This window comes from Pseudorasbora parva, chromosome 6 (genome assembly GCF_024679245.1).
Source record: "Pseudorasbora parva isolate DD20220531a chromosome 6, ASM2467924v1, whole genome shotgun sequence".
In the NCBI taxonomy this organism is placed as follows: domain Eukaryota; kingdom Metazoa; phylum Chordata; class Actinopteri; order Cypriniformes; family Gobionidae; genus Pseudorasbora; species Pseudorasbora parva.
In genome coordinates this window covers 33,836,306-33,971,423 of record NC_090177.1, presented here as the reverse complement: position 1 = coordinate 33,971,423, position 135,118 = coordinate 33,836,306, and the positions used below count along the sequence as shown (strand labels likewise).

Genomic DNA, 135,118 nt, shown 5'->3' with positions numbered 1-135,118 from the left:
TGAGAGTTTCAGAGCAGCACAGTAGTGTTTCGATCCTGAATGAAGAAGTGTTTTCATTTCTAACAAATCGAATGACTCCAAAACCCATAGAGACAGACACATGTAGCCATCTACTGGTGTATCAATGTAATTATGTAACATGCAGAAAGACACAATTCCCACCAATGAACAGACCGCTATTCTCTCTAGAACACGCAGACACAGAAACAGGAAAAGAAAAGTCCAAGAATGCCACTCAGCCAATACAATTTGAGGACAAGAACTAACTGTTGTATAATAACACTAAAACACTTGTAACAAAAAAAATCTATTTATATATAGCAAATAAAATCTAAACTATTTAGAACAAGGTTTATTAAGATTAACGATCCGACAAAGACTGAAAAAAACAAGGAGCTTATAAAGGGTAGAAATCAAGAGGGAACAGGTGTGAGAAATCAAACACTAATCAGATAACAAGGGGGAGGGATCAGACAATGGGTGCGTTTACACGCACACCAGTAAGCCGATAACTCCAAAAAATCAGCTTATTGAAATAACCAGTTTCCCCGTTTACATGCAAACCAGTAAACGGACAACGCAAGTAAACCGCGTTTACATGACTATTTATTTCCTTGTAGTGCCGTCAAAAATAATAATGTCCGTATATCTGACTGAGTTTTTCAAATGTTACGTCAGTTGTGATGTTAAATAAAGCGTGCGCCGTGTCAGTGGGAGATTTACAGCTCATATTATCCCTTATGAAGTTATGCAGCGTTTTGACTGAACCTCTTCTAGGCTACTTCTGCTGCATGAGAAAAGAGAACACCTCTTTACAATTTTCTGGGTCTTAAACGAGTCTGCATTTTTGATATTTGTCCTTATTTCATGCAAAACGCTAGCTCGCTCTGTCTGGATGCGTTTAAATCTGCTGTAAATTTGCGTTTTTGTCACCTATCACACATGCACACTTCAATAAGCCGACAGAAAGCAGGTTAATGCGTTTACATGCAGCGCGAAATCGAGGTAAGAGGCAAAAAAACTACCTGTTCCGACCGGTTTATTCTTACGCCGTTTATGACATTACTCCGATAAAAGAAAACGGGTTACCACGTTTACATGACCATGTTCATTGTCGGCTTATTGGGCATAATCGGCTTAAGAGCGTGCATGTAAACGCACCCAATGACAGGAGCACATGCTCAACATAAAACCCACATGTGCACACAAGACAGGACAGGCATGCGACAAATGTATGATTTTACAGCTATAGGTGATTGTAATATTATAATTTACAAAGAAATTACTGTATAAATATAAATGGGCTAAGCAGAGCTACAGTGGTGAAGACAGTGGGACTAAGGACCAAGGTGGAGTCGGAGGGAAGGCTGGCCAGATGGAGGCGAAGGCACAGCTGAAGGCCAAGAAGTCCGTGGCTCAGACTGAATGATGTCTGAGCAAGACAGAGCTGGATAGACGAGGAAGACCGATGGAGCTGTAAGGACTACAGCCCCAGATGAAGCCGAGGGAGGAAGGTGCCGAGGTTGAGCCGACTAGTTGACAAGCCGAGCCAGGGGATCCCCTTGCCAAGGCAGAGCTGGAGATCGTAAGACCTGAGGCAGATACACAAAGCCGAGTGACTGAGGAGAGTAAGTCGCAGGACTTACTGAAGACGCAGGAGAATTGGGACTGGGCAGGACCAGCAGGGTCTTTAAAATCCTCATCGCAGAGGCGAGCTGCAACTCACCCTCAGCAGCAGGAATGCGAGAGGGCTCCATTCCATACCTTCAAACGTCACTAGCCCACCCACTTACACGGACGATGTTGCCGGCTCTCACAGCTGGGCAGGCGCTCTCTAGAGCTGGTATTACGGCAGGCTCGGGCTTCATGTCTGCGGGCTCTAGCATAGGCTATGTGCAGGGTGTGGGAGGCGGCTGTGTGGGCTCTGTCTCCTCAGTTAGGCAGATGGTGAACAGAGATTTTTTTCAACAGCACCCACTCCACAAGCGAGACATAGTTTCATCAAGGACTGTTCAGGGGAAGGCGTGTCCTGAGGCTGGTGTAATGAAAAAATGCAAGGCGAGTGATCTGGGTAGTGGGTGAGGCATGCCGGATCTAAAAAAAACAAAAACAAACATGTGATGACATTATACTAAGACGACACAGAACAATGAGAAGAGGAAATGAAGGCCTTAATTACACAGGGAGCAATCCATGTAACAGTAAACAAAACACTGGCAAAACTGGAACAGGGAAACCGAAACCAAAACACAATGATACTAAACAAACTAAAGCATAATCCTGTCAATTGCACAATGAAGCACTGTGCTTTTCCTGGTTGTTGGAGAGGCTTTTGGACAGTTAGGTTCTGATTAATGGATGAGTAAACCCCCTAGGTCCCAGCCAGAGCACAAATAACAAGGAGACAGGTTATCATCTTAAACTATGTATTTGAGGCAGAGGGTTGGGCCACAGATGTATATTCCAAGATTTACATAGTCTGAAAAATAATAAGTACAATAAAGATAATGCATAAACTAAATATATAACAAATTTTTCTATACATTAGAATACAGATTAACATCACATAACTGGGAACCCATATCATAGATCTGCATCTTAATAAACAATTAATAATCACATGCTAAATAATACTAGGCCAACTAATTTAAACAATAGAACAATCACTACAGGCCATGTCTGGGCATGCGCATACGTACTGTATGTCACAGAGATTAAATACAGTTCGGAACACTGTAAACACAAATATAATGCACGTTGAGGTCAAGGACTAACTCCTTGATGTTACAGTCCCTCTTGAAATATCCTTTAATAAAGCTGCCCTCAAAGGATGCAGAGCATATTTGCTTACATGAAAGGCTTCACAACTAATCAATTTTGCATCACCAGGTCAGAATGGGTGCTGCCAAGGTCTCCAAGTCTTAACTCCAAGTCTTCCAGAGTCGCAGTCAAAGCTGATACGAAAGAACCCCGTTCGCCGGTTTCTGTGTTTACTAGAAGCACCCAAACGCAACTCGGCTGTCATAATTATGGCCCCGCCCACCTCTATACACGATGTGATTGGCCCGGCAAGAGTTTGGTGTTTACAGCTCAGAAGGGTATTGAGAGTTGCTAGACGACAATCGCGGGCAGATTAGATCTGCTGCCGCTAGGGTGCGTCTAGATTTCTAGGCTAAGAATACCAGACATCAAGAATGGAATGTAACAAGATCCATCGGCCTGTCGGGCTTTGCGAGTCCTGGCCCATACGAGTCCAGCGTGTGAAAGGTATGTTCTGTTAGACACATACACATAAACAAAACAATCTATAACAATGCAATACTATCACATATAAAAACACGTTTTACTCACATAAGTGTGCTGCACCATTACTGTCGGATCCAAATCCAGCATCAACCGGAGATTTGTTTACAGACGATCCCGCAGTGAACTGAAGTGAACATGTCTTCCCCATGTGAGCTGGAACTTCATTAAAAATAAAGTTCAACCACACATTGCTAATATTAGCTGTAGACGCTGTGTTTCGTGGTGCACTGACGTCAGTATAAAGCACAGGACCGTTTGCTGAGCCTGGTGTCTATAAAAGCTTTTCTGATTAACATGGAAGTTTTCAGCTTTGAAATGTACAGGATATTCTTATATTACTAGGAGTTTTTATATATCAAAAGCTCAAGGGAAAGTTGATTCCTCAATTCATCACCCCTTTAAAATGAGAGAAATCACTTATTCTGAGTTTTAAAGCTTAGGCTTAAGAAAGAGACATGAACACGTTATTTGATAAACATCTATGACCTTTGATACATGTCTAGTCTTCATGTTGTATTATTTATTATTATTGAATAGCCTAAGTATGGTTTTACTAATAATAAATGTACATTTGTACATTAAGTACATTTGTACATTTATGTAAAATGTAAAAACTTAAACATAACATAAGATATTCAACTGATTGAAATGTGTGATTAAATTGTGATTAATCCGGAGTTAACTCGTGACAATCATGCGATTAATCACAATTAAATATTTTAATCGACTGACAGCAGTTTTTTCATAATGCATTGTGTTAGTGTGCAGTGATGCAAAGAGTTTGATTGTGCTGGAAGCATTCTGTTATACCTGACCAATGTATGGTTTGTTTACTTGGGTCTTAAAAAACAAAAGCTAAGTTAAAGATATACGAAAAGTTGATGGAACTCTGTGTGTCGGTGTGATCTTTACAAAACATAACAATAGCTACAGGACATGTGTAGGCACGTATGTATGTCACAGAGATTAAGTTTTAAAGGTGCCCTAGAATGAAAAATTGAATTAACCTTGCCATGGTGAAATAATAAGAGTTCAGTACATGGACATCACATACTGTGAGTCTCAAACACCATTGCCTCCTACTTCTGATGTAAATCTTGTGAATCCATAACACAACGGAAAAAAGTGCTTCTCAACATAAACCCAACAGTGACGCAAGCATTGGGGATCATTTATATGGACGGCCCCAACATTTGCATCTGTCCAAACATGTTCATTGTCAGGCGGAAATGAGAGCGAATCATCAAATCAAGCTGCTCATGGACACATTTATGTTCCAGGCTGTTCAGGAGACCTGAGGACTTTACATATCCTTCCCACAGATAAAAAAATGTCAACAGTCATGGTCGATGTTTATAATCCGATACCACAACAATTTAATTCAAGATCGTTCGTTTGTTCGGCCCATTTCAAGCAAGCTTAGCGTCTTAAACTGAAGAAAGTGGCAACTATTTTCCTGCAAGCAGTAAGTAGGCCTAGCGATTTTATCCACTTATTGACTGTTTAAACAATTTCTGATTCAATTGAAAGTTTCTTAGAGTGACAGTATTGTCTAGATAACACAAGATGCTAGTACAGTAACAATAGGAAACAGCAGTACCATACTAAACTAAACATTGTGTCTAATGACAAAATACAACCGTAGATACTTTGCTTAGATCGTTCACTCGATCCTTCTAGCAAACGTGACCTTTTCCACCATATAAGTTAAAACGATAAAAGGCTGTTCGTTTGTAAAAGGCGAAGGCTATTCATTTTGTAAAAATATAAGTTATATATTTATATTTTTGAGAACTGAAGTATGGTGTTTCCTATTGTTTTTGCCAATTTGTATTTCAGATTAGGCTACATCACAGTCACTGTGTAACATTAGCTTACATTGTGACTAACGTTATAACAATGCAATAAAAATGTTTTCAGATGGTCCGTGCGCGAGAGAGAGCTTGTGTGCATATGGTTGCCAGATTGGACATGTTTAGATTAAAAACTGTTTGGGGGATTTAATTACGAAAATCTGGCACGAACGCGAGCTCTTTCTCGCGCGCAAATGATCTGAAAACACCAAATAAACAAGTAAGCTGCATTTTATCAATCTCCATTTGAGATGTTTTGCTTAGTGTCGTCATTTAGTCGGTCTTGTTCTGTCCGAGCGGTCAGGACTCACAAGCCTTTTCACTGAACTGCTATGAGCTCTAAGCTGCTGAAATAAGCCAATCAGAGCAGAGCTCAACATTAATATTCATGACTCTTTCAAATAAGGCAAAAACAGAGCATTACATCCTAGGGACAATTTATTGGGTTGTAAATGGACCTGTAAAACTGTATCTGGACATTTTTTCCCTTAAATAAACCACATACCCTCTATGCAGATAACAAAGAACAATTTAACATATTGTTTCAAATCATTCTAGGGCACCTTCAAAGAAATTAAAGCTTACTTTGAATTCGAAGACTAACACCTTTATGTTACATCTGCAGCAATCAACTAGAAACTAGAATATAATTTCAGCTGGCGGCTCGAACAGATCACAGAGCAGATAATGGCAGGTCAATTAACTACGCTAATTGCAATCCCTGAACATTATTGATCAAGCCTCTAATTTACATCTGGCCTGAGAATTTAATCTACATCACATAATATATTCTTATCATGCATTGTGGGGTGAAAAATGTTCTGAATGTACAGTAAAGCCATTGTTCTTCTGCCTCAACTCCATAGGCCTTTTCCATTGTGGTTGCTAGTATTGTTTAACAATAACATGCTATTCCATTGAAAACAAACATCCACCAGGGTGTTCTTGAACTTGAATTCTGAAAAATGTTTGGACGTTTACAGAACTTTCCACACTAAAGCTCTATTCTGACGGGATTAGATTAACATGGGGCGTGGGGGTAAAGTAATTTTACCTCAGGACGTCTGTAATATTAATGGCCAATTCGCACGGGATAAGACATCTCAGTAAAACTAGCAGAAGTGGGAGGAGTAACTCGCTTTACGCACCACAGTAACCTCTGTGTCGTCATGTGCGTATGACGTTGCCGTTATCACGTGAGCAAACACACAACAGGCTTGTTCGACTTCACCCAGTTTCTTCACTTCTCTTCCATTCTGCTGTCCCCTTCCTTCCCTTTCCCCATGTCTTACAATTTATTCTCTTGAGCTTTCCATTACATCAGTGGTTCTCAAACCTGACCTGGAGGATTACCAGCCCTGCACACATTTGTCTCCTTCATCTAACACACCTGATTCAACTGAGATCATTAGTAGAGACTGCAAGACCTGAAATGGGGGTTTCAAATATAGGGAGACATACAAAATGTGCAGGGCTGGTTATCCTCCAGGATGGGTTTGAAAACCACTGCACTACACTAATGCCTTCCACTTTACCCATCCTCTTCTCCTCCTTCTACCCTTCCTATATGCCCTCTTCTTTTCTTAAAGGTGTCATGGCTTTTTTTATATTTTTTTATACTGTTTTCTGAGGTCAACCTATGACATTCGTGTGGTTTTTACATTCAAAAACATCATAACTAATAAGTAATAGGCTATTTTATTTGAAAAACGTTGCCTCGCAACGAGGTGGAGAGGACGCTGGCGGTGTCTGTTCACCACTTCTCCATCCAAAATCAAGTTAACTGTATGTGGCAAGGGGGGCGTGGTTAAGCGAGGTCTGCAGCGGGAGAGAGAGCCTCGGGAAGAGCGGTAAAGCCTAGTTCAGACTGCACGATTTTCAAACTCGTCGGGTCACTGCTCTATTCACACCGCATGACTATCTGGGGTATCATTCAGTCACTGCTGTGTTCACTCTGCACGATGGTTTGACGACAGAGGAGTTCACACTGCATGACTGAACAAGAGGAAGAATCGCCGACAACTCTCTCGCTCTCCGGTGTGCAAACTACGTTTCCCAAACACACGTGCGATGTGACAAGTAAACAACGCGAGATCACACGTGCGTCAGACCGGAGTTCTCGCGCGAGACTTGGAATTGTTATTAAAAATGATAAACTGCACAAAGTTTGCTTCAAATTGTATGTGCGCGGATTTGTGGAGAAAAAGAAAAAAGATTATGGCGGAAGAAATTGTTGGAGAGACAGAGGGAGCCAGGATTTTGTTCTGCAAAGACAGTTTGAGGTAAATAAATAATTATTTAATGTGCTGCTGCTGTGGCTGGATGTGCAAATGTTTGGCCTTTGTTTCTGTTTGATAGAATTGTAAATATATCTATTAAAATACTGAAATTCTGCTTTATAACTCCTCCCTGAACCTCCTGCTGCCCTGTATCTCACTCTCTCATTGGCTGTCGGTGTAATTTTCAGTCAGAACGCTGTTCACACAGCAGGAGTTTGAATCATCGACAGGTCCAGATATTTAGCATGCCAAATATCTCACCGGCGTCGGCGACTCGTCGGCGATTCTCTCTGATCGCGTCTTTGATCATTCATACTGCGTGATTGTCACTCGCGTGCACGAGCACCGATTTGCCTGTGATCTCGGGCATTTGTCGGCGATTTCGCAAAACCTGTCGGCGACTCAAAATCGGGGCAAAAATCGGGCAGTGTGAATTAGGCTTAAGTGAGTGGGTTGGACGCAGATTGATAACACCTGTATCTTGTTTCAGTAATGGGCGTGGAGAGAGAGTAAAACGCCTGGAGAAACGGAAGCAGGGGAGAGAGAGAGGGACTGCTGACGCTCCACCCCTGAGACACTGAGATACCGGAAACCAGATGCTGAACCTGCGAACCTGGAAGTGAACTGAGCTAGAGACTGAGAAAGACACACGCTGAAGTGTGCACATTGTTTTGAGTTATTTACCTAATAAAAGCGTCAGCAGTCACGCAGACCCCCTTGTCCTCTTCCTTCCATCCACGAACTTGTTACACTGGTGCCGAAACCCGGGAGGAAGCAGGACAGCGCCGTCGCCATTCAAACATCGTCCTCCACCCCACTTGCGGACATCGTCTCATCCCTCGCAGTCCTTCACCGCGAACAACATCAGGCTCTGCTGGACCTTAGGACGGATCAGGAACGGCGCTTTCAGGCGATCGTCCAAGACCAGCAGGAGGACCGCGAGAGGTTCCGGAGCTGGCTCGACCGGGAGGCTCGCACCGAGGCCGCCAGGCAGACCAGAGCACCGGTCCACGTGCCGATGCACAAGATGGGGCCACAGGACGATCCCGAGGCCTTCCTCGAACTTTTCCAGAAGTCAACGGAGGCCTGCGGGTGGCGCGCCTGATACCACTACTGTCCGGAGAAGCCCTGGCGGCTGTCCAACAACTTCTGGTGGCGAACCTCCTGGTGTATGATGACCTCAAGAGGGCCATCATCCAGCGGGTCGGCCGGTCGCCAGAGCAGCACCGCCACCGCCACACGAAGCGACGTGGACCATGTTGTCGATCTCGTGGTATTGGAGCAATTCATCACTCGGCTTCCCAAGAAAACGGCCGAGTGGGTCCAGTGCCACCGGCCCACGTCGCTGGAGACGGCCATCAATCTGGCGGAGGACCACATGGTGGCGTGCCCAGGGGTCGGCGATCCCATACTAACCTCTTCCTCTCTCTCTCGCCCTGTACCTCTCCCTAGGTCCCGCCCTCCTCGCATTCCCCCCAGAGGCCGGGGAGGAATGGGTCCTGGGCAGTTCGGGAATTCGAGGGCCCCGCCCAGGGGGGCGGGGCTTATGGGGGCGGGAGGGGATAATGCTTCCGGGTCTCCTCTCTCTCCACGTCCATTCTCCAACCCACTCCCCGCGATTGGAGCGGCGGGTAGGCCTGGGCTGGCCTGTTGGCGTTGCGGGGACCCGGATCATTTTGTGGACCGGTGTCCGATGATGGATATCGGAACAATGATCCGGGTTCCGGACGTCCCGCAGGCCACCCCCGATCAAGCTGGAGAGTACCAAATTCCTGTGAGTATCAAGGGGGGTACATATCAGGCCTTGTTGGATTCAGGATGTAACCAAACCTCTATCCATCAAAGCCCGATGCAGCCGGGGGCATTGGATACAAGCCGCGTGGTTAAGGTGCGGTGTGTGCACGGGGATGTGGTGGAATACCCGGTTGTCCCAATCACGATTCAGTTCAGGGGAGAAAATCATAGTGTAGAGGTGGCGGTTAGTCCTCACCTCCGGCATCCGATAATCCTAGGGACGAATTGGCACGCATTTGCGGTTTTATTGGGGTTGTTATGTGCGGATGCCGCTTGGGGGAAAAAGGCTCGGGTAGGGACGGCGCAAGTGCAGCTTGGGGAGACTGAGACGGGACCACGGGAGACGGCTCCAGAGGAACCGAGCGCGATCGCGAGACTAATTCTCTCGGACGGCGATGACTTTCCTCTGGAGCAGTCCCAGGATGAAACACTAAAACATGCCTTCCAACAGGACCGCTCCATCAACGGCCAGTCTCTCCAACTCGCCTTGCCCGTCACCTATCCCTATTTTGCCATACTGAAAGACCGGGTGTATCGAGTGACCCAAGACTGTCACGGTTTATGAATGCATTGTTTCCTGCTTGTCTCATGTCTGTGTTATGTGTGTGTGAGTGGGCGTGGCTGATACTCATTGTTTGATCAGAGGCTCAGCTGATCGTTATTACAGCACCAGCTGCAGCTAATCACTCTCGCCTACATATACTCATCCGTTTCTCATCTCCATTGTCAGATCGTTGTTGATGTCTTCTGTGCTGTGTGTCTCCCGGTCCTGTTTGGCGTTCCAGTCTCGTGCTTCTTGTTCCTGCTCGGTGTTCCTGTGGACTATGCTCTTTCTGGATTCCAACTGCACCTGCACCTGCACCTGATCACAACGACTCACCATTCTCATCTGTTCTGTGTGTTGACCGTCTTAGTCCCTGCGCCACCCGACGTCATCTGTGTCTGTTTCTTCTTTTTACTGTTGACAATAAATGAGCTTACTTGCATTTGCTTCCTGTATTCAGTCATGACAGAACGATCTGACCCAGCTATGGAAGCAGCGAGTAATCCATCTACAGCGCTTGAGGACTTTGTTAACTGCAGTATTCGTCGTATGGATTCCCAGGAGAAGAATCTTAATGACACGGGTCGCGCAGTCCAGGCCCTGGTGGCGCAGGTGTCCGAGCTCACCCAGCAATTTCAACTTCTGCGAGCTCCCACTGCGCCGCCCACACCGGCCGTTCCCCCCACACCACCAGAGAGCCCTTCCCAGTCCGAGCCACGTCTACAAGTTCCTGAGGCATATTCAGGTGAACCCAGTTACTGCAGAGCATTTCTAACACGGTGTTCCATGCATTTTTCTCTTCAACCCAGGACCTTCAACAGTGAACGAGCCAAGGTGGCATTTGTCCTGATGCTGTTGACTGGGAGAGCGGCGTTATGGGGAACGGCGGTGTGGGAGAACCAAGATCCGTGCTGCGCCTCGTTCCAGACACTCTCCGCTGAGATGAAACGAGTATTTGATCGGGCTGTCGCCGGGAGAGAGGCGGCCAGAATACTTGTGGATCTTCGTCAGGGAGAGAGATCAGTTTCTGACTTTTCCATTGAGTTCAGAACATTAGCAGCAGAGTGTCAATGGAACGAGGAGGCGCAGTGGGACGTTTTCCTGCATGGGTTGGCTGACCGCGTCCAGAGGGAGATTTACGCCTTGGACCTTCTGACATCACTTAATGGACTTATCGAGCTGGCTCTAAGAGTGGATGCTCGACTGTCCAGAGCCGAGCGACGGACCCTGCCCAGCCGCTTCCCTGGAGGAGCTGAGGGTCCACGTTTCAGCGGCGGGGACGCGGTCAGTCCAGTCTACGATCACGAACCCATGCAGGTGGGGCGAGCTCGGCTTTCCCGGGAGGAGAGGGAGAGGCGGAGATCTCAAGGCCTTTGCCTCTACTGCGGGGGAGCGGGCCATTACGCTTACAACTGTCCGGTAAAAGGCCAAGCCCGATAGTAAGTATGAGGCTACTATCGGGTGGGATCTCCGCCGAGAAGACCTCATCCACATCTACACTCCTCCCGGTAAGACTGAGATGGTCAACCAACACCCACGACTGTCAGGCACTTCTGGACTCCGGGGCTGAAGGTAACTTCATGGATCACACATTTGCACAGAAGCTTCAGATTCCACTCAGACCCCTCACTAACAAGATCGCTGTACATGCCCTTAACGGTCAAGAACTTCCCACCATTTCGCTCACCACTGGAGAGATTACCCTCATCACGTCAGGCAACCACTCTGAGATTATCTCCTTTTATATTCTGGACTCTCCTCTCGCACCCATCGTTCTTGGTCACCCCTGGCTCATCCATCACAACCCTAGAGTGGACTGGCATCAGAAAGAGATCTTGGCGTGGAGCAATAAATGTCATGAGTCCTGTCTTGTGTCTGCATGTCCGTCTGTTTCTGTCTCTGTCTTTCAGGAGGAAGCAGTGGATTTGTCTAACGTGCCCGCAGAGTACCGCGACCTGAAGGAGGTGTTCAGTAAGTCTCGGGCTGCTTCTCTCCCTCCGCATCATCCCTATGACTGTGCCATAGATTTACTGCCAGGTAAATCTCCGCCTAAATGCAAGTTATATTCACTTTCTGCTCCAGAAAGGGAGGCTATGGAGAAATATATTTCTGATTCACTGGCAACAGGGTTCATCCGCCATTCCTCTTCTCCAGCGGGGGCGGGGTTCTTTTTTGTGGGGAAGAAGGACGGATCTCTGCGACCTTGTATTGATTACCGGGGGCTGAACAACATCACGGTAAAGAATACTTACCCTTTATCGTTGATGTCTTCAGCTTTCGAGAGGTTGCAGGGAGCGTCGATTTTCACAAAATTGGATTTACGAAACGCTTATCATTTGGTCCGCATTAGGGAGGGGGATGAATGGAAGACCGCTTTTAACACCCCCAGGGGGCACTTTGAATATTTGGTCATGCCTTTCGGCCTGTCCAACTCCCCAGCGGTCTTCCAGGCACTCGTCAATGACGTGCTGCGAGATATGGTCGATCAGTTCATATATGTCTACCTGGATGACATATTGATTTTTTCCTCTTCTCTCCAGGAACACGTGCAGCACGTTCGACGAGTGCTTCAGAGGTTGCTAGTGAATGGGCTTTTTGTCAAGGCGGAGAAATGCGCTTTTCATGCACAGTCTGTTCCTTTCCTGGGGTACATTGTTTCAACTGAGGGAATGCGTATGGATCCCGAAAAGGTTAAGGCTGTGGTAGATTGGCCAAGTCCAGATTCCCGTAAGGCCCTACAGAGGTTTCTGGGATTCGCCAATTTCTACCGGCGTTTTATTCGCAACTTCAGCCAACTAGCCGCACCTCTGATCGCCTTGACCTCCCCCAGAACTGCGTTCAGGTGGTCAAACACAGTCGAGGCTGTGTTTGTCAAACTGAAAGGTTGCTTTGTTTCAGCCCCCATTTTAATCGCCCCTGATCCATCACGTCAGTTTGTGGTGGAGGTCGATGCGTCAGAGGTGGGGGTAGGTGCGGTGTTGTCCCAACGTTCTCCCACAGACGACAAGATGCACCCTTGCGCGTTTTTTTCCCATCGTTTATCCTCTGCCGAACGGAATTATGACATTGGTAACAGAGAGTTGTTGGCAGTCAAGTTAGCATTGGAGGAATGGCGCCACTGGTTAGAAGGCTCGGGGGTGCCTTTTATCGTTTGGACTGATCACAAGAACTTGGAATACATTAGAACTGCTAAAAGATTGAACTCCAGGCAGGCTCGGTGGGCACTTTTTTTCGGTCGTTTTGATTTTACTCTCTCGTACCGCCCGGGTTCCAAGAACATCAAACCCGATTCTTTATCGCGCATTTTTGACCGTTCCGAACGCCCGTCTACTCCCGAGTGCATTTTACCTGAGACCCTACTTGTCTCCACACTCACATGGGAGGTCGAATCGAAGGTAAAGAAGGCCTTAGAAGGGGTAACGCCTCCGTCCGGTTGCCCACCGAATCGGTTATTTGTGCCGGAGGAATTGCGGTCCAACGTTATTCAGTGGGGGCATTGTTCTAATGTGGCTTGTCATCCAGGAGTCAGACGAACTCAATTTTTGGTCAAGCAACGATTCTGGTGGCCACTTATGGCTCGAGACGTTCACAGTTTTGTTTTGGCTTGTTCAGTTTGTGCCACTGGTAAGACTTCCAATCGACCCCCTGATGGGTTACTTCAACCGCTGTCTGTCCCTTCGAGACCCTGGTCCCATATAGCGCTAGATTTTATCACCGCCCTTCCGCTCTCTCAAGGTTACACGGTGGTTTTAACCGTGGTGGACAGGTTCTCGAAGGCGGCTCATTTCATTCCCTTGCCCAAATTACCTTCAGCCAAGGAGACAGCGTTGATAGTCATTAATCACGTCTTTCGCTTACATGGCCTCCCGACGGACGTGGTTTCCGACAGAGGACCCCAATTTGTGTCCAAATTTTGGCAAGAATTTTGTAGGTTACTGGGAGCGACTGTCAGTCTGTCCTCAGGGTTTCACCCCCAGAGCAATGGCCAAACTGAAAGAGCCAACCAAGATTTGGAGAGAGCGTTGCGATGTCTGGTCTCTAAGAATCCTTCCTCGTGGAGCCAGCAACTGTCTATGGTGGAGTACGCCCACAATACGTTACCAGTGTCATCCACGGGCCTATCTCCGTTTGAGTGTAGTGTAGGTTACCAGCCACCTATTTTTCCTAGTCTGGAACCCGAGGTCGCGGTCCCCTCTGCTCACGCCTTTATCCAGAGGTGTCACCGCACCTGGACTAGAGCCCGTGAGACTCTGCTCCAGGTGAGGGAGCGCACCAAGGCCAAGGCCGATCGCCACCGGTCAAGGCCTCCCGTATACGTCGTTGGTCAAAAGGTGTGGCTTTCTACCAAGAACATTCCTCTCCGCTCCGTTTCTAATAAGCTTGCTCCTAAATTTATTGGTCCGTTTACTGTCACCAAGATCATTAGTCCGGTGGCAGTCCGCCTCAAACTCCCTCCTGCGTACGGGAGGATTCATCCCGTCTTCCACGTATCCAAAGTAAAACCCGTGTTTCATTCTCATATTAATCCGCCAGTCCCGGTTCCTCCCCCGCCGCGACTCGTAGATGGGGAACCCACTTATTCGGTCAATCGCATTCTGGACTCTAGGCGGAGGGGACGCGGGTTCCAGTACTTGGTGGACTGGGAAGGTTACGGTCCAGAGGAGAGAAGTTGGGTACCTGCTAGAGACACTCTGGATCACTCCCTTATCGATGATTACAATCGACAGGTAAGGGAGTCTGGGAACGCCAGGAGGCGTTCCTAGGAGGAGGGGTACTGTCACGGTTTATGAATGCATTGTTTCCTGCTTGTCTCATGTCTGTGTTATGTGTGTGTGAGTGGGCGTGGCTGATACTCATTGTTTGATCAGAGGCTCAGCTGATCGTTATTACAGCACCAGCTGCAGCTAATCACTCTCGCCTACATATACTCATCCGTTTCTCATCTCCATTGTCAGATCATTGTTGATGTCTTCTGTGCTGTGTGTCTCCCGGTCCTGTTTGGCGTTCCAGTCTCGTGCTTCTTGTTCCTGCTCGGTGTTCCTGTGGACTATGCTCTTTCTGGATTCCAACTGCACCTGCACCTGCACCTGATCACAACGACTCACCATTCTCATCTGTTCTGTGTGTTGACCGTCTTAGTCCCTGCGCCACCCGACGTCATCTGTGTCTGTTTCTTCTTTTTACTGTTGACAATAAATGAGCTTACTTGCATTTGCTTCCTGTATTCAGTCATGACAAAGACACTCAGACAAAGGTAGATACAACCCAATTATTAGTTCCTAAGAGCCGCCGGGAAATGCTTTTCGGGGCGGCTCACTCCAATCCTATGGCGGGCCACTTGGGACAGGCGGCCACACTAAATCGCCTCATGACCCGATTCTTTTGGCCAGGCATTCATGACAACGTGCGCAGATGGTGCGCGTCTTGTCCGGAATGTCAGCTGGTAAACCCACTGGCCGCCCCAAAAGCGCATTTGCGCCCCCTTCCATTAATGCAGGTCCCCTTCGAAAGAATTGGGATGGACCTCATCGGGCCATTAGAGTGATCAGCACGTGGGCATCATTTTGCGTTAGTCATCGTGGACTACGCAACATGATACCCAGAAGCAGTGGCCCTCCGCAACACACTGTTTCGACTTATCTGGGAGTGGGGGTTCCGAAAGAAATCCTCACTGACCAAGGCACGGCTTTTAGGTCACGTACACTACGCGAACTGTACGGGTTACTGGGCATTAAATCGATTCGAACAAGCGTCTATCACCCACAAACGGATGGCTTGGTCGAACGGTTTAATCGCATGCTTAAAACCATGATCCGTAAGTTCGTACAGGAAGACGCCAAAAATTGGGCAAGTGGTTAGAACCCCTGTTATTCACCGTGCGGGAGGTCCCGCAAGCCTCCATGGGGTTTCCCCCCTTCAAGCTTCTCTACGGGCGCCAGCCTCGGGGAGTGCTGGATGCCCTGCGAGAAACTTGGGAGGAGGGACCATCTTTGGCGAAAAATGAAATTCAATATGTGCTGGACTTGCGAACAAAACTCCACACACTGGGGCGGCTATCCAGGGAGAATTTGTTGCAAGCCCAGGACCGCCAGAGCCGGTCGTATAACAGGGGAGCTAAACTACGCAAATTCACGCCGGGAGAAAAGGTACTTGTATTACTCCCCACGTCGAGCTCAAAATTGATGTCTAAGTGGCAGGGGCTGTTTGAGGTCGCACGACAAGTCGGGGATCTCGATTATGAAGTAATGCGGTCCGATAGGAGCGGGGCTCGTCAAATTTATCACCTCAATCTCCTTAAAAAATGGAATGAGGTCGAATCAGTGTTGTTGGCAACGGTGATCGGGGGGGAGGAGGATGATCTCGGGCCGGAGGCGAACATCAAGGCACAATCAGTCGCGCTGGCCCCTGGTGGAGATCACCTCTTGCTGTCCCAACTCACTGATTTGTCAAAATTACAGGCCGAGTTTGCCGACGTGTTCTCGCCCTTACCGGGTCGTACTAACTTGATTCAGCACCATATTGAGACCGAGCCGGGCGTGGTAGTTCGCAGCCAGCCGTATCGATTACCTGAACACAAGAAAAAGGTGGTTCAGGAGGAATTAGGTGCGATGCTCGACATGGGGGTAATAAAGGAGTCCAGCAGTGACTGGGCGAGCCCGATAGTTTTGGTTCCTAAAACCGATGGCTCGGTCCGATTCTGCGTGGACTATCGCAAGGTGAATGCTGTGTCGAAATTTGACGCGTATCCAATGCCGCAGGTTGACGAGTTGCTTGATCGGCTGGGCACGGCTCGCTTTTATTCGACATTGGACTTAACAAAGGGCTATTGGCAGATCCCCTTGTCTCCATTGTCCAAAGAAAAGACAGCTTTCACCACGCCGTTTGGATTGCACCAATTTGTCACACTTCCATTCGGTTTGTTCGGGGCTCCCGCTACCTTTCAGCGTCTCATGGACAGGATTCTACGTCCCCTGCGACATATGCCGCTGCCTACCTAGATGATATCATGATCTACAGTAACGATTGGCAGTGGCATATGCAGCATGTCAGGGCGGTCCTGAGATCGCTGAGGGGAGCGGGGCTCACGGCCAATCCGAAGAAGTGTGCAATTGGGCGGGTGGAAGTAAGGTATCTGGGCTTCCACTTGGGCCATGGGCAGGTGCGTCCCCAAATTGATAAGACTGCCGCGATTGCGACCTGTCCGCGACCCAAGACCAAAAAGGAGGTGAGGCAGTTCTTGGGGCTGGCGGGATATTATAGGCGGTTTATACCCAATTATTCGGACGTCACCCTCTGACTGACCTTACTAGAAAGGGGGTACCAGATACGGTCCAGTGGACAGAGCCGTGCCAGCAGGCCTTCACCCGAGTTAAGGCTGCTCTGTGTGGCGGGCCGCTATTACACTCCCCTGACTTTTCTCTCCCCTTTTTGTTGCAGACTGACGCGTCGGACAGAGGGTTGGGCGCAGTCCTGGCCCAGGAGGTGGAGGGGGGAGAGCGGCCGGTGCTGTACATTAGCCGTAAGCTCTCCAAGAAAGAGGCTAAGTACAGCACCATTGAAAAAGAATGCCTTGCCATCAGGTGGGCCGTTCTCACCCTCCGCTACTACCTCCTGGGGCGGGAGTTAACCCTCTGTTCGGACCACGCTCCGCTCCAATGGCTCCACCGCATGAAGGATACCGACGCACGTGGTTAAGCGAGGTCTGCAGCGGGAGAGAGAGCCTCGGGACGAGCGGTAAGTGAGTGGGTTGGACGCAGATTGATAACACCTGTATCTTGTTTCAGTAATGGGCGTGGAGAGAGAATAAAACGCCTGGAGAAACGGAAGCAGGGGGGAGAGAGAGAGAGAGGGACTGCTGACGCTCCACCCCTGAGACACTGAAATACCGGAAACCGGATGCTGAACCGCGAACCCGGAAGTGAACTGAGCTAGAGACTGAGAAAGACACACGCTGAAGTGTGCACATTGTTTTGAGTTATTTACCTAATAAAAGCGTCAGCAGTCACGCCGACCCCCTTGTCCTCCTCCTTCCATCCATGAACTTGTTACACTGTACTGTTAGATTTAGATTTTATTTTATTAGGACTGTGACTAGTCAAACAATCAGAGCTACAATTGGGACTGTTGCTGATTGCTGGCAGCCACTGAGAGGACGTTGTTCACCGTTAGCAGTTTTCCACTGCTTCTCGGCTGTTTTTGTTTGAATTGTTGTGGTTGCTTCTGGTTTGAAGGACTTTGATGCTGCTCGCTGCGGCTGCTCTCTCTTCTGTCGGCTGCTCGCTGGTGGTCTCCCTCGGGCTTGAACTGGTGGCTGAAGTTTGCACCGGGCTAGCGTCATCAGCGTCCGGCAGGATGTTGGGATGTTCCGCTTCTCGGCTGCTTAGTCTCGGCTGCTGGGTCTCGGCTGCTGAGTCTCGGCTGCTGAGTCTCGGCTGCTGAGTCTCGGCTGCTGAGTCTCGGCTGCGTCGCTGTTCCGTCTTGCATTGCGGCCGTGGAACTGATTGGACTTCTGTGCCGACCCCGGTGTGTCCACAGAAGTGCCCGGAGGGCTTTGTTTGCCTCCTGAATGGTGCTGCAACAATCCCCATCATCTGGTCTTCAGCTGCACCTGTCATGCCTCGGTGCCGTCATCAGGACACTGCCGAACTGGGAATATGTAGCTAGAGCTTCTAGCACTGGGAGAAATGTAAAACGTGCTGCGTCCCAATTCACCTACTTATAATACGTCCTAAAAGTATGTAACTCTTTTTGTGAAGAAAAAGTACATTCTTTTGAGTGTGTAGCAGAAGAGTATGAAAACTTCGGGACATACTACTTCGTCATCTTTAACAGACTCTGTCGCTTAATTACGAGCATCCCGTCACCGTTTAAACTGCTCTGTCAATCATCACACAGTTCAAATCCTCAACATTCAGTTTAATTTCCTATCATATCGAAGAGAAATGTAGCCGCACATTGATAATTTGTGGGTCTTTAATGCAGAGACTCTCCTTGTGTGTTTTCAGTTTAAATATAATGATGCATTTAAAAGTTAATGGCCAAACGTGTCATTACAAGAGTTCACAATGCTGCTGCAGGTGAAATATAATGTGGACAACACTGAATAAATATATTTTTTTCATGTTAAATATTGATAGTTTAACCTCAAACCGCAACACAGTTGCCGGGCGCCCGCACTTCCGCTTTTTCCGGTCAAGTAAAAACCATAGACAGTAAAAGAAATGGACAGAGCTATCCCATTGACTTCAACGGCCGAAAATGAGGCCAATCAGAGGCACTCACTTCCTGATGGCTGAGCGAACTGCGCAGGCTCAGACTGAGCTTGACGACGTAGATGTGACGTAAGCCTCCTGTCTGACAGCTGTAGGTCTTCTAGTAGTTGTGGAAAGTGAAATCTGAATCACGTTGTTTAAATATCTGAATCACTATGGGCTTCTTTATCAGACTTTATGTTTCCACGTCCCCCCGACTGCCTCATAGACAGTAAAAGTTTGCCTGCGAGCGTCTCCTCCTGTCTATATGGTAATTTCAACTGTGCAACAGAGTCGCGTTGGTTATGACGCAATTGTTAGCCTATTTTTACAAAAACAGCTTCTACAAGTGTAAGATACGAGGTAATGGAGCCTTTTATGCATTGTCGTGTTTCTTTAGAAATAAACAATGGACAAATGGAGTCTTTAAACGCCTCAGATGTAAAGCTATTCACTGTCAAAGTGACTCAAAAATGAATGGGGGTCAATGGGATGCTAACAGCAGGTAATGGCTTGGTTAGCAATGGCCGCCCCTATGGGTGGAACGTTTTCTGAGTGCTAGATTACCCCCTTGGTAAAAACAGCTATTTTTTATCATATCAGATACATTTAAGGGGCCAAGGGCTTCGGCCATCCGTACACTCTCTTGGGCTGTACTTTCCACATGATTGACATCAGGTTCAAGTACGCCAGGTTGGCTGGTGGTTATGTTGCCCACATACCGCCTCCCATGGCCGAGACTGGTATTACGACACCTGTCGGGCCGGGGCTAGTAATGCTACTGCTAATTAAGGTTGATATCTCTGCAGCACTATAACTTGAACTTTTTTTAATGACATCATCGCCCTTATTTCTTCTCTTTTTTTGATATTTCATTTTTGGGATATTTTTACCTCAATTTTTACACATGGCACCTTTAACCGTCGGACTCGCACAACCGCCATGTTTGTAGTTTTTAAGCGCTTTTTATCCGTGTTTGTAGTTCTAATCGAATCCTGGTCCAACTCGCAATGGGTTGTGGCCAATATCAGCCGTTAGAGTGCCCATCGATCCGCACTTTGAATTCTGACCATAAATAGTAAAACATCTTTGGAAAACTCTTTTCAACATACTATGATTTTGGACATACTAATTGTATTTTGGAATACTATTTAGTATGGATAGTATGTGAATTGGGAAGCAGGGATGGATTGGACCACAGTGTACTGTGGAGCATACAGAGACTTCACCATCAGCTCTGTTTTCTGTTCAGAAAAGCTTTTGTGTGCTGATTGTTTGTATTATGCTATATTTTTACTTTTTATAATTTTTTTGTTATTCTTCCCTTTTCCATTGTGGGCTGGACTGGGGCTAAAATTCGGCTCTGGCATACCCAGCACATCTGGCTCCCTGTGAATGTTTTTGCTGGGTTTGGGGCCTTAAATTGGCGTATATAAATAAAATAGGACAAGGACAAATAATAATAGATATTATCGAATTTTCTGCAAATGCAGATAAAATTAATATTGCTTTTTTGTCACACAGAAATGCCCTTGGCAGTAAAGCACTGATGATTTTGAGCTAGGATGCAGTGAAGTAAATTTACTTCTTTTAAATGCTGTCATCATTTACTCACTCTCGTGTCATTTCAAACCTTTATGACTTCTGTGAAACACAAAAAAGATGTTTTGAAAAATGTTGGCAACCAAGCCATTTTGGTTAGGCTACCATTTAAATATTGTATGAACAAAAAAACAGACTCATTATTTTATTTTATGCTACACAGAAATAAATTTATTTAGGTTTGGAATGACATTAGGGTGAGTAAATGATCACATTTTTGGGTTGAACAATCATATTTTTTTAAGAGTTAACTCATCATTTAAGTAAGACACTGATATCTATCTTTCATGAGGCTATTAAATGTAATTAAATCTATTTAAAAAAGTTAATACAACTTTTAAAGAGGAAAAAAAGCTTTGTCCTTAATCCATGGGATCCAGACTTTAAAACTGTTTTATAGACTGTAGTTTAACTGTAGGCCAGTTTCATTTAAATGTAAGATCATGTAGTCACAGGGTCAAACACAGACTGTAAAAACCTTGCTCCTCATTATAGGGATATATGGTTTCTAAAACTATATGAAACATATATAATAAACTATTATATTTGTAAGTAAAAAAAATGTAAACACCTGTAGAAAATACGAAAACAGCCTCTATAAAAGTGATTTATATTCTGCAATGTTAATTTAAGTAATAAAGCAACATTTTTAATACATGTTTCTTCCAAAACACCATATTTATTCGCTGTTAGCTGCAATGTAAATTGTGGTTCTGCTAAAGTGAAACGTTTGTGTGTATTGCCGTTTTCCACTTTACCTCGTCATGATGAATACATGCTCGCGGCTGTTTTCAGCTGAGTTAGGGTTAGAGACAGAACAGAAGCCTGACACGCCAGACCCACATCAAGATGTTTGGTCTGGAAACTCACCATTGACAGGGCTCAATCCGAGGGGCGGGATAAACGGTTGTCTTTCAAACTCCCACTGCACACGATAGGATAGCGCTACACCAACCAGAGCAACGAAGGTGAAGCAGAGCTTGTTGATAGATTAAACATTCACTGTATCCGGTCGGCTAAACTACGAACACATCTTCCCTTTTTAAGAATGACTTCAGTGCCGTTCTTCGTTCTTTTCTCAGAGAAAAGTTTAACTCCAAGTCTTCCAGAGTCGCGGTCAAAGCTGCATTGGAAAGACCGCCGCCGTTCGCCAGTTTCTGTGTTTACTAGAAGCACGCAAACGCAACTCGGCCGCCATTATGGCCCCGCCCACCGACTCTATGCACGATGTGATTGGCCTGGCAAGAGTTTGGCGTTTACAGCTCAGAAGGGTATTGAGAGTTGCTAGACGACACTCGCGGGCAGATTAAATTTGCTGCCGCTAGGGTGCGTCTAGATTTCTAGGCTAGACGGAAGGCTGAAACGGAGAGAAAAAGATGCGTTTTCAAATGGAAACGTAGGCTATGTGTGGACATGGCCTCTGTCATTCATTGTGAAGTCTTGTTAGTTGCATCACTGCATTTCTGAGCATTTTCCCTGGTGTCTTGTCTCTTGGTTTTGATTTCTTGCCCAGTCCGTGGATTACCTTTTTGCCTGTCTCTCCTGTCTTGTTTGCCAGTTTGGACTGCTTGTATGACCTTTTTCCTGTTTTTGACTACGGATTACCTTTCAATAAAGCTACGTTTGGATCCTCTACCTGTGTCTCTCAGATCAGAGCAGTACGTTACAGCAATTCAGAATATGAAAAATTACAGAGTTTTGTTTGTTTGTAATTCTTGTAAAATCAATAAAAATAGCTCCAAATGTGTTTTTTTTTTTCAAATGTGTTTGGCTTTGTGAACTGTTCTGAACACATTTAGTCCAGTTGGGTAGTACATAGTAGTATACAGAGGTGATAAAAGCACCAAATTTTACTTCTTTAGGACCTCCTGAATGATTTCAGCCTAGAGCCCAGCTGAAATATTGAAATTTAGTGTCAAATTACTTAAAAAACAATATTCATGAAAAACGTTTTTTAATTTTTTTAATTTTTTTTTCTATCAAATAAAACTTTCAGGGTAATGACCTTTTAAAACCACTAAATAAGATTACTTTTGTTAATTTGTGCTCAGACCAGTAGATTTTCAAAATTATAAGTGTAAAATAGAGAAAAAACACACAAAAAAAAACCTCAAAAAGCCCTGAATAACAGGCGGAATTATTTAAAAAGGCAGCAAAAAAGTTTAAAGCTGCCGTCCGTAACGTTTTGCGCTGTAGCGGTTATTAAACAGAACTGCGTCTTGCGGAAGAACATTGCAGCCGGATCTACTTCTCTCTGTTTATATCTATGGTGAGTCACGCAGGGACTGTGCTCCTCCGCAGTGGTTCAGACCAGTCTGAAATAGTCCCAATATAAACTTATTATAATTATAAACAATTAACAAAAGTGTACCATAATGATTCAGGGTAAGACAAAAACACGGTTTGGAAAATGGATTCATTATCATTATATATAAATCTTGAACACAAAAAAAAGTTACAGACAGCAGCTTCAGATGTCAAGAGATCTTGGTTTTCTCTTTTATTTTTCTATTCAACTAGGTAATTTATATAGCTTTGTACTTAGTTCATAGTTTGGTCATTCATTTGATGTTAGGCTCCATCAAATCACATTAAATCTTATTTGTGTGTGACAATGCATAACTAGATGTACTTTCAGTCATTTTGGTTTCCTATTTGTTGCAGGTCAGAATGTCTTGATTCATTCGTTCTTTTATGCTTTTATAACATTAGTTTCTGAAACTTCAACATGGAACTGAACTGGGCTCTATATATTATTTGCCAGAAAGACACATCTGAACCCCTGAGATGTCCCTCACAGACACATGGGGCAAGTGGTGATAAACCTATAGATCATTTCTTGCTTATGTTGAGCAACAGCCTGACAAGCCAGAAGTAGCACACGGATATACTCAGCCTCCGCAACTCTGCCATCATTATGTTAAGCCCACCGACTCTATTCACGATGTGATTGGCCTGACCAGAGTTTGGTTTCAGCTCAGAAGTGTATTGAGAGTTGCTAGACTACACTTGCTGCAAATTAGATTAAATTAGATATGCTGCCGCTATAGGGTGCGTCTACATTTTTAGGCTAGTGAAAAACTTCCAACTAAACTATATTTTCGGAATGATAAAACTGATAGCAAATTCTCTTGTCAAAAAATCTTAACAATTCAAAGCGTATGAAAGCGTCAAAGACGATCGTACAGAATGCTGTTGAATCTGGAGGGGGAAAGCCAATGGAACGCCAACGACTGGATGTTGGAAAGTGCTTCGTCTGTGAGGATGGCATCGATCAAGGTGCTCTCCACGGCCCTCGTTGCGAGTTTTGCGAGTGCGACATACTAATCAGTCTCTTCTATAGTTAACCTAAAAACTTTGCTGCAAATTAAATTGGGACTATAACTAATGCATGTATGCTTTTAATAAATACTGTAGTCTGTCAGAGACTTGACGTGTTAGTCTGTGAAAATACCGTGTCAAGACAGGCTCCACAAATATTGATCTTGAACTGTACAATTAATGCAATGCCTTGTTTTATGGGTTTGCTTACAAATCTCTTCATAAATTACAGTGCAAAATGCAGCTGCTCGAGTTATTACCATAGACTGTAAAAAAATACAAAACTTCTATTATATTAGGCTACTCCTGTTTTACAAAATTTGCATTGGCTGCTTCCAGTTAAATTTCACATAAATTTTAAAATTTTACTTTTAGTTCATAGTTTGGTCATTCATTTGATGTTAGGCTTCATCAAATCAAATCTTATTTGTGTGTGACAATGCATAACTAGATGTACTTTCAGTCATTTTGGTTTCCTATTTGTTGCAGGTCAGAATGTCTTGATTCGTTCGTTCTTTTATGCTTTTAAAGCACTTAAAATCCTTCATATCTTCTTGATTTTCTTCATTTATACACACTTTCCCGCACTCTAAGATCAGCTTCTGCACTTACATTTGTTCTTTCACACACTCAGACAACTTGTTTAGGCAGGCTTTTATATGATTTAAATGTTGTTGCCGTCTGTTGCTGTATGGTCTTTATTGCTTTTTGTGGATTTTGTAAGGTGTCATTGAGTGCCATGAAAGGCACCTATAAATGTATAATAATAATACTAATAATATTCTAAATCAAAATAGAATAGCTCTGTAACAGATTGCAAAGAGTGCGTAAAGAAGAAGACTAATATATTTCACTATAGACCATGTTAAAAGTTTTTGGCCAGCAATACCAACATATTCACTTTATCTGGTTTTAATAATCTGCGGTTTGGAGTAACTGCACTAACGCTGTGCTGAAGACCAGCTTTTACTTGTTTCCCATTACATGCATCCTATTGGAATGTGAGGATGAGTCTTTGGGTTAGTAAAATAAAATGATAGTTTTTAAGTAGAAAATAGTATTTAAGAGATATAGTCTTGACGATATTATCGTCCATCGCAATGTTTTACTGTAAACATCGTCAACTGCTAATTTAGGGGACATCACCCAACCCTATAGTTAAACCCTACATAAATAAACATCTAATTTTAACTTAATTTGACGTTTCATTTGATTCATTTTAACACTTTATCTTGTAGGAACTTGAAAATCACTGTTTTTTAAACCATATTTGGCTCCTAAGCCAAAGTTATACTATAGACCCTAAGGAAACACCATGTAAAATTTGGTGCTTTTATCCCCTTGGTAGCAGTATTTTCACTATGCGACTGGACTAATTTGAGAATTCTGTACACAATGTATTGAGAAAATTATATATAGCCTATGATTTGTGAATTGATAGGAAACTTATTTTGGAAAATAATTACAAAGTGTTCGGATAACTGTGTACGTTGTTTGGCTACGTATAACAGACCTATTACTGTATTAATAGTTTTAAGAGACGTGAACTGAGTTGGGATAAATGTGTCAAATCAACTGAGAAAAACGGTAACGATTACGATAAGGGGAAACCATTTTACACTTACCCTTATCTCAGTTATAAGGTATATTTGCTCCAAAGTGCCAGCAGATGGCATTGTAGTTTACTTCTTCACAGAGAACTGTTGTGTCAACTGCTGAAATGTTTCCCTCTTCTGCAGCGTTCAAATCCAGCCATGGCTGGTGGCAGGTGGCACAGTGCCCCACTAAAATATTCATCCAAACATAGACCTTTAATAATTATTAATAATAAATTGTTGAACTCAGAATTCTGCAACAAATATTTTTTGATAGAGTGTCTGAATCAGGCCAGTAACTAGTTGGTATGTCTGTTCTTCTTATGAGGAGTAGCAATTAATGAACGTATAAATCCTTTATCTAAATGTGCTCATGTGAATATCCTTTAGTTCTGTTGTGTTTGTTTTATGTTTGCACTGAGAACATACATGGCTTTGTTTTCTTCATAATTCCTACACAACTTGCAACATTCAGACTGGAGGTAATACATACAGAGGAACATTGTTGTATTATTTTATAATGTTTCCTGATTTTAAAATCAAAATGGTCATAATTTTGAATTTAGAAATAAAAGGCATTTTTCCTACACTGACTTCAGCCCTCTGATTTGAACCTAAACACTGTTGCGGAGCCAAAACCACCATAGAGCTCTACTGAACTGCAGCACAAGCCAGTCAAATTTCCATCTTAAAACAAAAATATGTGAACAAGATGCACATTTTGGGCACTTATGATCCATACAGCACCTGCTGCAGTATTTAAATCACTAAAAACAGCGGGACATTTTTTAAACCGTTAAAGTGAAAAACACTAGGGAAAGTAGAGTTGCACCAATAAGCAAGGTTCTAAAAATAGACTGTAAAAAAGTTTGAAATTGCGACTATTTTAGATGCATTTGCGCCAGAAATTCAATCTGTGCAACCTCAAAATATATTCGAGAGCAATTGAGTGCAAATAATTGTTAATTCTCTACAAAACATTCGCTAGTTACAACAGTGAGCCTGCTGTGAGCTGATACAGTGACTGATCCACTGTTCTATTAGCCTAGAAATCTAGACGCACCCTAGCAGCAGCAAATCTAATCTGTACCTGAGTGTCATCTAGCAACTCTCAATACCCTTCTGAGCTGTAAATGCCAAACTCTTGTCGGGGCCAATCACATTGTGTATAGAGTCGGTGGGCGGGGCTTAACATAATGATGACGGCCGAGTTGCATTTGCGTGCTTCTAGTAAACACAGAAACTGGCGAACAGCGGTCTTTCGAATCAGCTTTGACCGTGACTCTGGGAGACTTGGAGTTAAACTTTTCTCTGAGAAAAGAACAGAGAACGGCACTGAAGTCATTCTTAAAAAGGGAAGATGTGTTCAGAGTTTTGCCGACCGATACGTTGAATGTTTAATCTGTCAGCGAGCTCTGCTGCACCTTCGTTGCTCTGGTTGGTTGTAGCGCTATCCTATCGCGTGCAGAGGGAGTTTGAAAGACAACCGTGTATCCCGCCCCTCAGATTGAGCCCTGTCAATGGTGAGTTTCCAGACCAAACATCTTGATGTGGGTCTGGCTTGTCAGGCTACTGTTCTCACATAACCAGTTAAACTTAAAGCTACACAGTATACACTATGTAACTTTTCCATCTGGATATGGCAGATCCAGAGTGGCTGTGGGCAGATCCAAACTTCAACATAGTTTTCGCTTTCGCGGAAGTAAACGCTTGTCAATGGAGGGACCAGACTCTGTACAAATGAAATGTACGAAAGTCTGGTAAGACCAGGCTAGAACCACAGCGCGTCTCAATACTCTTCCATTAATGAATGATTCAGCGTTTTGAACGCATCAGTTGAGTCAAAGATTCAATGACCCATTAGTAAAGAACCACCTCATTCTTGAATGAATCAGTCCTTTGAACGAATCATTTGAATGAATGACTCAATGAAGATGGTAACTTTCCACCACCAGCTGGTGGTTTAGTTTCATGTTTAAAAGTATTATTCTTTCCAACCTGTTTCCAACATTTCTTATTTGAATATTCAAAGTATATTTTAAACAATTTCATTAAAATTATTCAATGATTATTCAATGTGATTTTAATCTTTCAGTGTAAATAATTTAATTTGATTGACAAAAGCCCAATAATATCTTATTTTCTAATTGAATTTATTGATCAAATGTAAGAATTTATAATGTTTTCTTATTATAAGATTAGGGGAAAATGCCCATTATAAAAGGTTAAATTTTTTCCGCAAATATGCTGATTTAAATATGCCATAGCTGATAGGACACTTATGAGAATATTATTTCAGAATCAATTATACTTACAACACAAAAATCCCCCAAAAATTTTCAGGCAAGCTATTTTTTTTTAAATTCTTACAATTGATTGACCGTTTACTTTCACATGACACACACACACACACACTCTTACTTAATCATCATATAATAATATATAAACATTTTAGTTGTGGTGATCCTACATTTTTACTGGTGCTCTTAACTTTTTGAAGTTGGGAGCACCAGTGCTACCAAGTTAAAAATGTAATTTCGAGCCCTGATTAGGGATAAATTAAGCAACGCTTATCTTGGATTTGATGATATGGGTTTTATTTTAAATCGAGTTGTTGCACCAATTAATTTTAAACACAGATTACGGAGTAAAACCGTTATAAACCAGGAAAGAAAATGCCTCTGCATTCAATTGAATAGACCTACAACCAATTAAAGCAACGGAGTAAGTAGCATAACGCATAGTTGTCGACAGAACTCAACTGCACACACGCTGGAAGAAGAAGAAGAGTAAGATGAGTGTTGTAGACGATCTTTGACGGTGTTGTAAAAATAATTTAAAGATACACAGAGTACTAACACAATCATTATTATTGAGAGAAATAGTAAAATTTTATTTGATGTGTAATTTTTTGTTTAGTTTAGTTTAGTTTGTCCCATTATATGGAGAGGTCAGGGTTTATGACCTATACTGCATCCATTGGCTGCTGTGAGACATAAAGGACCACTCCACCGTTTTTAGAAAAGGGCTTATTCAACTTCTTTCCTATAAATGCATTTTTGTCTCAGTACATGCATTGTTTTAGTTTGGCAGGGTCGCCGCTAGCTTAGCTTAGCATAATGAATGGAATCCTATGTTGCCAGCTAGCATGTCCCGAGAAAAAGTGTTCCAAAAGTATTTGGATCCATTTGCCCACATATCTAAATGTAGGAAAGTAGTTGAATAAGCCCCATTTCTAAAAACGGTGGAGTGTTCCTTTAAAGGTGCACTATGTAGTATTTTTGCAGTAAAATATCCAAAAACCACTAGGCCGGTGTTATATATTTTGTTCAGTTGAGTATCAATATCCCAGATGTTTCTAACTATTTGTAAATTGTGAGAAAATTGCTATTTTAACTAAGGACAGGGACGTTGCAGCATTGCGTTTGAGGGAGTCGCCTGTCAATTGCATCATATCTGCGTTCCCCTCAGTTCCGGCTTTTATTTGGCAGGAGTGCTTTACTCTTAGCAGTGTGAACAAGTGAACGCACAGAGTAACGTCATAACATCATTTTAAACACACTTAAATGTATCTAATATGATAAACAGAGCTGCATTACCTCAAAATCATAACCGGAAGAGCGGATCAGTGCAGGCGCCCGGCGACTGTGTCCCGTCCCGTCATAATAAAAGTCCCGGTATTCGCGAGGCAGGTATTTGTTTAACAATCGCTCCAGCAGCTGTCCACAACACTCGGTCCTGCTCTGCTTTACACTACAGTAACGTTAATAACCGCCTGCATGAACGTGATTTCTGCCCGAGTCCTATTTTCCACCGGCTGTGATGAGAAGACCACATCTCCCAAGATGCTGCGCTCACACTTTGCGTCATCAAACTACGCATTTGTTTTGAATAGGCGCCCTCCAGTGGACGGAAAGTTGCATAGTGCACCTTTAAGTGTAAACACCAACTTTAAGTAACTTCTGATGAAACGCGGAAGCGCAGAAGATCGAACTTGGTTCTCGCGAGAACTAGCATATTCTCAGCGGAGTATCCCACGTCATACAGTCTCTCATGAACGCGCATATGACAGTTAGTGGAAGTGTCTTATTAAAATCAATCAATAAATTAATCAACTTTATTTTGATTGTGTCAAAGCTGCTTCACAGTGTTAAACAAGACAATATTGCAACAAAATTGTATTTGGCTGTACAGTCGTTCTGGAGAAAACAGTGATGTTATCAGTTCATTTTAATTTATAATTAATCATAATCATTTTAATTTATAATTAATCATAAACCGTTTTTTTACGGGTTGGTTATTTTCTGTTATTTTACAGTTTTTTTCTGGCGCCCCAGCTGCCGGAATATTTCCGTTTTTTTACGTGTTGGTTATTTTCTGTTATTTTACAGTTTTTTTCTGGCGCCTCAGCTGCCGGAATATTTCCGTTTTTTTACGGGTATTTTTTTTACAGTGTAATTAATTAATTTTATTTGGATATTTAGTTAAATAATTTAGATCATAATTTTAGTGTCCCGACCCCAGCTGAGCAAGCCAAGCCAAAGGCGACAGTGGCAAGGAACCAAAACTCCACCAGAGCATGATGGAGAAAAATAAACCTTCGGAGAAACCAGACTCAGTCGGGGTGCCAGTTCAAATCTGGCCTATTAACACACAGAGTATGATTATTATTCTGACAACCTTACAGGTCAGAAATCATATTAGATCGGAATATTCAAAATTTCTGGGTATCACGCAAGAGAAGAGTTTATTTAGGATGGCGTGTCGTTTACACAAGAGTATGAATATTTGAAAAAACTTTACAGTTTGTAAAGTTTTACTTACACAAACGCTTCACTTCACTCCAGAAGGTCTTTATTAACCCTCTGATGCCGTGTGAAGCACTTTTATGATGCACTTTATGTGGACTTGAAAACAGAAATAGCCATTTGTCTGTAAGAAGAATGTCATATAGGCCTACAAGGATGACTTGAGGGTGAGAAAATCATGGGCTAATTTTCATTTTTAGTTGAACTATCCATTTACCATTTAAGGCAATTCGAATGCCCTAATTCTGTGTTTGTCTTGTGCAGCTATGCACTAAAGTCTGTCAGTCATCATTAGAGCGTTACCCTCAAGCTGAATCACCCTTTAGGGCATTAGAATTCTGCAAAAAGTGTCTGATGTGTTTAGCGATTCATTTATAAAGCTTACAAAATGTTTATCATAAACTAGCGCCATGAAACAGAATCTGCCCTACATAATTTACAAGAGCCGCTACTGTTCCAATATAATTCTCAATGCTGCAAGAGTTATTTAGACAAGAGGGCTCAGGGACTGATATGAGAGTTTATACGCAGCTGAGGTTTTTTTTTGTTTAACTTTTCAGTTATCAATCATTTAAAAATGATCACTAATCGAAATGGGTCTAAGTAAGATCCTATTAATTCACCCATGGTGTTTCAATTTCAAATTAATTACTTATTTATTTATAAAGATGCTATTTATATTACATTACATATATTATTTGTAGGGCTTCCCCTACCTCTACCATACGAATTTGCATTTCCCAATAATGATTGTTTGCTAACAGGTTTCCAAACTCCCTGGCATCCTGCAATCAGATGTATAGCCCCGCCCCATCACGCCATTGGCTGAGACTGACAGAGATCCGCCTAACGTTTTCTGATGGGTAAATCAGGGATTTAGGGATATAGGTCTCATTTATGCTGTAATTCGCTTTTAAATGCGTTCTTGCTATTTACAGGCATGTCAAAAAACAAGTATTTTAACGGGACTTTTCATCAGTGTTACTTTAAAACATCGCTCTGCAGCAGCTTTAAGTGACCTGACATCACTTGTTGTAATAAACCACTGCAGTGTATAGGCCTAATTATTTAAGAAACCTCATATATGCACAAAGTTCAGAATATATGAAACTGTATTCCTATGTGTATAGCCTACATTCTTTTTGTGTGGCTCTTTTATCTAAAGAGTTTTGGGTGGGAATTTTTTTATTGCTGGAAGCAATCTCCATAGCCTACTGTACAAGAGGCAAATATAGCATGCTCTGGGGAAAGAGTGGGAGAGGGAGGGAGAGAGAGAACGCAGCACACACACACACACACGGTAGAGCGAGACATCATTACAAAAGGCGCATGCACAAGAAACAGACACATTGCATTTTTTGTACACCTGTATTAGGCTACTTTCTTGGTTTGTGATATCCCGCGCGAGGGATTATATATCTGAGGGTCTGCGTATACCGCTCAAATAGAGGCGTTACTGTTCAATCGTGATGATCTCTTCTTCCTCGGCAGGCATGTGTATTTCGTATCGCCGTTTCTTCCAGTAAGCACCAATGCATGCATGCACCCACCTCCCTGCGCTCTCAAATAGATGGTGCAAGTAAAGATGTCCAAATCTTCCGCAGACCCTCTGTCTGGTGTAGAAAGCGCTTCTCAGTCGCACTATTTCCAGGTAAGACTTTTGGGGAGATTTGTATTTGTTCTCGTAAATGGTTAATTTTTGGCTACTTGTTGTTGAGCAGTCGTGCATTGAAGCGCTTCATAATCCGCAGAGCGCTACAGCTACACAATCTGCCCGTGTAATATAGTCTTTATCGCGCTTTTAATCAGACACGCGCAGTTGTTTTTAATGAGCGGAGGCGAGATGTTGATAAGATGTTTGATGCTCCTCCACCATCCGCGAAACTCCCAATTCCTGTTTTTCCTCCGCCCTGAGATTTCACACCGCAACCAAGGCCTCGTACTCCAGGCCAGGCATCTGTAGGCATAGTGTTCATTTAACAGTTCAAACTATTTTCTGTCAGTTTCTATTTATTAGAAGCCTGCAAGCCTCACTAGTTATGGGTCTCACCTGTAGCCAAGTCCCTTGGTCACCTGTCCTATCCCTATTTTAAATACCCCAGTAAGCTAGTAGCTGTGTTTTTGAACGTGATAGCTGGTTTCTAGGTGGTCAGAGTTGGTTATTAGTTAGTCAAAACGGTCATTAGCTGGTCCTAGCTGGTCTGGTAGACTATCTTGAACAAGAAACAATACCAGCTGGTCATTCCGGTGTCAAGGCTATTTTTGGGAAATGGTGTCTGTTCATTCAGCTACAAGCTTGTATCAATTAATGACCATCACCATGTTACCAAACACAATTACAATCTTAACTTGGTTTTCCCCAATACAATTTAATGGCAATTTTGCAACGTGTTCGTGTACTGGTGGCTAATTTGTCTGAATTTGTATAACCTCATTTGTAAATTTTTGTACAATCTGCTTACTCCCATAACAGTTATGTTAAGGGGTGGACCTTCATGCTTACTTGTTTCCTTAAAACAGTTTTCATACAATTCACAGTGTATGAATTCATATAAAGTCGCCATCCTCAGCTACGTTTCTTGTGAGATGGGGTTGGATTTTCCAACAGAAATGTTTTGTAATACCAAAAATAAAAGGATTTGCTTCTGAACAAGACAATGTAGAGTAGACTACAGGTAGAATAGTCCTGGGGGCTAAGGTCAGGGTTAGTTCAACCAAAAAGGATCCCATAATTTACTCACCTTCAAGCCATTCTAGCTGTATATGACTTTCTTCTTTCAGCCAAAAACAATTGGAGTTACATTAAAAATATCCTGGCTCACCAAGCTTTATAATGGGATTGAATAATATAATTTTTTTGAAGCTTAAAAAAGTGCATCCATCCATCCTAAAAGAAATCCATATGGCTCCATGGGGTTAATAAAGGCCTTATGATGCGAAGCAATGCATTTTTGTAGGAAAAATATCCATGTTTATAACATTAAGGCAAGAGACGTCTACTCTCACCAAGCTTATGCTACGCCTAGGTCATGCGTGAGGTCAGAGGTCACTCGTCCGTCGTAACAAGAACCATGTATGTCCGTTACCGGAAGCCAGTGATTATAGTTTCTTATACACTTATAAATATGGATATTTTTCTTACACAACACATCGCTTCACTTCAGAAGGCCTTTATTAACCAACTTGACTTGAAGAGTAAATTATGGGATGGTTTTCATTTTTGGGTGAACTATCCCTCTAAGGCAACAGCAGCTGTTTTGTGAAGTTCTACATCTTGTGTCTGATGTTACTGTAACTGAGTGACTGTTTGTTTCGATGTGCTCGTCTCCATATAGCTGCCACGAAAGTTGCCGAAGCGTAAGGGTCGTTTTAAACGCTCAGATGGCAGCACCTCGTCTGACACCACCTCCAGCTTCATCAAACGACAGGTAAGACTGCTCAATCAATCAGCACGTCCATGTTCACACAGATGCTGGCGTATGCTTTCTGTCATTATATACTCATGTGGTCACTGTACTATTACTGTTGTTTAGCTGCTTTAGTAGCTACTGAGGTTGTGTAGTGTGACCAGGGGAAGTGTCAGCAGCTGTCTTATTTTGTCTATTGGACTTCACTAATGTATTTTACATATAAACATATCACATTTAAATTACATCATATAACTTATAGCTTTTATAATAAAAGTACAAAAATCTATATAATTGAATACAAATTTAAATAAAAAATGTTATACAATCAATTATTGATATACTTTTAAATATATTAATATACATTTGTATTTACTTAATGTATTTTAACAAACACATAAATAATGTACTAGTTTCAAACTTTACACAATGTTTGTTTTTTTTGCCTTAAATACATTTAAAAACAAAATAAGAGCATGGAGATTACAATTATTTTGTTCAGATATTGACACATTGATGCATCAATACATTATTTCTACTCTTTACCTTGGAACAATGCAAAAATCAATTGGCATTTCACATAAAGTATGTTTTTGTGGTGTATTTCATCCTTAATAAAAGGTTACTCAGACAAAATATTACGAAACTATTGCTATTTGCTATTATTAGTTTCATTAGACATTTAGAAAAGAGTCTTTGCAAGAATCTCTGGTTACACTTTCTTTTAAATTGCACCTTGTTATTGTGCAATTATATGTTTGTGAGTAATAATAATTAACTACATGTGCCATATGGTTAAGAGGAGAATTATGGTTTGGTTTACGGTTTGTTGCATGTAATTATGCATTGTTTACTATCATTACTACATTTAGTACATGTTACGTGTAACAAGGACACTCGTATTTGAATGACTGTCTGTGTCCTTGAATTCGCTTTTGATTTATTCAGTTTTGACATGACTAAACGGCTTGTGTAATATCTGATTATAGCCATAGGGATATAGGTCTCATTTATGCTGTAATTCAAGACGTGGCCACTAGATGGAGGCAGTTCCACTACTCTGCTGCAGCGTCTTCCTGGATTATTTGAGAGAATCTTTTGAAAACACCAAAAGGAAAAAATAGGTTATGACAAGCGGACTGATTTTCTCCATGGCACACTTCAACATCTATGTCAGCCTCGTTACATCAATTAATTTCCTCTGTAATGAGTGACCCAAATTCTTGGGTTTGTTCTGCTCACACCATATAAGCTCATTTGTCTTTATATTCAGTCTATCAAGTGTGACACCCTTAGATACCTACTCCAAATTCTTCTTTTCGGAAGTTTACAGACTATGTTTAAATGGCAATAACGGGGACATTGACTAGTCAGGCAATCGTCATGGAGTTTTTAATGTGCTCACCTGCATGAAAAGAAACACAGAGTTTGTGTGTGTGTGTGTGTGTGTGTGTGTGTGTGTGTGTGTGTGTGTGTGTGTGTGTGTGTGTGTGTGTGTGTGTGTGTGTCTGTGGAAAGAAGATATGGCATATTGAGCGGGTTGTTAATTTTCATGACCAGGAGGTCGTGGCAGTTTCAATTTTCTCCCAAAATATCACAGATCCTAAAATATTAAAATATTAAAATATTAATGGAGCTCATTTGGAGTGGAGCCTGCTGGTGAATTTTAAATCCTCACGCTCTCTCTTTGTTCATAAAACTTGTGCCATGATGGTGTACCTGAAAAAAGCATCTGTGACGTACATCATGGAATCCTTACGTGCTGTGTTTGATAAATGGATGTTTTACTTGAGCAGTAAGGCAGAGGCTATGCTATTTTGTGAATATACTATTGTCACTGTGGGAAAAGGCATTATTAAGTATCAAACACAATGGATTATGGAAGTAAAATGGCTTGCAAATGGCAGTTACATTTACATTATTGTTGAAACGTTTGGGGTCAGTAGGATTTTTGAGTGTTTTTGAAAGGAGTCTTCTATGCTGCTCACCAAGGCTGTATTTATTTAATCGAAAATACAGTAAAACTTGTGAGTAGAAAGTAGAAAAACAGAAAATACAGTAGAAAAATTGTGAAATATTTTTACAATTTAAAATGGCTATTTTCTATTGTAATATTAATAACATAATGTATTCCTGAGATCAAAGCTAAATTTTCAGCATCATTACTCCAGTCTTCAGTGTCGCATGATCCCTCGGAAATCATTCTAATATGATATTTAATGCTCAAGAAACATTTCTTATTATCAATGTTGAAAACAGTTGTGCTGCTTCATATTTTGTGGAAAATGTGATACGTTTTTTCACAGGTTTTTTTTCAAGTAGAACTTTCAAAAGTACAGCATTTATTTGAAATAAATATATTTTGTATCAGTTTAGATATTTTTGATCAATTGAAAAGCATCCTTGCTGAATAATGTTTTTTTTTTTTTTTGTAAGTCGCTTTGGATAAAAGCGTCTGCTAAATGATTAAATGTAAATGTAAAAATAATGAGTATTAATTCACACAAAATCTGTAGCTTGTTAGCATTCCCATTTATTTAATCAGACCCCGCAATGGAGTTTTTTCCTCTGTACATTACATTTGAGCAAATTTCTCTGAGATCATATAAGCCACAGTTTATCGTCTGGATGTCCTGTAAAGAGGTTTCACCATGACAACTCCCTCTGCTTGGTCTTTAAATATGACTGACATTGATTAAATGACTAAATTCAGCCGTCATATTATAATATTTTGTAATGACTAATATTTTCATATTAGTCGTAAATGAACATCTCAAGGCAACTTTAGTGGGATTTCAAATCAGAATACGACTTTCTGTTATGAGACATATATCCGTTTCATACACCAGGGCTTACAGAATGCTTATCAGGCATTTTATGGAGACGTACCGGTATTGGGTAGGGAAGAAATTATCAATGTTTCTATGAAATATGAGATATTATGAAAATGTCGCCAAGTTATTAATCTCATTTTTAAAGCTACTTCTTTTTGATTTTATGTTGCCGAAAGAACACTTTATTATACAAATTAGTGCCAATGAATATAAAAAAATAAAAATTACAAAACATTTTTATATAGCACAGCAGTGCACAATTTTTGTTAATGGTCACTCAGTTCTTATATTATATCATAAAATACTCAAATTATATCATAGTAGATTTCAGTGTCCAACAGCAAAAAAAAAAAACACTCAGTTTCAGTCAATCTCATGTCAATCTTGAGTACCTATAGAGTAGTATTGCATCCTTCATATCTCCGGAAAGTCTTTAGTTTTATTATATTTATAAAAGAAATATGGGCTGTACAGAGAAAAACCGAGCGCCTGGAGGCGTATCGTGTGGGCGGAGCTAAAGAATGACGAGCACACACAAAGCGGTGACGTCCTCAAGCGTGGAGAAGAAAACGCTACCCAGATTCAACTAATACAGATATGATCCAGAATCAGATCAGGAGGATGAAATAAATTGAACAGGAGAAACAGCAACAGCAGGACGTCCGTCTCTGTGGTATGTACTGTATTTTGTGGCCTGTCAACATTTGTGTGTCTTTACTCGCAGTTTATGAGGACATGATTCACTCACTTTTATCGTCTCTAATTCAGCACATGTCTGCTTACCTTGACTACCCCTTAACCGAGAAACTTATTAAGAACTTATTAAACACATGTTAAACGCTTTATTTCCCCTTTTCTAATATTTGCTCTTTTTTTTATTGAAAATAAATACCTTTCTGATCTGATATGTGATGGGGAAAGGGAGTAGAGCGAGTGTGGCAAAAGGCGGATTCTAACATATGCTCGATTTGCGTCAAAACTTAATGCCATGCGTCTTACCCCTACTCTATACCCACGGTAAATAATTCAGTGATTTCTGTAATTGTGTCTGGCCCAATCAATCGTTTAGTAAACGGTACTTTTTACGTCTGGACACAGAGCATAAAAAACATGCAACTTATTCATTATCATTATCTGTGAAACTGCTGATTTCTATGGCAGTTAAATGAATATAGCCTTTTTATTAGACTAGTGGTATTGACTGGTTTGAGGTCTTTTTGAGGTTGGAAAGGGATATGGCCTCAAACACACCATAATTCAGGAAATCACATCTATGAAATCCTTTTTTTTCTGTGGGAGAACCCCCAGACCCCACGCAAAACAATTTCCCCGTCTATCATATTTTGCCTTAGCCGCTACTGACCCACCCACTTTTTATTTGCTTCCGACGCCTATGAACTGACACCTATATTGATCAGCTAAACAAAAGTATTTAAACACACACCATAGATCGCATGCTCCATTGATAAATTAACTAACGTTATACACGATCGTGTTGTTTACTGATGTTTACTTACGTGACGATAGCCAACAACATAAACATTTGAAGCAGTTTTACTCACCGCGCACGACCATGAACCTTAATCGCTGGGACTGCTCCGTCAAAAAACACACTTCTTTGGTAACTTTTGATTTGGTGAAGTCCTGTGACAGCAGTGACCGTGGAGATCCACTTTTGCCACACGACTGAAGCTTGATGTTATGAAGCTTCTCGTGATTTCTGCGTTCAAACCGGTTCAAATGCAGCGCTGCCTTCCGGGAATGCTGTGCTGAAGCGTTGAAGTCGCTTGATGTCACCCACAGGAATAAAGTGGATCGCAGCGTGACAGATGTGTTCACGGACGACTGGATCTGCAGCTGAGCGAGTGTTTATGGGCGTGCATTTCCTCTCTCGCTCTAGTCACGCGCGCGCACCCTTCTGGGAGAAGAGCCCGTACGGCCCATTCAAGGACCTTCCGCTCTGTTCACGTCAAGCCGACCCATACTCGAAAAAAACTCTCTGAAACTTGTGAGAAACCAGAAGGAGTATTTTTGACACAGAAATACTCCATCAAACGTCCAACATTAGTTTTTGAACCCCCCCCCCAACTTATTTTGATACGTGTTCATAAGTTGAACATAAATATTTTTTTTACAGTGCAGTCGTTTAAGGACCCTTAACTGAACTTCTATCCTTAGAACGTTTGAATATTTACATAGAAGCGTTATAAGAGTAAAATTAGTCTTTCCTTTTTGAACAAGCACTGTTTTAAGGACCTTAAAATGTAAGGCTTTTGTTCTCTCTCTCTCACACACTCTCTCTCTCACTCTCTCTCTCTCTCTCTCTCTCTCTCTCTCTCTCTCTCTCTCTCTCTCTCTCTCTCTCTCTCTCTCTCTCTCTCTCTCTCTCTCCCCCTCTCCCCCTCTCCCCCACCCTCTCTCTCTCTCTCTCTGTGTGTGGGTGGGTGTCTGCTAAAGCCTACTTTATACGGACAAAACAGTTTGTACAGTATAAAAATCATTGTCCCCATAAGTCCCCATAAACATGGAAACCCAACTTGTGTGTGTGTGGTTGTTTGTTTGGTTTTGTGACTGTTTGGCTCCCCTGTAGCTGTCGCTTTGTTTTGACTTACAGAAATCTTTCCTTTGACTCGGGTGGGGTTGTCTTGCTGGATTGTGACTCATCTCTGCAGGAGAAACAGTGGCATTTACCTGCTGCTGTTGAGAGGATCTATTTCAAGACTCAATTCGATCCCATCTGCTTTCTTATTGTGTGGAAATGCACCCCACATGAACCGTGTCTTACATATGGACTCGTGTTCATTTTTCCATGGAAATTAATATTGATTAAAAGGGTATATTGCCTTACATACCCGCAGTTCGGACTCTTACAATATAATACAGTCTCTCTCTCTCTCTGGTTTCCTTGAATTTGATCATTTCCGTGCATCGTATGTCGTTCTTGATGAAATCTAGAAATTCTTGATGCAGCAAACCAAAAGAGGAGGAATATTTAAAAGAGTCTAGCTACATATCACGTCCAGCATTATTTTTGGACAAATATAATATGAAATATGAGGGTGGTACAGTAATATGTACTGTAGTATACATCAAAGTACCTTAGTATGACCATCTGATACCCTTACTATACCATGGTACCACCATAGTAGCGACTTTTCTGTGAAGGAGGTCTCTTGATCTGAAGGCTTACATAACATGCACATCCATGCATCCTTCAGCCCCTCCCACTCCAGAGCACTTCAGGACGCTGGGAAGAGAAGGCATTGAGTGCGATTCTGTGTAGTGATTATCTTTCTGACACCTTGCTAAACAGACATTGCATAACAAACTCTCAACCACTCTCAGGTGCCCCAGTTTGGTTTTGTGGTGCAGTTAAATACAGATAATAGACACACATATTTCTGCTGTTCCGTTTTAATGTGTGAAGTCAAAATACGAACTAGATGTAAATCGTTATCTGATCGCTTCACAAATTGTAGTTCTCTTCATGTAGCACAAACAGTGCGGTTCAGTGCAAAGCTTCATAAAAATAATACTTATTATTATTAATAATTATTATTCATTATTATTATTAATGAACAATATAGTGATGACCACTCCTTATGAAAAAGAAGCACACTATAGCGTAGGTTTAAAAAAAGAGTAGCCTATGGAAATAATAAACTTTAAAATAATATACTTTGAATGTAGTTTTCAGACACTTAATTGCATGCAGTTAAATGAAACGGTATTATAGTTCAGATTTGCATGAAATACAATTTTAGTGTATTTTAGTACTTACGAACATCTATATATGTCATATATGTCATCACTAAAATATACTTGAATATTTCTATTGAAATTGGATGTCATGTATTTGTAATTACTAATTACACATTTGTAATCACTATATGCACTGGTCCTCCCTCACTGCTGCACTTTCTCACTCAAACTCAAACCTACAATTCCCAGCATTCTTCCTGCTCATCACCTGCACATACTCAGCCATCATATGCACCTGCACCTGATCAGTACACTCATCACCACAATATTTAAGCACACACACCTCAGTCTCAGTTATTGGTCTGCCCTGCGTCCCAATTCGCATACTATCCATCCTAAATAGTATTCGAAAATAGAATTAGTATGTCCCAAATCGTAGTATGTTGAAAAGAGTATTCCAAAGATTCCCGGATGGTTTACTATTTCCGGTCCGAATTCGTAGTATGGATCGATGGGCACTCTAGCGGCTGATATTGCCCACAACCCATTGCGAGTTGGGCGAGGATTCGATTAGAACTACAAACGCGGATAAAAAACGTTAAAAAATTACAAACATGACGGCTGTGCGAGTTCGACGGTTAAGTAGAGAAGTTAAGATAAAGGGGTTTGAGTGACCAACTATCAATATTTTACCCGTCAAAAATATATTTATTCAGTGTTGTCCACATTATATTTCACCTGCAGCATTGTGAACTTTTTTAATGACACGTTTGGCCATTAACTTTTAAATGCATCATTATATTTAAACTGCAAACACATGAGGAGAGTCTCTGACCCACAAAGACCCACACATGGAAGATCAACGAGCGGCTACATTTCTCTCTGATACGGTAGGAGATTCAACTGAATGTGGAGGATTTGAACTGTGACGAATCTGACGATGATTGACAGGGCAGATAAACGGTGACGGGATGCACGTAACTAAGCGACAGAGTCCGTTAAAGATGGCGAAGTAGTATGTCCCGAAGCTTGCATACTTTTCTGCTACACACTCAAAAGTATATACCTTTTCTTCACAAAAACAGTACATACTTTTAGGATGTAGTATAAGTAGGCGAATTGGGACGCAGCACTGGTCTATTTCTTGGACTACGGAGTTCTTACCTGTTTACTCACTGGTGATATTTGACTCCTGTGATTGCTCCAAGTTCCTGTATTCCTCGTTCCCTCGTATGTTCTCCTGCTCAAGTATATTAGCTGTATTCCTGTAAGACATTGTTTGTTGTGTGTGTGTGTGTGTGTGTGACCCCACTGAGTTTTTTTTGAAAAAGTAAAAATGCAGAATCTTTAAGGGGCAGGGGCAGTGTAGGGGGACAGAAACGTCTCTGTTACGTATGTAACCCTCGTTCCCTGAAGGAGGGAACGGAGACATATGTCGGACTTGGACCGATGAATTGGGATCACTTCTGGGAGCCCCTATCAGCTTCGAGATATAGAAAACAGCGGAAGCGATCGCCACGCACTGTTGTTTTTCACTGAGGAGACGAACCTGTGGCTCGAACTGCATTAATGGTACAGCAACTGTGGCGACGGGACATACGTCTCCGTTCTCTCCTTCAGGGGACGAGGGTTACATACGTAACCGAGACGTTCCCTTTCAGTCGATCACGTTCGATCTACGTCGGACTTAGACCAACGAATTGGGATCCCTATGGAAAACGCCACGTTACTACCACTTCCAGCTCCCTCGGACCCCGTCTCAGAGGGCGGGGAATTTCCTGCAGGGAGAGTCACACTGCCATCCCACAAGACCCAATCTGTGTACTATTGGATAACGCTGGGAAAGCGTGCCCCTAGAGGCCGCTGCGGAAGCCACAGTCCCCCGAAGGAGATGACGTGTCGAAATTACATGTATGGACTGGCCGTGGGCAGTACTACATACTGGAATCCCAGGGGTGTCCCCGGCCCTCTTGGGTGGGGGACAGTCACCACACTGCTCTGCCAAGGTAAAGGCACAGGCTCGCCACTGGGAGCCGTACCGTGGAGAATACACATATGGGACCGCCGTGGGGGTCACTACATATGGAACCCAGCCTAACACAAGTTCCACAATGCATACAAGTGTTAGACCTGGTGTCAGATGCTCCGCCACGTCTGACTGTTGCGGGTTGCGGAGGATTCGACAGAGTTCGGCATTCTGGGGAACTCGACTGGAGCATATAAGCGCACATATCCGTTCCAGAGGAAGGGAGTGGCGCAGCAAGCCGACACTAGAACGGGCACTTCGGTGCTACCAACTATGAGAAGTGAGTACACGGGAAGATACTGGTTCTACACGTAGGCTTTAAAATCTAATGAACATGTTGGGTGTCGTCCAGCCTGCAGCTCTACAAATATCTGTCAGCGAGGTGCCACGAGCCAGCGCCCAGAAAGAGGATACACCCCTGGTGGAGTGGGCTCTAATCCCGAGCGGGCAGGGCACGTCTTGGGACTCATACGCCAAGACAATGGCATCCACTATCCAGTGGGCCATCCTCTGCTTGGAGACAGCCTTTCCCTTCTGCTGGCCTCCGTATTAGACGAAGAGCTGCTCTGAGGTCCTAAAGCTTTGCGTTCTGTCCACATAAGTCCGAAGTGCTCGGACAGGACGGAGAAAAGCCAGGGCTGGGTCTGCCTCCTCCGAAGGCAGCGCTTGCAGGCTCACCACCTGGTCCCAGAAGGGAGTGGTGGGAACCTTGGGCACGTATCCAGGCCGGGGTCTCAGGATTACGTGAGGGTAATCCGGCCCGAATTCCAGGCATGATTAGTCGACCGAAAATACCTGCAGGTCCCCTACCCTCTTAATGGAGGCCAATGCCGTCAGGAGTACTGTCTTTAGAGACAGAATTTTTAATTCCACTGATTGCAAAGGCTCAAAGGGAGGTCTCTGAAGTGCACTGAGCACCAGAGACAGGTCCCAAGAAGATATAGGGGGGGGCGAGGTGAATTTAAACTCCTCGCGCCCCTCAGGAACCTGACGATCAGGTCGTGCTTCCCCAAAGACTTACCTTCTACTAGTTTGTGATGGCCAGCGTTAATGGCCACATACACCTTGAGGGTGGAGGGAGACAGCCGTCTCTCCAACCCGTCCTATAGAAAGGAAAGCATGGCCCCGACCAAACATCTTCGGGGCTCTTCTCGATGAGAAGAGCACCAGTCGACGAACAGAATCCACTTCAATGCATAGAGGTGTCTCGTAGAGGGAGCTCTAGCGGAAGTGATGGTGTCTACCACGGTCCGTGGCAGGCCACCTAGAACCTCCACGTCCCATCCAGGGACCAGACATAGGGTTTTCAGAGGTCTGGACGCGGGTGCCAGAGGGTGCCCCGTCTCTGAGTCAGGAGGACCTTCCTCAGAGGAATGGACCAAGGAGGTGCTGTCGCAAGGAGCACTAGTTCCAAGAACCATGTCCTGTTGGGCCAGTATGGCGCCACCAACAGGACCTGCTCCTCGTCGTCCCTGACCTTGCACAGTGTCTGTGCAAGAAGGCTCACTCGGGGAAATGCATATTTGCGTAGGCCCCGGGACCTCCACTCTCCTGGAAGCACTGGCTGCCGCGAGGGCTCGTCAGCCGCACGATTAACCCGGCCTGGAATGTGAGTGGCACGAAGTGACCTCAGAAACTTCTGACTCCATAACAGGAGGTGGCAGGCGAGTTGTGACATGCGACGGGAGCATAGACCACCCTGTTTGTTGATGTATGCTACAACCGCAGTGCTGTCCGTATGGACTGGAACGTGCTTGCCCTGGATCGGCATGCTGACGCGGCTCAGGGTAAGATGAACTGCTAACAACTCTAGGCAGTTGATGTGCCATTGCAGTTGAGGCACCGTCCACAGATCTGAAACTGCAAGCCCGTTGTACGTGGCACCCCAGCCGGTGGATGAGGCATCCGTGGAGACAATCGCAGAGTATTTTGATATCATACGCTACAGTTCATGAGCCCACTCCAGAGTCCACTACAGCCCATGATCCCTCTCCAGAGTCCGCTACAGCCCATTACCCCACTCCAGAGTCCGCTACAGTCCATGATCCCACTCCAGAGTCCGCTCTAGCTCATGACCTCGCTCCAGAGTCTGCTACAGTCCATGATCCTGCTCCAGAGTCCACTACAGCCATGATCCCACTCCAGAGCCCGCTACAACCCATGTTCCTGCTCCAGAGTCCACTACAGCCCATGATCCCACTCCAGTGTCTGCTACAGCCCATGATCCCACTCCAGAGTCCGCTACAGCCCATGTTCCTGCCCCAGAGTCCGCTACAGCCCATGCTCCCACTCCAGAGTCCGCTACAGCCCATGATCCCACTCCAGAGCCCGATACAGCCCATGATCCCACTCCAGAGTCCACTACAGCCCATGATCCCACTCCAGAGTCCACTACAGCCCATTATCCCACTCCAGAGCCCGCTACAGCCCATGTTCCTGCTCCAGAGTCCGCTACAGCCCATAACCCCACTCCAGAGTCCACTACAGCCCATTATTCCACTCCAGAGTCTGCTACAGCTCATGATCCCACTCCAGAGCCCGCTACAGCCCATGTTCCTGCTCCAGAGTCCACTACAGCCCATGACCCCACTCCAGAGTCCACTACAGCCCATTATTCCACTCCAGAGTCTGCTACAGCCCATGATCCCACTCCAGAGCCCGCTACAGCCCATGTTCCTTCTCCAGAGTCCACTACAGCCCATAATCCCACTCCAGAGCCCGCTACAGCGCATGTTCCGGCTCCAGAGCCCGCTACAGCCCATGACCCCACTCCAGAGTCCGCTCTAGCTCATGATCTTGCTCCAGAGTCCGCTACAGCCCATGAGCTTGCTCTTACATGTTATTTATCTTTTGAAGAAAAACTAATATTTGCATTATACGTTTTATTATTTCTAATTGATGCATGTCTTTGACTTGATTCAGAAAAGATGGATGAGTTTAGAAGACGCAGCACATACACAAACACACATGGAAAAAAGGTTGATGATGTGATGTCATTAGCATGAATGAGGGGGCGGGATCTCTGATGTGAGATGGCGATAAAGGTCAGAGAATCAGATTGTGAGTTAATATGTACAGTAGAACAGCCCATGTGTGTGAGTTGATGATGGAAAGATATGAATAGACAATACATCTAATATCTACCAGTCAAGGTACATTTTTATTTTAAAATTTGATTTATTATCTTGTTAAATCATCCAATCAGGTGATCTGCAATTTTGTGTTTAAAGAACCTGCTTATAAATTACTATAAATTACTGTCTGACTATTCACTGCTAACTTAAATGATAATGTGAAAGTGGACTTGTACTGGATAATACTGAGCAGTGTTCCCTTTAAGTTTGCTTGTTGTGATTTTAATTTCTGTGCTGATATGAAAGGAACATGCAATTTAGTTTCCATATTACAACCTCATGTTTTATATAGGAATAGGATGCTGTTTCCAGTTTGACTAGAACAAAGTATATTTTATTCATATTTTTTTAGGTTGAGTAAATTGTTCTCTTTTATGATCCTTTATCCAGGACATAAGAGGGTCTAAAAATAACTTTCTGCCATTGATGACTGAATTTCGATAATTCACTTTAATTTCCATAAATATTTCTTACCAGCCATGAAAGTGTATTTTGTATTTGTTTTTGTTTTTTGTTCATCTGACAGTTATATTATTTGATGGATAAAGTACACAAATCAAGTGCTTGAAAAAAGTACAGATACAGGTACTGTTACTGACATATAAAGCCCTAAATGGTTTAGTAGCTCCTGTGTATTTAACACATCTTCTGTCGTTCTACAATCCATCACACTCTTTATGGTCACAATACTTGGGATAATAATACTTATTCAGACATCTTTTTATTACCAAAACATGTCATACTAATATCTACCCTATAATTTGAAACAGTGACTGCTGCAAGTAAGATGCACAAGCATTCATTTGCATTTCAATTTTATGTTTAGTTTTTACTAAAACCTACCCCATTCAGATGGTAATAGATGTCACAAGTATGTCCACATTTAAGCATTTAATGCTAAACGGCTCACCCTTTTACAGCAGATTTAGTTCACAAACAACTGACAGTCACAACCTAAATATGAGTTACATTTACAATAAATCCTAAAATTCGGCATTGGTAACTCTGCGCCATCAGTCGTCCCGAGGATCTCCGGTTCTTGGCTCAGTTTGTGTCAGACTTGTGAATTCAGTGAATCGTTAACTGGAGACTCGCTCTGACAGATCATATGAATCAGTGAGTTGACTCAAGAACAGATGCAGTCGAATCGGTCCAATTTACGAATGAATCGCCCAATGAGATTTACGAATTGATTTAACAGGTTAACTGAAAAGCATCACCTCGTACTCAAATCAGACACTGCTATCGCATCTCTGAGTGGGTTCGAAATAACGAGGAACAATATTGTGCTTTGAAATAAATACTCTGATAAAGTACAGATACTTAAAATTTGTATTTAAATACAGTAACAAAGTAAAAAAATACTTTGTTTCTGTCCACCACTGTTTGTTTTTGTCTTCTCTTGATGAAACAACACCTGTCACGAAAAACTGACATAGTTTTATTTTTGTGCAGTGTGTCTTTACTTGTTTTTAAGTTACTGCAAGAGTATGACAATAATATATCATTTGAATATTGTTTGAATCATCTTCAAATGTTACCTGCTAACTAGCCATCAAGTTTTATTTTCTCTCCAAAACCAAAGCTTAGGTAGTGTAAAGTTTGGACTAAGCCTATATCTGTCCAGATGCATCTGAGTTCTGCTGACTAATAACCAGGTGGGAATAGGTTAAATTTAGACTGAAGAACCATCTTTATATCAGACAAACACAAAAACTAACAGCATCTCCTGAACACAAACACTCGCACAAATTCTGTTTGTCACTGCTCACTTTTGAGAGAAAATCCTGATGATGATGGCGGTTTTTGTTGTCCACATGGAATCATGCAATGTGAAGGAAAGCTCAGATATTACTGCAGGGTGTGTAGCAGTGGTGAAATCCATCGCATTAATAATGGATGGGAAATGGCCGCTCTGACAGTTCACAAACGGCCATAACATCATTAAGGATCACTTAGCAGGAGCACTTTTCCCGCTTGTGCCACGGACAGGCCATAAACACAGGGATGGTAATGTGTAGATATATGAGTGCTTCATTCCTGTGTCTGCCTGCTCCTCTCCTTAGTAAACCAAAAGTTTGTCCCATGCATTTTTCTATTGCCCTACATGTTTGCGGTTCACAGGAACTCAATAGCTCTTTGTTTTTGTTGCTGGCACATTCCATGAATATAGTACACTTTGGTGTGTTGTTACATCAGTTGCATGAAGGTCATTTTGTTTGTTGTTAGAAGAACTAAAGACAAACAATTATCCAACACACAAAGCCCCCCCCCCCCCCCATTTAAATGGGGATTTTTTACGGTATCCAAGAATTGGGAATCAAATGGATATTAATTGTAGCATATTTAATTCACAATTCAATTCACATGTCGCGCGTCTGGTCCAATGAAAATAGTTAGATTTACAAAATACCGTATATATTTACAGCATGTATCAAATGTAACATGAACAATACTGGAATAAACTACATTGAGATAATGAACTAAATAAAGACAGCTGTGCTCGTTAAATGAATCTCCATGACAACAGATAATGGAGGGGGAACTGTAGAGCTTTTCCCAATCCATATTGCTTCAAAGCAGCTTTACAGAAAATGTACAGTTCTAAAAAATACAAAGCATGCAATTAGCTAACATCATGCATTCATTTCGGCAGAAACAATCATCTCATTAAAGCAATTATTACAAGTTGTGATCATAATATACAATATATAGAACATTTGGCAGTGGTGAAAGTTGATTCAGAGTAAGTGTCATCTGAAGTCCTCGCAGGTGTTGATGTTATCTATATTCCAAGGTGTTGGGTCATCTAAAATCTTAATTTCTTAATTTCTTCTTAATTTTAATATTGCTATTACTATTGCTGTTGTCACCTTCTTCATACCCCATTTTATTTCCTTATTTATACACATATATTTTTTTGGTTATGTCTGTTGTACTTCCCTACATGATTCTTTATTCATACATTAACACTCCCACACCAGTTACATGCACAAACACACACACACACACACACACACACACACACACACACACACACACACACACATACACACGCACACATCGTACTGGCATGTTATGTTTTGTTGGCCCTTGTATTTGTATTTTGCATCTTACTTCTCTTTTGTAAATATTGTACTTGTCTGTTTGCATAATAAAAAAATAAAAAAAAAAAAAATAAAAAAAATCTTAATTTCTTTATCTGGCAAAAAACAAAACAGCTGAAAGTTCAAGAGTTTTGTGACCTCAAAGAGAATGATGGATTGTAGCACGATAAATACACAGGAGCTAAATTATGATGAGCAGTCTAAGAAATGAAGGCCATGAAAAATAATTCCCCCTAAAACATGTTTTAATAAATCCTGGCTTCTACAAAAAAAAAAAAAAAAAAAAAAAAAAAAAGCGAAACTATAGTCCAAATTTAGTCAAATGAAATATTTAGGCCTATAACTGAGGTCAACAGAACAGCTAAACTCAAATAACTGAATACATTTAAGAACCAACCTGAACTAACCCACAAATGAAACCTCAGGGACACATTTATACAAACGGACTAGTCCATATTAACACAAGGGGGAAGATAAAAATCACAAACCTTAAAAATACAATCAAAACCATAGGAAATACCAAACCCAAACATCCTATTCCCGCCACTCGAAATAAATATCTAAATGAGAAATGAGTCGTATTACCAAATAAATATGATATGAATACAGAAATCATGAAGTGGGAAAACCAAATTGTGTGTGTGTGTGTGTGTGTGTGTGCGCGTGTGTGCCCACACAACTTTACTTCTCAATGATGTGTGGGTGCATGGCCCACAGCTTTCACACACCTTTACAAATGTCACTGGCACAGCGGGAAATGTAGTCCTCTGTCAGATTCTCTTTGAATAATTTTTGAATAATTTTGGACGCCAATTTTTCAGTTTTCTCATTCGGCATGAATCCATAGCCTATGTTTTGGCTGCGATGTAACATCTGCGAATTTATTTCCCTTGTAAGTGCTTTACTCCTTTGGTAATAATCACGTAAAACAGCGTTCACATACAAAACACTGGGTCAATAACGAAATTATAGTTTAAAGTAAAAAAAAAAAATGTACATAGGCCTATTAAAAAAAAAAGTGCACAACTCCTCTGGAAGCAAGCTACTTTTTTCCCCCTCACGTGCAACCTAGCGTGGACGAGTCCTTATTTGGGTTAGTAAAATAACAACATTTTGTTTTTATGTGGAAAATAGTATTAATGTAAATAGATAGGCTTAAGTACAGATCCTCATAAGTGGAAGCAATTAATGGCGGTGACAATCTCAGACCCGCGGTAGGCGTCATGGGACTGCGGTATTGCAGTAAAATGGTAACTGTCCCAGCCCTATTGTGTCATCCTTTTTTGGAACAAGGACTACCGGATGGCACCATTCACTTCTGGAGGGCTGTATGACCTTCAGCTTCAGCATCAAATTAACCGTCCTTAGTGGTTCTTGAAGACGCTATGGCTTCAAACGGGCCTTGCCATTTGGCCAGCAGTTAACTTTCAATACTGGTTAGCATTATCAGTACCTTTTGACCGGGTTTAAAACTTTGCTCATGAGCACACTTATTATACCAGGTTTTCTGGCATGTTTGCACCTCAGCCAGATGAGATTGGGCCAATGCACTGATCTTCTCCATCTCCAAACGCTCTCGCATCTGCAGCACATAGGACATGACATTCATCGGCTCATCCCCTCTCTGGCCTCCCTCCCATATTTCTCGGAGAAGAGCAAGCGGACCTCTCACCTCATGTCCATATAGGAGTTCAAATGAGAAAAATCCAGTCGATGATTGGGGCACTTCTCTATAAGCAAACAGGAGATAGGGGAGCCATTGGTCACAGTCTTTACCAAAGTCACAAACAAACTTGCACCGCAGCTGTTTGAGGGTCTGGTTGAATCTTTCAGTGAGCCCATCTGTCTGGGAGTAGTAAGGTGTCATTCTCAGACTTTTGATGTCAAGCAGTGTGTACACCAGTTTCAGAAGGGTAGACATAAAATGAGTCCCTTGATCAGTCAAAATCTCACAAGGAAATCCAACTCTGGAGAACAATTTCACAAGACAGGTTGCCACATACTTTGCTTTGGACCTCGAGGGAAACACTTATGGAGACCTGGTAGCGTAGTCAGTTACAACAAGCGTAAATTGGTTACCTGAACCACTTTTCTCAACAGGCCCGATAACATCCATCCCCAGTCTTTAAAATAGTGCCTGTGATGGGAGGCGGTTGGAGAGGAACCCGACACGGGACTTGTGCAGAAACTTTTTGACACACACTGGGCAACTTCTACAATATTGGGTTACCTCTGCCTTCAAGCTAAAAGGCCAAATAAAAGTTTCTTCTAATCTTTGTGAGGGTTTTATATTTTCCCAGGTGGCCAGCCCAGGGAATCGAATTGCTCAGAATAAGGATAGTGTGGCAGACAACTTGTGGAACCACCAGCTGTGTCACTGAACCAAACCAACGGTAAAGGATTACTTGTTAAAGGAAGAATCTTTCTCTTGTGAAGTCAAAGTCAGTATCTTTCCTACATCCTCTTGCTTTGCCCTTTCCCAGAAAGGGGTGAGACTGGCATCCTCCTGTTGTAACTGAGCAATGTTAGTCAACAGCCTAGATTGTGAGGGACAATCAGAGCAGGAGTCAACTGCCATTTTAGAAGCCTTATATCATTTTTTCCAACCTTTTCTGTCGACAGGATTTCCTGGGCTTTGCAGAGTCAGCGGTTTCTACCACATTGCCAAAGAAGGGTAGGGCCCCAAGCCACTACTGCCCTTCTTCCCCTTGACTTGTTTTTTAATGTGTGACGACCATATTACATGAGGGTAATGGCTGTAACAAGTTCCAGAGCACTGGCAAGTCATGACCCAAAACCACCGGAAATGGTAAATGTCTGCCATTTCCACATCTAGGAGATAAGTTTGTTCTTTCACCTTGAGGTACACCTCACTTGGAGGAAGCAGCTTCTTATCACTGAGCACTTCCAGTGTCTACCAGAGCCTGCAATTCCCTTCCATTCACCTCAACCGTGGTCATCTGTGGCAACCACTCAGTATTTACATGTGGACTCGTATGACCCCATGGCACAGGTGAGTTGTCTTGGCAGTATTATTAGGGCACATTGGTTTTTTTGTGGCCTTCCTGACCGTTCGGATAACAGATCAGCACTTTCCTCTGGCTCTTAAAGGGAGTCGAAAATGCAGGTCCTCTAGGATGCTTACCGGCACTCTGAAAATGTATCTGTGTTTGCTGTGGGAGGTTTAGTCAGTAATCATCCCTGCTATGTGCGGCAGTCTTAGGATCATGTTCCTGAATCCATACCTGGGGCTCAGAAGACAGCATTCTTAGAAATTGTTCAAGAATTATGATTTCACCAACTTCCTCCACTTTAGGTTTTAGCCCTTGAATGGACCCACTTCTCATAGAGTACTTTTAACTGCACATATAGTTCTTTAGGACTCCCAAGGGGTTTAACCTCAAGAGAATGGAACTGTTGTCTGTATGTTTCTTATTTCATATTTTCTTAAGATGGTAGATTTCACTTCTTCATACCTGAGCCCATCATCACTATCCATATGAACGTACGTGACTCTGGCCTTCCCTGTCAAGAGTGGAATTTAAAGGAAGGCCCAATCTTTCGTTCACCACCAAACAGCTGCCATGCTCTGAAAAGTAATTAGAAAGTGTTCAATATCATCAGAATCAGACAATTTATCAAGTTGGGTCTCTTTAAACTGACATTGACCTCCATCACGGGTTTCTGAGAGATCTTTCCAACCAGTAGTGGACTGAGACAGTGGGCGGCCAGAGACTGCTTCCTCACCATCCGGATCTTCCAAAGGGGGCCCATCAGTCAGCAATGTATAAAAAGTTAGAGTTGTGTGAGCCTGCACCTCCAGTTGCAACAGATTGCAGGTGCTTTTCTTCCTCCTCGATTCATACCCGTTGTAAGGGACAGAGAAGTCAAGGAAATGAAGGCCATGAAAAAATCATTTCCCTCAAAAAATGGTGCATGTATGTTTCCCTCAATAGACAATAAACTTGGTGTTATATGATCATATTTTCTTGGCCTGACTAAGAACTTTAGCAGCTGTATTTTGGACTTACTCTAATTTCTTAGGATAGGACAGCTAGTAATGCATTACAGTAATCCAGTCTAGAGCTCGTGTATCAGAAACCGAAAGCAAGTTCTGGAGCTTAGCGATGTCTCTGAGGTGGAAGAAGGCTGTTTTGTAACACATGAAATATGATTTTCGCTGTCTTATATAACGCTCAGGTCTTTAACTGTAGAGGGTGAAGTAACAATACATCCTTCTAAATGCAAATTGTATTCAAAGAGATTCTGTGTACAGGTTTTTGGTTCAATAAGTAATACCTCAGTCTTATCCGAATTGAATAGAAGAAAATTACAGGTCATCCAATGTATTACATCTTTAACACACTCTGTCAAAATGAGATAATTTAGAGATTTCATCTGGTCATGAAGAAATATTTAACTGAGTATCATTTGAAAGTGGAAACTAATTCCATGTTTTCTAATAATATGACCAAGGGGCAGCATATATGTTGAAAATAGCTTTGGGCCTAAAACAGATCCTTGCGGCACTCCATAATTTACTGACATTTACTTGGACAATTTTCTGCTTAAATAAACAAAATGGTAACGTTCAGATAGTTATGATCTAAAGCACCTTAATGCCTGTCCCTGAAAACCAGTGTAGTTTTTTAGTTGATCTAAGAGTATGTTATGATCAACAGTGTTGAATGGAGCACTAAGATCAAGTAAAACTATAGTATTGAGTACTAGTAAATCACCCTATCCCTACTAGATAGAATTAATTGGATGTAGGTGTGGTTTCTTAATGAGTGGCCTAATAACTGGCAGCTTGAATGGTCTTAGGACATGTCCCAGAGATAAGTTAATATGATTGAGAAGAGGCTTTTCTGCTACAGGTAATAACTCTTAGTAATTTAGTGGGTATTGGATCTAATAAACATGTTGTTGGTTTAGATGCAATGATAATTTTATTTAGCTCTTCCTGTCCTATAGTTGTAAAGCACTGCAATTGTTTTTGAGGGGCAATAATTGAGGCTGTTTCATAAAACGCTGTCAAAGTTTGTACATTTACAGCTATATTCCTAATGCTTTTGATTTTCTTAGTGAATAAATAGTCATTATTATCACTAAACTGTGTTGGAATATTCAGTTCAGGTGACGTCTGATTATTTTATTAATCTAGCCACTGTACTAAATAAAAACCTTGCATTGTTTTGGTTATTTTCTATGAGTTTGCGGAGATGTTCCGCCCTGGTGGCTTTAAGAGCCTTTTTATAGTGGGACATATTGTTTTTCCACGCAATTCTAAATTAGTTTGTTTCCAGTTGCGCTCTAGGATACGAGTTTCTCTCTTGAGAGTGTGCGAGCTTGAGCATACTGTTGTACCACGGTGCAGTACTTCTGTCTAACCTTTTTTAATCTGATGGGTGCAACAGTTTCTAATCTACTAGAGAAGATAGTGCCCTAAACTGCTAGTCATTTCATCAAGTTCATTTGTGTGTTTGGGTACACAGCAGCTGAGACAAACCTGGCAGGTTATTTGTGAATCTTTAGTGGTCAAAAATGTGGAGCGACATGGCACAAGGTGATCAGTGACATCATCACTTTGCGGGAGAATCCACATGAGTACAATCAATATAAAAATATTTATTATTATTTTGATTTAGCAAAACCATAATATTGATCCTTGTCCCACGTCACATGTTACCCTGTTACTGCATAATTTTCCACCATTACAAAATTGGGTTACTTTTTTTAAGGTGACGTATTTACTCAAATGAGTGCTGAGTAATATTAATAAACTACATATACTTACTGTATGGTTTGTTTTATGGTTAGTTACTTGTTATTACTAATAGTAAGTACATGTAGTAACGTGGAACTTTGTCTCCTTTAAATGTAGTGTTAGCGATTAATTACCAGTAATAACATTCAAAATATTAAATCCAACAAAACTTTAATTTTAATTTTAACAGGGTCTTTAAAATTGTGACAATCAAGAAATTTAACATGATTAAATAATAATTTTCCTTTAACAAATATAATTAACTTTAAATTATAGTTTAATGCAGTGTTTTAACCATATTTATACAGTAAATACTAGGGGTGTCAACAATAATTGATTCGGCGATGCATCGCGATGCGGGGCATGAACGATTCAACATCGATGCGGCAAAGTGCCATAATCGATTATGTCACTGTTTATTTTCTGGCGGACGATAAAGTTGTGAAGTTTCAAATACTTCCGGTTCCGGGAGAATAACAACAACAACAAGGAAGATAGCTGAGGCGGAGGGAGATGACCGCGATAGACGGGTTATTAAAAACGCGCTAACGACCCGAGGTGTGTAGGATTGTACGTATATATTTTTTGCACAATAATAAATTAATCTATAATGTCTGATACCCAATGATGAAGTGACGTTTCACTCATAGTTAACGTTACCTCTGACAGAAAACGAAACAATAATTATAATCTGCAAAACTTGAAATGACTCAGTGATTTACTTCAGAGAGCAAGTACTAAACACAATCATATGTTAGTGTCACTGTCTCTTGATGATGGATGTGGTCAAGAAGCTGTCAGTGATCAAAATATCGATTTTGAAGACATTGAAAATGAGTTTGGAGAATATGCTGGAGATCGGGAATATGAGGCAGATGCTGAATATACTGGTAAACGAGCTCTGACGAGGTCATATGATGATGGTATTAAACATCTGCTCAAACTGAATCCTTCCAAGCTCCAAAAGGTAACGAAATCGGTTTTTATTTTATTCTTCTGTAGCTGCTACTCTAAAATCAGGAGTTTTATATATTATCACGACAGGTAGAGGTCTATCCATGTTAAATATAGATCTGGGTCGCTAACGATCTGAATATGTAAGAATATTTGGTGAAACAGTCATGCATTTAAGGGCTAATTGCATTTTATTTAATTTTATTTAATTACATTTTATTTTATTTAATAACTTTTATGTCAAAGATACAGGAGACACATAGCAGCCAATACAATCTGTTGTTTAATATCTGCTTGTATTGCCTCATGACTGATGAAAAATTTGCTTTGTGTGCAGTAGAATTTTGATGCATCGCAATGCATCGTAGAATCGAATTGAATCGAATCGTTACCTGGTAAATCGTAATCGAATCGAATCGTGAAGGCAGTGCCAATGCACACCCCTAGTAAATACCTGTAAATCAGGTTTTCAACAGACAACTAACCACATGTAGTGTCATATCCATAGCAGTGATGGATAAGTTAAAGTAAAAAAAATGGAAATGGAAATTATGATAATCTTTTCTTCCCTATTGTGATGTACATCTAAGTAAAACAGCTTCTTGAAAAAGAACAAATGTAGGGCAGGACTTGATTTTCTCTATTGGGAATTGATTGGATGGTTATGGTTTGCTATTGTTGGATCTAATTCGAGTGACATGTTACCCCGCCCTCACGCAGATAAACACTTCATCAGAAGATCTTTTGATTAGCACATTCATTTAAAAAAATATATTGATGTGTGTGGATAAATCATTTACAATAAGTACTGCAATACTCCATAAAAAAAAGAATAGTCAATAGGGCTGTGCGATATTGAAAAAAAATGCAATATGCAATATCTTGTTAAATAATTCGATATGCGATACAATATTGCTATTTGTGTGTAAAATCTATTTCAATTATATTAAAAAAAATATTTAAAAACTGAGAATGAAACCATTTATGGGTAAAGAAACAGTAAAGCAGTCTTTCTGGGTAAAGAAAGCATCTCTACAATTTCTGATAGTAACCAGCAGTGTTTTAGAAAAAATGTATGTCATAAATCTGGCAATATAATTTTAACATCAATGTAAACAAACAAAAAATGTAATCCCAACATTTAAATACCAAAAACTTTTTGCTTGACTTGATAATATATAGTTATATCAACCTAAAACTGAACATCCAGATAAACAAAGACACCTGATCTTGGGGTGGACGATTATTTTTGTTATTTAAATGTATCTTTGTTATTAAAAATAAGAACTAAAAACAGTAGTCTTCACATGAATTAAATATACACTTAATAAAGCCACAAATGTTGGTCAGTCAAGAGCACTGGGTGATTTTCTCTTTTTCTTGTTGTTTGACAGACAGCGGCAGCTTTACTGTATTATCAGCTTTACTGTATTAGCCGCCTGCCACTTTAAGAGCTAATGCTCGGATCCTATTGACAAGCATTCGGTTTCTTTCCCCAACTGATATCGGTCACTTAAAACATAACCGACTGAGTTTACATGAATACTCATCAAGACAGCCGTTTTGACGTAACTGTGTGTGTATATTCACAATGTTTAAGTAGCCTATGAAAATCATTCAGCTATGCCGTTGCAATATGCATATTGCGATAGGCACATTTGCGATATTTCGATAATTTCGATATATTGCACAGCCCTAATAGTAAATTTTGATTTCATGGTAACTTTAAGTCATAAAATATAATACTTAGGATTGGGGGTTTGTTATAACTAATATAGTATGTGATATTAAAAGTGATGCTGCAGTGAGCTGTGGTGAGGATTTCAAGATCATTCGCTCTTACTCTGCCTGTTATGTTACATCTCTATACTGCAGAGCTACCTACAGATGGTGTGTGTGTGTGTGTGTGTGTGTGTGTGTGTGTGTGTGTGTGTGTGTGTGTGTGTGTGTGTGTGTGTTTAGTCATAGTTTGGGGACATATTTGTTCCCAGAAGTGAGCTAAATAAAATAAAACATCTCTTTGGGGACATCCAGGGATATCCTCAATTGGAAAACACTGCAAAAATAATTTCCATAATCAGTATATTCGTCTTTTGTCTGGCCAAAAAATGATATATTCTCAAAACAAGATAAATTTCCTTGATTATATTATATTTTGAATAGTTAAGGGCAGTTTACACCATGAACAGTAACTTTAACTATAACTATAACATTTTAATAATCATTCTAATTCTATGAGAACAGGGAAGTCCACACCACAACTATGACAATAACCAATAACCATTAAAATGGGAGTCCAAAAAAAAAAAAAAGTAGAATTTGTGAAAAAATAAAATTTATTTTACATTAGGTAAGGCTACGGTTATTTATTTCTTTATATTCGGCTGCCATGAAACATCACACATTCAGTATGATTGTTTTTCTCTTCAAAATATAGTGTTTTTTGTACATAGCCGCTTTTATAACAAATAGTTATTGGGAGCAATTTCGCTGGGATGTGTAGGATTTATGACATTCTATTTAAATGTGTTTTTAAAGAGGACCCAAAGCTCCTTAGAGTTGATTCCCCGTCCTCCAGTTTTTATTGTGCGTTGATGTGGATGCTAATATCATTGTTCTTTGTGTGAACAGGCCTTTACAGTATATCTCGACTATACCTTGAATGTTTCTTGTTTTTACCCTTTTAGTTTTTAGTTTAGCATAAATCTAACACCATCCAGTGAAGTAAAATGTTTAAAACCATTTTAACATTAAATGTTTGAAACAATAGTAAGACATTTAGATGGAAAATATTACTCAGCTTAATTTGTATTTGAGATGCAGTTGTTGTTTGGGTTTTATGTGAGCATCTCAAGAGACATGTCCTTTTTTCATGGGACTTCTGGTCTCGTTGGTCTCTCTCTCTCTCTCTCTCTCTCTCTCTCTCTCGCTCTCTCTCTCTCTCTCTCTCTCTCTCTCTCTCTCCGTCTTCCTCTCCTCCCTCCCATGTGTACTGCTCGCTTTGTTTGAGGCTGTTATTTGGAGCTGACAGAATCAGGACTGAGTTTAAAATATAGGAGGAAGCTTTGCCATGGCCTCGCCAACCAGAAGAACATCTCCCACCAGCCCAGAACCTCCATTCATTTTCTCCTCCATTTTTTTTAACCACATTGATTCCAGCGGCACCCTTTATCATTCCACCCACGGCAATATGGTTTTACACACAGCAGGAAGCATTTTCTTATCTTTACAGTATCGTGTCTTATCTTGGTCTTATTATTCCCTTTTATTTTCGCCTGCATCACAACGAGGTGGTATTGTTTGATAACCCCGGGCGTATCTCTATGAATGTGTCCGATGGATAAATGATATCCATGATGCAGTGAATCTATGGAGATTACACACGGAGAGGTAGATGATCTATGTGCTGTAAGGGGAAAGGAGTAGCCGGAGGTGGGGGGTGGGGGGGATTGTGTGCTATATTTGGTGTTGCAGTGAAAGCAGGAGTGGGTGTGAACCAACTTCATCTGCCATTTCGCTAAGAAAGGGGGTGGGGGTAAACATCTGCACCCAGAGTTGGGTCTTTGGACACGGGAGGAAAAAGAGGGTGTGTTTGTGGGCTTTTGTTAGGAAGCAAATCAAGTTCAACGATGGTCGTCCAAAGTGATTAAGTCTTAATAGTGGCAGACGAGTACAATGATGATGTAATAAGGAGACGTTATAATATAGTGATTTAGAACAAACCACATTTCCTTTGTGCGGCGAATAATTATTTATCTCTATTATTTGAACAAACCCCAAGTCCATTTTTGCATGATAAAAGGCCAAAAAACACACTTAAACGGTTACTTACGAATTATCGTACTACCAGTTATTTTCTACTCTGGTTTTGAGGCTCTCTCCTGAACGCTGGGTTTTGATGGGCGTGACACACTGGAGACTTGGAAGTAAACGCCCACGGCTAGGATTGGATAAGATTTGCATATTTAATGAGCTTCAGCTCCCCTGTCAGTTCAGTGACATGAGAGAGGAGAGAGTGAGGGAGAAGCGACAACCGGATGATTTTCTCGATCACAGGGCTCGTAAACGTCATTATCAAACAATCACAATGATTTGTTTCTCATCGACCCGCGATTGATTGGACTATTATTTTTATATTACACATAGCCCGCAAGATTGGACGATATAAGCGTGAACCGTGTGCGCACACATACACGTGCGGGGTCGTGTGCGCGCCGCCCTTCAGATGTCAACTAGAGAGAGAGAGAGAATAGCAGAACAAGAACGGAATATAATGAGATTGATTGGCCTCCTGGCCTTTGTGAGTCCAGCGTGTGAAAGGTATGTTCTGTTAGACACGTACACATAAACAAAACGATCTATAACAATGCAATACTATCATATATAAAAACACGTTTTACTCACATAAGTGTGCTGCACCATTACTGTCGGATCCAAATCCAGCATCGACCGGAGATTTGTTAAACTGAAGTGAACATGTCTTCCCCCTGTAAGCTGGAACTTCATTAAAAATAAAGTTCAACCACTCATTCCTAATATTAGGATTCGAAGGAAGCTTATGCAGCGACTGTGTTCTTCCCCAACCGGGAATAGCGCAATATCTTAATCTTCCTCGGCATGTTGATTGTTGTTGACCAGCTAGCACGAGCCCTCCATGAGTCGGTGGGCGGGGCTACTGGATTAGACGCGCTGTAGAGGCGGTGTTTCGTCGCGCACTGACGTCAGTATAAAGCACAGGACCGTTTGCTGGGCCTGGTGTCTATAAAAGCTTTTCTTTGACTAACAAGGAAGTTTTCAGCTCTGAAACTTACAGGATATTCTTATATTATTTTTATATATCAAAAGCTCAAGGAAAAGTTGATTCCTCAATTCATCACCCCTTAAAAGTTAAGCTTCCTTAGGAATGATCTGAAAACGCGTCAGTCTGAACATACACTGTGAATGTATGCCACGGCCGCGATTACCTCAGCTCTGCTTAGCTCATTGTTCTCGTAATTAATGTAATCTGACTCCTGCTGCGTTTGTGCCGTGACTTTCGTTCGGCTCATTCACACTTTATTGAACAGACACAGCAGCTCATTTGCATTTAAAGGGACACAACAATGGCACGTGTTTGCTCACACCCAAATAGACAAGATATAATAAATTATCTGAGGGTATTTTGAGCTGAAACTTCACAGACACATTCTGTGGACACCAGAGATTTTTATTACATCTTGTGAAAAGGGGCATAATATTTTCCCTTTAAATAGACTTGAATAGACATACATTGTAGGTCATACATAGCAACCACCATAGCAACAACCTAAAACATCAACTGCATAACAACATGCTAGAAAACTCTTAACGTCCTAGCACTTAGCAATGTGTTAAAAACACTCAGAAACACCCCAGCAACCACATCGGTGTGCTGGCAACCACCCACAACAACCTTCATGCAAGAATGTGTAAAAATCTAGCTTAATTTTTGGACCAAAATACACGTCGCTGATTAAAATGTACCAATACAATACATCTTTTCTTTGTGTTGTTTTCTGTGAGCTAGCCAATATATCTCCATCTAATCAATATCCTTCGCCAAAAAGAGAACAGCACAGTAGAGCTCAATTATGTTTTGTTATGAGGAAGATTAATTACTAATGTTGGATGAATGCTACACCGAGACAGCGACGATGACACCCAGCTCACAATAAAATAGCTGAATCTGCAAAAACAAGCCTTCTGTTCAGAGCTGGAGAGAGTTAAATATGCTAATGTCTGCACTTTCTCGCCTTTTTTCTTCTTCTGCGTGCTGTCGTGAATTTAGTCGATAAGGGTGTGTGCGTATGCTTTACCTCATTCCTCGTCAATATGGCATTGTTAAAACAAAATGTTAGAACACTGGGTAGATGGCACTGATTTACACTGGGATGCTTTATGGAGTAGTACATTTTTGGAGATTTCCTCTCATACTGTGGATATGTGCCTGCCATTTGCGATATAAATGATTCATTTAGATATTTAATTATTTTGAGATTCTGTGCCAGATTGGCTGATTAACATAAGTGACTAATGGATAATGCACATTTTCCATTTTCAAATATCTTTAGTCAATTTTGAGTCAACAGTTATTTGTGTAACATTTAAAATAATTGAGTTAAATGTACACTGAAAACCCTAATAAGTTGATTCATCTCAGTTGATTTGAGTAAACTCGTTCCCTCAATTCAATTGAGTAATGGAGTCTCCCAAAACTTGTATATTTAAGTTCACTTAACTTGGTGCTCATGTTCACTGTACTTAAAGTTCACCAAACTGGATACACAGTTCAGTACACCATGCTGGGTACAACCAATCAAAACTTCCCCATGGGTCCCAACATGCATTGTGGCATGAATAAATTACGCGTCTGAATTGGGACACATTTTCTTTGATTCTTACTCTTTTCTTTTACTTTTGTTGTTTTCTTCTGATGTCTTTGTAGCTTGTTTTATGTTCAGAGTTGATCTGTTTATTGGAATATATATCTTTTTTTTTTTGATTGTCACCATTGTAGATTTATACGCAGATTCTTGATGTCTGTGTGTGTCTAACTAATGCCATAGATTATTTAAAAAAAGTTCAATTACCATAACAATGAAGGATCTCATGGTTATTATTATTAATTATTCAAAACTATTAATAACCACTTCGACAACCAGAGCATTAGACTCTGTTTGAGATCATGGATTCTGTCATCACATGATGATATTTTCTCTTGACTTTGTGTTCCACAACATATGTGTCTCACAAACATAAAGCAGCCGGAGAAACACTAATATCACACAGTCAAGGGTCAAGAGCCCAACTAAAGCAAACACTGATCTCCATCATGGTGACTTCAGACAAAACTATTATTTCATTAAAACAGAAATAAATAGAAATAAAGTCAATCTGGTTAGTTATAAGTTAGTTCACATATTATTTTTAGCTTTAGTAACTTACACATTTTAAGAATTTAAGATTGCACACAATGAAAAAGTCTCTATCTTAATTTGAATCAGCAACAGACGAGGCGAAAAGGACCACCTTTTGTAAATGTCCTCCAATCAGTGAATTAGTTCTTGTTGCCAGACAGAACTCCTGGCATGGCCAATCACATCAAAGCAAGACCAAAATGATCTATTTTAATTAGTTATGATTTTGAGTTCATTCAACTTGAAATCTTAAGTTTATGTATTTTGTAGGTTAATAAGTTATACTAACTTATATTTGTGAGTTTCTGGACTAAACTAGTAATATTTAGTCAAGATAACTTGATTTGTTTATGTAAAGACAACGTTAGGGTTTACAGTGTATATTCAATTAAATTAATTGAGTTAAATATGTATGCATGTATTCATTTCAGCAAGTTCATTTCAGTAATTTCTATCATATTTGCTATGCATTATGCACTACATTATGTGCTATGCATTATGGGGTTTAAAAGTCTGAAAGCATTAATGTACATGTTTATATTTTTTTGTAATGTACACATTACATTTTTCCTTTTTTAAATTATATATTATATACAGGTATTGTCATTTAATATAATGATCCAAAGAGCATCTTCAGTGTTTCATTGGAAGGAAGAACATCTGACCTTTTACACAAAGGATCCAATATTACAAATTGACATTTAATTAAGGATCTAGAAACATCACAGAATGTAATTATATATTTTTAATTATACAACCCCAATTCTAGAAAAGTTGAAATATTTTTTTAAACGCAATAAATTTAAGAATCTTTTTTTTTTTTTTTTTTACCTTTATTTAACTTACAAAAGTACAAAAAAGGATTTCCAGTTTTTCACTAACCAACTTAATAATAATTGTTGCAGTTATCCATGTGGAATTTCCCCAATCTTGCCTGGTTCAAGACAGCTGCTCAACAGTCTGTGTTCGTCGTTGTCTGATTCTCCTTTTCATGATGGGCCATACATTTTTCAATAAGAGATGGATCTGGACTGCAGCTCTACCTTCACACACTTCACACACAAGTTAGCCATAAAGTTTGCACTGATGCACTCTGGATTCCCTGAATCTTTTACAAAATACAAAACAAAATTCAAAATTTATTTGGCCAGTGAAAACATCTGAAATGTGTTCTTTGTACTTTCGTCAGTTAAATAAAGGTTAAAGAGAATTTTTACGAAAAATCACAATCTTATCAATGTCATTAAATTTTACTAAGTGAAATGAATAACACTGATTATCTCCTCATCTCGGCACCTGTTAGTGGATGGGATATATTAGGCAGCAAGTGAACATTTTGTGCTTAAAGTTGATGTTTTAAAAGCAGGAAAAATGTAGCCTAGAAATCTAGACGCACCCTAGCGGCAGCAAATCTAATCTGCCCAAGAGTGTCGTCTAGGAACTCTCAATACCCTTTTGAGCTGATTGAACCCTGTTAATGTTGAGTTTCAGACCAAAAATCTTGACGTGGGTCTGGCTTGTCAGGCTAGAAAAAATGGGCAAGCGGAAGGATTTGAGCGAGTTTGACAAGGGCCCAAATTGTGATGGCTAGACGACTGGGTCAGAGCATCTCTAAAACTGCAGCTCTTGTGGGGTGTTCCCGGTCTGCAGTGGTCAGTATCTATCAAAAGTGATCCAAGGAAGGAACAGTGGTGAACCGGTGACAGAGTCATGGGCGGCCAAGGCTCATTGATGCACGTGGGGAGCGAAGGCTGGTCTGTGTGGTCGCGATTAATCAATTTAAAAAAATAATTTTAATTTGACAGCACTAATATTATAAAACATATATGATTCTTATTGATTATTATTCAATAAGATTGACTCTTAATTTAGATTAAATTAGATTTTGAATGACAGATTAGTTTTCCAAACACTCCAAAACACTAAAATAAATGCAAAAAAATAAGATTTTGACAACATTGAAATCTCAAATATATATATTTTTTCAAATGATTATGGAATTGTGGACATAGTAAATGCTGATGCAAGTCTTCAGTAGCTGAAAAAGTTGTTGGTGGTGATGATGCTAATACACTGTTTAAGCGTTCAGTCATTTTCCCCCAAAGCATTCTGCTCACTGCAGCTCGGCTAGTCCTGAGGTGCTCATTTTCAACCCTCCCTCCATTTTTTTCTTCTTCTAACAGCTTGCACCGGCTGCTTGCATTTCATTTGTCTCCTGAGTTCCACACACACACACACACACACACACACACACACACACACACACACACACACACACTCTCTCTCTCTCTCTCTCTCTCTCTCTCTCTCTCTCTCTCTCTCTCTCTCTCTCTCTCTCTCCCCCTGTCTTCCGTCTTCCTCCATCCCTGCTGTGAGGTTTTGAGGGCAGTCATGCCTGCTCTGTTTTGGGTGCTGTATCTTGGTGTTGTTTTTGACTGGCGTTGATCGTTGCGAACCAGGAAGGGCCACCAGCCCCATGACTATGATTAGAGAGTCCTGGCGTCTCTCTTGAGCTCAGAGAGAATGAGATAGCATTGAAAACACACCTCAAAACACTGTCTTGAAGAAGGTAGGTGGAATTTACCTGGATTTTGCAAAGAGATGATGATTTTGAATGTCAGAGAGAGGTGATTTGTTAAGTTTTGTAAGATTATTGTTGGTCTGGACCCACACATTTTAGAACAGTCTTTCACCGTATTATTTTCATGGCTATGGTAGATGTTGGTATCGCTTTGAAGGAAAGGCAAATTCCACTGTTATTGGCATATTTGGGTTATTTAAAAAAAAAAAAAAAAATATATATATATATATATATAGTCAAATCATCATACTGACTGCCTCGGGCTCGCTGCTCTAGTGCTGTAGTAATCTGTCACCTTAGAGGCCGTAGAGATGAAATCGGAGAGGATCATTATGCCATAGATTACAGTATTTAATGCATTTAATGAATTATCAACATTTGTCAGGTACAGGATCCATTTTTCTTTTGGATATGTGTTTCTTTTGGTGGTTTAAAGCTGGCTGTGCCTAACAGGACTGTTCAGACCATTGGAGCAGCATTTGATGCCTCACTGACCATAATAAACATTTTAGCTCTGGTGTTGCTACAGTGGTTAATTGTACACTGTAAAAGATGACACTTGTTAAATTTACTTAATTAAAATGAGTTAAAGCAATACAATTGCTGAACATTTAGCTTCTACTTAATTTAAAGGATTAGTTCACTTTAAAATGAAAAGTTCCTTACACTGTAAAAAATGATTTAGAAAAAAAGTTACCTGGTTGCCTTAAAATTTTGAGTTCATTGAAATAAAATTTTTGAGTTGATACAATGACATTTTTTTTGAGATTCGACAACCTTTATTAAAATATTATTAAAAGATTTTGTAAGCATATCGGGTAATTGCGTGTGTTTTATTTCTGATGATGCAGTGAAACATGCCAAATAGCATGATTTATCAAATTTTTATGTGGTTCAGATGAGTTCAGATGACCCTGAATTTGTAATAACTCCATTTTTTAATTTCAATAAACTAAATTTTAAGGCAACCAGGTTACTTACTTTTTTAAGTTGAACCAACAAAAATCAACCTTTTTTACATTGTATAATTTACTCACCCCATCTCATCCAAGATGTTCATGCCTTTCTTTCATCTCTTTCAAATAAATAAAAGCTATTATTATTATTATTATTATTTCTTCATGATATTCATGTCTAAGTTTTTTGAGGAAAACATTCCAGGATTTTCTCCTGGGTCCAAATCAAAGCAGTTTCAGAGGGCTCTGCATGATCCCAGCTGAGGAAAAGGTTCTTATCTAGCTAAACTGTCATTTTCTAAAAAACAAAACAAAACAAACAAAACAAACATAAAATAAAAAAAAAACATTTATATACTTTTTAACTTCAAATGCTTGACTTCTGTGTTGTTGTTCTTCACAACCTATGACGTCATCACGTTGGAAAGTATCGACTAATTGTTAAAGCAAACCTGCAAAGACTTAATCAAACGGCCTTTACAAAAATAAAGGTTAAACAACAAAGTTATATTAATGTTAATCAAACTACACAAAGAAAATATTGCTCACTTGACTGAATAGCATCTTTTAACTTTAATAAGGATTAATCTATATTTTGTTTATATAATGAAGACCATGCAATGTCATTATACTTTTGATTGCTTTATTCAAATTCTGTACCTGTTTTTTTAGCTGTTTATTTCATGTGTCTTTGTTCTTTTGTATTTATTCGTGCTATAATTGTATCATTTGTTCTTATTTTATTACTGTTTACTTTAACTATATTTAAAATTATATGAGTGGTCTTTGGTTTCATAACCTTATTTATTAAACATATTTGTTTTTTATTAATTTCTTATTTATTTTGTTTTATTTTATTTAACTTTTGTGAGGCCAGTAGAAATATCTGTAGCATTGAGCCCTACTTATGAATTATTTTGTAGAATAAACTGAAACTGGGCAGAGGATTTTTAGTTCCCCAGCATGCTTTGTATAGGGGTGGATCAGAAATGACATTTCAAACATGTTGAAATTAATCGTTACTTTGTGTGTGTTTTTGAGTAAAGGGAAAAACCTGTTAAAGTCAGCATGAAAGAGATGTTCCAGTAGTCTGCTTCCCTACTATGACATGCATCCGAGTGAAATGTAGGGTGGGACTTGATTTTTGTCCATGGGGAATTGATTGGAAAGTTGGATAGTAGTGGTTTGCTATTGGCCGATCTCATGTGAGTGACTGGTTGCCCCGCCATGCTTTCATGGTGACTTCTACTCAACATCTACTTTAACCTCTCTAAATGTTATATTTTATGTTAACAATTAAAATTTTCCCAAATGCACACTGGCTATAGTATATAATGTTGTAAATCCCACTGCACGATATAGTATCTACTTTATACATTATAAAGGTATACTTTAAAGGACTTTTGTTATTGTGCACATATTATGTGTTCTCTACTGTTTATGTGGTTCTCTAGTACCACATAAATAAGAGCACTTTTTGACAAATATATGCTTCGCATATAAAACACATACTAACTTTGCATGTTATATACTGTTTACCTTTCAATATATATATATATATATATATATATATATATATATATATATATATATATATATATATATATATATATATATATATATATATATATATATATATATATATATATATATATATATATATATATATATATATATAATCCTATTGTTAATTGTTTAAAGACATTATATTGTAAAATCTACTTGCACGTTTCTTGTGTCACTTCTTCATCGTAAACTTCTGGCCATTTTCTAGATTCCACAAGAGTTTTGTCTTTATGGTTTACAGACATCGCTATATTACTATGTTTTGTGGGGATTGATGAGAGTTATGACTAGCTAAGCTATGTTTGCAAGTTATGGGCTATTTTCTGTACTTACGCCAAACATTCTTGGTTATCTCTATTCCCCGTTCTGCAGGGTTCAGCCGATTCGTACACGAGCAGACCTTCGGATTCCGACCTGTCAGCGGAGGAGGACCGCGAGGCGTATCGGCGTGAAGCCGAACGCCAGGCCCAGCTGCAGCTCGAGAGAGCCAAGGTTCTGGGCTTTTACTCTTTCTTTGCACAATGGGAAGCAAAAAAGTCTCCGTCTGTATGTAGCTTTAGAAATGATTTGGAACAGCCTCATCCATACAAATTGGTTCAAGTAACAACATATTCTTAACATTTAGATAAATATTGTAAACTCATTTCATTGTTTCTTGATATTGCTGCAAACAAATGTGTCTGCTGAATTAAAAAAGTCAATGACACTGGCATTAAACAATTAGCACAATGTGGTCTAATATAAGCCTGGTGCATTTAGTTCCTAGATTTTCAAGCAGGAATCTTCTGCATGGGGTTCCTTAAAAGTATATATAAATATGTTTCGGGACAAAATACACCACAAAATGTATTTTCTTACTTGATCACTCTTTATATTAGGGTGTTTTTAACTACTATGTACTTACATCACAAACAATAATTATTTATAATGTATACTTATTGTGTTGTATTGCACTTTTGCTGATATTGAGCTATATCAATTTCAATGTTTATTAGAGTTTAAAAAATAACTAATAACTAATTTAAATGAACTTAAAACAATCCTCACATAAACCCATTATAATAAATGTCATATTTACCTGTTAAACATGTTATACAGAAATTGAATAAAGTTATAAAACACTCTCTTAGGAGTCATAACTACATAAATTATAAATTAAATATAGAATAATAGTTATTAAATCTACAATTTTCTCTGTTACCTTTGTTCTTTGATTAACATTAAAGACAGACATCACAGCAACTGACTTATTAGGCAGGTGTCACTTTAAGATCTGCCAAACATGACGCAGATCTGACACGCTGTCACGCGCATCTAATTTTCTCACAACTCTTTAAGTTCATTTAAGACGTTATTTAACTCATTTAAGACTGCTCTTATGAGAATACTAAACAAAACGGGCATTTTGGCATAAATCTGTGTGTTATTGTTCGTTCAAGCGCGAAAGAGAGCTCGAAACTGGAGCTCGTCTTTCTTTGCATCGTGTTTGTGTGTGTCAGGACATTCACAGACTGCGCGTTCTCTTGCATGAATAAGAGAGTAATCATATAATGTAATGCTAGCAAAAGGATGACAGAAAAAGCAGATGCTGCGTTAATTGTTTTAAAAATGTTTAATGCGTTAAACTGAAAAAAATGAATTGCATGCTAATTTTGACAGCACTAGGTTCATAGTAGTTAAAGACACTTCATATAAATTGGGACCTTTTGCTTTTTCTTACAACATTTTGTCCCAAATTGAACATAAAATACTAACAATGGTTCACTTTCATGTAAAATGTATCTAAATACACACACACACACACACACACACACACACACACACACACACACACACACACACACACACACACACTAATGTTGGTCTATGTGGTTTACAGGGACTCTCCATAGGCGTAATGGTTTTTATACTGTACAAACCGTATTTTCTATCCCCTTACACTGCCCCTGCCCCTAAACCTACCCATCACAGGAAACATTCTGCATTTTTACTTTCTCAAAAAAACATCTTTTAGTATGTTTTTAAGGCCATTTGAATTATGAGGACATTTGATATGTCCTCATAAACCCTATTTATAGTGTAATACCAGTGTAATACCCATGTAGTTATACAAATTTGTGTCCTCATAAACCACATAAACAGGCTCACACACACACACACACACACACACACACACACACACACACACACACACACACACACACACACACACTCAGCTATGTGATTATTGACATTGCTTTCTCTGGCAGTCCAAACCTGTAGCGTTCGCAGTGAAGACGAATGTGAATTATTGCGGGGCTCTCGATGAGGACTGTCCTGTTCAGGGTGCTGCCATAAACTTTGAAGCCAAAGACTTTCTGCACATTAAAGAGGTGAGATGCACGTACAATAAATGCAGACGAACGTGTGGAAAGTTCTGCAGGTCAGTCCTATTGGCTAACAATATCCATAATACCACAACGGCTCCTCGTAATAGTGCTGAGTGTGTTTTTTCCTTGTGTTGCAGAAGTACAATAATGACTGGTGGATTGGAAGGCTGGTGAAAGAGGGGGCAGACATCAGCTTCATTCCCAGCCCCCTCCGACTGGAGGCCATGAGACTCAAACAGGAGCAAAAACAACAGAGGTCTCTCTTTCTCTTTCTGCCAAGATTGTGAACAAATGCGTTCTATACCTATTTCAGACATCACATCCATGAAAACGTTGGATTACATTTGGACGCATGGAAATACCAAAGTTAAAATGCACTTTATATGAATTTCTGGACACTTCACAATAACGTCCCATGAGTTAAAGGGTTAGTTCACCCAAAAATGAAAATGCTGTCTTTAATTACTTACCCTAATGACGTTCGACACCCTTAGACCTCCGTTCATCTTCAGAACACAAATGAAGATATTTTTGTTGAAATCTGATGGCTAAAAAAACTAAATAACGACTTGTATAGTGATGGGCCGATTTCAAAACAAAGTTTCGTAAGGTTATGAATCAGCGAATCGATTCATTAATCCTGAATCGATTCGCTGATTCATAACCGTTTGAATCTTTGTTTTGTAATCGGCCCATCACTATACAAGTCGTTATTTAGTTTTTTTGCGCACAAAAACTATTCTCGTCGCTTCATAAAATGGTTGTAGAGCCACTGTAGTGAGATGGGCTTTGTAACGACGTCTTTAGTGTCTTTATGGGTCTTGAGAGAGGAAATGACATTGGTGTCAATGAAGGCCTTTCTGAGCCATTGGATTTCAACACTAATATCTTCATTTATGTTCCGAAGATGAACGGAGGTCTTACGGGTGTCGAACGACATGAGGGTGAGGAATTAATAACAGATTTTTCATTTTCATTTTTGCATTTTTCAGTTAATGCATCATGCGCTCAGATCGTTAAAATAGGGCCCATAATGTGATTAATGATTTATATGAATTTTATGTAAGTAGCCTTAACACTGTTATAAAGGTCTCATTGGTTTATTTTACAAACTATCAGAATTTGAACCTTCATTTTTATCAAATAAATATCCGCATCTGCACCAAACTGCATATTTTTGCTCAGTTTTGGGCCTCTTTTTGAGAAAAAAAGATCCATATTCTCCTGTTAAATACTATAAATGAGCAATAAAAGGCAAATATTATACTCAACAAACTAAACTTACATTGTTAATCATTTGAAAAAGGTAATTTTCTGTTGTTGCACATGTACTATTGATATCGTTTAGATTTACTCACCTCCTTGTCCTAATGGAAAAGCTAAGTTTCCTTATTGCACAGTTCAGAATCTCAGCACATGCAGTAGGTCATGTATTGTTTCCCTACTGTATTGTTTCTGGGAATGCAGTTTGGCAAACTACATATGCCAAAAATTCTGCTGATGTCCAGATAGCTTACCAGTTCTGTGTGTGAAGAAGGCATGCGGTGTCATATGCTGCTGATGAAGTTTTTTTTTTTTTTCTCTGCAGGAAAAGTGGTAACTCCTCCTCAAGCCTGGGTGACATGGTATCAGGAGGTTGGAGATCCACGCCGCCATCTGCAGGTGAGAGTGAGTATGACAGGGCCTGGGTGCCATGCTGCTTTGCAGGGGATGTGTGTGGCTGCGAATGCTGCCTCAAATGAGCAAAATATCAGTAGGGCTGAAGATCAGTGAGTTTATTCTTCCCTTGCTTTTGCTCTTATTCTTTCCTCCTCTTCTTAATATAATGCATGACACATTCTGCCAGAGGTTAAGCTTCCACTGTCAAATACAGTAGGATTAAACTTGTAAAAGTTCAGAATACAATTAGAAATTATTAATTCTGAATGCTGATTCTGATGTGTTCTCTCATTTCCAAAAGCCAAACAGAAGCTAAAGCAGGTAGGTGTGTTGATATGGCTAAGTGTTAGATATCTTCTAGTACCTCTCTTTGCTATTGGTCAGACTCAGAAAGGTTGAAACATATTTGAGCAAATGATTTGATGGGATACTTATAGAAACCCCTCTTTTGGTATCGCTACTAAAGACACACAAAATGGCCAACAATACACTTACACTACTGTTCAAATGTTAGAGCTGGGAAGACTTTTTAATGCTCTGTTTTATGCTCATGCATTTATTTGATCCAATATACAGCAGTATTGTGAAATATTATTACAATTTTAAATAACTGTTTTCTATTGTAATATATTTTAAAATGTAATTTATTCCTGTGATCAAAGCTGAGTTTTCAGTATCATTACTCCAGTCTTCATTGTCACATGATCCTTCAGAAATCATTCTGATATGCTAAATCGCTTAAAGGACAACTTTGGTGAGAAATAACCCTATAGGGGTAATTAACAGATGGTTACCGAGTAGATCGTTCTCTGGGATGCGTTTTCATAAAAATTGAATGTAAAGAGTTTTATCTCTAAAAACAGATTAGCTTATAATGCTTGTCTATGGGGCAATGGGTAAGTAAAATTAAATCGCTAGTTAATACCACTAACAAGGCTCAAAATAGCCTCACACTAACACAGTAGCATAATGAGGGTCCCTACATGCAAACCAAAGCATTGGGAACTTTGTAAGTGTACAAACAGTTTGATAAGAAGATGCCTTATAAAGACAGTACATTACGCGTTTACGGACAGGCGCCATCTTGAAAAACAGTCTCGACTAGTCAAACCACAATCGCTGTGCTAAGTGATGAACTGTGACTTGGAATCTCATATAGGCTGTTGTTTCCGGAAGAAAACACTGATAGCAACAGGGAAAATAAATAAATACAAATAAAAATGTCCATGTAATTAGAGTTCACAAACTTAATTCCTATCAACCAGCTCACTTAGCACAGCGTTCGTCGCTCGACTAGTCGAGACTGTTTCACAAGATGGTGCCTGATCGTGAACGCGTAATGCGCTGTCTTTATAAAGTATCTTCTTATCAAACTGTTTGTACACTTACAAAGTTCTCAATGCTTTGGTTTGCATGTAGGGACCCTCATTATGCTACCGTGTTAGTAACGGTAGACAAGCGTTATAAGCTGATCTGTTTTTAGAGATAAAACTTTTTACATTAAATTTTTATGAAAACGCATCCCAGACAACGATCTACTCGGTAACCATCTGTTAATTACCCCTATAGGGTTATTTCTCACCGGAGTTGTCCTTTAAGAAACATTTCTGATTATCAATGTTGAAAAGTTATGGTGCTTCATTTTTTATTTTTTATTTAATCAATACAAATTTTCCTTGCTGAATAAAATGATTAATGTCTTTAAAAAATAATAATAATAATTTTACTGACACCCACATCTTGAATGGTACTGTCTGCCTATAACAGCACTATATAATGTAAACAGTAGGAAAGACAGAATCTGACAACGCCTTATGCATTTCAGAAGATATATATTCATGAGAATTGAATAATTAAAATGTTAGGTTTGTTTGGTTGTATTTGATGCTGTGGTTCGGTGTGACAGTGCGGTTCTTCTCATTCTCAATCAGACTGAACACATTCCTCCATATGATGTGGTGCCGTCCATGAGGCCTGTGGTTCTGGTTGGGCCGTCACTGAAGGGCTATGAGGTGAGCGCTAGATATCATACAACCCTCTGAATTTGTTTTTGAAATTGGTTGTCTCATGTGTCGTGTCTGTCGACAGGTGACAGATATGATGCAGAAAGCTCTGTTTGACTTTCTCAAACATCGCTTTGATGGACGGTGAGCTCTAAAAGACATCTTGGCACATTTCTCGATTTTATATGTATAAGAAATACTCCACCGGTAAAACCTTTGGAATAATTACGATTTTTTTTTTTTTATGTTAGTTTTTTATGTTTCTTTTAATGAAGTCTCTTCTGTTCATCAAGGCTGTATTTATTTGATCAAAAATACAGTTAAAACAAAAGCATTGTGAAATATTATTACAATTTAAAAGAATGTTTTTTTTTTTTACTTTAACATGTTTTAAAATGTAATTCATTGCTGTGATCAAAGTTGAATTTTCAGCATCATTACTCCAGTCTTCAGTATCACATGATCCTTCAGAAATCATTCTGATATGGTGATTTACTGCTCAATTCTTTATTATTATTGATACTCAATTAGTAATAATGGTTCTTATTATTATCAATGTGGGAAAACGTATTTATTTTAAATAGAAATGTTTCGTAACATTATAAATGTATTTTGATTTCAACGTTGATAGTAATAAGAAATGTTTCTTAAGGAATATTTAACAAAAATACTGTTTTTACTGTATTTTTGATAAAATAAATACAACCTTGGTGAGCATGAAAGTCTTTCAAAAACATTACAATACTTAATTCAGTGTATGTGTATGAATAATCGCCGTTTACTCACACTTTTGTACTTACAATGAAAATTAATGATGACAGCGTCTATCAAGCTCCACATAAAAGATTCATAAACGTAGTCCATACAACTCATGTGATTATATTTCATGACTTCTAAAGCCATACGCTTTGTACAAGGAACAGACCCAAATTTAAGTTATGTAAAATAGAAATGGCACATCATAATGGATTACTATGGTGGAGACAGGATTTTCAGTGACCTGCAATCTTTTGTTCACATCATTAAGTGAGTAATGGACTGTTATGCTGACAGGATTTCTATAACCCGGGTTACCGCTGACCTTTCTTTGGCCAAGAGATCGGTTCTCAACAAGAGACCTATCATGGAGCGGTCTAACACACGGACCAGTTTGGGTGAGAACATCAACTCACTAAAGACTTGCTATACTGTACAACCTTCAGAGCTAAACAATAAGATAACATCAATTGCCCATTTTTTGATCTCGCATACGTTAAAGGGTTAGTTCACCCAAAAATATAAATGATGTCATTAATGACTCACCCTAATGTTGTTCCTCACCCGTAAGACCTCCGTTCATCTTCAGACATAGTTTAAGATATTTTATATTTAGTCAGAGAGAGTATGAAAGTGTATGCACACTATACTGTCCATGTACAGAAAGGGAATAAAAACATCATCAAAGTCGTCCATATGTGACATCAGTTAGTTAGTTAGAATCTCTTGAAGCATCGGAAATACATTTTGGTCCAAAAATAACAAAAACTACCATTGTCTTCTCTTCCGCGTTTTTTTTAAATCCTCAAATAAAGATTCAAACGGTCATGAATCAGCGATTGATTCATGATTCAGATCGCCAATGTCACGTGATTTCAGCAGTTTGGCAGTTTGACACGCGGTCCGAATCATGAATCATTCGCTGATTCACAACCGTTTGGATCTTTATTTGAGGATTGAAAGCAAACGTGGAAGAGAAGACAATGTTTAATAAAGTCGTAGTTTTTGCTATTTTTGGACCAAAATGTATTTATGATGCTTCAAGAGATTCTAACTAACTAACTGATGCCGCATATGGACTACTTTGATGATGTTTTTATTCCCTTTCTGGACATGGACAGGATTAGGCTAGAAATCTAGACGCACCCTAGCGGCAGCAAATCTAATCTGCCACGAGTGTCGTCTAGCAACTCTCAATACCCTTCTGAGCTGTAAACGCCAAACTCTTGCTGGGCCAATCACATTGTGTATAGAGTCGGTGGGCGGGGCTTTACATAATGACGGCCGAGTTGCGTTTGCGTGCTTCTAGTAAACACAGAAACTGGCGAATGGCGGTCTTTGAATCAGCTCTGACCGCGACTCTGGAAGACTTTGAGTTAAGCTTTTCTCTGAGAAAAGAACAAAGAACGGCACTGAAGTCATTCTTAAGAAGGGAAGATGTATTTAGAGTTTTGCCGACCAGATACGGTAAAAGTTTAATCTGTCCACGAGCTCTGCTGCACCTTCGTTGCTCTGGTTGGTGGTAGCGCTATCCTATCGCGTGCAGAGGGAGTTTGAAAGACAACCGTTTATCCCGCCCCTCAGATTGAGCCCTGTCAATGGTGAGTTTCCAGACCAAACATCTTGATGTGGGTCTGGCTTGTCAGACTAGGACAGTATAGTTTGGATACACTCTCTAACTAAATATAAAATATCTTAAACTGTGTTCTGAAGATGAATGGAGGTCTTACGGGTGTGGAACGACATTAGGGTGAGTCATTAATGACATGAATTTAATTTTTGGGTGAACTTACCCTTTAACACCTTCTTTTATGTGATGCACTGAAATCTGTTGTTGCAAACGATAAATCAATAAAATGTAATATGTTACCAAGTTTACATTATCTAGCTGGTTAACAAAGTCAAAATTGAAAGAATAGGTATTTAAAAAATTCAACAATTAAAACCAGCTGACATAATCTATGTTGTTAAAAACTTTGTACATTAGAGCTTTTGAGCATTTTCTCCTTCTTTTTTCTCGGGCCTCATGTTTTGTGGGTGCTATTTGTCTGTTTGTGCACCCAGCGGAGGTACAGAGTGAGATCGAGAGAATATTTGAGTTGGCCAAAACCCTTCAACTGGTTATTCTGGATGCGGACACCATTAACCATCCAGCACAGCTAGCTAAAACCTCGCTAGCTCCCATTATAGTGTATGTCAAGGTCACCTCTCCAAAGGTGAGTCTCATTATCACGTGTGTGCACTATTTCAAGGAATAAATACGCACATATATATACTAGGGGTGAGCCCGAAAGATTCAAAGATTCAATGCATCGATATGCGGAGCCTGATTCGACCACCGATCTCACGGTCGAATCTTCGCGCGTTATGAAACGAGGATCATACCATTTTGGCAATATGGGGGAGCTCAATATTTTAAAGAAGTGTCGCGGCGCTGAGCTGAGCTGAGCATCGGTGTGCGACCCCTTTAAGGGTTTAAAATTAGAACATGTTCAATGAGTGTACACACACCGGCGGCAGCATTCAGCGCCTGTCCGCGACACTCAGGAAGTTGTGTAAAATCTTGCCGCACCACAGAGCGCTTTCGTGCAGCTCATCTGTCAGTCAATTCAAAGTTGAGCTCGCGTGTATATAATGTGCGCGTCAGGTGGCGGTGTGAGATCCTGAGGCACGGGGCTGAGCTTCGCGTCCTTCACTGAACGTGCATGTAAACGCACTCAAAGTGTTCTTTTCCTCTCTAGGCAGGTATTTTTTTAGGTTTATTTATCAAAATGTTCTTTTATATATTTGTGCGATGTTCTGTATTTCAATTGCGGCTTTAACATGTTATGAGAAAACGGTTTACGAATGTTTATCCACCACATTACCTTTTAGGCTATTTAAACCTAAATAAGAAAGGCAGTTTTGGTCGCTTTATTAAAAGTTGTTGCTGTGTGTAGTGTGTAAAGGAAAATAAAAATAGTTTTACCCTCCTGCTGACAAGTGTCGTGACCCTCCCAACCCATTCACACACACAGATGATTCGACTATCAGTCGACCATAGAGAGATTCGATAATTCTGATTCGAATGTCTAAATCCTTAGTCGAGGACAGCCCTAATATATACTGATATATATATATATATATATATATATATATATATATATATATATATATATATATATATATATATATATACAGTGCCTTGCGAAAGTATTCGGCCCCCTTGAACTTTGCAACCTCACTGAGCTCGAGCTGTTCTGCAAGGAGACATGGGCAAAAATGTCAGTCTCTCGATGTGCAAAACTGATAGAGACATACCCCAAGAGACTTACAGCTGTAATCGCAGCAAAAGGTGGCGCTACAAAGTATTAAAGGGGCTGAATAATTTTGCACGCCCAATTATTCAGTTTTTGACTTGTTAAAAAAGTTTGAAATATCCACTTGTTGTTGATTCTTCACAAAAATTACAGTTTCATATCATTATGTTTGAAGCCTGAAATGTGGCAAAAGGTCGCAAAGTTCAAGGGGGCCGAATACTTTCGCAAGGCACTGTATATATATATAATAAACATTTTAAAAGCTAACACAGTTTCACAGTTTGATTCTCATTCGTCCTTTCTTTCGGCAGGTCCTACAGAGGTTGATAAAGTCAAGGGGTAAATCACAGAGCAAACACCTCAATGTTCAGATGATGGCAGCAGATAAACTTGCTCAGTGTCCCCCTGTAAGTTCTTGAAGTTTAAACAAACACACACACACCTACAAACAATTACAGAGCTGCTTAAAATACTGTAGATAAAACATCAACATGGGCGTCGGAAACATAGTATGTTCCACCCACTTTTTTAAGACCACTGAGATTGGACCCACTCACTTTTACTGTCTCCAATTTAGCGCATGTCTGTTCACCCTCCCCTAACCTACAAACATTTATTATAAAACACACGTTAGATGCTTTATTTCCACTTTTTGATTATTTTCATAATTTTTATTGAAAATAAATGCCTTTCCGATATTATAAGTGATGGGAAAAGGGAGAAGAGTGAGTTCGGCAAAAGGCAGATTCGAACCTCGGGTTGATTTGGGTCAAAACATTTTGCTATGTGCCTTACCCCTACACTATTGGCACTGTAAATAATTCAGTGTCTTCTGTAATTTTGTCTGGCCCAACCAGATGTTTGATAAACAATGTGGACTTTTTGCACTTAATGTAAATGACATCTACTAAAAAATTTCAGAGGGAGGACCCACCCACAATTTTTTTTTTTTTTTGCTTCCGACGTCCATGAACGTTAGTGTTAGTAAATGTTGACAAGATCCACCTCACAAATATAATGTAATAGTTTTTTATTTTACTATATTTCCTTTATAAAAGGTACTTGAAAAGCTCTTAAAGATCTAGGTATATCATGTAAACTCATAAATGAGTAATGCATGTACAGCAGGAATCTCCAATCCTGCTCCTTGAGGGCCACTATCTGCTCCAGCTCTAATTAAACACACCTGAACCAGCTAATCAAGGTCTTCAGGGTCACTTGAAACTTCCTGGCTGGTTTGATGGAGCTAAACTCTGCATTAGCAGGATTGGACACCCCTGATGTAGAGCAATGCACTTGTCTAGAATATAAATCCAAAAAAGTATTGAAAAATTCCTTCATTTTGTTCCTAATACATATGACTTTCTTTCTTGTGTGGAACATAGAATATATTTTGAGCAACTGCACTGGTTGCTCCTTTACATGCAGTTGCACTGAAAAGGGACTGGAGATGTAAGAAAGACACTAAAGCCCCATAAAAGTATGATTCACAAATCTTATTCAGTGATCTTTGTCATGAATTGGTTTATCTGGTTCACAAAACCAAATCTGAACGATTTGTCTCATGAAATCTCACCAATGATAGTTAGGGCAGATGTCACAATTTTCATAGAATAACAACATTTGTTGTAGGTTTCTCACACATAGCTATTGTTTGGTTTCAGAAAACTTGAAGTATAGCATATGCAGGATTTGTATGGTGCTTTTGCTTCCTTTTTGAAGCTTGAAAGAACCAATTCATTGCAATTACATTGAAAATATAAACTAGTACTTTTTGGAAATAAACAAGAGTTAGTAAATGAGGACAGAACTATTTAAAAACTATGCCATAATTTAATTGTTTTCCTCTGTTTAAATACAGGTCCTTCTCAAAATATTTGCATATTATGATAAAGTTCATTATTTTCCATAATGTAATGATAAAAATTAAACTTTCATATATTTTAGATTCATTGCACACCAACTGAAATATTTCAGGTCTTTTATTGTTTTAATACTGATGATTTTGGCATACAGCTCATGAAAACGTCTCGGTTACGTATGTAACCCTCGTTCCCTGAAGGAGGGAACGGAGACGTACGTCAGAACTGAACCGACGAATGGGATCTTACTTTAGAGACCAATCCTACTTCGAGCATCTAACAACGAGCCAATGAAATTTGGCATGCGATCACGCATTCCACGCTCCGCCCCGCAGCGCGGGTATAAAACAGGAAGTGGAATGATAGATCAGCGCTTTTCCTGCTGAGGAGCCGAAAGGTGACCGGACTCCCAGCGGAAGCACAGCATCTGGCGACGGGACGTACGTCTCCGTTCCCTCCTTCAGGGAACGAGGGTTACATACGTAACCGAGACGTTCCCTTTCAGTCGGTCACGTTCGACGTACGTCAGAACTGAACCGACGAATGGGATCCCTATGGAAAACGCCAGGATGCTGGCCCTTCCAGCGTCCTGCTTGAGCGCACTGCACCGTCTAGTATGGTACGGAAGTCAGGGCTCCAAGCAGGGAGTACAGTCACTGCTGTTTCTGCAAGACCCACTCAGAATGACTATTGGCATAACGCTGGGAAAGCGTGCCTACCTCGTTCTTGAGAGAGAGGGCACGCTGCGGGGCCACGTCCTTCAGGGAAGGAGAGGTGGCAGAATACACATAAGGACTAACCTGGCAGGGTAGTGCAACATATGGCAGTCTCTGGGGTGGTTCCAGCCTGATTGAAGGGGGGAAAGAACACGCCCAGAGACGACAGAGCGGGCTCTGTCGAGGGAAAGACACGGGGCTAGCCCGAAGGGTAGCTGATACCGTGGAAGAATACACATATGGGGTTGCCGTGAGGGAACCGCTACATATGGAACCCAGCCTACAGCCACGTTTCACAAGCATGCGGGTGCAGGCCTGGCGTCAGACGGTCCGCAACGTCTGACACCGGAGGGGTGACGGAGGAGCTCGACAGGGTTAGCCGGTTTCCCGGGGAACACAACTGGAGACAAATAGACGCACGTATCCGGCCCAGAGGGCGGGAGTGGCGTTTCGCAAGCCGACACTTAGAACGGGCACTTAGCGCTCCTGGCCACTGGGGGCGAGGATGCGGGAAGATACCGGCTCTACACGTAAGCTATAGAATCTAGCAAACGTGTTAGGTGTCGCCCAGCCCGCAGTGGAGTGAGCTCTTACACCGAACGGGCAAGGCACGTCTTGGGACTGGTAGGCCAAGACTATAGCATCCACTATCCAGTGGGCTAACCTCTGCTTGGAGACAGCCTTTCCCTTCTGCTGGCCTCCGTAACAGACGAAGAGTTGCTCTGAGGTCCGAAGGCTTTGGGTCCGGTCAACGTAAGCGCGAAGAGCGCGGACCGGACACAGCAAAGCCAGGGCTGGGTCTGCCTCCTCCGAAGGCAGCGCTTGCAGGTTCACCACCTGATCCCGGAAGGGAGTGGTAGGAACCTTGGGCACATATCCAGGCCGGGGTCTCAGGACAACGTGAGAGTTACCTGGCCCGAACTCTAGGCACGATTCGTTGACCGAAAGTGCATGCAGGTCCCCTACCCTCTTGATCGAGGCCAATGCCGTCAGGAGCACTGTCTTCATTGACAAGATTTTCAGCTCACAAGACGCCAAAGGCTCGAAGGGAGGGCTCTGAAGTGCTCGGAGCACTAGAGCTAAGTCCCAAGAGGGTATCGAGGATGGACGAGGAGGATTTAGTCTCCCCGCACCTCTGAGGAACCTGACGATTAGGTCGTGCTTCCCCACGGACTTACCTTCTACTACATAATGGTACGCTGCTATTGCTGCAGCATATACCTTGAGGGTGGAGGGAGACAGCCTTCTCTCCAACCCATCTTGCAGGAAGGAAAGCACGACACTGATCGAACACCTTCGGGGGTCTTCCCGGCGGGAAGCGCACCACTCAACGAACAGGTTCCACTTCAGAGCATAGAGGCGCCTCGTAGAGGGGGCTCTAGCTGAAGCGATGGTGTCTACGACAGCTTGTGGTAGTCCATCTAGAACCTCCGCGTCCCGTCCAGGGACCAGACATGAAGATTCCAGAGGTCTGGACGCGGGTGCCATAGTGTGCCCCGTCCCTGAGAAAGAAGGTGCTTCCTCAGGGGAATCGGCCAAGGAGGGGCTGTCGCGAGGAGTGTGAGTTCTGGGAACCAGGTCCGGTTGGGCCAATACGGCGCAACTAACAAGACCTGCTCCTCGTCCTCCCTGACCTTGCACAGAGTCTGTGCAAGAAGGCTCACTGGGGGAAACGCATACTTGCGTAGGTCCCGGGGCCAGCTGTGCGCCAGTGCATCTGTGCCGAGGGTACCCCCGGTCAGGGAATAGTACCACTGGCAATGGGTCGAGTCCGGAGAGGCAAACAGGTCGACCTGTGCGGCTCCGAACTGGTCCCATATCAGCTGGACCGCCTGGGGGTGGAGTCGCCACTCTCCCGGAGGTGTCGGCTGACGAGAGAGCTCGTCGGCTGTCTGGTTCAGCACACCAGGGACATGAATGGCCCGAAGCGACCTCAGCTGCTTCTGACTCCACAGGAGGAGGTGGCGGGCGAGTTGGAGCAGACGATGGGAGCGTAGACCACCCTGACGGTTGATGTACGCAACGGCCGTGGTGCTGTCCGTACGGACCAGTACATGCTTGCCACGCAGCGGCCCCTTGAGGCGGCGGAGTGCCAGATGTACTGCCAGTAACTCGAGGCAATTGATATGCCAATGCAATTGCGGCCCCGTCCACAGACCAGCAACTGCATGCCCGTTGTACGTGGCCCCCCAGCCCGTGGTGGAGGCATCCGTGAATAGCACAGCATGCCTGGACACTTGTTCTAGGGGCACCCCGGCCCGGAGAAACGAAGTGCTGGTCCACGGGCTGAAGGTTTGGCGGCAGTAAGGAGTCACTGGGACCCGGTACTGACCGCTCTGCCACGCCCACCTCGGGACTCGGCCATTGAGCCAGCGTTGAAGCGGTCTCATATGAAGCAATTCGAGCGGCGTGACCGCGGCTGCAGATGCCATATGCCCCAGGAGCCTCTGAAAGAATTTCAGTGGGACCGCTGTCCTGCTCTTGAACATATTCAAGCAGTTCAACACCGACTGGACTCGCTCCTCGGTGAGGCGCGCCGTCCGGTTGACCGAGTCCAGCTCCATACCGAGATAAGAGATCCTCTGTGTAGGACAGAGTTTGCTCTTCTCTCGGTTGACCCGAAGGCCCAACTGGCTGAGGTGACTGAGCACCAGGTCCCTGTGTTCGCACAACTGGTCCTTCGACTGGGCTAGGATCAGCCAATCGTCGAGGTAGTTGAGAATCCGAACGCCGCGTTCTCTGAGCGGAACAATGGCTGCCTCCGCGACCTTCGTAAAGACGCGGGGCGACAGGGACAGCCCGAAGGGCAGGACCTTGTACTGATATGCTTTCCCCTCGAACGCAAAGCGTAGGAACGGTCTGTGTCGAGGGAGAATAGACACATGGAAGTACGCGTCCTTCAGGTCGATCGCTGCAAACCAAGCGATCGACCCGGAAGGCCCGTGGGCGGCCCGGAGTGTTGACTGAGTGCTCACGAGAGAGGCAGTGTGTGGGTGAGAAGGCCCGGGGGCGTCCTCGAGGCCCACACAGCTGCCCCCTGGCGACGGGAGGGTAGGAAAGGAGTGACAAGGCCCGTGGGCGTCGCACACTGCCAACCTGACCCTCTTGGGGCCCAGAGAGAGAGGAAATTGCTCTTTTGGTGAAAATGTGGGTACCGCTGGACTCCGGAGAGCCAGCGGCAGAGATGTAATGACCAGTGGTGCCCCCCCGGTCCTCCTCCGGGGGGGGGGGGGGGATGCGGACATCATCTCCCTCAGAGCAGCTCCTTTTCTCCCTGGGCTGCCCGTCTCAGGGCCGCTTCCCCTTGCGCTTGCCGGCAGGTTTCGCAGGCCCTTGGACGGGTTGGGCGGCCCCCTTGCGTCCGGCTCCCTGCTTCGCGGGTGGAGGCTGCTGCTTGGGCTTGGCAGGGGCGGAGGCGGACGCCGGGGGACGCCCTCGGCGACAAGCAGACTGGGGGGCTGCCCCGGGCGGCTGGGTGGAGGCAGCAGCGGGCCGCCGGGGCAGGATATTCTTGATGGCCTCCGTCTGCTTCTTGGCCACCGAGAACTGCTGGGCAAAGTCCTCGATGGCGTCGCCGAAGAGGCCGGCCTGACAGACAGGGGCGTTCAGAAACCGAACCTTGTCCGAGTCACGCATGTCTGTCAGGTTCAGCCACAGGTGGCGTTCCTGGACCACCAAAGTGGACATCGCCCGACCCAGGGAGCGTGCCGTGACTTTCGTCGCCCGGAGGGCGAGGTCCGTCGCGGCACGCAGTTCCTGCATAACTGCCTGGTCGGAACCACCCTCGTGCAGTTCCATGAGCGCTTTGGCCTGGTGGACCTGCAGGAGCGCCATGGCGTGCAAAGCTGATGCAGCTTCTCCGCAGGCTGAGTAAGCCTTGCCCGTCAAGCCGGACGAGAACTTACACGCCCGGGAGGGGAGACGCGGGGCGTGCCTCCAGTCCGCAGCGGTCTTAGGACACAGGTGCATCGCAACCGACCGCTCGACTGGAGGGATCCCCTCGTAGCCCTTAGCTGCACCACCATCGAGTGTGGTGAGGATGGAGGAGTCAGTCGATCGCTGGCGAGCGCTATACGGCGCCACCCACGACTTCGTGAGCTCCTGATCCACTTCCGGGAAGAATGGCACCGGGGCGGGACGCTGAGAACCAGCGCGACCCGTCCCGAGAAACCAATCATCCAGCCGCGAAGGTTCGGGACGTGGTGGAGGGTTCCACTCAAGCCCGACACTTGCGGCGGCCCGGGCAAGCATAGCTGTAAGTTCCGGGTCAGACTCGGGCAACGCTGTCACACCCGAAGGGGGCAACGCAGCCGAGTCTTCATCCTCGGAACCCATTAGCTCATCCCCCGATGCAGCAACCGACATCTGGTCCTCCGCCGGAGCCCCAAAAGAGACGACTGGCGCTCCACGTGGGAGGTCAGCGCGCCCTTCTGGAAGCTCCACCGGTACAGTGGAGGGGGGAGGGGCCCGAGGAGCCGTGAGACCCGTCGGGTTTACCCTGACCGACACCCTCAGGTCCCCACCAAGGTCATCAGCCAAAGTAGTAGCCCTCTGCTTTGCAGCTGGAGGACCACTAGATCGGGGGATGGACGATGGCGTTCCACCTCTTCTGAGGTACTGGAGACGGGACCGCAACACTGCAATGGACATATTCCCGCAATGGGAACATGTCTCATCCACGAACGCAGCCTCAGCGTGCTGTGCGCCCAGACATGAGAGACAACGAACGTGTCCGTCAAGCGGAGACAGAAATCGACCGCACCCAGAAACACACGGCTTGAATGACATCTTGAAAAAGACGCAGGGTCAAACCGTGTTGCTCTTTTGTGAAATGGAAGTCGCTCTTTTAGTGTGCTGAAGCACTCAGGGAGATGACTGCGGCTCCACACAGTTCGATCTGCAAGCCTGTGTGAGCTCTCAGTGATGTTTGTGTATGTAATGTAATTTATACGCCCAGCGAACCAACTCTTATCAGGAAACGCTCAGCGAACCAACAAGCTCTTATCACTGAAGGACGGTCTCTCGCTGACGCGCCGTATCACCCGCACTGGCAGACTCTCTTTCACAGGAAATGTTTTGACTCGTAGTCAGAAAGCTCTTTGTAGAAACAGCAATGAAACTGTTCGGCTCCGAAGTAGAAAGCGCTGATCTATCATTCCACTTCCTGTTTTATACCCGCGCTGCGAGGCGGAGCGTGGAATGCGTGATCGCATGCCAAATTTCATTGGCTCGTTGTTAGATGCTCGAAGTAGGATTGGTCTCTAAAGTAAGATCCCATTCGTCGGTTCAGTTCTGACGTACGTCGAATGTGACCGACTGAAAGGGAACCCAAAATTCCTGTCTCAAAAAAGTAGCATATTTCATGCGACCAATAAAAGAAAAGTGTTTTTAATACAAAAAAAGTCAACCTTCAAATAATTATGTTCAGTTATGCACTCAATACTTGGTCGGGAATCCTTTTGCAGAAATGACTGCTTCAATGCGGGGTGGCATGGAGGCGATCAGCCTGTGGCACTGCTGAGGTGTTATGTAGGCCCAGGATGCTTTGATAGCGGCCTTAAGCTCATCCAGAGTGTTGGGTCTTGCGTCTCTCAACTTTCTCTTCACAATATCCCACAGATTCTCTACGGGGTTCAGGTCAGGAGAGTTGGCAGGCCAATTGAGCACAGTAATACCATGGTCAGTAAACCATTTACCAGTGGTTTTGGCACTGTGAGCAGGCGCCAGGTCGTGCTGAAAAACCAAATCTTCATCTCCATAAAGCTTTCCAGCAGATGGAAGCATGAAGTGCTCCAAAATCTCCTGATAGCTAGCTGCATTGACCCTGCCCTTGATAAAACACAGTGGACCAACACCAGCAGCTGACATGGCACCCCAGACCATCACTGATTGTGGGTACTTGACACTGGACTTCAGGCATTTTGGCATTTCCTTCTCCCCAGGCACCTTGATTTCCGAAAGACATGCAAAATTTGAGCAACAGTCCAGTGCTTCTTCTCTGTCTGTAGCCCAGGTCAGGCGCTTCTACCACTGTTTCTGGTTCAAAAGTGGCTTGAAATGGGGAATGCAGCACCTTTAGTCCATTTCCTGCACACGCCTGTGCACGGTGGCTCTGGATGTTTCTACTCCAGACTCAGTCCACTGCTTCCGCAGGTCCCCCAAGGTCTGGAATCGGTGGAATTTTTTTGCCACACTTTTTCCTTCCCACAGACTTCCCACGGAGGTGCCTTGATACAGCACTCTGGGAACAGCCTATTCATTCAGAAATTTCTTTCTGTGTCTTACCCTCTCGCTTGAGGGTGTCAATGATGGCCTTCTGGACAGCAGTCAGGTCGGCAGTCTTACCCATGATTGCGGTTTTGAGTAATGAACCAGGCCGGGAGTTTTTAAAAGCCTCAGGAATCTTTTGCAGGTGTTTAGAGTTAATTAGTTGATTCAGATGATTAGGTTAATAGCTCGTTTAGAGAACCTTTTCATGATATGCTAATTTTTTGAGACAGGAATTTGGGGTTTTCATGAGCTGTATGCCAAAATCATCAGTATTAAAACAATAAAAGACCTGAAATATTTCTGTTGGTGTGCAATGAATCTAAAATATATGAAAGTTTAATTTTTATCATTACATTATGGAAAATAATGAACTTTATCACATTATGCTAATTTTTTGAGAAGGACCTGTATACCTGATTACCAGTCAAACTCTCACAGCCCTAAACAAAGTGAAGTTAGATTTGTTTTCACTCAAACTGTCAACGGCTGACTTAGCATTGCAAGTATGAGAACTGCAGGTTTTCATTTAGGGCACATCTGTCTGACTACATTGTCTTTTTATTGGAAATTAAGGTCAATTTGTGTCTCACATTGTTAGTGAACTGGTGTAATTTTAATTGTTTGTTCTTCATTCTCACTTAATTGACTGCTCTTCAACTGTTTAAGGAAAACCCATACATTGCTTAGTTCTAAACTAAACTTATTTAGGCTGGCCTTGCTACAGTTCTACAGATGCAAACGCTTGCTTTTCCAAACCACATTCTGACAAAAGTCATGTTGCATGTTGTTCCATAGAGCCATTATCCTACCTGTCGCTCAACGTCATCTCCCATCACCTGACCACCATCATAAGATATTTTATATAATATCTTCTAATTCCATCCCCTGCATGTCATCTTCTCCTCCACCCTGTCTCCCCATCAGGAGATGTTTGATGTCATTTTGGACGAGAACCAGTTGGAGGACGCCTGTGAGCACCTCGCTGAATATATGGAGGTCTACTGGCGTGCCACTCATCTGCCAGGCACCGCCCCTCTTAACCCCCTATTGGAGCAAAATCTGATGACCCCACCCTCTGCGATCTCCAGTCTTCAGGTGAGGCGTTTTTGTGTGGATGGGCCGAAACATTTAAAGAGTTTTTTATATTAAAATATATAGGAGAACTATATGTTAGGTCTCATGTGCCTCTGGCTCTCTTGACAATCAAACCAGCTTCACATGTAGGGATTGTGGAAATGACATATCTATCATCATAAATATTCAATATATCCTTCTATATTAAAAAATGCAGATGACTACATTCTTTAAAAAGAACACGTTTTGTTTTGTTTTGACCTAGTTAGACCAGAGGCCACCAGACTTAGTACACTGTGTCCTCATCGATCAGCCAGGAAAGTAGTTCATCGAGAATATAAATGCCATATGTCAGCATTGATCAGCTTTGAGAAAAATATTGTATATTTGTGATGTGTGGATTCGTGTTTCCATCCACCTTATTCAAGATCCTATGAAATGCATCTAATTTCCATTATACAGCTGACCTCAAAAGTCAGGATTTTACAGTTTCACAGAAAAGGGTTTTAGGTCACAGCTGATTTTCAGAACACAGTTTTAAAGGTAGACAGGAACTGTGAAACTTTGTTTTAATATATTTTTATTTTTAAATAAAAAAGGCTAAATAAAGGCTGATTTTTGGAGCCCCTGTATATTCACAAAATGTCACTCCAGTGACAACTATGTTCTGCCTTTTCATTTAATGCAAGCAGTAATTGGTCAGTCCTATTTTGCATTTAACAAACTAGATCTGTAATTTAAAAACAAAACTGATTATAATTGTCCTTTTTTGACAGCATATAGTGAGCATTGAGTAAACATTTGTGTGGTCTGTCTTTTCCTCCACTCCATATTTTCACTCTCTGTCCTTTAGTTGTCTTGGGTCCACAAATACTTGTAATATTGACATGTTGTAAGTCTCAATCTGTCTGTTCTGTGTCTCATTCATGCCTGACATCTTTGCAGTTCTCTGAAACACAGGAATTAATTGAATGAACGCTTACAAACCTGCGGTGAGTAGGTGAGACAGTCAATCTGCCTTTCCCACTCTGATTTTAAATCAAAACCCCACCCTGATACTCTTTACATCCTCCAGTTTCTTTAAACCCTCCAAATGGAAATGGCCATCTGGTATCCCCTTTGGGGGGAAAAGAAAATCATATATACAAATATATGATTTTGTTATGTTGTTGTTAGTAAGACATGCAGCCCATTCGTTTTTATGTTTCATCGTGGCAATGCCATTTGCCCAGTTGGTTGAAAGGTACTTATACAAAAGCTTTATGTGTAAAATTATGCAGGCCTTAAAATGCCTTTACTGTTTGAGAAAATTCCAGAAGCACATTCAAATGTCCATTCACTTCACATTTAAATGGTCTTCTTAATATGCAATCAGCACATCTTATGGTGTAGGCAGCTTTTCTAAAGGTGTAGGCAACACAACTTTAAGGTGTGTGTAGCATTTGTGAAACATAAGAGTGTGCATCTCACACATACACAGAAAATAGCTTACTTTCTTTTTTAAAGCTGTAGGCAATGTTTGTAAAGGTATAAGAAGCTTTTCTAAAGATGTAGGCAGTGGGTCTTAAGGTGTAGGCAGTGTATCCTAATATTAGCAGATTTTCTAAAGTTATAGACAGTTATAGTTATAGTTATAGACAGCATAGCATTTGTAAAATGTGGGGGCAACAGCATTTGTAAAATGTGTAGGCAACATTTCTAAATGTGTAGGGAGCATTTCTAAATGTGTAGGGAGCATATCTAAATGTGTAGGGAGCATTTCTAAATGAGTTGGCAACATTTCTAAATGTGTAGGGAACATTTCTAAACGTGTAGAGAGCCTTTCTAAATATGTAGGTAACATTTTTAAAGGTGTAGGGAGCATTTTTAAATGTGTAGGGAACATTTCTAAATGTTTAGAGAGCCTTTCTAAATATGTAGGTAACATTTTTAAAGGTGTAGGGAGCATTTCTAAATATGTAGGTAACATTTTTAAAGGTGTAGGGAACATTTCTAAATGTTTAGAGAGCCTTTCTAAATATGTAGGTAACATTTTTAAAGGTGTAGGGAGCATTTCTAAATATGTAGGTAACATTTTTAAAGGTGTAGGGAGCATTTCTAAATGTGTAAGGAACATTTCTAAATGTGTAGGGAGCATTTCTAAATGTGTAGGGAACATTTCTAAATGTGTAGGGAGCATTTCTAAATGTGTAGGCATTTGTAAAGCTGCAGAGAATGTTTGTAAAAGTGTTAGCTGCACTTTTAAAGATGTAGGCAGTGTTTGTAAAAATATAGACAGGATTTGTTATGGTGTAGGTGGCATGTCTCAAGGTATGGGCAATATTCTAAAGGTGCATACAGCTTTTAAAAAAAGTTGTAGGCAATTTTTCTGGTGTAGATAGTGCTTTTAAATTGTAGCCAGCATTTGTAAGGGTGTAGGTTGCACACTTTAATGTGTAGGCAATATTTCTAAAAATGAAGGCACCATTTGTAAATATGTAGGCAGTATTTGTAAGGCTGTAGGCAGCATTTGTAAAGATGTAGGCAGTATTTGTAAGGATGTAGGCATCATTTGTAAGGCTGTAGGCAGCATTTGTAAAGGCAGCATTTGTAAAGATGTAGGCAGCATTTGTAAAGATGTAGGCACCATTTGTAAAGATGTACGAACCATTTGTAAAGATGTAGGCAGCATTTGTAAAGATGTACGAACCATTTGTAAAGATGTAGGCAGCATTTGTAAAGATGTAGGCAGCATTTGTAAAGATGTACGAACCATTGGTAAAGATGTAGGCAACATTTGTAAGGATGTAGGCTGCATTTGTAAAGATGTAAGCAGTATTTGTAAGGCTGTAGGCAGCATTTGTAAAGATGTAGGCAGTATTTGTAAAGATATAGGCAGCATTTGTAAAGATGTAGGCAGCATTTGTAAATATGTAGGCGGAATTTGTAAGGATGTAGGCAGCATTTGTAAAGATGTAGGCAGCATTTGTAAGGATGTAGGCAGCATTTGTAAGGATGTAGGCAGCATTTGTAAGGATGTAGGCAGCATTTGTAAGGATGTAGGCAGCATTTGTAAGGATGTAGGCTGCATTTGTAAAGATGTAAGCAGTATTTGTAAGGCTGTAGGCAGCATTTGTAAAGATGTAGGCAGTATTTGTAAGGATGTAGGCTGCATTTGTAAAGATGTAAGCAGTATTTGTAAGGCTGTAGGCAGCATTTGTAAAGATGTAGGCAGTATTTGTAAAGATATAGGCAGCATTTGTAAGGATGTAGGCAGCATTTGTAAAGATGTAGGCAGCATTTGTAAGGATGTAGGCAGCATTTGTAAGGATGTAGGCAGCATTTGTAAGGATGTAGGCAGCATTTGTAAGGATGTAGGCAGCATTTGTAAGGATGTAGGCACCATTTGTAAAGATGTAGGCGGCATTTGTAAAGATTTAGGAACCATTTGTAAAGATGTAGGCAGCATTTGTAAGAATGTAGCCAGCATTTGTAAAGATGTAGGAACCATTTGTAAAGATGTAAGCTGTGTCCCAATTCAAGGGCTGTGTCCTCTGAAGGCTGTGTCCTTCGAAGTGCGCGGCCGACGCGGCCTTCAAAGGACGCACCGAGACTTGTTGTCATGATGTAGGCAGCATTTGTAAAGATGTACGAACCATTGGTAAAGATGTAGGCAGTATTTGTAAAGATGTACGAACCATTGGTAAAGATGTAGGCAGTATTTGTAAAGATGTACGAACCATTGGTAAAGATGTAGGCAGTATTTGTAAAGATGTACGAACCATTGGTAAAGATGTAGGCAGTATTTGTAAAGATGTACGAACCATTGGTAAAGATGTAGGCAGTATTTGTAAAGATGTAGGCAGCATTTGTAAAGATGTACGAACCATTGGTAAAGATGTAGGCAGTAGGGCTGGGATAAACGATTATTTTTTAAACGATTAATCTAGCGATTATTTTTTCGATGCATCGATTAATCTAGCGATTATTTTTTCGATGCATCGATTAATCTAACGCTTAATTTTCCCTGTCCGATTCGGTTACGATTCGATTCGCTTACCGATTATCTCCCCATTAATTGCCTAATAGCAATTTATACATGTTGATTTAATTTTCTGAATGAAAAATGAATTCCTTAACATTGCAATATATGTTTATTGCTCTTAAAATTCCAAAGTAAGACTATACAAAGGCAAAGCATTCAATAAAACCTTGAAAACATAAAGTAGGCTACACACACACACACACACTCACACACACACACACACACACACACACACACACACACACACACACACACACACACACACACACACACACACACACACACATAAATAAGTATTAACCTACAACAAAGAAACATATTATACAATTTTTCTATGTATGCAACTCAGCCTACAGGCTATGCCCATCGATTAAATATCAACAAGTTGGTTAATCAAATCCGGGGACACACTGCAAGCGTGAGCGTCTCGGCTGCGTGGCGTGTCCGTTTTTGTTTCGGCTCCCATGTTAACAGGTTGGAGTTTGCACACTGCCTGTGACGCGCGGAAAACGCGTGCATGCTGGAAATAGAAGAGCGCCTATTTTTCACGTGTGTTGGGAGCGTCTCCAGGCAAAATAGAATAGGAAAAGATGTTTATATATCATTTTGACACGAGTACATATTATTAAATTACATTGTCATGTTTGAAAGTCTGTAGGTTTACATAAATGCAGATATAGGCCTAATTGTAATAATAAAAAACGTCAATTATCGATTTTGAAATATTGCAACTGTCAATACAGAACGAAATATTCTGTAGCCTATTTTGCCTTCAATACCATAGATATGTGGCTACTCCCGACGTTTTCTTTGCTGTATCAGTAGGCTATTTATGTTTAACATTAGGAATAGGGCTTCCCTCCGCATCAATAGCAGCAGCAGCGCCGCGTCAGACACGCTTCTAGTGTGCAAAGGCAGAGAAAACGCCACGCGCATCCGCGGCATGACAGTGAAAACAGTTACATGTGGAGTGCATTATGGGCGCCAATATTCCATTTAAAACCGGAATAGTCCTGGGATGAAACTGCTCACTTAGAGGATGGATACCCTCGGTCACATCAGCGCGATTAGACATTGAACATTTTAAATTTAAAACAGCTTATTATGCAGGTAACGTAGCCAATGTGTCCGATGCTTTCACTTGATGCAAACGTTTGTTTTTGTGATTAAAATACATCAAATATTACCAAAACATCTGTCTTCCTGTGTGCAGAAATTTGTTTATGTAGCCGTGACAACAAAACGCGTGCGCGCATGCCTGTGATGCTCCGTGCACCGCGCGCCAACCCCATAGACTGTGGCCAACCCGCAAGCCTTGCACTTCTGAAAGTCTGAGAGCCACTCGTGTTGCTACCATAGATGTACATAATAAATAATATACTTAATTACATAAAATACTTTATTATGTACATCTATGGTTGCTACTACTCTCCGGCGCCGCCATCTTTATTTTGAGTCTGACGAATCGACGCGCATATTTTGCGTCGACGTATTTTTTGCGTCGACGTCATCGATGACGTCGACGCGTTGTCCCAGCCCTAGTAGGCAGTATTTGTAAAGATGTAGGCAGCATTTGTAAAGATGTGGGCAGCATCTGTAAAGATGTAGGCAGCATTTGTAAAGATGTAGGCAGCATTTGTAAAGATGTACGAACCATTGGTAAAGATGTAGGCAGTATTTGTAAGGATGTAGGCAACATTTGTAAAGATGTGGGCAGCATCTGTAAAGATGTGGGCAGCATTTGTAAAGATGTAGGCAGCATTTGTAAAGATGTACGAACCATTGGTAAAGATGTAGGCAGTATTTGTAAGGTTGTAGGCAACATTTGTAAAGATGTGGGCAGCATTTGTAAAGATGTAGGCAGCATTTGTAAAGATGTACGAACCATTGGTAAAGATGTAGGCAGTATTTGTAAGGATGTAGGCAACATTTGTAAAGATGTGGGCAGCATTTGTAAGGATGTAGGCAACATTTGTAAAGATGTAGGCAGTATTTGTAAGGATGTAGGCAATATTTGTAAAGATGTGGGCAGCATCTGTAAAGATGTAGGCAGCATTTGTAAAGATGTAGGCAGTATTTGTAAGGCTGTAGGCAGTATTTGTAAGGATGTAGGCAGCATTTGTAAAGATGTAGGCAGCATTTGTAAAGATGTAGGCACCATTTGTAAGGATGTAGGCAGCATTTGTAAAGATGTAGTCAGCATTTGTAAATATGTAGGCAGCATTTGTAAATTTGCAAGCACCATTTGTAAGGATGCAGGCACCATTTGTAAAGATGTAGGCAGCATTTGTAAATATGTAAGCACCATTTGTAAGGATGTAAGCACCATTTGTAAAGATGTAGGCACCATTTGTAAGGATGTAGGCAGCATTTGTAAATATGTAAGCACCATTTGTAAAGATGTAGGCACCATTTGTAAGGATGTAGGCAGCATTTGTAAATATGTAAGCACCATTTGTAAAGATGTAGGCAGCATTTGTAAATATGCAAGCACCATTTGTAAGGATGCAGGCACCATTTGTAAAGATGTAGGCAGCATTTGTAAAGATGTAGGCAGCATTTGTAAGGGTGTAGGCAGCATTTGTAAAGATGTAGGCAGCATTTGTAAGGGTGTAGGCAGCATTTGTAAAGATGTAGGCAGCATTTGTAAGGGTGTAGGCAGCATTTGTAAAGATGTAGGCAGCATTTGTAAGGGTATAGGTGGCACGCTTGAAGGTGTAGGCAAGTTGTAGACATCATTTATAAGGCGGTGGGTGGTGCATTTCAAGGTGTAGGCAACGTTTCTAAAGGTGTAGTTAGCTTTTCTAAAGCCGTAAACATTTGTAAACGTTTACTGTTGCTATGGGTCGGAGGTTAGAAATGGTCTGTACTAAATATGGCACTTTCTAGCTGCCAATTTCACTCCTTAAACTTTTTCTGTCAAATTATGTATTTGATTCCCAAATGGCAGTGCAAACTTTCCATTTGACAAGGCCTACGTTTTCTATGATTTCTATTGTGTTATGGACCTACCCCTCTACACTTTGCGCTTAATTTGCTGTTATCAGATTGAGCTGCACACAGTCATCTCAGACTGTTCTATTTTTGCACCTTGCTGATTGATATTAACACCGTAGACCCTCCATAAGAGGAGTTCACAAAGCAGATACAGCTGCCTGTTTTTCTACGTTATAAAGACACACATTTATTTTATGACTATGGGAAACAGGCTGTATCTGAATAAACAAATGGATGCTTTGTGAATGTGAAAACCCTTCTAACTTCCCTTTGAATGCAACCTACTTGTTTCTAAAACTAACCCAAATCTTTTTACTCCAGAGGAAAATGCATAGCAATCTATAATGCACAGCAGATCTCCGCAACCAATGAGGCTTTGTTCAGACGGCAACAAAATGTTTATATATATATATATATATATATATATATATATATATATATATATATATATATATATATATATATATATATATATATATATATATATATATATATATATACATACTCACCTAAAGGATTATTAGGAACACCTGTTCAATTTCTTATTCTCATCTTATTAATGCAATTATCTAATCAACCAATCACATGGCAGTTGCTTCAGTGCATTTAGGGGTGTGGTCCTGGTCAAGAAAATCTCCTGAACTCCAAAGTGAATGTCAGAATGGGAAAAAAAGGGGATTAAGCCATTTTGAGCGTTGCATGGTTGTTGGTGTCAGACGGGCCGGTCTGAGTATTTCACAATCTGCTCAGTTACTGGGATTTTCATGCACAACCATTTCTAGGGTTTACAAAGAATGCTGTGAAAAGGGAAAAACATCCAGTATGTGGCAGTCCTGTGGGTGAAAATGCCTTGTTGATGCTAGAGGTCAGAGGATAATGGCCCGACTGATTCAAGCTGATAGAAGAGCAACTTTGACTGAAATAACCACTCGTTACAACTAAAGTATGCAGCAAAGCATTTGTGAAAGCCACAACACGCACAACCTTGAGGCGGATGGGCTACAACAGCAGAAGACCCCACCGAGTACCACTCATTTCCAATACAATTAGGAAAAAGAGGCTACAATTTGCACGAGCTCACCAAAATTGGAGAGTTGAAGACTGGAAAAATGTTGCCTGGTCTAATGAATCTCGATTTCTGTTGAGACATTTAGATGGTAGAGTCAGAATTTGGCGTAAACAGAATGAGAACATGGATCCATCATGCCTTGTTACCACTGTGCAGGCTGGTGGTAGAAGAAGAAGAAGAAGTTGTATAAATATAGTGCCTTTCCAAAGCTCAAGGTCGCTTTACAAAGTATTAGACAACTCATTTGCACAAAATTACATTAGCATATTCACATACACAAAACAAGAAGAGGTCTTCTTTAGCCACATTATACAAAATACAAATTGAATAGATAAGTCTTCAGCTGGGTCTTGAGGGTAGAAAGTGATGGTAAATTACGCAATGTGAAGCAAATTCCATAATTTTGGTGCATTGATACTAAATGCCCTACCACCTACAATGGACAACCTAAAACGAGGAGTGGACAAAAGACCAAGCTCAGATGATCTGAGGGACCGGGCTGGAGAGTAGTGGTATAGTAAGTCAGACAGATATGGAGGTGCGAGATCGTTTAATGGCTTAAATATTAGAAAAAGTACCTTAAAATGAATATGTGATGCCACATGTAGCCAGTGAAGATCACGCAGTAAAGAAGTTATGTGAGCAGAGCACCTGGTGGAGGTGAGAACTCTGGCTGCAACATACTCTGAACATACTGTAACCTAGCAATACATTTTTTAGGAAGACCTAGAAACAGAGCATTGCAAAAATCCAAACGGGATGTGATTAATGTATGAATTAAAATTTCAGCATCAGCCTGAGTGAGAGAAGATCAAAGACGTGCAATATTATGGAGAATATTACGAAAAAGAGTTTTTAACAACAGAAGAAATATGAGAGACAAAAGTGAGAGATGAGTCAAACAAGATGCCAAGAATATGGGCAGATGAAGAAGGCTTAAGATTAACCCCATCAATTTCCAATATCAGGTCCATTCTTTTAAATGTGGCTGCAGAGCCAATCATAAGGAATTTAGTTTTACTATCATTTAGTTTAAGGAGATTTAGGAACATCCAATGCTTGATATCCCTGATACATGCAGTGAGTCAGGCAAGGGTGGCCTATCAGAGCTGGTAGTGAGGTAAATTTGGATGTCATCAGCATAGCAATGAAATTGAAGTCCATGCCTGCACATGATGTTGCCGATCCATCCCCTGGTAGTGGTTTAATGGTGTGGGGGATGTTTTCTTCACACACTTTAGGCCCCTTAGTACCAATTGTGCATTGTTTAAATGCCACAGCCTACCTGAGTATTGTTTCTGCCCATGTCCATCCCTTTATGTCCACCATGTACCCATCATCTGATGGCTACTTCCAGCAGGATAATGCACCATGTCACAAAGCTTGAATCATTTCAAATGTGTTTCTTGAACATGACAATGAGTTCACTGTACTAAAATGGCCCCCACAGTCACCAGATCTCAACCCAATAGAGCATCTTTGGGATGTGGTGGAACAGGGGCTTCGTACCCTGGATGTGCATCCCACAAATCTCCATCAACTGCAAGATGCTATCCTATCAATATAGGTAAACATCTCTAAATAATGCTTTCAGTACCCTGTTGATTCAATGCCATGTATAATTTAGGTAGCCTAGAAATAGCCAAATGTAGCCTAGACGCACCCTAGCGGCAGCAAATCTAATCTGCCGCTAGTGTCGTCTAGCAACTATCAATACACTTCTGAGCTGTAAACGCCAAACTCTGGTCAGGCCAATCACATCGTGTATAGAGTCGGTGGGCGGGGCTTAAGATAATGACGTCCGAGTTGTGCTTGCGTGCTTCTAGTAAACACAGAACTGGCGAACGGCGGTCTTTGAATCAGCTTTGACAGCGACTCTGGAAGACTTGGAGTTAAGCTTTTCTCTGAGAAAAGAACAAAGAACGGCACTGAAGACATCCTTAAGAAGGGAAGATGTGTTCAGAGTTTTGCTGACCGGACACGGTGAATGTTTAATCTTTCAAAGAGCTCTGCTTCACCTTCGTTGCTCTGGTTGGTTGTAGCGCTATCCAATTGAGCTGTCAATGGTGAGTTTCCAAACCAAACATCTTGATGTGGCTCTGGCTTGTCAGGCTAGAATTAAGGAAGTTCTAAAGGCGAAAGGGGGTCAAACAGTATTAGTATGGTGTTCCTAATAATCCTTTAGGTGAGTGTGTATATATATATATATATATATATATATATATATATATATATATATATATATATATATATATAGTCACACGGCTCATGACTACACACTACATTCACAGATGACGATAGTTTGGACATTAAGTCCTAAAGACAAGTTCAATTTGGTATGAACAAAGCAATAGTAACCAGTCACTTTAAATTTCCGGATGTCATTGGTGAGACTTCTCCCCACTTTATGCACATTATGTGTTTTATATTTGTGTTTTTATTTTATGTCTAAATCTCGTTAATGAGTCATTTTTCTTTGGAGTGAAACAGAAAGAGGAAACGTGACCTCAGTGAGGTTTAGAGTTTTCATCTCTCTTTTTCTTTGTCAGAACCAGCAGTTGTCGCCTGCCGGGGGTGGAGGGGGAGTGGAGGAGGAGGAGCAGGGGGAGCAGGACAGCCTCATGCCCTCCGACGAGGCCAGTGACTCTCGCTCCCTCCGCCGAGGTGGCTCTAGCTCCCTGCACCCCCCGGAGGACGAGGAAGAAGAGGAGGAGGAGGAAGAAGAGGAAGATGAATACGAGCCCCACTGCCACTCTCACCCGTACCGGGACGTGTACCCGCCCAACCGTAACCACCCCGGTGGTATCAACAGCACTAACGGACATGAGTCGCAGAACCGACTCCTGCAGCAGCGAGACTCGCAGGACGGACACAACCAACGACACAACCGCCAGCGCGTGAGAGCCTGGCCGAGAGACAACTACTGACCGTCCACGTGCAGGAGTCGGGATGAGCGGGTTGGGTCGTGAATCGGGGTGATGGGAACTGGTGAGGAACTGGAAATGCACAATGTGTGTATGTGTGTTGGTGGATAAAGCTGCCCATGGTTGCCCATGAAAATATCATGTTTTCTAAGCTTATGTGGTCGTTATTGTTTGAGGCATTGCACTACATTTGCTTTTAAAAGACAGGCAGCTTTTCTCCTTTAAGATCAAATGCATGTTCATATCAAAACAATATTTGAGCTTCCTCTGGAAACCCTTACCCCACCAGAGTCAAATATAACGTTGTTATTTTGCGTATTATACACTCTCCCTTAACCTAATGAGCACAGAAGGCACTATGGGAAAAGGAAAAGCACTTTTATAGCATGGGATGTGAGTCACAATGAACGATGTTGTAGCATTTTGTTGCATCTTAATGGCTTCTTTTTTTGCTAGCGCTCTTGTAAATGTGAATATTACTCACTATTTTGTTGGTTCAAGCCCTCTATCATGGAGCCTGTATGCACTAGTCTTATCATTATCAGTTATTAATCGACCTCTGGACATTATTCAGGCAACTGATATTTCATGGTCACGTTCATTGATGTAGCACACATTGGCGCTTGCACAAGCACCGTGTAAATGTGGTATATGTAGGAAAGGAATTCAGGGTTACACTCTGCTGTCGTAGAGTAAACATTTTGGGACTGTAGTCTGGGTTTGCACATGAGTTGAATTTCAACTCCAGAATGAAGAGAAGCAGTCGATCTTCCTGCATTTCCGTACTGCCGCATAAAGAAAGAACCTAATTAGGTCAGTGTCATCGGTTTCTTTTTCTGGGAAATGAGAAGGACTGAAAAGTGGATTTATTTTATCGCCCAACAGTGCCCATATACTGGCTTTTTAATAGAAGTACTGTAGATGAAGCTCACCAGATTTGGTGTCCGTTTTGGGATAGTCATGTTGTTCCTCTGCGACTTGACAGTTGAACATCGTTGACTTAATAATGGTGACTTTACATTTGACCGTTTTTACACATTTGCAAGTCATCTATTAGTTGACCTTAACTGAGACAGTATAAGGAAAAGAACAAATGAATGATGAGAAATCATAACACTCAAAATGGCGTCTTTCAGTGAAAGGGGCTAATCAAAGGCACCCTAATCTGTTTTGTCTAGAATATGCATGCACATTAGTTAACCGGATTATTAAAGCTAACAAAGTTAAATTTAAAGTTTTGTACCATTGTTTTTGGGTGATTTTTAAAAAAATGTAAAGCTTGGCAAAGCGATATCCCCATTTTAAATAGGTAGGAGTTGTACTAGCATTACCAAAATGGCTGCCGAGTGAACTGCCTCACAAGGACTTTGTCTTTACTGAGAAGAACAAAGACCTAACTAGCGAGTGATCTTCCTCTGTCCTCTGTTTCTCGCCACTCTTTCCTCTCCAAGGCTCTGGGCAACTAAGGGGGTGGGTTACTATGGCCAATTTAAAAACACGTCACATTTTGCTTTGACAACATGTTGACTTCTCGCTAGTATAATGACCTTATTGGTAATTACATTAGCATAAATCAACCAGTTTGTGTTAAGACCAAAGTTTCTCCCTTTTCTCATTATCATGACTCTAGACTCGGATGTTACCTGTAGCAGCTTAGGCTAAGGTTTATCCAGTGTAGAAAAATTCAAACTGGCCTTAATACGTACCTGTATATCTATACCACTGCATGTCTCAAATAAAAATATTTAGGACTATTTGCACATTAGGGTTGAAACAGGACTTTTAGAAAACTTTAAGTATATAAGAGTAGAACAATCTACTTTTTGTTTTTTTGTTTTGTTGTTGTTTAATTTAAAATCTGCAACAGAATATTAGTAACGCATCTAAGAATAGCTAGTGTGTATATATATCGAATGAAATTTCACCAGATCCTGAATATAAATCTTTAGAACGTTACTTTACTTTGTATTTATGGATCTGTATTGTTTTTAACAAATGTTGCAATGTTTACAAAGTCAGGATTGCTCTCACTCAGAGATTGTTGACGTGAGACGCATTGAAATATATGTAACGTCAGTTGTTGTACGGTTATAAAATTTCACATAAAGTTGCAGTACACTCTCATGTAGTGAGAAAACGTACAAGTAAATCATCTAAATTAATTAATTTGTTGTGATGGCCTCTAGATTTCGGTACATACCCAAACATCGCCATCCAGCAAGAGAAATCGTTATTTTTCATTAGAAATAACCTTCCTGATTTAATGAATTGTTTATACGTAGGATGTGTATTAAAGTATGATTTCACATAAACTACACAGTTCTTTCCAAACATGCACAGAGACTTGAGTGAATGTATAGTTGCATGCCTTAACACCTCTTGTCCTCAGAACTAATGTATTGTCCTCCAGAGGGACAGTGCTAAATTGACTGTCCCTCAATTGATTGTGTCGCGTTGATTGTACAGGATCCGTACACTCCCAGAATGCACTTTTAGAAGCGTCCTCCCTCATATAGATTGTAAAGACTTGTCTTATCGACCCAAATTGATGCCTAATCTGAAGATCATCATTGCTTAATCATAGAGTTGTTGATGTGTAGACCTGAAATACACTGAAATCTAAATGCCTACTAGTGGGTATTACGTTGCATTGACTGGGACATACTCTATGCAAGTGTGTGAACGCAAGTGTTTCAAGCTAAATGTGTCAGACCACAACTGTTGGTTCACCATAAATTCAATCTGACCCAAATGTGGGTTTAAACAACCCAGCATTTTTTAAATATAGACAAACCCAGCTGTTGGGTTAAAAATGTGTTTAGAAAATGTAGCCCAACGATAGGGTTTGCCCAAATTTGACTTAATTGTGCATTTATTAGAGTATTGTTGATGTGAAAGAGAAAACGTACCACAGAAGAAGAGTTTATGCTAATGCACGCTATAGTGCCCCTTGTGGCAATACTAAGAATCGAATGCAAATCATGTAGATATAAGCATTCGCGTTCACATACTGAGTGTGTTTCAGGATTAAAAGAGTCCTCCATGCCAGACGGAAGAAATCATGCTGTTAATCACCTGTTAACAACCCACGTCACACATTGATCTCAGGTCATTAGACAAGTCACTGTATCTCTTGCCTTTCTAACATAAGATCAGACTGACGTTGTATTGTATGTCACAGTCCATGACGTTGTGTTTACACCGCCGATCTTGAAGCAAAACCTTGCATAGGCAGATTAGAGGGTCATGGGAAATGTTCTGGGGTGTGGAAGTCAGGGTAAAATTCCACTTTAACAAATGCCTTGACCAATCCTCTCTTTTAGTGTACTGCATCTTTATTTGCTATCAACATGTCTCACTTTAATCTATTGTTCTATATTTAAAAAACAAAGAAAATCAGAGCATGACTGAAAAAAAAAAATCTATGCAAGTGTTGCATGAGATCTGATCGTTTCTTTCTGATCTACTTTAGTATTGCATTGATTCTTGTTGTAAGTATTATTCTATTTAGTAGGACAGTTCACCCTCTTTTATACTGACCACAGACAAGGGGATTCTGCCGCACATTTCATTTTCCTTGAAAAGCTCATGGGCTTCAATACCTCCACTGTTATTTATTTATTTATGTTAACGCTTAACCATGATACATATTTGGATTGATGTAATAAAGGAAAGTTCCAAGTTCAAGTTAAGCTGTACGGACAGAATCTGTGACATGTTGGTTAAACCACAGATAATTATATCAACTCATTCCTCAGTTTGTCTGCATACAGTAATAGACTTACAATGTCTAAGGGGTAAGGCATTACACCCGAATAAAGGATAAACCGTTTCAAATGTAAAGCCACAAGACTTCACCATTGACTAGTGAAATAAATTTGCTTTCTGACCATGACTATGTAAAGTTATATCTAGTCGTTCAACTGTCATGATCATGTAAAACTTTTCACTCAGTAATTATTTTGGTAACACATAACCAGTAAGAACTCATATAAGCTGCACATTTCTGCTTTTAAACCCTCCCGAGTTTGTTTTGTTATATAGACGTCTATTGTAAGTATGTTACTGTACATGAGACTTTGAGAGACAAATCCAAGTTTCAATAGAGCCTAATTGTTTTTTTTGTTTTGTTTTTTTTTACCTGGAACATTCCTTTAAACAGCATTTTATCAGGACCAGTAGGATATGAAATCAGCTAATTTTATATAAGGCAAGAACATGAATCGTTGTTGACTGATATTGAGAAAAGAAACGGTGTGTATTATCCTCAATGTAAAAGAGCTTTGGTGGGATGTGTACTGTACAAGGTCTACTATTTTAGGTTTACATGTCTTAATACATGTAAATGTACATGAAACATTGTTTTTTCCCTTATCTGTTATGGCATTGCATTGTTTTCTAGCGGACCAATACAGCATCCATAACAAACACTTTTTTTTTCCTGAGGTATTAAGAAGCACAATATTTACAATGGGTATAATTTGAGTCCTTTGTCTTCGAATCTGTATGCAATACAAACATGGAAAGAAAACGCCTTAGAACATTAACACTTCCTCTCCTGTGTAAGTAGAGAAAAAGATATTGCACTATTTAGTTTTCTTTCTTTTTTTTTGATGTCTTCTTTTTAACGCAATAAATGCACTAGGTAGAACGATAATTGCAATGGACATTTACTTGGTCCTCAGACGTGATGTAGGCACACACTCTCTCGCGCCCCTTATTCTTTATTGACAATATGAAAATACAATCCTGCCTGATGCTGTATATGCTTTCTATTTAAAGAAAATGCCACTAGTTATAATAAAAAACAAACAAAAAAAAAAACATTTTATGTACTTTTAACACTCCAGTTGTGTCTGAAATTGTTTGATCAAGCTCACATTTCATTGCAAGTGTTTTTGCATCACTGTTGTTTTGTCTTAAAGCGGGCAACCATATTCAACCACATCTTGATACACAGTCTTATTTAGCACTCATTATTTATATCATAATCTTTCAACAAAATATGTAACTTGTCACCTAGTCCTCTTAATTTTACATCCCTCCCCCATCCAAATACCTTGATATTAAGAAGTAGCATTAGCATTAGCAATGATACCATGGTGTTAGACACTGCACTGACATCAATATGGATTAACATGACTGTATCAGTTTTATGTAAATCTCACTGATACAAGTGAGTTTTAAAGAGTGTTTTACACATAACTCATTCACTTATCAGTTCAGCAACTTAAGCATCACTACCAAAACTGCCCTTGCACTAAGCAAAAAAATACTTCCCTCGGAGTACAACAATTATAGATTGTATTAATAAATAAATAGCAATGTAAGCATATTTGTAACATTCTTTCAACTTAAATTCAAAATAACTTACAAGTGTATGCATAATCCTTTTAATTCAGCTCAAAATATCTTTGCTTACTAGCCTGACGTGGTCATACTCAATTCTAGTCAGAATATGAGTCTGAAACGGCTCCATTGGGCTGTGATTATGGGGCGTGTTTCAACCGAACCAGGAAAGACATCAATTGGACAGACCTACAACCAATCAGAGCAACGAAGCGACGCATTGTCAACCGTCAACATAGTTCAACTGCACTGTGTTGCCAAGTCTGCGTTTTTTCCGCGGGTTGTTTTTTATGTCCGCGGGTTGAAGCGACTATTATGTGATATATAGACCCATGAGTGCAAATTTTAGCAGGCAACCTTGCCAAAATAACACACATTTTACCCCCCAAACGCCATTTTTCCCCCAGAGAATATAAGGATTCAAACAAATTCAACCCAAGCGCCTTTGATGACGTGAATGATTACGTTACTGTTGATCATCTGTCCGTCATCGTCTAAAGCCCGCCCTGATGATTTCATTGGTCCGAACAGTTTCTGTTCGGGGATAGTTACTCCTCTATGGAGCGAGGCCAGACCGAATTGCCTGACCTAAAAAAATTGTGGGCGGGGCAAAGTTCGGCTGGCATCCAGGCTAATTGCTTACCTCTTTAGAAAAAAACATTTCATTCTTGCCACTAGATGGCCTAGCTCTGCATGAAGTAAAGCTGTTCCCCTGTGTCCTAAAGTCAGTTCTTCTTTAGTATCCATTCAGATGTAGACACACGATGACATTATAAAATAATTTTTGGTAAAGTCTTATCATTTTTAGTTTGAATTTTGAGCACTATTAGGTTTTTCTGAGCACTGAAGCATTTCTTGCATTCATCCCTAGGGGAGGTCAAACTGACCCGCGAAGGAAGGATTTGTTACTTTTTTGCATCGCAACCACAGAACTCCTCGAATCCAGTCAAACTTTTTTTGTGAGTGTGTATTCGTAGTTCAAGTGCATCTAAAGTCCTTGGGTCTTCGACCACTCCGATGATCACGCAATGAAAAATGAACAAAATGTGTTTCGGGTCAAAATGACCCGAAGGAAGGATGAGGGTTAAATATACTAAGACACTCATATTACCTTCATATATAAAATTGTGCTCAATTATTAAAAAGTGCATATTTACATATGGGGGCCATTTACGCCAATACAATAAGCATGTTGTGTCCATTATTGCCACCCACATTAACTTTGGGCCAATAGCAACTCTGATATGATTAAGACATAATACAGCAATCTGTGATGAACTCACTTCACACAGAATTCAACAAACCGTTCCTGTTGCTAACTAGTGAGCATGGAGAAATATTTTAATTTCACAAGTGAAGCTAAGCCAAAACTATGTAAATTGAGAAAATACAGTGACAATTATATTTGTTTGGTTTTATAGAGAGCAGCGACGGGAGACCAAAATGCACCTTTAGGTGCTAACAAACCAAGCCATGAAGCCTGCCAAGTTAAAGTGACAATTGATTACAAAGCACCCAGGACATAAGGGCTAACAAAAGATTTTCTTCCTTCAAATGTGTAAGGAATACATCCACCATCCATCGGCCACAGCTTCAGAGAAAGCACAGAAAGCTTGCTCAACAGTCTAAAATGTTCTATCAAAGGAGACTGTGCATCTCTATGTATCTACATCTATACATGTAGTCAGCAACAAAATCACTGCCTTTGTGAAGAAAATAGAGCAATGTTCCCCCATCTGACTGAGTTTCTCCACACAAACAACCTTGTCTGTGACTATAGTGAGAGATAGTTACCTCTCACCTCACTTCACTGAGCAAGCACTTCAGCTCTTACTTCCCAGATGAGTACACAAATGTCTGGGAATGGCATTTGGAGAGGAAGTTGTTGTAATAGCCCGATTTCAGCAGGTGGCTCGTGTGGATTTTTGACCCTCCCTCTCACATGAGTATCCTGAACTCAGCCAAGGACATGACAATATTGCTTGCATTTGAGGGGAGGCTCACCCATCTCATTAGTTTAAGTGGGTTCATCAAGTGAGTTATTGTAAAATGGAAGATACAAATGTGATTTAGCCTTTATTTCTGAATAGGCTTAAATTACCATGGTGTTTGTTCATGATTTTGTTCTACTATTTGATATGAATAAGTTAATTTGCAACGTTTCACGTGTATAGGAAAGTCAGCAGTACTGTAGTGCTAATGTGGTACATGTTGGATGTAGATACAATCCTTGGCTATTTAAATGTGTTAAATCAAAGTTCACACTGCCTCCCTGTGGTCAAATACCAACAGCTCTTATGTTCAGTGTCTCTGCCACCAGCAACGGTTTCATTTTCACTGTGTAACTAAAGGTTTGATTGGATTGACCAGTAACACATTACAATAAAGTTCTTTAAGTAGCATTAGATAATGCATTAGGTTTTACAAATGACAACAAACAATAATAGTTCTTTACAGCCTTTATTATTGTTGGTTAATTTAAATATATAGACTATTGCTCATAGTTAAGACCTCCGTTTATCTTTGGAACACAGTTTAAGATATTTTATATTTTGAGCGAGAGCGTATGCACACTATACTGTCCATGTCGAGAAAGGTAATAAAAACATTAAAGTAGTCCAGTTTTTTAGCAAATGGCTTTATACCAGTAGAAACCTGTTTCTACTGGGACAAAGCCATATGCTAAATTGCTGAAGTAACCCTTTAATGTTGGCTTGTGAAATCTTCTGTTACTTTTTTTTGGCAGTGTAACTTAAGTAACTGGATGATAAATTACCATAAGATTAGTTTATTCAATCTACTATCAAGCCATAAATATGTATTCAAATAAATTTCAAACAACACATTATTCAGTCTACAGGACTTTATTATTAATCAATAAAGTAAATGAACTGACTGAAAATGGGTATCTACAAATGCATTAATGAATTGGTATTTTTACACAATTTAAAAATCACAAACACAATTACACAATGTGTAAAAAACAAGAGGTGTACAATTTATGTTTTACCAACTGTCCATCTGATGGCGTCAAGGGACGATTTCTGTCTACTGCCATTTTATTACAGAGTTATACACTTGTCAATGGGTTATCTGCCAGAAAACTGTGATTTATAACCCATTGCTTTACTGGGTGTCTCTTATGAAGAATATGGAGAGAACAAACAGCACAGTCACAAGATGCACAAAAGAAAAACAACAATGTGTGTAAGTGGTTGGCCTCAGGCAAAGATGGTCTCCTCTCTCCTCTTCTTGGTAAGGATGGTGCCAGGCTTGTGCTGGGCTTCTGGGTGATTGGCCAGCTCGGGCGGGCAGTTGGACACAGGGCTTTCTAAGATGGCCTGTTTCAGGTCGTAGAATACAGTAGAGTCTTCTTTGGTCAGGAAGGTCATTGCCATACCACTCTTTCCAGCACGACCCGTTCGGCCAATACGATGGATATAGTCTGAGAAAAGCAAAGTTATAGATTAATCCTCAAAATGGGAACGGGAAACAGGAAGTCCCCTGATATAACCATTCAACTGTTCTAAAAGGAAAAGGTTTAATGGATAAAGTGACGCAAACAATGTTGGACTCACCCTCAATGTTCTTGGCCATGTCGTAGTTGAGGACCATGGAGACATCGTGGATGTCGATACCTCTGCCTGCCACATCTGTGGCCACCAGGATGTCCTTCGCTCCGGCCTTCAGGTTGGACAGGGCGAACTCTCTCTGTTCCTGACCTTTACCACCATGAAGTGTACAAGCATTGTACTGCAGAACAGAGGAAAAGAAAGATTGGGAGTTACTGACTGAAAGATATTTCTATAAAGATTACTGACAGTAATAAACTGTGCACTCACTCCCATCTTCTCCAGAGACTTAGCCAGCACATCACAACCCTTCTTTTGGTTAACGAAGATGATGATGGGTGGCTCGAAGCCACTTGCCAAAACTTCCAGCAGCTTCTTCCTGTTTACCACACAAGGACATTTGCAAGAAAAGGTTAAGTAAATTTCTGATGACAACTTCCACTTGAATACGAGGGGTTACGGTTAACGAGTGCACTCTGACCTCTTTTCTCCCTCGGACATGAGGATGACCTTCTGTTCCACCCTCTCGTGTGGTTTGCCTGCAGAGCCAATGTACACCACAGCAGGCCGTCGGAGGTAACTTCTGGCCAAACGCTCCACTGCAGGAGGCATAGTGGCCGTAAACATGACCGTCTGAAAAACATGATACGACGTGCCAATTCGATTAAAAAAGGGGAGTCAAAGAGTCAGTTATTTCCTTTTTAAACCATGATATCTCAGTATCTGTACCTGTCTGTATTTGTGTTTGCCTGACTCAAAGTTCTGCATCATTTTTTCGGGGTCCTCGGCATCATCGGTGTCTGGCTTCTGGTTAGTTACAGGAATGTACTCGAGAATCTTCTGGACGTCGGGTTCAAAACCCATGTCAATCATTCTGTCGGCTTCATCCAGTACCACATACGTGCACCTGCTCAGGACGAGGTATCGGTTTTCTAGCACGTCGATCAAACGACCAGGAGTGGCTATGACAATCTGAGAATGAGGAAGGAAATCACTTCAGATCTACAACTACAATGAGGTTATCTATTACGAATATAAACAGCGACCAGTGTTATTTTAGTATCACTGAATATAGGATACTATTGCTTTTTTTATTAATTAGTTTAGATTTTTTTGTATTTTCGGTTTTGATTTTTGTTTTAATTATTTTACTACAAGTTAAACTAAAGAAATATGTTGCTTTGGCCACTAGCTGAAATAAGTTTATATATATTTCAAGTAACGAAATGTTAATTTATGGTTTTAGTTAAGTATAACAACCCTGACATCAACAGCATCAAGAATAATTCAATATAAATAATTAATATAAATAATTAATAACAATTGGTTACAGGAAGGTATTTTACGCTCACCTCGCAACCCATCCTGAGTTTGAAGCCTTGATCCTCTCTGGATATTCCACCAATCACGGCTACTGTCCGGATCCCCAGCGGTTTGCCGAATTTAATAGTCTCCTCCTCAATCTGCTGTGCCAGCTCACGAGTTGGAGCCAGAATTACAGCATAAGGTCCCTGATCGGAGTCCTCAATCCTAGAGTCAATTGCAGTTTCTCACATTTGATCCGATTCCTCAGAACGTGTGTTGGCATTTAAATGTCTGACAGAAAAAATTGAGCTCACCTGTCAATCTTAGGTAGAGTTGTGATCCAGACCAACAAGGGAATGAGGAAGGCAGCGGTTTTCCCGCTACCAGTCTCAGCCACACCAATGATGTCACGGTTCTGTAGACCAATAGGAATGGCCTGCCTCTGGATCGGTGTAGGATCCTGATAAAGATTGAACATTTAAAGACAATTTAATATACACACACACACACACACAACATATTTGCATGGATGGATGCTATATGTAACAAGGATTTTTAAACATCTGCAGACAAATCTAATTGTCATAATTTGGAGAAAAACCAAACAGAAGCACACTGACCTTATAGCCACACTTTTCGATGACCTCCAGAATGTGTGGCGGCAGTGAATACTCCTTCCAGTTGCGGATGGGGTTGGGAATCTTCCCACCTTTGGTGGTGATGCTGTAGTCCTCTCTAAAAATTCTCCAGTCTCTGTCCGTCATCTCATCCAGCTTCTTCTGAGACCAGTGTCGGTCGTCCCAGCGCTGCTTGGCCTCCTTCTTTCGGACCTTCTTCAGCCTCAGTCTGTGGAATACATAATAATTAATACCATATCCATTTAAAACTATTTTCATTTTCTATAACAAAAGCATTATCTCTCCCTTGTGTCAGTTACAAACCATCATTGGGTCTTTTTAATAATACATTAAAAAAAAAACTGCAATTTTGTGGAATATTACAATTTAACATAACTGTTTTCTCTTTGAATTTTGTTGAAAATGTTATTTATTCCTCTGATCGAAGCTGAATTTTCAGCATCATTACTCCAGTCTCACGTGATCCTTCAGATATGATTTGATGCTCAAGAAACATTTCATATTGTCATCAATGTTGAAAAGAGTTGTGCTGCTTAATATTTTTGTGGAAATTGTCATACATGTTTTTAAAGACAAGACATATCAAAATATTGTTTATTTGAAATAGTAACATCTTGTAACATTATAAAATGTCACTTTTGATGATTTAATGCATCCCTGCTGAAACGTATTACTGGTAATTTAATATTTAAAAAAAAACCTTACTGAGCCTAAACTTTTGAATTGTAGTGTACATACAATCCATATATACTGAATGAAGTGTGTGGATCTTACTCCTCTTGCTCTTTCTCTTCAAGTGTCCGTCTCTTCTCCATAAGGTCTCCATAGAATCGGGACTGGTCTCTCTTCTGCTGCTTGAGGTCAATGCCGGCGATGAAGCCTCGGCCGTACAGCTGAACTTGATGCTTTTCTTTATAGCTAAACACACGAAGAGTCAAACCTGCTATTAACTAGCTCCCCTATCACATATACTACATAAATCGAAAACATGACAAAATGAAATGCAGTAAAATATACAAAATAATCTGGACTTTCATGTGACATTGAAAACATTGATGTGCAGTTATTTGAGGTGTCTCACATTGGGTTGTAATCGGTTGATGTGTCTTCAGACGCATCCCACTCAAAGACAAACTTCCTGTCATTCAAATGCCGTGTGCGCCGCCGTTTCTTCATCCCGCCAAGATAACGCTCCTACAGAGAAAAAAAAGTATTGGTTCACCATTCATCAAAAAGACACATAACCACCTAATGCACAGCAGGAAATGAGGAAAAAATACATGCAAAGATGATATTCTGACAGCAGAAATCCCAAAGGCATATCTAGTAACAGTTAAGATCACATTCTGCTAATTGCCAATCAAGGTGACTTCATCACTTTATTTAATTGCCAGAGTTAAAATTCTGTCAAATCTAGTATTTCCACATTTTACCACATACATTTTTGTTTAAATTAGGGCTGTCAAGCGATTCATATTTTTTTATTTATCTAATTGCACAATGTCAAATTCACACTTCAAATTGAGTAATTTGAGAAGTTACACCTAAAAGACAATATAAAATCATTATTAAAAAAGTAGCTTTAGAAATAAAATATATTTTATCTGGGGTAAATGCATAAAAAAGTTAATAAATCGTCACCTATATCCTCAATTAGGGCATTATTTGAGGGGACAGCCATTTTTAGTGGTCTCCGAAACCATAGTGGATGTTATCAAGTGCACTCATTCTGTCCTACATTGCACAGCAATAACGAGTTTTCTGCTGATGTACACTCAACGGCTGTCCGAATTCACTCACTCCTTCAAGTCAACTGTATTAATGGACTAATGTAGGGAATAGTAAATGAGGGTTTAGAGGGGCGATTTGGATTCAGCCGAAGTCACTGAGTCATTCGTTCAAACAGCTATTAATTCAATGAAGTTAATGAAGTTAATTTAATGAAGTAAATGGCTCTCTTTACGAATGGGTCATTGAATCACTGATTCAGCCGAATTGCTTAAAAGGCGGATTTCAAAGGCGGAAGGCACACAGCCAGGATAACCAAGGAGTGGCTCTGTAAGAAGCATATCAAGGTTCTGGCGTGGCCTAGCCAGTCTCCAGACCTAAACCCAATAGAGAGTCTTTGGAGGGAGCTCAAACTGTGTTTCTCAGCGACCTCAGTGATCTAGAGAAGATCTGTGTGAAGGAGTGGGCCAAAATCCCTCCTGCAGTGTGCGCAAACCTGGTGAAAAACTACAGGAAACGTTTGACCTCTGTAATTGCAAAAAAAAAGGCTACTGTACCAAATATTAACATTGATTTTCACAGGTGTTCAAATTGTATCATACAAATAAATAGTTAAAAAATCATACATTGTGATTTCTGGGATATTTTTTTTTTGATTGTCTCTCACAGTGGACATGCACCTATGACGACAATTTCAGACCCCTCCATGATTTCTTAGTTGAGTGAACTTGCAAAATAGCAGGGTGTTCAAATACTTATATTCCTCACTGTATTCAACTGTTGTATAAACACAATATTACATGTGCACTCAAGCTATTGGAGACAAAAACAGCACTCGTGTGATATTGCTTAACTAAATCATGATATAAATATGAGACACTCAAACAGGGGCATTTTTGCCCTGATATCCTTAAAGGGTTAGTTCACCCAAAAATGCCCGTTGGACCCACCCGTTGGACCCACCCTTAACACCTTCGTTCATCTTCGGAACTCAAATGAAGATATTTTTGTTAAAAGCTGGAGGCTGAGAAAGGCTTCAGAAAGGCCTCCATTGGCATTTAGTATATTTCCACTGACCCACTCACAAGACACTAATGACGTTGTTACTGTACAATAATTTTACGAAGCGGCGAGAAAAGTTTTTGTGCGCAAAAAAAAAATCTAAATAATGACTTTATCCGCCAAGTTATTGTCTTCCGTGTAGGTCTCTGCATGAACTCATCTGGAACTCACGCGATAGCGGCGCTCCTCCTCTTCCGGGTCATTCGCTATGATTCGAACGGTGGAGCTGCATCATATTCTCGCGCATGTATCGAGTTCACGTCAATAATTTGGTGGATTAAATCGTTATTTTGATTTTTGTGCGCACAATAACTATTTTCGTCGCATTGTAAAATTATTGTACAGCCAATGTAGTGAGATGGACTTTGTAACGACGTCTTTAGTGCCTTTTATGGGTCTTGTGAATGGCTTCAAAAAGGCCTCCATTGGCATTCAGTACATTTCCATTCTCAGCCATCAGCTTTCAACAAAAAAATCTTAATTTGTGTTCCAAAGATGAACGAAGGTCTTACAGATGTCCAATGACATGAGGGTGAGTAATTAATGAAATAATTTTCATTTTTGGGTGAACTAACCCTTTAAGCGTTTTTATTTTTAGGGTCCTATAACTGCATTCTATATGATCTGTTGTCCTGCTTCATGTTTGTCACCAGTCAACAGTATGAAAAGTAACATGACATACGTTTGTCTGGGGCGGGACAGATATGTTAAATGCATTTAACACATCATATTTCCCCATAACTAATTAATTAGTTAAATCAACAGCCCTAGTTTAAAATTGTATTTGCTTTTAAGATTACTCTTCTCCAAGAAAATGATCTGAAAGATTGTTCAGTCTTTTCTCTAGCAGAATAAGTGAGGACAGTGTAAGCTCATCACCTTAATGGCCTGTAGCTCTTTTCCTTTGTCTTTTTCTTCTCTAATCTTCTGCCGCCCATCATCCTCATCATTCCCATTGTTCTCTCTTTCCATGCGCTCTCTTCTTTCCCGCCGTTCACGCTCCTGAGGATCCTCTGCAAGTTTAAGCAAGATGATGAGAATAAAAGAGAAAGACCAAAAATGGCATATACATTACCATATAGATGGCCTCAAAGCTAATAGACAGACTAAAAGCTACAAACTTCAATATTAAAAGTATAACCATTTTTCTACAGATGCTATTATTTGTTCTAGCCTCTCACCTAACATCTTTCTGCCAATGTCCTGAAATACTCTTCTTTTTTTCCTCTCCTCCTCCACCTGTCTTCGGCGTTCCTCTGTCTGCTGCTCTCTCCGTTTGATGGCTTCAGCTTCTCTCTCAGCTTTAGACAAGAACTTGGGCTGCAACAGGAGGACAATGTTTAGGAAAAAACAATGCACTAATTTGCGTAAATGTATAAAATCTCTTTACCTTAGACTCTGCCTCTTCTTCTGCTTTCTTCTTTGCAAGCAGCTCTTCAAGAGAGAGAGGCTGCACCTGAAATAGTGCAGATTGCAGAAAAGTCAAAAGGGTACACTATATGCAACCTTCAAACATGAAATGTCTTTTAAAAGGGCACCTTCTTTTTCTTTTCATCTTCCTCATCGTCCTCTTTTTTCACATCTCTATCCCTCTTTATTTTCAAATCCTTGGATTTTGGAGAAGTGCTCCTGGGAGGAAAAATGCAAACTTTATTAAAAAAGTACTAAAAAATTTACATTATATTTTTATTTCTAAATATTTAAAATATGTAAACATTGCATATATATATATGTGTGTGTGTGTGTGTGTGTGTGAAAATGTTAGGACACCCTATTGAATTCCATGGTTTTCAGTATCAGGACATTAAAAAAAAATCATCTAGTGCTTGGTAGGTCTTAAAATTTGAAAAAAAAATCCTCAGATGAACAATAACACATGATATATCCCACCGTGTCATTATTTGTTTTGCAAAAATAAAGAATAAAAAATTAAAAAGCCATGGGTGATAAAGCTAGGACACCCTTACAGTTAACATAGGAAATAAGAGGGTAAGTAACGGTCAGGCACTGTTAATCAAATGCCTTTGATTATCTGATCACCAGCAAGTGTGATAACCTCTATAAAAGCTGCAGTTCTGGCAGTTTTCTGATCTGGAGTATTCAGGTGCGTGTTAACAGAACAACAAGGAGAAAAAAAGACATCAGTAATGATCTTAAAGCAATTCTTGCTGCCATCAATCTGCAAAGGAATCTTGTTACAAGGCTATTTCCAAACTATCTGAATTCCATCATTCTCCAATGATAAAGATTATTCACAAATGGAAGACATTTAAAACAGACACCAATCTTCTCACGAGTGGACGACCAAGCAAATTTCCTCCAAGATCAGACTTTGTAAAGCACAGAAAAATTGCAGACAACCCAAGAACTACAACTCACAGTCTACAGGGCTCAGTTAACATGTTAAATGTTAAAGGAACTGTTGTAAGAAATGTATTTCAATTAATCATAAAATGGCCTTGATTAAGAAATCATGTTAACTTCAAATAACACTGACAACAGTAGTCCGGCCAGGATATTGTCATTATAAAGTTGTTGTTGCAGCCCTCACTAATGTTGATGTTGACATGTTGTATTTTGGCCTGAAGCTCCGCCCTCCACCTATCGACCAATCACGAAGTCAGTAGTGTTTTGGCATCCAGGTTGCCAGATCTGCTCTAGTTACCACAGCTGCAGATCTACAAACGTTCCTGCTGGATCCTGCAACCTATCTGGCAACCTTGAGTCTGGGAGAGGGGGACGGGGATACATCTGCAGTTCCAGTTTTGGCCACAATCTTACATACACTTCCATTAAGTTCACGACAGTACAATTAGAAAAAGATGGGTCAAGAATGGCATGTTTGGAAGGGTTGCCAAATTTACATGACGCAAAATTAAATCTGAACACACCTCAAGACTTCTAGAACAATTTATTTTGGACAGATGAGATGTTTGGCCATAATGCACAGCGCCTAATAAGTTTGGTGAAAACCAAAAAAGCAGATCAGCACAAACACCTCATACTAAAAGTCAAGCATGCTGGTGGAGGGTAGGGCTGGGCGATATGTTAATTTTTTGGGGGTGATAATCGCCTTCAAAAATATCGCGATATCCGATAATATCATCTACTCCGCACTGATCCCGCCCACTCCCCTGCGCGCCACAAAATTTTTCAGGCATAAAATGGAGGACAGCTTAATATCCAAGAAAAGATGTACATCAGTAATTTGGCAGTATTATGGATTTAAACCAAATGCAAATGGTGAACCAGTGGATCCAACAGAGGCTATCTGCAGGCTTTGCAAAAAAAAGAAGAAGAAAAAAAAGAAAGAAAGTGAACCACTAATCTCCGCAGCCATATCCACGAACACTACCCAGCATTAGCGGTCTCGTTTGAGCCCCGCTCTGCAGCCGCTTCTCAAAGACGATGGATATGTGGTCGAGCAGCAATGACACCGTAAATGTCAATTAGAGCTTAGATCGTGCTCAAAAAATCAAGCCCGACCCTAAAAGATCAAGCCCGAGCTTGTGCTCATTGTGTCCGAGCCTTGCCCGGCCCGGCACATTAACTGTAATTATGAGAACGAGCCTGTAATGAGCGAAGCGGACCGGTGTGGACTCATGTTAAAACTAAAATTAACGAAATAAGCTGATAACATCACTGTTTTCCCGGAACGACTGGGAATCAAATTTTGTTGCAATATTGTCCTGTTTAACACTGTGAAGCTGCTTTGAAACAATCGTCATTGTAAAAGAACTAGTATATAATAAATAAAGCTGACTTGGCTTGACTCAATAATCCACAGGCGCGCTCGTGAACCGCTCACCTGTAAAATAATTAAATCCAGCTCAGACATTTATCTGTAGCTCACTTTGTTGTAGCCATTAAACAATGTTTGTCTTCTTTCTTTTTGCATATTATGTTTGAATAGGCCTATTATAATAGTATTTTTACATTTCTGATTATGATAAGTGCAAAGATGCGAGTGAGTCAGAAATGATTTTGGTGGTTATATTTACTAGTTTAATATTAAGTTTTGTTTTGTAGAAAGCATTCTTTCGTTTTGTTTAAATTGTATCTTAATTTTAATAAAGGTTTCTTTGGCCAATTGCCTGGGTTTAATAAATAATATGCAAATGGAAGACATGAATTGTGTTGAAGTCGCGGGAGTGATTGCTTTAATTTCTTATGAACTTGAGCGCGTCTCATAAATAAACCGAAACGCAGCAGGCTACTTGCCTCACAGACATGAGAAATATGCGCATAGAAAGCTTAAAATGTCCACTTTTAAACGAAGCGATTCGAAACGAAAATATGTAATTAAGCAAAGTGCAGTGTTGACGCGAGTAGCTCATGCGTTTCTGTTCAGAATACTGTGCTCCGTCACTGCACGAACTGAGTTTAATGCGCATTTTTACATCACTTAAATATATTTTTCTTTCATTTTTTATATTATAATAATTTTATTCTAACACCTTTATTTTATAGTATTTAAAATACAGCCCTATAGTTAGCTTTTATAGACATGTTCAACCGTTTAAGGATGAGATATTTTTTCCCCCAAAGGTTTCTCTCTCGTTTTATTTTTAGCGTTAGTATGCTATTTTAAATGTTTTCCAGGTTTCCATGTTTGATTAATGTTTGTATTATTAATAGGCTATTATATTTATAATTTAGCCTAATAGGCAATAATATTTTTAGAGCGTTTTAAAACATTTAGCCAAGCCAATGTGCTTCTCTTTGCACGTGTATAATGAAAACACAACCAACGTCTTATCCATAATTCAACGTTCTGCTTTAACACATATAGGCTACTGTAGTTATGCATCAAAAACACTAAAAAAGGGAGTGTATGGTAACTACTATTTATAATGTATTTGGCAACACAATGTCCTGTGAGTTTATCAGTCGTCATTTTTATGATGTCGATTATCGTCTGATAACACTGACTGTTATCGATATCGACATATTTGCGAGACATCGTCGATATATGATAATATGTCATATCGCCCAGCCCTAGTGGAGGGGTGATGATATTGGGCTTGTTTTGTAGCCACAGGACCTGGGCACCTCACAGTTATTGGGTCGAACTCCTCTTTATACCAAAGTATTATAGAGTCAAATGTAAGACAATCTGTCCGAGAGCTAAAGCGTGGCCAAAATTGGGTCATGCAACCGGACAATGACACGAAGATCACCAGCAAATCTACAACAGAATGGCTGAAAAAGAAAAGAATGAAGGTGTTGCAATGATCCAGTCGAAGTCCAGAACTCATCCTGACTGAAATCCTGTGACAAGAGCCGTAAATGCTCAAACTCTTAAAGCAGGATAGATTCTGATTGGATAGTTCGTCAGAAAAGAATAGAGCAAAAAACTAAATTGAATGATAGTCGTACAATAAGAAAGATTGTGTCCAAACAACACAGCAAAACTCAGCAACAGCAAACTGACAGCAAAACTCAGTCCCTGAAGACCAACAAAAAGTTTCCAACTACAACAAAAAAAGACAGAACTTCACAAAAGCCAAAATCATTTAAACAATGTCAATTTGTACAAAGAGGTCAAAAGTGTGGCAAGAAAATATCCCACACATTCTTCCTTATATGGTTATCCATGCGTTCATGTTGCTTACGACCAATTCTGACCCGACCACCTGAATGTTGCAGCAGAAATCAAGACTCATCAGTTTAGGCAATGTTTTTCCAATCTTCTATTGTCTTATTTTGTAGAGCCGTGTGAATTGTGATATGTGCCTCAGTTCCCTGTTCTTATCTGACAGGAGTGGCACCGGTGTGCTCGTCTGCTTCAGGGTTGGACGTGTTGTGTTTGTTCAGAGATGCTCTTCTGCAGACCTCGGTTGTAGCAAGTGGTTATTTGAGTTACTGTTGCCTTTCTATCATCTGAACCAGTCTGGTCATTCTCCTCTGACCTCTGACATCAAGGCATTTTCATCCACAGAACTGCCGCTGACTGGATATTTTCTCTTTTTCTGACCATTCTTTGTAAACCCTTGAGATGGTTGTGAGGAAATCCCAGTAGATCAGCAGTTTCTGAAATACCCAGACCAGCCCGTTTGGCAGCAACAACTATGCCACGTTCAAAGATCCTTAAATCAACTTCTGTTCTGATGCTCAGTTTGAACTTCTTGTGAACAGGTGTACCTAATAAAGCGGCTGGTGAGTGTTTATAACACACACACATAAGAACATTTTTTTTTTTCTCCTGGCCCGTTCGTAGAGTTTAGATTTGTACTGCTATTTTAACCAGCTCCACCACAAATAATAATAATAATAATAATAATAATAATAATAATAATACATTTGTAGCATCCTATCGTATCATTTATCTTAGTATCAATGGAAGAATTTCTATAGTATTTTATTTAGGTTTATATATATATATATATATATATATATATATATATATATATATATATATATATATATATATATATAATGTTACGTTGGTTACATTAAATCAGTATTCAGTACATCACAAAAAATTACAGGTTTTAAGGTTTGAGAAGAAAAAAAGGTTTGAGAGGCATGTATGATTCAAACCTTGACTTCTTGGACCGGTCTTTGTCCCGTCTGTCCCTGTCTCGTTCTCTGTCTTTGCGGTTCCTGTCTCTGTCCTTCTCTCTGTCTCTTTCTTTGTCTTTTTGACGACGGTCTCTAAAAACATATAAAGAAAAGTTAGGGTTAGATTACAAACGCATTATCGTTGACATGAGAAGAACAGCCCTACACACCGGTCCAGAGATTTGGATCTGCTGCGGGAGCGCTTGCGTTCACGGGACCGATGCCGTTTGCGGTCTCTGCCGGGAGACCCCTTACGATCACGGTCTCTGGAGCGAGACCGACTGCGCTTACGGGACTCCCGCTCCTTCACTGCGCTGTCCAGCTCCTTCTTATCAGAAGAGTCACCAGCCATCTGCGAAGAGGAGGACAGCGAGGCCGTTTGCATTATGATGAGCAGTGACGCATGTTTGAAAGACAAGCTGATCGAAGTTTACAGCGAAACGGATTAATTTACAAGTACAAGACTCGTTGGAATATATCGCACTTGCATTTGGGAGATGTGTTTGTTTCCTAACACTGTGCTAGATATTTTGTAATGTTTAGGGAAATTTAGTCACAATGCATTGAGTGCAGTCATTAAAACCCAGCTAAAATATGCAACTATACAAATACACGTGTAATATATATTGGAGTTTTAATAATATATAATGTAACTGCACATAGAAGGCGCAGCATTGAGCACAGCAGTGGCCTGCTTCCTTCAATAAACACAACCTTTAGAAAGCATAGAACGACTATAACGAGTAAAACCACGTTATTAAGAACATTTTCAGCTGTGCCATTATTAAAAATAGAAGAAATTCCATACAGGTACTCACTTTAGGGATCAAAATCAAGGCGCTTGCGAAGCCTGTGCGTTTCACTAAGCCGCCATTATGTTTGACGTCAACAAATGACGGACTTCCTGTGAGGGATTATGGGGGATGTCGTCAAAAACTACAAATGTGCTGGATTTGCTATAATAATAATAATAATAATAATAATAATAATAATAATAATAATAATAATAATAATAATAATAATAATAATAATAATAATAATAATAATAATAATAATAATAATAATAATAATAATATAATGAGGTAAGAGATAAAGTTACCAGGCTCAGAGTTATTTAAGATTACGAGGGGACATAAATAATAAATAAATAAATAAATAATAATAAAAATAAATAAATGCACAGACATCATTTAGCTATGATAAACACTGCTAGGCTATTCAGCAAAATTGTCCATTTTAATTTTATGGTGATTTATATGGGACGGTTGCAACATTGCTTATTGCTTATTCCTTCAATCAGGAATGAGCTAGAGCGATGATACTCATATATGCTCATATAGCCCCTTTATCTTTCTGGAAGTAAGAAGCCATGTGTGACCATTCCTTCGTTTTTAAAGTACTTTTTAAAGTTTTTTCATACTGTCTAAACTGTTTGCGTGAAGCATTATAAAAGTAATAAAGTATAAAGTAATAACATTTGAATCAATGTTTTCTTAGCTTTTTAATCAGTGTTTTTCTTAAGAGTCAAGGCTATTGTGTCAAGCTATAAGTTTTTCATGGCTGTCAGTGTAGGGACAGTTGCAAGTTGCTGTCTCCAATTCATGTATAAGCTATATAACCAGTATTGTGTAAGTTACTCTAAAAAGTAATAAATTACTAGCTACTGAAATTACATTACTAAAATTACATTTTTCAATAGCCAGCAGGTATATCCGCTTTGTTTAAGCAAAGGCTACTGTCAGACTAGGCCACAATGTAGGTAATTAACCAAAACATGGTTGTTACTTGGAATTTTAGTTTCTTTTAGTCTTTATACAGTCAATTTAACTTAAGACCCTGTCTATTTAAATAAAATAATGAAATTGCAATATGATGTTAAAGGAATTATTTATATTACATGTTAATGAACAACTGTCCCCAAGCTTATGGGGTCAGTTACGACATTTGACTTTGTCTATTAACGTATAAATTGTATTTACATTATGATATGTAGGCTACAGTGTGGGTGGGAGCTGACAGATTTGGGTTAAAATGTATTAAAAATTTGGCTTTTCATTACAAACAGTCTGAGAAAATGAAGAAAATGCAACAATAGTTGCAACCGTCCTCACTCTCCTGGGTTGCCGATTGGGTTGTTTTTAACCCATCAACATGTGAAATTTAGAGAAAATCACCATGAAAGGCGTCTATTGTAGTACATATGCTATTCAGGGCTTGGCCACAGGGCAGATCATTTTAACAACTGCTTATTCTGGAAATGTGCGTGCTATAGTGAGCGGTGCTCTGTTACAGGGAATAATAGGCTATATGGCCAGCGGAGGGGGGGGCTGGAGCGCACTTGGACAGTCCGTTATGGAAGCTGAGCAGAATGAGCGCAGATCGTGGACATGAGCGCGAGAGGGGCGCGCGGATGGAGGCGGGGGTTCGGCTCGGGATGCGGAGTGAGGAGGAAAGACTCCAGACTTTCCACAACTGGCCCGGAGATGTGCCGGTGATCCCCGCTGAACTGGCCCGGGCTGGCTTTCACTATCTGGGATACGGGGACACGGTGCAGTGCTTCTGCTGTGAGGGGATCCTGAGGCACTGGGTCCATGGAGACACTCCGCGCGGGGAGCACGAGAGGCACTTCCCCACATGCGGCTTAATGCTGGGTAGGGATGTGGGTAATGTTCCGCTGGGCTCGTCCGACTCTGTGGATGGGCAACTCTTGAGTCAACTGCAGCGGCTGACCGTGGACGAGCAGGTGCTGTCCGGGCAGGCGGTGAACCCGGAGATGGAGTCGGAGGACAACAGGTTGTCCACCTACCACAACTGGCCCACAGGAGCATCAGTGCAGCCCGACACACTGGCGCGAGCTGGCTTCTTCTACACAGGTCAGCTTTGTGTGTGTGTGTGTGTGTGTGTGTGTGTGTGTGTGTTTGTGAAATGAAACTGAGATAAAAATTGTTATATGTGGTTTCGATTAGGCCCAGGACCAAAACTTAAGTTGCTTCTGTTTTCTGCGCTTTCAGTCACGCGCACGGCAGTCATGCGCACTGTGAATGAACGGAATGAACGAGAGAGCCCGCGAGCGCAGCCACAGTCACAGCAGCGCGTGCCGCTCATTTTTCTGAAAGCAATAGTGTTGCTGCCTATTCCTTATACAAATAATATGCATTCAAATTTGCAAAATCATTGTTTGCTCTCATCAAAGAACAACATCATTAATTCTGTTAAAGGGATAGTTCACCCAAAAATGAAAAATGTGCCATAATTTACTCTCACCCTCAAGTTGTTCCAAACCTGAGTGAGTTTCTTTCTTCTGTTGAATACAAAAGATTATTTGAAGAATGGGTTATACTTTATTTGGTAACACTTTATTTTACAGTGTCCTTGTTATATATGTTAGGCTACATATATTTACCATATAATAACATGCAACTAAACAAATCCTAATCCTACCACAACCCTAAGTACATGCAGTTTATTATTATTACTCAGTACTTAAATATATAATTACACTGTAACAATGACACTGTAAAATAAAGCGTAACCCTTTAATTTAAGGTGTCTGTGTTACAGTGTAATTATTCTTTTAAGTAGCCTACTGTGTAATAATAGCCTAATTAACTAGTCTTCTTACTATTGAGTTGTATTGGGGTTTGGTTTAAGGTTAATTGCCTGTAATGATATGATTATGACATTATAGTTTATGATAATTATGATCTGTAGTTACTACAGTAACTTTGTAATGTGTAACAAAGACTCTGTCAAATAATGTGTTACTGAAGAATGTTGGTAAGACGATGTCCATTGACTTCCAGTATTTTTTCTTACTTTTTTGTTACTGTTAGGTTACCTACATTCTTCAAAATATCTTCTTTTTGCGTTCAGCAGAAGAAAGAAACTCACGCAGGTTTAGAACAACTTAGAAAATTATACCTTTAGAACAGGTTAGAAAATTATGATTTTTGTATGAACTATCCCTTTGAAATATAAAGTGTATTAAAATAAAACTTATATTATATATGTATATATTATATTGTTTCTAGAAAAATCTTCAAAACTTTTTTTGACCACTTTAAATGTTTTACTAATAAAGAATATTAAAGATGTAAGATTTTTGGATTCAAATTTTCAAAAAACAATAGAACAATGTTATATATTTTGTTGACTTGTGTACTTATATTATCCCAAATAGTTCCAATAATTTTAACCGGGACACAGAGCGTGTCCGTGTGTCACCTGTCAATGACATCACCTGTTTCCCTCAATTACCGGTTTTATTTTGTAGAAACCATGGAAACACCAAAGACGCTATAATATATGATGTGTTTTATTAAACAGGTTAGCAACTGTTTGGATCATTCATCGACAGAAAGCTAATCTTTGTTATAGCTCAAGAGTTAGTGTTATTGTTTGAATATGGTTTTCCTGATATACGGTGAGTACCGTGTTTTACCATGTCTAATATCACTCTAGCTCACTGCAGTGTGAACAAGTGTCTCATAGTAGGAGCAGTGTGAACACACAGAGTAGCGTTATAACATAACTTCCAACACACTCAGATGTGTCTAATACACTCTCAGAAAAAAGGTACAGTTCTGTCACTGGGGTGGTACCCTAAGGTACAAAAGTTAAACTCCTAAATGTTACATATTAGTACCTTAAAGGTACATCGTAGTACTTTAAAGGTAAATATTAGTACCTTTTCGGTTTTGTACCTTAGGGTACCGCCCCAGCAACAGCAGTGTACCTTTTTTTCTGACAGTGTATGATAAAACAGCGCTGTGTTACCCCCAAGGGGGTAATCTAGCACTCGGAAAGCGTTCCACCCATAGGGGCGGCCATTGCTAACCAAGCCGTCACCTGCTGTTAGCATCCCATTGACTCCCATTCATTTTTGAGTCACTTTGACAGTGAATAACTTTACATTTGAGGCGTTTAAAGACTCCATTTGTCTATTGTTTATTTATAAAGAAACACGACAATGTATAAAAGGCTCCATTACCTTGTATCTTACACTATCGCCCCGCAGAAGCTGTTTTTGTAAAAATAGGCTAACGATTGCGTCATAACCAACGCGACTCTGTCGCACAGTTGAGAAATTACCGTATAGACCTGAGGAGACGCTCGCAGGCAATCTTTTACTGTCTATGAGACAGTCGGGGGGACGTGGAGACATAAAGTCTGATAAAGTCAAGGGGGAAGAATGGGGAGAAGCCCATAGTGAGCCAAAAGCAACAGGAGAAAATATTTAAACAACGGGATTCAGATTTCACTTTCCACAACTACTAGAAGACCGACAACTTTCAGACAGGAGGCTTACGTCACATCTACGTCGTCAAGCTCAGTCTGAGCCTGCGCAGTTCGCTCAGCCATCAGGAAGTGAGTGCTCCTATACTGACATCACTTAACGCCGTAGAAGTCATTGGGATCGCTCCGTCCATTTATTTTACTGTCTATGGTTACCCCACATACGCATGAGTGGAAGAAGGGAAGCAACGTCTGAAGCTACGCTAAGCGACCTAGCTGTAAAAATGTACATACTGTGCCTTTAAATTGGAATTTAAAACTGATTAGAAATGACAAAAAATGATTGTATGCAGTTTTATTGGATTTAAATATTTTACTCTGTCTTTTAAATATATATTCAGTATAGTGTTGTTTAGAAGATGGCTGGCCTATTAAGTGATCGTTTTTTCCAGGTCATGGTGACAATGTGAAGTGTTTCTTCTGTGATGGTGGTCTGAGGAACTGGGAACCAGGTGATGACCCTTGGCAGGAACACGCCAAATGGTTTCCACAGTGAGTGCTGGCTTATTTCTCTTTTATTTCTCTCTTATTTCTAAAGGGGCATATTACAAACATATATTGTTTAATACCAAATGGATGATGTTTTATTGATTTTAGTGCATGTATGCGCATATGTATTCATCTGGTCTTTCATGTGCTTCCGAAGATGTGAATATTTGCTTCAATCCAGAGGAAGGGAATATGTGAGCAATATCCAGCAGTCTTACTTCAACATGAACGAGAGGGTGGTGAGTAATCATGATGCATCTAACCATGAGTTTATGGTCAATTTAACAGCTGATTGCTTTTGGATTTAAATGTTTTATTTTGTTTTAAAGGGTGGATCTCTGTCATCAACCGCAGGAAACATTGCATCAGGTGAGTCACGCCATGAATTCTTCTAAAGGTGGAACAGTGCAGGGGTTTTCAAATGTTTAAATGCTATAAGGACCATCGAATATGATGATCCTCCTACATAAGTATAATGGCAGTAATGTATATTTTCATGTACAGACCCATTTATACTGTTTAAACAAAACAAATATTAGACATACATGCCCAAAATGGAATACACACACAAAAATGGAAAAAAGTGAATGCGTTTTGGCCATTCATTTGCACCACAAAGGCGTTTGGGACCTGAAAATGCAACCTTTAAAATTTTGTATAATTCTCATATGTCAAAATTCAGCCGGAGCTGTTGAGCTCAGTAAAGCCGCAGTTTCCTCCTAATCTCTAAATACCGAAAATTCCTTCATTTTCAAATAGTGTGCCCTATTTTTACGGGAATTTGTTTACAGTATAGATAACAGTAAGGCTTACATTCACACTAAAAGCCAAAAAACACCAATTCACGTTTTCATTTCGTTTTTCATACTTTAAACTTTCCGATGAGTCCTTAGCTCCCCGTGTGGCCGCTTGGGTGTCCACAGGCCCCAGTTTGAAAACTCCTGACTTAATGGATTGTCTGCGATTGTTATGTGTTTATTACACGGCTTTCTGGAATACTTGATTCTGATTGGTCATTCACAACATTCAGTAGTCAGATATTTCTGAATAATAACTATTGTCCATGACACATAGCTAACTGCTTGTCCTGGAAATCCATGTTAGCTGTGTTCATGTTCTGTCTCTCTGCAGAAAAACAATAAAATAACTTCAACTCAAATCAATATTTTTTGCATTTCTTTTTTGGGGCAAAGAGCCGCGTAATAAGCAGGATAATATCAGGTTGTGTTTTATGCTGCTATGCATTTTATGTCCCTCAGGAGTTGCTGTTATTGTTCCGGCTCTCACAACTGTTTTTTCACCCAGGCAAATGATCTTCTCTCCTTCTCTCTCCTCACCAACTGTTCCTTCTCTTCAACTAACATTGATGATGATCAGTGTTACTCTTACTCTTACTCTTACTCTTTTTTTCTTCTTCTGCTGAACACAAAAGAAGATATTTTAAAGAATGTTTTGAACCTTTTCTTCTAAGAGTGTGAATAGGGGCTTTGACACTGGGTAGTTCTGGAGCTAGCCACCACGATGTTCCCAGAGAACTGAATGTTCCACTATAGGGTAATTTTTCTGGTTGCATTCGCACCGCCAGTAAGAACTCTGAAGTGATACATGAAGTGACGTAAGCCATGCTTGTTGTTGTGACTTATTTTGTCGGCACTGAGAACGCCAGAGCCTGAGCACACAGTGCTCGCATTCTCCGTCTTCATTAGTTTACGATCTGTTTAAAAGTCCTGTCTCATACGGTATTAGATAGAACTGTTATACAAAGATAGTATGTGGAATAGTATTAGTGTTTGCCATGTGGTTGACGTCCAATGCCGCTAATTGAGCAGAAATACATAATAATGTTTTGTTTGGTCCCTTTAAAGTTGCATTGGGTTATCTCTTTAGGGTAAAGGTCGACAGGTCCATCTGTCACTGTTTTCCATGTTTAGTTCATTGAGTAAATATATAGGCTATAATCTGTGTGTTTCCACAGCTTTTTAAAAAGCTGTTTCATGTGCGTTCTGCCAATCAGCATACACTTTCATCACTGGTGTTTCCTATTGTGCTGGGTTAGACCCAACTCTGAAGCAGGAGCTAATTTAGTTCTCCAAAAGAAGTTGCTAGCTAACTAAAATCGTTCCTAGTTCCTGCCATGCGAACACAACAATACTTTTACACTGTAATTTTTTTTTGTTGGTTTAACTTAAAAAGGAAGTAACCTTGCCTTCAAATTTTGAGTTTATTATTAAAAATGTTAGTTAGTACACTGTAAAAAAAAATTGTTGGTTTTTGTTGGTTTAACTTAAAAAAGTAAGTAACCTGGTTGCCTTAAAAATTTTAAGTTTATTGAAATTAAAATTTTGAGTTGATACAATGAAGGAAATTTGTTTAATAAATAGAAACTCAAAATATTTTTGTTTCTGAACCACATAAAAAAAATGATAAATCATGAAAATAGCACAATTTGGCATGTTTCACTGCGTCATCACAAATAACACACACACAATTACCCAATATGCTTACAAAATATTTTTATAATATTTTAATAAAGGTTGTCAAATCTCAAAAAATGTTCATTGTGTTACTTCAAAATTTTAATTTCAATTAACTCAAAATTTTAAGGCAACCAGGTAACTTTTTGCTAAATATTTTTTTACAGTGTACAAATTAAGGAAATAGTTTTTTTTTTTTTACATAGAAACTCAAAATATTATTGTAGCTGAACCACATAAAAAATGTGTTAATTTACAATTTGGCCTGTTTCACTGCTTCATCAATAAAACACACACAAATGACCTAATATGCTTTCAAAATCTTATAACAATATTTGAATAAAGGCTGTTGAGTCTCAAAAATTTTCATTGTATTAACTCAAATTTTTTATTTCAATGAACTCAAAATTTTAAGGCAACCACGAAACTTATTTTTTAAATATTTTTTTACAGTGTAGGAACTATGAAAAAGTGCATCCACTGCGAAAGCCCCTAATAATATATTGTTCACCCAAGCTCTTCTTATACTTCTACTTGTAAGGACTAAGAAAATGCCTTTTTTGTACATGTTATTATATTAAGCAAGTTAGTACACACTTAAGGACACCTTTGGCATTTTTGTGTTCCTGCTGGCAGAGGTGTTGGGTGGGCAGAGCTCAGTGGCGGCAGCCATGTTGTCCCCTGTGGTGCAGGCGGTGCTGCAGATGGGCTTCCAGCGCTCACTAGTGGAGAGCCTGGTGCAGTCACGCTACCTGCTCACCGGCTCACACTACACCTCAGTCTCTGACCTGGTGAATGACGTCCTGCAGGCCGAGGAGGAGGAAAGGCAGACGGGGGAGCCCAGACCAGGTGTGGAGCACCCTCATCCCCAAAGTAGAAGAAGACATTAGATGCTGTAGAAGAAGACATTATTTAAAGACATAATTCATCCCAAAAAGAAAATTCAGTCATTATTTACTATTTACCCTGGTGTTGGCCTAATGCCAGAGGCTCTTCTTTCTTTTTTGGATCACAAAAGGAGAAATCAAATTAAAAATCTGCTCGCACTTCTCCATACAGTGAATTGCGACGTCAAAGGGAATGTTTGCGCTCGTAAATCGCGTTGCGCTCGTAAATTTACTGGTGTTTGCGCCATTTTTTTTACCGCCCCCAAAAAGCACATCTTAAACCAGATGCTAACGTTTATATTGTGTTGGTCATTATGAAAATGATCCGGCTGTGTCTATGTGCATTAATTTGTGCGTCGTCAGTATCATGCGCTGAACTTTCCGCTGCCATCTGTGCTTTTATGGGATTCAGCTCTCACACTAATTTGCCCGATTTAGTAAATCTGGCCCACAGTTAGAAGTTTGTCTAACATTTTTTAAACGTTTATAGAACATTCAAAAGTAACATTCACATTATGTTCGCAAAATGATAACATGGGACATTCCCTTAATGTTTTTTCGTATTCATATCTTAATGGGAACGTTAACAAAACATTCTTAGAGCATTTTTGTTAGGTAAGGGACGCAACGCTTAATCAAAACACTTAATGCGACTTGTGTCATTTATTTCCAGTGTTCTTTTTATGTTCCACAGCACTTATTTTTTAATGATTTTTCAACGTTAACAAGTGCTAGAGGGACACATTTGATTATTCGGACATGAACTGACGTCATCAACAACATCAGGATTTTTAAATAATTCCTTATTTTTCATTCCTCCACACCTTGCGGTTGCATGTTGAGTATGAATGTCTTCTAAGGTTTGAAGTGACTTGAGAGTTATAGTAAATAATGACAGAATATTTTTTTTTTTTGTAAACTAGTACTTTAAATGTAACCTACAGTAGGCTACTGTGCAAAAGCCATAGGCACGTTATTATTTACACAAAAATAAAACATTGTTTTAAGCCAGTTATTTATATCTTTTGCTGTAGTGTGTCAGTAGGAAATATCAGTTTACATTTCCAAACATTCCTTTTGCCATTCATTGAAAGAATCCAGTGATCTTATTTCACCATCATCGAGTCCGTCTGTGATTTACATGAAGAAACAGAAAAACTGAGACAGACCGAATCCAGGAGACCTGAGGCAACGTCTTCAAGACGCTTGAAGAAACCGACCTGCAACATACCGGCTGTCTCACTGGATTATTACGGTAACACTTTACAATAAGGTTCATTAGTTAACGTTAGTTAATGTATTAACTGACATGATCTAACAATGAGCAATACATTTGTTACTGTATTTATTAATTTATTCAATTAACTTAATTAAATTAATAGTTTGTTCATATTGGTTCGCAGTGCATTAACTAATGTTAACAAATACAATTTTTAGATTTTAATAATGTATAGTAAATGTTGAAATTAAATTAACATTAACAAAGATTAATAAATGCTGTAGAAGTGCAGTTCATTATTATGTTAACTAATATAGTTAACTAATGAACCTTATTGTAAAGTGTTACCATTATTACAATTAATGGAAAAAACGAATGTTTGAAAATGAAAACTGATATTTCCTATTTTGATATAAATAATGGTCTTAACCCTCTGGGAAATGTTACGTTTAGTTTTTTATATTTTTAAGAATTTGTTACTTCTTCAGAATGGAACAAAACTTGGTAAAGGTTTTTGCACTTGCTGGGCCCTATCATACACCCTCCCGTGACAACCAGGTGCAACGCAAGTGGTTTTTGCTAGTTTTAGCCATGACATGACTATGTCCAACGCCACGTTGTTTAAATAGTTAATGCACTCGCACCCATCTGTTCACACGTGGGCGTGCTGGTCTTAAAACCAGGCGTATTCAGGCGCATTGTGGGCAAGTTGGTATTTTGAGGAACTGAAAACGACTGCGCCACTGACCAACAAAAACCTGGGCTAAAGTCACTAGCGCAGTATTTTTTGTGTTATATAAAAGGCACGCCAGTAAAATGCACCTATAGGGTGCACAATACATATCCACTGCTTATTACACACACAGGGACGCGCAGCAGCACACAAACTACATTTAAATATAAAAAATAAAAGGATTCCTCTCTGGAGAAGCGTTCAGTCTTTCTGCTCACAAATTCCGCTTGTAAATAGTGAATCCGGCATTTAAAAGCTTTTAAAAGGAATAGGAGATTACACTCTGATTGGTTTATTGCACGTTACACCCAAATCACCCATGACTCAATAAGAGACTTTAGCAGGGCCGGCTCTAGCTCTTTGGTTGCCCTAGGCGAGATGGAGTTTTGCGCCCCCCACCCCTCCCCACTCCACTCACTTTTATCGTCTCTAATTCAGCACATGTCTGTTTTCCTAGGCCTACCCCTAACCGAGAAGCACTTATTATTAAACACGTTCAACGCTTTATTTCCACTTTTTAAACATTTTCTCACTTTTTATTGAAAATAAATGCCTTTCCGATCTGATATGTGATGGGAAAAGGGAATAGAGCGAGTGTGGCAAAAGGCAGGATCGAACCTCTGATCGATCTGCATCAAATCTTGATGCCATGCATCTTACCACTACACTACAGCCATTGAAAAAAACTTGGTGAACACAGCATATTTGTGTTTAATGTAAATAATATGGCATCTATCGTTAGGCTGCTCCAGTAAAAAAAAAAACAACAAAAAAACGAGAGGCCGTATTTATTTCCTTCCGACGCCCACGTAGAGAGCGTTTGTACTTTTCATAAATAACATGTATACGTTATCCATATTCATAACGAACTGGACTTTTGATATTTAAATGACATCCATGTAGGTTATTGTAGATTATTGTCACTGAAGTTATGTTTGCAATACGTATAGTAATATGTAGAAAACTAGCAAGTGATAGTGACAATATTAATAATATTTATAAAATAAATATTAGTTGATAAGATTGATACTAAGTAATTTTATTTTGTTTGACAACTTATTGGCTGAGATAAGAAGACTAACCTCTATACTGGGCTTTCTTTCCATTTTCTTCCTTTCTTTTTTTCTCTTTTTCCGTCCCTGTGCATCCGCGGGTTTAGACGCCTCATTTTTGATGAACGCGCAAGATGAGCACTTGCCTGACCAAATGAACTAATAATCAATAATCACCATCAATTCAATCTAATAATCAGGTTGATAAGTAATTAAACGTGTGGCTGAGGGGGCGCCCTATGATGATCATGTTTAATAAACATTATGTTGTATTTCGCTTGTTCCGATTCTATGCTTAATGGGAAGTAATGGGCGGCACTAGAGCGCGCTTGCGCCCCTAACACAATTGTCGCCCTAGGCAACTGCCTAGCTCGCCTATAGCAAACGCCGGCCCTGGACTTTAGGTACAACCATGCCCGTAAACAAGTTCTTACTAAGAGCTAATTAGATAGAGCTATTAGATATTTTTTAGATATCGACTTCAAATTTGGAAACCAGCTGGTTTATATTTATAGTTTTTCTCACAGTTTTAGAGTTATGTTTTTGGAAATTATTTTTTCAGGTTCACTTTTTAAAACTTTTTTCACTTCAGCAATAATCTGCCAAGTGTCGTCTTTGAAAATAGATCAAACTTCAGTCTGTGCTGAAAGCATTCAATGTTTATGACAGTTTAAGTTGGAAATTTCTTTTTCAGGTCCATGCTCAAAAACTGAATAAATGGATTATAACACAGAAACACAGTTCGTAGATATGGGAATAAGGAGGCGGCAACATATAAAAGACTTTAAGAAATAAATAAACAAAACGAAAGTAGCGTGGGCAGCCCCTCATGGAAGACTGCCTGCACACACGTAATAAAATGTTATCAAAACGCAACATAAAGGCCAGACCTGGTCCTCTCTCCTTCTTCATTGGTGTCACTCGTTCTTATGCCTCCGAGCTCCCTCATGAGAGGACTCAAGACCGGTGTGCCTTGTAGGCTCATTCTCAATCACGCACTGGTCTCGCTCGCTCCTCCCACGTCTCTCGCTCGTCAACCTCGTCACAAACTGCAGTATAAATATAATTTAGTACCATAAAATATCCTTAAAGTACAAAATATAACTAAAATATTGTATAATCATTTCATTGGAGAAAAAAAAACAGTACGTGACCAGTACCAGGGGGTTTAAAACCATTTTTTTGTGGGTGAAAATACTAATGTGCCTAAGACTTTCGCACAGTAATGGATATTGATAGCCATGTGTTGTTCATTAAAAAATATGTATAAAATTATATGTGCCATTCCTAACGTGTGAATGGTTTGTTCCCTCAGAGACTGTGGAGAGTCCAAGAACGTCAAGAACGCAAGTCTCAGTCAGGGAGAAAGGTCCATATTAACACACTCTCATTGCACTTAAATCGTGTGTGTGTGTGTGTGTGTGTGTGTGTATTTTCTTCTTCTCTCTATCTAGTAGCCTCTGGGATGGAACAGATAATACAGTCAATCATCTTAATAGACCCAGATTGAGCTGAAATGCCAGTTTATTTGTGTTTTTCAGTGCAATCAGATCTGAGTCCAGAGGAACAGTTGAGACAGCTTCAGGAAGAGAGGACCTGCAAGGTCTGCATGGACAAACTCGTCTCCATGGTCTTCATCCCCTGTGGCCATCTGGTCGTCTGCACGGACTGCGCAACCAGTCTGCGCCACTGCCCCATATGCAGGGCGGTCATTCGTGGTAGTGTGCGTGCATTCATGTCCTGAAGCACAAACATACATACATACATACACAGCAACAAACTTTTTTTGCACCACTGTGTTATTAGCAAGAACTGTACTGCAGTTTTTTAAAAGTGATTCAGGATATATAATGCTGAAAAATATTATACAAATGGTGTAATCAGCTTCTAAATCAGCATCAGTTTTCTATATGGCTATACATTAAAGCTAGCCTGACAAGCCAGACCCACATCAAGATGTTTGGTCTGGAAACTCACCATAGACAGGGCTCAGTCCGAGGGGCGGGATAAACGGTTGTCTTTCAAACTCCCTCTGCACGCGATAGGATAGCGCTACACCAACCAGAGCAACGACGGTGAAGCAGAGCTCGCTGACAGATTAAACATTCGCCGTATCCGGTCGGCTAAACTACGAACACATCTTCCCTTTTTAAGAATGACTTCAGTGCCGCTCTTTGTTCTTTTCTCAGAGAAAAGCTTAACTCCAAGTCTTCCAGAATTGCAGTCAAAGCTGATTCGAAAGACCGCCGCCATTCGCCAGTTTCTGTGTTTACTAGAAGCACGCAAACGCAACTCGGCCGTCGTCATTATGGCCCCGCCCGCCGACTCTATACATGATGTGATTGGCCCGTCCAGATTGTGAGGAATACAGCTCAGAAGTAGCCTAGAAATCTAGACGCACCCTAGCGGCAGCAAATTTAATCTGCCCGCAAGTGTCTAGGAACTCTCAATACCCTTCTGAGCTGTATTCCTCACAATCTGGACAGTTGGGCACGGATAAATCTCATTGAGAGTTCCTAGACGACACTTGCGGGCAGATTAAATTTGCTGCTGCTAGGGTCCGTCTAGATTTCTAGGCTACATTAAAGCTACATGGCTCCACTTTACAGCCAAAGTTGCAATATGAAAGATTAACTTGAATTTCAGAAAGTCTTGTTTTTTTTAACCTTTGATTGAATGACTACATCAGTTCATCTGGGAGAACATCTGACCATCTGCACAAAAATGTACTTAATTTATTTGTGATCTTAAAAAAAAAAGAGTACAGTATTTTACTTATTTGATGTAATATACTAAAACAAAATTCATGGTATTTAGTAATAAAATTATAGAAAATGATATTAAACTTAAAATTGATAATAATATATTAGAAAGAGTTAATTACATTAAGTTTTTAGGAGTGATTATAGATCATAAAATGGCATGGACATATCATATACAAAATGTTCAAAAGAAAATATCAAAAACAATTGCAATTTTATATAAATTGCAATATATTTTGAATAAAAGTGCATTATATATATTGTACAGTACTCTCATCACTCCATATTTAACATATGGAATAGAAATCTGGGGAAATACATATACATCTAGAACTACTCCAGTTTTTCTATTACAAAAAAAAGCCATAAGAATAATCACACATTCTCCATATAATACCCCAACAAATTCTTTGTTTACTGAGCTGAAAACATTAAAATTCTATGATATGGTAGATTTGTATACTACTATATTGGTGTTTAAGGCAAGGCAACACTTACTCCCACAGTCCTTGCAAGCTATGTTTAATTTGAGAGACAGTAATTATGCTCTTAGAGGGACATATGTGTTTGATATACCATATTGTAGAACCAATTTAAGAAGAAACTGCCCATCAAATAAAGGTGTTCAGGTGTGGAATAGCTTCCCTGATGAATTAAAAAAGGCTAATTCATTAATACAGTTTAAAATAATTTATAAAGGACTAGTTATGAAAAAATATAACAAATGATGATGGCAATGATGACTGACGGTAGTGGTAATGGAAATGATAATGGTAATAATAATAATAGTAATAATAATAATAATAAATATGAAAAATATAATAATAACGATGTATGTTCTTCCAAACACACATTGAGAATATCTTATATTTGATGTATTAAATTAATGTCAATTAGTGCAGCTTGTGTGGAGTTAAGGGTAGGCATAATAAGCTTTAGCTTCAGCCTACACCTTTGGTCAATAAGAGTGTAAACTTTATTTTATTTTTTATTTTGTTTAAAAAAAAAAAAAAAATGTAATTTAATAAAAATGTATTTATTTTATGGTTATGTATGTGTGCATGCATATGCAGTATTGTATGTATGTACCCATATGACTAGTGCTATTTTGTGTAAAATGATTGCAACTGGAATTTTGATTGTTGACCAAAAATAACTAAATAAATAAATAAAAAATAATAGAAATCCTAAAACCATTGCTAATTTTCAGGTTTTAATCTCAGATTGGATTTTTGGATCCTACAATACATTCAAATGCTTTACATGCTTGTAAGTTCTGGACAACAGGTTGATTTTGTGTCATGCCAAAGTAAACCGCTTTTTGAGAATTAAAGAACATATAAAACTGAATTTATACGAGATCTTATTGTATAATAATCTGTGTATTAACACATTGCACTTTTATTTTCATTAATAAAATGATTTCCATTGCACTTGTTTGTCTAAGCTCTGCTTCTGTTACATATTAACTGAAACTCGCTTAGAGTGAGTCTTTATGAAACATAGAAATGAGCGATTTTGTCAAAGATTGACATGAGATTGACTGAAACTGAGTGTTTCACCCCCCCCCCCCTTTAAGAAATGTTATATTTAGTCAGAGAGAGTAGCCTATGAAAGTGTGTGCACACTATACTGTCCATGTCTA

The 135,118-nt window shown here is 40.5% G+C and overlaps 3 protein-coding genes across 10 annotated transcripts; 2 read left to right on the top strand and 1 right to left on the bottom strand.

Moving 5' to 3' along the window:
* The first annotated feature begins 31,503 nt into the window (after positions 1–31,503).
* On the top strand, positions 31,504–106,441 carry cacnb3a (calcium channel, voltage-dependent, beta 3a). 5 transcript variants are annotated; one of them, XM_067446747.1, is made up of 15 exons: positions 31,504–32,004; positions 33,689–33,781; positions 67,695–67,814; positions 69,572–69,694; positions 69,829–69,947; positions 71,280–71,353; positions 71,652–71,671; positions 73,282–73,362; positions 73,439–73,497; positions 74,407–74,507; positions 76,174–76,325; positions 77,720–77,815; positions 87,181–87,351; positions 88,276–88,322; positions 97,970–98,104. In XM_067446747.1, the coding sequence occupies exons 1-14, from the start codon at positions 31,924–31,926 to the stop codon at positions 88,303–88,305; spliced, it is 1,320 nt and encodes a 439-aa protein (XP_067302848.1). In that variant the 5' UTR covers positions 31,504–31,923; the 3' UTR covers positions 88,306–88,322; positions 97,970–98,104. The 5 variants fall into 5 exon arrangements, 4 of the variants coding, with proteins under 4 accessions (XP_067302848.1, XP_067302847.1, XP_067302846.1 ...); XM_067446746.1 differs by having other exon boundaries at positions 71,280–71,359; XR_010905373.1 differs by lacking the exon at positions 88,276–88,322 and adding an exon at positions 105,115–106,441 and having other exon boundaries at positions 31,508–32,004; positions 71,280–71,359; positions 97,970–98,408.
* A 161-nt stretch (positions 106,442–106,602) lies between these two features.
* On the bottom strand, positions 106,603–119,472 carry ddx23 (DEAD (Asp-Glu-Ala-Asp) box polypeptide 23). The gene is made up of 17 exons (XM_067446743.1): positions 119,381–119,472; positions 118,733–118,914; positions 118,542–118,655; positions 113,537–113,627; positions 113,389–113,454; positions 113,180–113,318; positions 112,878–113,011; positions 110,290–110,402; positions 109,983–110,126; positions 109,191–109,416; positions 108,885–109,030; positions 108,618–108,795; positions 107,995–108,237; positions 107,747–107,898; positions 107,536–107,644; positions 107,272–107,446; positions 106,603–107,138 (listed from the first exon to the last, which is right to left on the bottom strand). The coding sequence occupies exons 2-17, from the start codon at positions 118,912–118,914 to the stop codon at positions 106,915–106,917; spliced, it is 2,436 nt and encodes an 811-aa protein (XP_067302844.1). The 5' UTR covers positions 119,381–119,472; the 3' UTR covers positions 106,603–106,914.
* Positions 119,473–120,518: 1,046 nt separating this feature from the next.
* On the top strand, positions 120,519–134,906 carry birc7 (baculoviral IAP repeat containing 7). Of its 4 annotated transcripts, none has more exons than XR_010905372.1 (7): positions 120,519–121,435; positions 124,250–124,349; positions 124,504–124,585; positions 124,676–124,715; positions 127,457–127,669; positions 128,802–128,962; positions 132,027–132,062. XR_010905372.1 is itself a non-coding variant. In XM_067446740.1 (7 exons), the coding sequence occupies exons 1-7, from the start codon at positions 120,931–120,933 to the stop codon at positions 132,453–132,455; spliced, it is 1,197 nt and encodes a 398-aa protein (XP_067302841.1). In that variant the 5' UTR covers positions 120,522–120,930; the 3' UTR covers positions 132,456–134,906. The 4 variants fall into 4 exon arrangements, 3 of the variants coding, with proteins under 3 accessions (XP_067302842.1, XP_067302841.1, XP_067302843.1); XM_067446740.1 differs by lacking the exon at positions 128,802–128,962 and adding an exon at positions 132,253–134,906 and having other exon boundaries at positions 120,522–121,435; positions 132,027–132,080; XM_067446741.1 differs by lacking the exons at positions 128,802–128,962; positions 132,027–132,062 and adding an exon at positions 132,253–134,906 and having other exon boundaries at positions 120,521–121,435.
* The last annotated feature ends 212 nt before the right edge of the window (positions 134,907–135,118 follow it).

Bases quoted from the DNA above. Each gene is read 5' to 3' on its own strand.
- cacnb3a (XM_067446744.1), top strand. From the start codon at position 31,924: ATGGTGCAAGTAAAGATGTCCAAATCTTCCGCAGACCCTCTGTCTGGT. The intron at 71,672-73,281 runs GTAGGTGTGTTG...ATTCTCAATCAG, and splicing joins CCAAACAGAAGCTAAAGCAG to ACTGAACACATTCCTCCATA. The intron at 76,326-77,719 runs GTGAGTCTCATT...TTCTTTCGGCAG, and splicing joins TCAAGGTCACCTCTCCAAAG to GTCCTACAGAGGTTGATAAA.
- ddx23 (XM_067446743.1), bottom strand. From the start codon at position 118,914: ATGGCTGGTGACTCTTCTGATAAGAAGGAGCTGGACAGCGCAGTGAAG. The intron at 113,012-113,179 runs GTGAGAGGCTAG...TTAAACTTGCAG, and splicing joins CATTGGCAGAAAGATGTTAG to AGGATCCTCAGGAGCGTGAA. The intron at 108,796-108,884 runs GTGAGCTCAATT...AATTGACTCTAG, and splicing joins ACTCTACCTAAGATTGACAG to GATTGAGGACTCCGATCAGG.
- birc7 (XM_067446740.1), top strand. From the start codon at position 120,931: ATGAGCGCAGATCGTGGACATGAGCGCGAGAGGGGCGCGCGGATGGAG. The intron at 127,670-132,026 runs GTGTGGAGCACC...TTGTTCCCTCAG, and splicing joins GACGGGGGAGCCCAGACCAG to AGACTGTGGAGAGTCCAAGA. The intron at 132,081-132,252 runs GTCCATATTAAC...TGTGTTTTTCAG, and splicing joins AGTCTCAGTCAGGGAGAAAG to TGCAATCAGATCTGAGTCCA.